The sequence below is a fragment of the Ylistrum balloti genome, unplaced genomic scaffold (assembly GCF_031769215.1).
Source record: "Ylistrum balloti isolate Yb309-2 unplaced genomic scaffold, AGI_CSIRO_Ybal_v1 Utg369888, whole genome shotgun sequence".
NCBI lineage: Eukaryota > Metazoa > Mollusca > Bivalvia > Pectinida > Pectinidae > Ylistrum > Ylistrum balloti.
The window spans coordinates 258,927-382,749 of record NW_026782022.1 but is presented as its reverse complement, the minus strand read 5'-3'; the positions used below and the strand labels follow the sequence as shown (position 1 = coordinate 382,749).

The 123,823-nt window shown below is 34.8% G+C and overlaps 6 protein-coding genes across 6 annotated transcripts; 4 read left to right on the top strand and 2 right to left on the bottom strand.

Annotated features, from left to right (window-relative positions):
* The first annotated feature begins 15,091 nt into the window (after positions 1-15,091).
* Positions 15,092-18,435, top strand: LOC132546396 (angiopoietin-related protein 7-like). Its single transcript, XM_060210109.1, has 4 exons — positions 15,092-15,118; positions 16,508-16,608; positions 16,783-16,943; positions 18,248-18,435. Exons 1-4 carry the CDS (start codon positions 15,092-15,094, stop codon positions 18,433-18,435), a joined length of 477 nt encoding a protein of 158 aa, XP_060066092.1.
* Positions 18,436-23,003: 4,568 nt separating this feature from the next.
* LOC132546386 (uncharacterized) lies at positions 23,004-29,942 on the bottom strand. Its single transcript, XM_060210101.1, has 9 exons — positions 29,793-29,942; positions 28,181-28,298; positions 27,188-27,288; positions 26,752-26,893; positions 26,178-26,272; positions 25,464-25,569; positions 25,097-25,181; positions 24,454-24,655; positions 23,004-23,295 (listed from the first exon to the last, which is right to left on the bottom strand). Exons 1-9 carry the CDS (start codon positions 29,931-29,933, stop codon positions 23,179-23,181), a joined length of 1,107 nt encoding a protein of 368 aa, XP_060066084.1. The 5' UTR covers positions 29,934-29,942; the 3' UTR covers positions 23,004-23,178.
* A 7,750-nt stretch (positions 29,943-37,692) lies between these two features.
* LOC132546395 (signal transducer and transcription activator-like) lies at positions 37,693-73,042 on the top strand. Its single transcript, XM_060210108.1, has 17 exons — positions 37,693-37,868; positions 40,747-40,903; positions 42,816-42,905; positions 43,218-43,286; positions 49,112-49,269; positions 52,339-52,470; positions 53,084-53,230; positions 56,534-56,843; positions 57,158-57,253; positions 57,608-57,746; positions 59,752-59,810; positions 63,179-63,309; positions 64,503-64,654; positions 66,438-66,608; positions 66,951-67,044; positions 67,791-68,799; positions 70,487-73,042. The coding sequence occupies exons 1-17, from the start codon at positions 37,693-37,695 to the stop codon at positions 70,505-70,507; spliced, it is 3,111 nt and encodes a 1,036-aa protein (XP_060066091.1). The 3' UTR covers positions 70,508-73,042.
* Positions 73,043-77,128: 4,086 nt separating this feature from the next.
* LOC132546394 (peptidyl-prolyl cis-trans isomerase-like 3) lies at positions 77,129-84,011 on the bottom strand. The gene is made up of 5 exons (XM_060210107.1): positions 83,901-84,011; positions 83,071-83,164; positions 82,723-82,790; positions 80,910-81,028; positions 77,129-80,586 (listed from the first exon to the last, which is right to left on the bottom strand). The coding sequence occupies exons 1-5, from the start codon at positions 84,009-84,011 to the stop codon at positions 80,460-80,462; spliced, it is 519 nt and encodes a 172-aa protein (XP_060066090.1). The 3' UTR covers positions 77,129-80,459.
* Positions 84,012-85,295: 1,284 nt separating this feature from the next.
* LOC132546393 (anaphase-promoting complex subunit 2-like) lies at positions 85,296-97,774 on the top strand. Its single transcript, XM_060210106.1, has 12 exons — positions 85,296-85,364; positions 88,488-88,950; positions 89,530-89,632; positions 90,297-90,429; positions 90,897-91,179; positions 91,624-91,741; positions 92,827-93,002; positions 93,200-93,483; positions 94,359-94,521; positions 95,595-95,690; positions 96,110-96,339; positions 97,001-97,774. Exons 1-12 carry the CDS (start codon positions 85,296-85,298, stop codon positions 97,208-97,210), a joined length of 2,328 nt encoding a protein of 775 aa, XP_060066089.1. The 3' UTR covers positions 97,211-97,774.
* A 19,477-nt stretch (positions 97,775-117,251) lies between these two features.
* LOC132546392 (mucin-2-like) lies at positions 117,252-117,998 on the top strand. Its single transcript, XM_060210105.1, has one exon. It carries the CDS (start codon positions 117,252-117,254, stop codon positions 117,996-117,998), a length of 747 nt encoding a protein of 248 aa, XP_060066088.1.
* Positions 117,999-123,823: the final 5,825 nt, after the last annotated feature.

The following is a 123,823-nucleotide window of genomic DNA, read 5'->3' as shown; positions in this document are numbered from 1 at the left end:
ATTGTTTCTTATTTTCTGTAGCTGCGTCGAATTTTATTTACATTGGGGCAAGTACATGTTGCTTGGTGCGCGTTAATATTTATATTGGGGTAAGTACATATTGGTTGGTGCGCGTTAAGCAACATGTACTTGCCCCAATGTAAATACAAATCGATGCAGCTACAGAAAATAAGAAACAATCCTTAAATATCTTAACTTTGTAAATTGTATTTCCTATCGAAAATTAATTTGCTAGATTGTTTCCCAATATTAACCATTATCACCCAATACTACCTCCTTATACACCTTATACTACCGAAATATAACGGGATGTATACTGCCTTATTCTTTCCCACACGACAAAAAACAAATCTTGAACTATAAGTGTTTATTTTCTGGTTTAAGAATTTTGCAGTTAGATACACCATTCGTGTACTGTACACACACCACGAGATTATGCGATTAGGCATAAGTGTTACAGTTCATGACGTCATTGATACATGATACTACAGGAGATGAGTATCCTACGAAATACACCATATGATCCTAGAGCTACACAATTTGATCCTACGAGTTACACGATATGATCTTACTTATATTAATCATGAAAGGTAACAAGTTATAATTACGAGTTATCTCTACAAAAGGAGACAATCAATATTACTTTACTATAAATAACTTTCTTGAAAACGAAAGTAAGACTTCCGTATATAAACAAATTACATTTCTACTAAAAAAATAAGTGAGCTACGAATAGATAATTAGGCAGAGTGTGTGCTGAGAATATAATCAACATTACTGACACGTTTATACTATTTAAACTTACCCCGTTGGGTGTATAAGGCACAAAAAATGTAGAGCGCCAACCGGCACCTTCTGTAGACAAACAGACTTATTGTAGACTAAACAAAAACCCGAAAACGGTCCCGAAATATTAAAACGAAGAAATGGAAAACGGAATTGGTAACAGCACAGGATGTCTAAAAATCAATTATAACTGCTTATGATTACAAATTATACTTACGACAATTATATTTTGAAAAAGAATCGAAGTTGTACGCGTTACGTCCCTTTATCAATTGACCATCATGACGTTTGTATCATGACATAATTCACATTCGAGACGTATTTTACCTGTCTCTGGCGAGAATGTGGGCCAATTATACCCGATAATTCACACATTTATTGGGCGACCTTTTGAAATGAAATAGATCTACCATTTCAATGATCGGTATAAACCATGCATATTTCGGCGCGTCATTGTAGATTTTCATGTATAAGGTTGTCTTTGATACCCATACAACCTTTTTCGGACTTCTATTTTAATTCAGCAACTGCATTTTCTCAGTCTACCGATATATTGAAAAGTGTTTGATTCTGAACGGTACGTAAATCATAGTAGAAATATGAACTTTTTTAACAAACACAACACAAGAATTAATATCACAGTCACATGAAACAGAACTATTAAATGTACAAAATATTGAACTAACGGTAAAAGGCATTCATGAGTCGTGCTTTAAATGCGATGAGAGACAAATAAAACATATCACAGTCTGAAACACGACCAAGAGAATTAAAATTTGACTTGAGTTCTTTAAAACACTATATTTTCTAACATTTAAATGACTTCTCTGGCAGTAAAGTTGAATTGAACGAGTAGATCGTAGATTACGACCAGGTACTAAAAACACATTTGCTCGACTAATTATGGACAATCAAAAAAACACTATTTACACATTTAAAAAAAGATACCGTCTAAAAATAATCGTCTATGTTCCAAGCTGGGGAGATTCAAATACTTACAAGTTCAGCGTAAAACAATCAATTGAAGTCAACATGTGCCTTAAAACATAAAAATCTCAAAAAACCTTTCGCTGAACAGGTTCGATTTGGTGAATTAAAGAAGTTTGGTAAGGTGGTCTGACAACAGTATTCTGACACCTTACAAGGCTAATGTATAAAGATCTTAAAACATTAACTGGGGTAAAACTCTAACATAAACGTTTAATAAAACCGAGCATTCGTAAAAATGACCTGGCAGCAATTCTTTACGTTCGAAGGTCACGTGGGTTAGAGTTGGAGGTTTTTTTTTTTTTTTTTTTTTTGTGCTCTGCAGAAATCATCAAATTCACCAAGTTATTCTATTTTACAAAGCCTCGTTTCTGACTATGTAAATTGTGGAATTATTCATTGTCGATATATCTAAGGATTTTAGAACATTATTCCAGAAAAATGTGTTTTTGGGCGGTTTTGATTTCAACAATGGACTGAGCTCCCCACGGTGACTACTACTAACCACGTACACTTACATGTAGGACTTACATACGTATATCAGTAACACTGGGAGTTGGAACTTTCTGGACATTCTTAGTCTAAACCATGTCTGGTTCAGGAAGAGGGAAACAACATACAAGGTCTACAAGGCAGAGTGAGTCCGATCAAGATGGAAAAGATAAGAAATCCACGGACGAGAGACTCGATGAGATCACCAGTTCGCTCTCTTCGATATTGACACGTGAATATCTGGACAGTAAGCTAACTATGTTGAGGAGGGATTTCACTGAAGAAGTCAAGGTGTTGACTGACCGACTAGAAGGAAAAATTCTAGATCTGGAGAGTGAAAACGAGGACTTAAGGAGAACTGTCGAGAAACTTGAAAATCGTTGTTGCGAGCTACAGGGGAATTTAGATGGTAAGATCAATGATCTTGTACAACATGGACGAAAGGACTCCATCCGGATTATCGGGCTAGAGGACACTTCTGAGAGGGAATCTGTGGAGGAATGTGTGGAAAAAGTGGTCGGACTATTGAACGATAAGCTGGCGGTCCGCATAAGTAAGGACGATGTCAACATCGCACACAGACTGGGAAAGTTCAGGAGGAATAAACCCAGGAACGTTATAGTGAAATTTACCAAGAGACGGACAAAACATGATGTTCTTCATCAACGCAGGAAACTGAAAAACACTGGTTATGTGATTTTTGAGGACCTGACGAAAACCAATCTTAAAATTCTGAAGGATGCTTACCAGCTAAGTTGTGTTCAGAATACGTACAGTGTTGATGGTAAGCTGTTTGCGGTGCTACAAAATGGGACTAAACGTAGACTTTATTACGACACTCCACTTGAGGATGCCTTCTTAAGAGATGACAGTAACTTTGTGTGAATTCTTGTGTTTTTGGTAACGGTCGGTAACAGACATTAATGGCACATTATTATATGTGCCGCCGATCGTAATGTGTGTTATAGTCTCATTAATGTGTGTATGTGTTTGTGTGGATTGTATAACTGAGGAGAGCAGCAAGCAGGATACCGCTAATTAACTGGTAAGTTGACGCAACATTTTTAATTTCATTAAAAAAATATATATATATACATGTAGATACTGAAGTATAAATATAATATATATTTGGTAATGCATATTCTTGATATTATAGAGGTAGGGCCATGTAATGCCCTTTTTCCCTTCTCTCTCTCTCTCTCTTTATATTTGCGCTGAAACAAAATACATATATATTTTTTATGATTTTATATCAGTTCCGGATTGATGCTACCGGTTAGTTTATTATGTACTCCATCTCCGGTCTCCGTCTTTTACTATTAGATTTCCACTTCCTGTGTTTGGAAGGCTGTAGAGTTGGCTGATGTACACACGATTTCTCGCTATCTCTCCGTGCTTACAAGTACTTTCTTTTAAATTGTTTTTGTTATAAGATAATAGTACGCAGGCTAGTAGCAGTCAGAGACCTTAACCATATTTGCTATGATTTTATCCTTTCTCATCTTCCTAATCCTTTCTCCCTTTTTCTTACAACACTATTCTTTCTTGTTCTCTCGACTTCTCTGGATGGAAGGCTGTTTGATAACGGATAATTATCTACCGTCGCTATGGCGGACACAGGTGTGACAGTAATCTCGGCCAATTGTCAAGGATTAGCAGACAGTTTTAAGCGTAAGGATGTTTTTGCATATCTTAGGGAAAAGCGGTATAGTATTTATTGTTTACAAGATACACATTTTTCACGTGAAAATGAGGAATTAATTAGAAATGAATGGGGGTATGATTGTTTTTTTTAACTCCTTTAGGTCAAATGTAAGGGGCGTTGCTGTTCTTCTGAATAACAATTTTGAGACAAAAGTTTTTAGAGAAAGGAGGGATTTAACAGGTAATTTTTTAGCTCTTGACTTGGAAATAGAAGGCTCTCGTGTAACCTTAATTAATATATATGGCCCAAACCAAGATAATCCAGACTTTTATAACAAAATATCTGAAGCTATTGAAACTTTTAACAATAACAGGATTATAGTGTGTGGTGATTTTAATTTGGTTTTAAAGCCTGAGCTTGACTATGATAAAAATTATAAGAATATAAACAACCCTAGAGCTAGAAATAAAGTGCTGGAATTATTAGAGAATTTTAATTTAATTGATATTTTTAGAGAACAACATGATGAAACTAGGAGATATACATGGAGGAAAAGTAATCCAGTTAGACAAGCTTGTTTAGATTTTTTTCTGGTTTCAGAAAATTTACTCTCTAGTATCCATCTTTCAGGTGAAGACCCAGGATATCGAACAGACCATTCTTTTCCTAAAATCACACTGAAAATTAATGAATTTAAGAAAGGGAGGGGTTTATGGAAGTTTAATAACTCATTATTACAAGATATAGATTATTTGAATTGTATAGATAAATGTATAGATAATGTTAAGAAACAGTACTGTCTCCCAGTTTATAACCTACATAATGTTGACAATATACCTGAATATGATTTACAGTTTTCCATTAATGATCAGTTGTTTTTTGAAACTTTGTTAATGGAAATTAGAGGAACAACTATTTCCTACTCTTCTCATAAGAAAAAGCAGCAAGACCATAGAGAGAATATTCTTAAGAAGTCTATAGAAGAACTAGAGAAGTTGAAAGAAGTAGATTTAGTGGAATTAGAGGAAAAGAAAAAAGAATTAGAAACTATCAGATTACAAAAAATCAAGGGGAGTATGATTCGTTCTAGAGCTAGGTGGGTGGAGGAGGGGGAAAAGCCAACTAGCTACTTCTTTAATTTGGAAAACAGAAATTTCACATCCAAAATAATTCCAAAATTGCATAAAGATAATGGAGATATTCTAACTAAACAGGAAGATATCTTGGAGGAAGTAAGTAATTTTTATAGGAAATTATATGATAACCCAAGTTCTTCATGTGAAATAAATTTAATTAATTTTCTTTGTGACTGTGAGGTACCAAAACTGACTAAACATGACTCTGATAATTTAGAAGGAGAAATTACTTATGAGGAAGCTGGAAAAACTTTAAAACACATGAAGAATAATAAAAGTCCAGGTTCTGATGGGTTCACAGCAGAATTTTTCAAATGTTTTTGGCGGCAGTTAGGGCAGTTTGTTGTTAGATCAATTAATTATGGTTATCGCAGGGGGAAATTATCTATTACACAACGGCAGGGAATCATCACATGTATACCAAAAGCAGATAAACCGAGACATTTTATTAAGAACTGGAGGCCCATATCATTGTTAAACATTATTTACAAAATTGCATCTGGTACCATAGCTTATAGGATTAAAACTGTTTTGGACAAGTTGATAGACAGGGATCAAACAGGTTTTCTCACAGGGAGGTACATAGGAGTAAACACAAGGTTAATATATGACATAATGCAGTATACAGAAGAAAATGATATTCCTGGGATGCTGATGATGCTGGATTTTGAAAAGGCTTTTGATTCTGTGTCTTGGTTGTTTATTGATAAAGTTCTACACTTCTTTGGATTTGGTGAGAGTATTTCAACTTGGGTTAAATCTTTACATAATAATTCTTATTCAGTTATTAATCAGGGTGGTAATTTGTCGTCTTCTATTAATATTAAACGAGGCTGTAGGCAAGGGGACCCGATCGCCCCATATTTATTTATACTTTGTGTAGAAATCTTGGCCCTGAGATTGCGGAATAATGTTAATATAAAAGGTATGGATATTGATAATTGTCCAATTTTAGTTTCCCAGTATGCAGATGATACCTCCCTCATTTTAGATGGTTCAGAACAATCTTTGACAGAAGCAATTAAGGAACTTGATGAGTATGCAAAAATTTCAGGGTTGAAAATTAATGTAGAGAAAACACAGGTAGTGTGGATAGGTAATAAAAAATATAGTGAAGATTCGTTTTTACCAGATTTCAATTTACAGTGGGGAACGAATAAATTTACACTTTTGGGAATTATTTTTAGTGTTAATCTTCACGAAATTCCAAAGCTGAATTTTGACAAAAAACTCATCAGGTTAAAATCATTGATTAAACAATGGAGCAGAAGGTCTTTAACTCCAATTGGTAGAATTCATGTCATCAAATCCTTGCTTATATCACAGTTTAATCACCTTTTTATTTCACTTCCAAATCCAAATGAAAACTTTATTAAAAAATTAAATTCCATTTTATTTCAATATTTATGGAATGGGGGGTCTGATAAAATTAAGCGAGATGTTGTTGTTCAACACCATGTCAATGGAGGTCTTAAGATGGTTAATATAGATGCCTTCATGAGCTCTTTAAAATTAAGTTGGATAAGGAGGTTATTTCAAACCACTGAAAAATGGCAGGCTATTTTAAAAACCTATATTGATATTGATTTGCTGGCAAATTGCGGTAGTGAATATATACAGTTATGTATAAGTAAATGTAAAAATCAGTTCTGGAAAGATGTTTTTAAATCATGGTATAAATTCATTGTGCAAAGAGATAATTTGGAAAATAATGAGTTAATCTCCAAAATACCACTCTGGTATAACAAAAAAATATGTATTGGGGGGAAACCTATTTTTACAAGGATTGGTACAAGAAGGGTGTGATCAATATATGTGATATTTTAAAAGAAGTTGCTCCAGTGTCTTTTTATACCTTAAATGAGTTTACACGTAAATATCACATTGCTACAAATTTTCTTCAGTACCACAGCTTCATATCTTCAATAAAAGATTTTATCTCTTCATATGATTTAACTTTATCGAACATAGCTAACCCATTCATTCCTGTAAACATACAACCCTTTTTTTAACCTAGATAGAGGTACAAAACTGTTTTATGATATCTTGATTAAGAATGATGTGGCACCATCTTGTAAAATGAAATGGAATCAAGAATTTGACGATATTAATGATGAAGAATGGGCCAAAATTTTCAAGATCCCCTTCCATACTACAAAAAATTCAAAACTTCAATGGTTCCAGTTCAGAGTAGTTCATCATATTCTGACAACAAATTCTTTTCTCTGTAGAATTGGTCTGGTTAGCTCACCTCTCTGTATTTTATGTAACTCTGAAAGAGAAACTATTACTCATATTTTATGGGAATGTAATGAAGTACAGAATTTACTACAAAGTTTTGAAATACTATTACAGGCATTACTTATTCCTTTTTCAATTAATAAAAAATCTTTCTTCTTTGGAATTTTTTCAAGTTCCCATATCAGTAGGGTAGATAATGAAATTATAATTATCATGAAGCAGTACATATATAGAATGAGGTGTCTGCATAATTCTTTGCATATAAACTCATTGGTAAACTCCATTAAAGACAATTACAAAGTCCAAAAATATATTGCTGTTAGTAAGGGCAATACTGTTAAGGAGAAGTTTGATGTAGAATGGAGTAAATGGAAAAGGTTAATTGACATGTAGTCGGATTCTGATAAATTCTACCTCAAATATATAATATATATTTATATGAAAGTAGGATGTTTCCAAACCCTTGACAAGGCCATTCTTATCCTCTCGGTCTTCCATCCATTTCTTTCATCTTTTTTCTTAAATGCTTTTCCTATTTCTCACTGTTTTTTTCTGTCCAGTAAATTATGTGCAATACATATCTGAAAAATTTGTTGGCATCTGTGTCTCTTTTTTTTTTTTAGTCAGCATTTCTGATATTAAATACACCATCTCTTGAAATCTTTGGTTACTGCTCCCTGGAGTTGATGTATGCTGTTAAGATTACTGAATTTTGTGAGGTGTGAAATGGTGTGGTAGTGATGTAGTGAATGAGAATTATGATTGTGATGATGATGAGGGTATAATGGTGGTGGTGGTGATAAGGATCATGATAATAATGAAATGGTGATGATGATCTTGATTTGTAATGATGATGATGATGATGATCAGGGTGTGATGATGATTATGATGATGATGATGATGATGATGATGATGATGATGGTTGTGGTGATGATGACAATGATCTTGATTTGAGATGATGAAGTTGGCGGTGGTAGTGGAGGTGATGTGATGATAATGATGATTGATACATAATGATGGTGTGATGAGGATGATTATAGTGATGATAAGTGTGATGATGATGAGGATGATATTGAATTGTGATGATGATGATGATGATGATGATGATGATGATGATGATGATGATGATGATGATGATGATGATGATGGTGATTGTGTGGTGATGATGATAATGATATGTATTGTACATTAAAATGGAAATAAAAAGATAATTAAAAAAAAAATGTTAAAAAAAAAAAAAAAAAATTCTTTACGTTCGCTTCCATTTTCCACAACGTACACCATTCATACACTCTATCAATGTCACTCTGCAGTTGCTCACAATCTGCCCACGTTCTTACACACTTGAAAGACTTAGTGTCATCAGCAAACATAAGGGTATTGGAAAATGTTGCGATAGAAGGCAATTCATTTATAAAAACAAGGAAAAGTTTTGGACCGAGAATCGATCCTTGAGGCACACCAGAAGTTACATCACACCAGAAGTTACATCACACCAACCGGATGTGGCCCCATTGACAGTAACACGCTGAAATCTAAACTCCAGATACGTTGTAAACCACTTTAAAAGGCTGCCTTCTACACCATACGATTTTAATTTGTGCAATAACAATTTGTGGTTTATTTCATCGAATGCCTTTATTAATAAAATTTGAAAAAAATGAACATCGACCAGTTGTTTTAGTTGCCTTCATCAGCATTACATATAGGTCACGGGTAGAGTATTAACTAATTAATTACATTAACTTTCTACCATAACCTGCGAATGTTATCTCACGCCCAGACTATTCATTGAACACCATATCCATTGTTTGTTCATATGCATAATACACACGTGTATTATTGGTGACAGCCAAATCTATTGGACGAGGCATTGACATTTGACCCAACCATGATCTGTGACCCCGAACTACTTTCGCCACGTGCGATTGTTTTCATCGTCTGCTGTCCGTCATCAACATGACTGACAGTGACGACCTGTCACTCTTGCCGGCGGTCAAGATCGGTGATGCGGTAAAACTGTGTTGAGGCGGAAAGGGGATAGCAAAAAGTAAATGCAGTAATTTTGGTTCCCCAACCTTTAATATTAGGTTGGAGACGGGCAAGGTAGTTTCGGAATCAAGAAACAGGTTTGACATTTCCCCTGACCTTATCGTCACTGTCTCAACTAGGCATACCGGTGAACCCCGTCCCGTTTCCGACAATATCTCAGTATCAAATTATCTTAAACTTAAATGCACAACTGAGCCCCAAGGACGTCAAATTCGAGACTCTCCAGAAACACCGCAAAAAGCATTAGAACCTCGGCCCCAAAAATACACGCCATCTTAATCGTGTCTGCATTCACATTTTCCCGCGAAGAAGCACTAATCTTATCCGCAATAAAATCTATTAGATTATTTTTTAAAAAAAAGATTAACAGTTTGTGAAATTTTGTAACGAGTTTCAATGAACTAATGTCAAGGGGTGTTTCCAAACAAGATTACTGTATAACTAAGTATTTTGCTTCAAAAATAGCGATTTTGTCTCTTTTTGCATATTCATGAGCCAATCAGACAACCTACGATGTATTCTTACGCGAAAGTGTCAATGGGGTCGAAACAATGTTGTACACAATATATATGTTTCTACGTTAAAAGGTACTTGATACTTCATCAAACGTCTTATTTAGAGGTTCTACAACTCGTGGCAGTTGTTTATCATCGTTATCAAACTCTCGTTGGTTAATTTTCAAATTTAGAAAAGACACGCGGCAAAGCCTCGTGTCTGTACTTAATTGAAAATTAACTAACTCGATATAGATAACGATGATAAACAACTGGCACTCGTTGAAGAACCTCTAAAAAAGACGTTTGATGAAGTATCAAGTAATCTTACAAAATATTTATTTTTATTTTTACTTTTGCTTAGGTTACGATCGACAAAATAAAATCTTGGATAGATAATGAGAAGCCTTCTAACTTGGAAAAAATGTGTCTTTTCAAAGGGAGAATTATATTCAAAATGTAATTTTAAGCATCATTTCATAAGTCTAACCCGAGTATTAAAGTGAATGTGTATACATCCCTGATATTGAGAGAGAGAGAGAGAGAGAGAGAGAGAGAGAGAGAGAGAGAGAGAGAGAGAGAGAGAGAGAGAGAGAGAGAGAGAGAGAGAGAGAGAGAGGGTCAGTTATTTGCTGGTTACAGAGACGTTCTGGTTATTCATAATTCTGTGTGTTCCGCAATATTGTCCCGCCTCTAAAAACCAAAGCAATGCTGGGTCGTTTTTGACGCAAATCTAAGCTTCAATATTTTTAGCTCACCTGGCCCGAAGGTCAACGTGCGTCCGTCAATCCGTCCAGCGTCAACATTTCTATTTAAATGACTTCTTTTGCAATGACCAGCATGCCAAATGTCATGGTATTTGGCTAGTGGAGTGCTGGGATGAAGCCTGAAAAAGTTTGCGAAAAGAAATTACCTTGAACCATGTTCAAGGTCACATGGGTCAAATTAGTTTTAACCTTAAAGCGACTTCTTCTGAAAAACCATAAGACGTAGCAGTATGGTATTCGCTAGATATATTTCTAGAATGACAAAGTTTGGAAAAAGAAATGAACTTGGTCCTTGTTCAAGGTCACAGTTAAAAGTTTAAAAGTTAAAATCTTAAAATTACTTCTTCTGTCTAACAGAAAGTCCCAAATGCATGGTATTTGGCTGTTAGATGCCAAGGAAGATGACTGACCTTTACCCATATTGAAGGTCACAGAAATAAAAAAAAATTTGAAAACTAAAAGATTTTGTCTGGTAAACCAAAAGTTCGAGAAATATGATGTTTGTTGGAAAGGTGTTTTTATGTCAAAGCCAAACAAATTTCGAGAAAAAAAGAAATAGCATTTATTGAAAACAAGCTTATAACTGTCACTTTTCGAGCCGGAACAAGATTGTATGTGACCACTTTAAATGCCAATGGCATATATGTCAATATAACATTGATTTTAACACCGATTATATTTTTGATAAACATTTGATACCAGGTGAGCGATGCAGGCCCACTTGTAACAAAGTAGGCGTAAACACACGTACTTGTTGGTAATAGCCATGTTTTTTTTACATGTTGATTAATAATAATGTTACAAGTACAAATGCAACATCTCATCAACATACAGAGTACTAATACTAGTACTTCACGTTGTGTCTCGTATCAGAACTGTCCATCTGGTGGGCTCTCCCAAGGCCGTGTCTTCTAACCTAAAGATTCCCCCTTCTATCTTACTCTGGACCAAGCTTGTCCTGCCATCCCTAATATGGACTTCACTTGTTGCTAGATGATACGATTGTTGAAGTATAGCCACCTGTACTCGAGGTGCAAGGTTGAGATTCCCCTTGCTAATTTCTTACTTGAAATAGACCCTAATAATTACTCTACTACTAGACGGCCATTGTCCGAACGGGAAATTGCATAAGTTTGATTATCAAGGAAATGGGCATAGTCTCTAATTAATTAACTGGCCCAAGCTGTAAACCCACTGATATGATTATCGGGGTCCTGACTACACCAACCTAAGTGTATATATGCAAGTAATTATCCACACCCCTGTGAACTACCTATATGCTTTATATTGATAAAATTTATCAACCAATCAATCAAAGATTATTGACTTATGTATCTGAGTTACACTAATACCGAAACCACATTTTTAACAATATATCTAAACCCTATTGTGTTACGCACTTGGCCTCCTTGTCATGAACATCTTTCTGTCAGTTTTGGCAAGTTTTTAAATAATACTTGATTTTCTCAAAACGAGAGTATGCATGCCTGACACTGTTTTGTAAGATGGCGGCATTATTTATAGCATACTACTGCCACCAGAGGCCTCTGATAATCCTTTGGAATATTTCCAAGTTAGAAAACTAGGATTGGGAGTAACAGCTAGTTTCTAAGGCTGTGACAATAGGCTAAAACCGTAACTGCGTTTTTATCACAGCACAGCGTTCATTTGAGTGTAAACTCAATCCACTCTCTAAAAAGTAACATGTTACTAAAACCATGTATGAATTATTGGCCTGCCAGAACGAATAAAACTCCCAAGGGCTTCTATGAATTACTCTGAACATTAAAGTATAATATGGCAATCTCTTGCATGCGTTTCATTTGAGATTACTAATTTAAACTTTTCGCTCTATTGGTTGACCGTTTTTGATGTTATCATCGTGTTAATGATATTAATGGCGTGGAAACGCGCCTCTGAGAGGTGCCTTCTCCTTTAACACATTAATGTTTTAGAAGTTTTCAATTGTGTGTATGTTGTTGTCGGCAGGTACTGATCAGTGTTACGATATTTATCGTATAAAACCGTTGAAACATTGCTTACACTTAAGATACTACTACTCTTGACACATTGGGCGAAAATGAAGTTCGCTTTTGCAATGTAAAACTATCGTGATTGATATCTGTCATCATAACAAAGAAACAATTAAATATTTTCTCTGTTCATTCATTCATTTACTGATGTAATATATTTTATTCGACATGGATATCTATGTGTTTTTGATTTTTTATATTGTGTATCCCACTCCTGGACTACTGATGTACTCGTTTTCACGTGTCTTCAATGTTTCTGTTTCTGACTACGTTGGCGATGTTTTGGTCGTGCACGAGAATATAAAAAGTTCTGTTATTTGTGCCTCAAAGTGTGAAGGGAACTGCCTTTCAGTCGCCTACAATCCCGCGACCAATAGCTGCACAACATACATCAGGGAATTGTGCACCGATGATATTGAATCCTTAGTCGTTAATTTCTTTGTTAAGAAAAGACCCCATCTGGTGAATTGTAAGTATACATCGCACAGGTGAAATTAATAAAGGCCTCTGATACAATGGGCCAGGATACAACAGATTCTATTTTACGTGTTATATTTATGTAATAGTATAAGGAAATTACGGTTTTAACACAAAATGATCAGTGTCTGGTTGATTGCACATAACTTAATAACTGAAATAAAATAATACTTTTTATCTTAGAGTTTTCAGTCAGTTGCCAGTGCCGAAAATTAAAGGTGTTTAGGATGTTCATACGGTTTGCTTGATTTGTATGAATTAGACTGAAATTTTATCTGTAATAGCATTTATTGTCATAGAGATGTTCTGCCACACTCCCAGAAACGCTTGTGACGGAGTTGGTAGAGTTGCTAGCGAAGTTTGGCGCGTTTTAATGCGCTGGTGCCCTTGGCTTACTCTGTTGGCGAGAGACATGTAAAGGGGCCACTTGTTTTATGTAATTAGTACCAAGCATTACTGTGTTGAAAAATGATGTTATTATTGCGGACAAGCACCACAACGACAGGTTTGAAATCAGCGTAGCTGGGTATTGATTTTCATTAAGATCAACAGAGCGAAAAATTGTAGTCATTTGCTCTGTGGTTTGTATTTTTGATCGAACGATGTCATCGGTTTTCATGGCAATTCTTGAAATGTCATTAAATTTATTAATCTTCACAAATCATTAATTTCCATACATGATGTATTCTGTCACGCTGTACACATCCACCCGGTATGAAGATTCCGGAAAGAAGCGGACATATTACTTAACCCCCTTTTTCATTCTGAGTATGATTTGCGTATCCGTTCTCCGCCAATCGACTTCCATACGGAATACCTAGATATATGGACTAGACGATAGGATATCAAATCTCCTGCGATACATTTTACACTTGATAGGACGAAGCAGAAATGCTAAATACAATTAGTGTTTGGAATAGGTTTTAGTGTCATGCTTTATTAGTTTGGTTCTGTGTAACCGACCAATAACCATTATGATCGGTTAATAATCTTAAAAAATACAGATTGTGTACTGACTTTATAAAAAGAAAACAATGATAAAACAAATGTGTTTGTTCTCTCTTTCATTAATTCAAAACAATCAAAACCAGCATGATAACTACGGCTATCCGGTCTAACTGGAAATCAACTCCTAAAATTCTTTATTGTCATAGTGTCAAGTATCAGACTAAACAAATTTTTAAACTGCAGAATGAGTAAAAACTGAATTATTCTTATACAACAGTTATATTTCTTCCGCTACGTCGTCATCCTTTTACGATAGATAGAAATACAGAAATTTGAAGGAACGCGTGTTTAGCTGCGTCAAATATGAATGATTACTTACAGATTCTACAAGTTAGTTTCAAATAAATTTTAAGAAAATGTCATAATAAATTTATTTGAAACGGACATACATATTGTACATTTCCGTTTCAAATAAATTTTAAGGAAAGGTCATACTAAATTCATTAGTTCATTTCGCGAATCATACAATTGCAGATATTATCATTAGAAAATCGTTTCGTTTCTTTGTTGGATTAGCAAAATGTACACCAAAAATGATTATATGGAAACGAACAGACATACTTAGGCGATTGCGATGACATATTGTACATTTAACTTGATTAAGTGTTTATCAGTGACACCTTTTTGTTTTATTTCGAGGATTTCAATGGGGACTCAGATATTTTTTTTATTTTTTATGTGTTCGATTATGGGAAAACGTAGTCGATTATGTAGTCATTTGAGGTGGACAAACGGTCTTCGATGGTTTCAATTAATTTGAATTCAACTGTAAATAATAAAAGTAAATTTTATAATTACCAGATTGAAATAGTCGCTTTACCACATATAGATTCTTTGTAGGAAAGCATAATTCTATAAACCCTTATGTTTTGTTGTAGATCCATCCGACTGCAGTGAAGTGAATCATAACTATTGCAGTATCAATATAATCAAGCCAATCCAAGCATCCAATCCTTATACCGTTAATTGTGACATGGAAACCGCAGATGGACCCTGGACGGTAAGACCCTATGACACATATTGTGCTATCGGAACAACTTTCCTTGTATGAGATGAATGGTCGACGTTGTTAAGTCACCCAAAGGAAGGGGGGGCGGCTTATTGTTGTTGTTCTGTTACTTTCTGATTATTAGACACTTCAACGAAGTAGGAGGCTTATTGTTGTTGTCTGTTTCTTACTCATTATGCAGTCACCTCAGCGAAGTCTGGGGACTTATTTCAGTTGTGCCGTTTATTGGTAATAAGTATTTACATACAATGTCTTACTGTAACTTAAATGTCTAACTCCCCGTGTGTATTGTCGATTTGAAAAGAAAAAATGTTTACAACATGTTTGCTCCGTTTTAGCCTTCGTTTTTTTTTTTTTTTTTTTACAGAAATATGAATATTGTTTTAAATTAATCGAGTAGAAATGTGTTCACATTAATCTTGATATCTCTCCTACCACGCCGAGTGGACAAATCGCCTAACCGTCTCTATCACTATCCCTCCATCACACAAGTTCGAGCCTTTGAACAGTCGTTAGGTATTGTCGGTGGTTTTTCTCAGCGGATTTTCTCCGCCGCTCAAACCTGGCACGTCCTTAAATGTCCCAATAACAAGCTCCATTGAAATCATGGCTTTTTCAGAGTTGAGGTTACCAGTATATTTGCATACTTTCACTATTTATTGAATGTTTAAGAAGCACCTCTATACATACATAAAGGGATTTATTTCAATTCATCATCTGTTATTGAATAATATTCAATAAATATGTAACGTTAAAGGGAGATAATTTCAGACAAAACGCAGTCAATGTCTGGTCTCTGATTGGTCGAAATTTTTGACGCTACAAACTATTTAAGAAGGACCAGATTGTGTTTAGGTCGGGTCGTGGGGTTGGGATGACTTCCGCTATAGTTTGCAATTGGAAGTCTGGTATACCTTGTTCTAATTTGGAAACGTGATGTTGCTTACTTGATTTGATGAGTAACATGACGGGTGTTGTCAATGATGCAAAGACGCTTACCTTTCCTGAATACCTAGTTCTATTTTTCTTGATCCAATTTTCACACTTTGCCGTGATTTTATCGAATCTTAATTTTAATTACAAATCTGTTGACATGTCAATATCATCTACTAGCGTTTCCATTTACCTCAACATCTTGTTTACAAAAAAAAAACAAAAAAACAAAAAAGAACACATAAAAATCAAAAACAAACAAATGAAGGTAAACCCTAAGCATGATATTTTAATTTCATTTGCTCTAAACAAGGACTTAAGTACAACAATAAGTTTGTCCAAAAAATATTTCATGAACTCTGTTTTCAAATTTCAGTCATTTAATCAAGGTATTGGGGATGGATAGCTGAGTCTGAATAAAAGTAATCAAAATATTATCTGTTACAGGTGATACAGAATAGACAAGATGGACAGGTGGATTTCTACAGGAAATGGGCGGACTACAAGAATGGATTCGGAGACAAGAATGGAAACTTTTGGTTAGGTATGTATCATGGAGAGGACATATTCAGTCATGATTACCTTAAAAACCACAATAGGTGGTTATAACACTGCACGTGAAAAGGACAACAATATCTTGACAACATCATATAGCACGAGAAATGTTTAAATTTTAATTATTAAACATTCATTCCCTCACATTATATCTATAAACTTGCAAGACTTGAGGCAATCCATCAGCTTACTCAGAAGCCATCTGTCTTGAGAATCGAACTGACCTCTTGGCTTGGTGATTCTGCATATGCTCAGTATTCCACCTTCAGTATTGCTGATGAATCCAAGAATTATAGACTTTCTAAATCAGGGTTTTCAGAAAACACGTGTAAGTTTAACGATAACAATGACCATTTTGTATATTTTGTTGATTCAATTTTTTTTCTTTTTGAAATGCAAATGTATGTCAAACTAAAATGATACTATACAGTTTTATGACGATCGGACAAGCATATGCAGTTAGTACAATACAGTAAATTACCTATCATATGACCTTCTATTAACTCAGTGTTTATCTTTATTAAATTCACAGGAGTGTAGATACATGTACATTCTTGAACACAAGACTATAGTCATGACGTCATTTTGGTGTCATGCTAACATACATAAGACATATCATAGTGTAACGTAACATAACGTAAATTATGCAGGTGGTTATGATTTTCAGGTAACTTTTAATGTAATATAAATAAAGGAACAAACTTAATAACAGATGATAATTAAAAAACACATAGATGTTTCAAAATAATATCCGATCGACGTTATCGCTATCTGTCAACCATATTTTATTCCTATTAATAACCAATGCAAACCGACGACCACTCAGTGGTGATATAGATTATGTAACTTTGCATTATTGTGGTTGATACAACATGTAGTAAACGTTTTCCAATGGCGGACCTACGTTACTTTATAACAGTAAATGCCATTTTCTTTCTCATGTGTTAAATGCTATTATCCTTATAATTCACATAAACGATTCTTAAATTTAAGTATTCATTATATTTGTACTGCATATTAAAAATTTCGGCATTATTTAAAAGTAAGGAAACTGTTAACAGGTGAAAAGTAAAATAACTGTGACGTAAAGCAAAATATTTCATTTCGTTGTGTAAAACGGAACCGCATCCTTAACTAAGGATATATCAGTGACGCGAAAATAGATCTCAATCAATGAACAATTTAAAATACAAAATCCTGAAAAGTAGGTCGTTTTCACAGTCCAATACCACCAATGCTTTTGGGATATTTATATAGATTTTGGTTTGTTTATTTCAAATTCTTCAATATATATGTATGAACATTGTTTTTCGTCGACATTCTATACACCTCTGTTTGGTCTACAATGACGAAATAAAGGAATTTATTCGTTTTGACGATGAAATATGAAATTATTATTTTCATTAAAAAATAAACTGACCGCAGTAATAATTTGACGTTCCCATGATGATTTTAGTATCGAGAAGAGGAAACGATGACGATGGCAAATCATACCATAAACATGGATCTATAGTTTTCATATCAGTGAATTATATGTTATATTCTGTATCTCGAAGGGAAAAGCAAAGAGATCTATCCAGTCATAACGATCAAAAATTAATCTTTATAACTTTCTTTTTCATATGTTGTCAGCTGACGCAATGGCCTACCATAATGGTTCACCATTCTCTACATACGACAAAGAAAACAACGCAAATGCTTGTGCCAGTCGTTCGTCAGGCGCTTGGTGGTACAAAAATTGTTTTTGGAGTAACGGAGTGCACAGCAAAGATGAAAATGGAGGCATGATTTGGTGTGTGTTCTACTCTGTTCCAGGGTAAGTGTATATGAAGAAAACAAGAATGCTCGTGAAACTTGCAAGTGGAAAATGATAGCTAAAACGCATTATTATCTCTCTAGAAGTTATCGAATATTTAAAAATTTCCTATTTGGTATCATAAATATGGATATATTCCGTCATACGAGTGAAATATATTTTAAAGGGAAACCATTAATTTGTTTCCCTTTTCATTATATTTTTGAAGGAAACAAAACACGGAAAAGGTAAATACCAAAATAAAATAAAGCGATGTCAAAAATAGTTTACATTACGCTTGTTAATAAAAGGATGTCATTTCGAATAAGCAGTCTAATGTTGCAGTTCTATATTGTTAGTCGCTTAAATTAGCAAGGAAAAGTCAATATACATGGATATTATTCGAGGGAAAATCAACTTATGACATCGGCAAATTTCACTGCAGTTACTAGAAAGCATTGTTCTAGTTGGTCAAAACTACGGAAGTTATATCGTCACTATATAGGAAATATAATTCAGGTTTTATTTTCATGCGGGTAAATTCCTATATATCACCTGAAAACATGTAATAAAATTATTTGAAAAGGAACGCGTTTCGGGGTATTTTAGAACTTGAATATCGATCAAGAATATCCTACTGTTTTCAATATTTTAAAACTCGAAGACAGGACTGAAAATATAGAAGACACACGGTGAGTGTCTTAAAATATAACCTGTACTTTGTAAGTGGCGAATCAGTGGCATATTTCAACCCTGAACCAAAATCCAACTTATATTTTAAGACATTGGCCTGTATTTCGTTCACTCTCTAAGACTGTTTGAAAATGAGACAATCGACACTTCAATAGTTTGTTATTCAGTCTCTGTTTACGTACTGTTGACGTTACGCTAAATTTGCCATATGCCGCCAAATTAATTGTTCCGAAAATATAGCTCCTAGAATAGAATATAACAGCAATTTCGTGAATTTTCGTAAAAAGATTCCATAATACAATACTTGTGTTGAAACAATCATTTATAATTTTAAACGTAATATCTAAGAAAATTCAGAAAGCAACTGTATCGAATTAAAGCACCCTCTAAAATACAGCTTATTTTCTTCAATGCCGAAAACAGCTAAAATATCTACGGCAGGTATATGGTAGTGCCAGATACAGGAAAATGTAATACAATTGTATTTTTTTATACATTTTATCAATTATTTACTAACTGAGAAGACAAGAAATAGAGACAACAGGGATCCGGCTCATTCACTTCAAAGAATAAAAAGAACAGAAATATTACGAAAAAGCTGACGTGCTGTGTTTAACTATATGATTATCAGTGGAGTTACAAATAGAGATATGCGAATCATTAATTGATCTGTTACAAAACGGATGACAAAAATCATTCAAAACAGCCAGGCGGAATTTGTTTAGTTACAACTGCGTACTTTTTTATATTTGTTCATCGTATCATCAAGTGCAATGAGCTTTTGTGAAAAGATTTTATAACATTCAATTATTATTGAATGGAAATGTTAATGCCTAACGTAACGGCTCTGATAGTTATCACAAGTCATCAGAAATTAATCATTCTCGTTGCGAAGTTAACTTCTATGTATTTTTCTGTATGATAATTCATATTTGACACAAGACATCAAGGATGATTTATTAATATGATAATGTCCCTCATTATGAAGATATTTAGCACATCTACTTAAGGAACATGAGAACACAAAGACAATTAAGATTATATCAACCTCTGTTAAAACGGTGAAACAGTTTAATATAAAAGAGTAAAGCAAAATGGAATAGTACTGTCCTAGAAGCATTTTAATCCACTGGCGTTAGATTTCATGGGTTACTAATACCTTTATGACAGTGATCATGTGACAGGATGTTAGCTGCTTTACTTTATCAAATTAGGATTTAGGTGTAGCATTATAAGATAAGAATTTTTGAAGAGTTCCTTTCTTATGCTAGCATGTTTGTCGCTCAAAACTTTATGGGAGAGGTAGTTTTGTTTTGAGTATCTACATTGTTGAGGTCACCAATATAACCGTTTTGTATTTTCGAGATATATAGACTTACAACATAGTAGCAATACTACTTGCGATGCATAACAGCATATTCTTTAAATTTTCAAATGTTAAGGCAGTTTAAAAAATGACATCAATACTGTCACTAAAAATTGTTTTTGTGTCTTTTGATTTGATGGATGTCTTACCTAGATTGACTTGTGGTATCGTTTTCTTAGCGCAGGTCTTTCGACGCTACTTGGTTCCTATATCAAACGTTTGTTTCAGCTGATGTTGAGCTAACCTGGTCCGAAGGACCGGTGAGCGTATGCCCTGCCGTGATGTCCATCATCCGTCGTCCGTCTTATTTGTTGGAAATTGCTGCTTGTCATGAACGCAGCAGATATTGACGAAATTCGCTCTGAAGCATAATTGGGGAAGAGAATTAAATTTGTTATAAACGGTAGGTTTGCTTCTCCAAGGGCCTGAGCTTGGGCGGAGTCCAAAATAGGACATTTAGCAAGGAATGTTTTTATTTCTGCAAGAACTCCTGGATTCTGTCCCAGTTAGGTTTGAAGCGACCTTGGGCGCCCCCTCCCTCCCAAGGAAGGAAGGGCAAGGCCAAGAAGGGAAAGTACGGCGAATGCTTTAAAATCATTCTTCTGAAGGAATTTCTAAATTCTGTTCAAATCTGGTCTGAAGCATCATTTGTGGAAAGAAAATGAATTTTTTATAAAACGATGGACCAACAAGAGAAATAGTGCAGCAAATTTCTTTAAAATATTTCTTCTGTAGGAATGGCAGGATTCTGTCCGAATTTGTGCTGAAACATCTTCGAGTGAAAGAAAATCAATTTTGAATAAAGAATGTCAGGATTTGTAGGTGTGACCTCTTTTGGACAAATTTGGTCTGCAGCATTTTAGGGTAATGGAGAACTAACCGGATGAGCAGGACCAAAAAAAGGTAGTAAAGCAAATAATTTAAAATCGTTTTTTCTTTTGATTAGACATTGTTCAAATTTGGTCTGAAGCATCCTTGGTTAAATAGCACCCAATTTTGTATAAACGGCGAAAATGACACCCTTAGAAGCCGAGGAACAGCCAAACAGGGGAAATAAAGGAATACGTTTAAAAATCCTTCTTCTTCCGGTGAGATGAAGGTTATATTTCAAATATTTCTGAGGCATCCTAGAGTAAAAGAAAACCAATTTTGTATAATTGTGGTAAGCCACCAGAAACCTGAGAGGTGTGGCCAGAAATGGAGAATGTTGCAAACTCTTTAATCATCTGTAAGAATGATTGAATTTCGTCCCTATTGGAAGAGTTCTTCGATAAAGGAAACACAGAGTGTTGTATAAACAGTGCATACGACACCTTGTGGTGGAGCCTAATAGGATACAGAAGTAAAGTATTGAAATACTTTCCCTTTGGTTTAGTTGAAGAAATTTCTGCTAATTAAACCAGGTGAGCGATACATGCCCTATGGTACTCTTGTTCCTGTATCGTCTAGCATCTACGAAAAGAATTGGATATGACAAACATTAAATGTCAAAATACAAGATGGCCGCCTGTCGGTAATTTTGTTACCTTGACCACCAAAATCGACTTGGATGTAGAACTTCATGTTACAACATGATAGGAATATGAATTAAATCTGTTAAGAGGCTTATGAAATATCTTATACCAATTTTGTTTTAGTTTTAAAAGAGGCCTAAGGTAATCTTTGACATTAACCTTGACCAGTGACCACGAAACTCTATCAATCGTAGCATTTGATGATGGTGTTTGAATATGGTGAGAATATTAAATATGTCAAAGGGTCGATGGAATGTTTTGTACACAATTTATTTTTTAATACTATCATCATTATTTAAGCTCGTGAACGTTTAATAATATTGTCTCTCTTTTTGTTTTTTGGTTTTTTTTTTTATTTTTTTTAATTTGTTTTGTTTAATATGTGATCATTAAATTACTATAGAAATGAACCCTGAGAGTTTAGTTTTGTATATGTTCAAATAGTGCTTTTAACTGGTTCAAAACTTTAATTTTATTACAAAAATTACTTGAATAAATACATGTAAATAGTTTGTTTATTGACTCGTACAACTAAATCAATCACTTTATGGTATAACGGGCAAAAAGTTATTTTATATACCCTCCTGACAAGATGTACAAAAATAGATCCCATATCTCGGGTACATAAACAGAGTAGAAATGAAATATTAATACGTCGACAAACTGTGGTGTAAAATATGGTGCTTCAACAAATACGGATACCGTATGTAATTACATACATTACCAAAATCTCCCTTAAAACGGCCAATATTAAGTTACATTATGATCGATTTAGAGTGACGTATGCCTAGTGTATGAAAATAATGGTGTGAAGAGCAGACATAAACGGGATGATTATGTTCGTGACGTCTCGTGTGTTTAACATGTTTTCTGCTGTTTTGCCATTTCAGCATGTTTGTAACACTTCTTATATAATATTTAATCTTATTTTTGTTTTATTTCCGTTCGAATTGAAGAGTATTGTTTATAACTATTGTTTATTGTCTATTGACATACCAAATCAAATCAAAAACAGCCCAAAGAAACCATAACCTATATTTATTTTACAACAATTGAGAAACAATCTTTTACCACTACAACATATGTCCTTGAAGCCTACATGTGAGTGGAAAAATTACAATTTATGTGCTTATTGTCGGATAAAATCCTATGCTATTTCGTACAACACATGCGGCTTTTTCTTCTTCTGTCTTTACTACTGTTTTGCTTTCTGCATTTGTTCGTGACGTTTCGTATGCTTGTTTATATGCACAATCTCCCATTTCTTCATCCATGGTCCTTGCAGGGTGGTGTCGAACTCAGGATCACATTCCTCGACAAAAATAGGTGAAAATTACTGGACTGATACAATTTCAATATCTGCTAATTTTGATATGAGCAGAGATGGTATTCATCATCAACTCGAAAGTCATTTGTAACACAAGATATTTCTTCGTCTATAAATGTGCTTTTCTGGAATGCATTTGATTTCCTAATTGCAAATATTAGTAGGGTTCAATTCGAATTTCGATCCTCTGTTTAAACAAAATGGAATCTTCATCTTAAGCAAGGCCTTCAGGTTAAAGATGGTTTAAATTGTGACCCTTTGATCCTAGGAGGAGGGAGTGGGGTGGAGAAGGGGGATTTTAAACATTCCCATTATGAAGAGGCCAAGGCCTTTTACTTATAAATTTTGTTCCACTTATAAAACAATGTTGTTCACAAAATAATATCGAATTTCTATTTTCTTACCAACGTTAAACTTTTTAAAAATGACAAATTATCATACACATTACCAATAATTGCGCTCATGTAGGAGAAATGGGTCTTTAAACGTGCTCTTCTACTAATTTATTAAAAAATGAAGTTTTGAACAAAGAACATGGTCTGGGATAGATTATGGTGGAAGATATACAACATGGAAAATTGAATAAATCTTCAGCATCGCTTCTCTGTCCCGACTCACGAATAGAGCCAATACCTTCTACTAAAACCCTTTTGTGTCTTGCTTGTGTACGTGCTTTTCAGAGTTTGATATAGCGAGCATTGATAATTATTTACACCAAGCTATAATAGCAGTAATGTAAATGTACAGAATAAGAGATAGGCAAATTTGATATTCTTGTAAAAAATGACAAAATAATGCACTTGAGACCAGTGGTTCCAATGCCTCAAACGTAACCAAAACAGCAGTTTGACTTTTGGCCTTGGTCCTAGATATATGTTCGTTAGCAGTTGTAAAATTACAAGACTACAAGCCTAATCGTTACGAAGAAATGTATCTGCATACCCACATAGGCACATTTTTACATTCTAAGTTGCCATCTCATAGAAAGCAAATGTTTTAATGCCAGAGGAAAGGTATGTAATACCGTTATATGAAAATTAGAAACTCGAGTAAATAAATTCAATGTTGATCAGAAGAATAACATCCAGATAGTTTCTATTAAATCAGTTCCCAATTTAAAGGTCCACAGTTACAGATACTCACAATTTCCATATCCTTAACAGATTCCTTTTGTAGGGAGGTGCGGTCTACGGCCACGAAAGAATCCCAGTCAATCTTGACATTATCGTCCGATGATGACCTCATAACAACGCCGTTCTTCATGCCCCATAAACCGTAAGGCTGATCAGGCCGCTGCCATCGCAGGTCAAGTGCCCAGCGTACCTGCTTCGACAGGTTAGGTAGACTGCAATTACATAGATTACATCAGTAATGTTGCTGTATTGCAGACTACACTCTTAGTAGTTTCGAAACACTAATATGGTATACATAACAGTGATCTTAGACGATGATAATCGATATTTTACACAATTGTTACACTAATCAAAATATATTATAGACAACTAACAAGCACCTCCTCTATGACAAAACATTTCTTTATAGACATAGATAATCCAAACTCAATACAATATAACTAGGGCAATATATGAACAAAGGAAATATTATCACAGAGACTCCTGAAAAAAAGAACAAAGAGAATAAGACCATATGTTCCGGAAGAGTTAACGTCTTCTGCTTGGAAATCATGTAAAGCTTAGTAACACCAAGTAACTAATGTCACGTTCCCAAATGACAAGGTACACAACAGAATCCAGACTGTATGTAGGTAAGGACCATTGAAACCTACCTTCTATGTGGCGTGGCATTGTTGAAGAGAAGGAACCCGCCGTAAGGTATGGGACAGGTGACGGTGTCCTGGACCATGTCTAAACCTAAGTATATAGTCACGCGTTAGTTTCGCTGGTCAAACAAACGGTAAATTAATCAAATCATTTTTAAACATAGAGTTGGAACAAAGATATTTATCTAACAAACCTAATGCATATAGCATGAGATTATCTTGTAGGGAAAACAATGATTCCTACCATATATTGCTAATCTGTACTCTCCACTTGATATATTCTTTGATATAGATATAAACGTAGGTTTCTAGGCGAGACAAACAATATACTGATATACTCATTATGTGTTTTATGATCTAGTGACGTACGTACCAAGAGACTTCTCCATTTCCTCCTCTTCTAGCATAACGTACCAAGTTCCACCATAACAACATTGATGTGTAGCTATTTTCCCCGGACTGTGGCCACCTTTGATAACCTAATGGTAATCACGGCATTAAATTCATTAATTGATTTATTAATTAGTCTTCATTTCATCAGGTATTTAATCTGTGATGTTGCTTAAGTAGTCACCAACCAGCATTTCAAATAATGAATATCATCATACATACATGCGATCCATCAGACATGCGATTCGCATGGCCGTTCAATGGAGAGAAAACTGTTCCGGGTTTTTTTGTTTTTTGTTTTGTTTTCCAGAACTGTTCCGGTATGTTTTGCGTTTTCCAGAACTGTTCCGGTATGTTTTGTGTTTTCCAGAACTGTTCCGGTATGTTTTGTGTTTTCCAGAGCTATTCCCATAAGGATATCCACGTTATGTTATAAATCCATTATGCTCTATCAAGTGATCTCGATTTTTGACAGGAACAATTGCTACACACGCGTGTCAACTACCGATAACATTGTTTATATAAAAAAAACACTTTTTCTGACATTTTCCTTTTTTAATCTTTTAAATACATTCTAAAGTCTCTGTGAATCATTCATCACGACTGACAAAGACTTATCATTTCTTCACCGTGTTTCCTATTAAGGGTTCAAAAGCAACATATGGGTGAGGCAAACATGCAATACATTCATTTTTACCTGCATTCCACCATTAAACTCATCCGTGTCTAGCAGTGGGATCCAGGCGGTAGGAACCAGGACCTTGTAGGACTCGTTATCAAAGTAAGCACTATCTGTACAATGGAGCAAAGTACACATAACACCACAACTAAACACAATGTACACATTTAATACCATTAAGTACCAGGAATGTACCTGTAACCATAGCAAAGTACAATACAAGTTTGTCCGGAAATGGACTCCGGCCATTCCACTAGAATATATCTGTACAATATCATAGACAGATGGACAAATCTAGTCATTTTTAAGCTGTTTTAAATTTGTCTCAGCGACAGAAAGGAACCATATGATACCAAATTTTGAATTTACGTAAAGCTGTTATATAATTTATATGTTTGCATCAAAATGAATTTCATCAAAAAATGTATTACGACAGGTTCCTTACCAAAGATCGACATTTCGGACGTTTTATTTATTTGTTTTTGAAGAATGAAAACTGGTGACTCAAATTTCGCTTTCGAGGTTTTAGAACTCTATGAACAAATCTTAAGATATTAAAGTTTTGTTAATTTAAGTAGGATTTATCAACAACCTTGATGCCAGGGAACCACGGTAGCTTCGTTCCGGGGAGTTTTGGTACGGAGATTCCATACTGGAGACGAAGCAATATCTGGTCCAATCAACTGTTCGATGACGTTCAGCAGGCGCTCGTTAGACCACAAATCACGATAGGCCTGGTCGACAAGAAAATATCACAGAAGCAAACATGATATTTTTTCATTCTCTATAAATGATACTTTACAAAGAACTTAGTCATAATAAAATATCACAATGGTTTCGTAATAAAACCTATACAGAAATAAACTGGATTTGTGCAGCCGTATTTCGTTTTTAACAATTTAGTTAATTTGTTGAGAGCATGATAAAATGACAAACACTGAAATCAGAAATCTTGCGGAAACTTTGCATTATTCAGTTTATAATTCTACATAACTGAGACAATGTTGAGTATAAACAAGATATAGTACCTGTGGTAGTTCTCCTGTTTTGTGGAGAAGGATATTGGCTCCAGGAAATTCGGCATCTATCTTTGTCAGTCTCTCAAATAGGCCACACTCTTTATACAGATCTGTACATAAGCAACTTTACCGATCAGTGAACTACAATGCATTAATTACAGAAACTATCGCTTGGTGCATATTAAACATAATCAGTGAACAAAGAAAACTCAGCTGTAGCAAATTAATGAAGCATGGTAAAAAAGGACAACTTCAAGTATTTCAGATTACAGGTTTTAACATTAAAAACTGTGATGAGCTAAATCACTACGAAAAGCAAAACATGCTACAATTTTCTGTGATAAACAAAAGAATCACAAACGTATGTACCGTTGTCTACAAGCTACACATACGAACGACTACATACAACATTCGTTAAGTGAAAAAGTCCAATCGTTGCCATTGAGAAACAAAAGCGTCCAAGATACACTCAAAATGTATCATTCTGACATTACTCAACAATATCTACAACTATGAATGATTCATAATGCTCCCTATTTGCTTTGATTCATGTTTCAAAAAATTTACACTACACACTAGCCACAGTTTATCTCTAACCACCCTTTGAACCGCGCGTAGGTGGGGGTTCATTATGAAAAACAACCTAATATTTAAGATTTTTGTTGACGAATTAATAAAATTACCTAGAGAAGGAAGATTTCTTTACCTGAGAATAAAGTAACATTTCCATGACCGAGCGTAAAATACTATGTGGAAATAATTCATTTTAAGACTTACATACTGTGATTAAAAAACGGACAAAATGATTTTTTTTAAATTGTTACCTACATTTCCTAAATTATATGGTCTCGAATATGCATTTATTGTAGCATATTTACAACATCCATTAAATCCTCTATAGACCGAACGTGGCGACATATAAGATGGCAAAAATTAAGGATTGTCGCCGTAAATAAGTAATTTTATAACACCTAGACCGTTTCCTGTATGTATCGATCTCACTTTTGATCTTTCCAGCAGAGTAAAGTTTCTGAGCTAGCTTTTCCACTAAGCCCTCCGTCGCATCCCGAACCACGTCCAGTTCAGCTCTACTGAAAAAATTCTCAACTATGAGGAAACCCTGTAAAATAAACAGCTTATTTGAAACATTTGTGCTTTTTCAAATATTCCCCCTACTTTAAATTATTTTGTACGAGTGTTCTAGCCGTTGGCCGCGTGTATATGTGCATCACAAGCCACGATTTCATTTAAAGTATGGCTTTTTATTAAATTTTTTTCGCAAATATTGACCACGAGTAAAAAAACATAGGGACCAAACCCGTTTTGAGATATAAAATTTTATCTATACATTCACCTATGGCTACATGTTAACATTTTGTCCTTTTATTTGTAATACTGTGAAATTATTGCAATTTTTGGGAACAAGAGCTGTAGATAAATGCAAGAATCCTTATACAATCTTAGACTCAATTGTTCTGCCCAACAGAAATTATAAGTGATATGGAGCAAATCGGAGAGGAAGTATATTGATTTAGTTAAAAACGTAAAACATCTACGTCTCTGGATTAGTTTTAAATCGCAGAGTGGTTAGCACAATACACTTACGGCAACTTTCACATTATTTTCGCATAATTTATAATTCTAGAATAGTTCGCCAGTATTTTGATAATAGAAAAAAAGGGGAAAAAAATACCTACATCGGAAGTAAATCATGATTATATACTGTAGGGAAAATTTCCGTTCACTGGTCAGCAGTCTGGCGAATCACCACAATATCACACATACAAGATTCTAGCTAGACGTACAACAGTACATTAATCTTGAATATAAAAGATATTCATTACCATGTATTATTGTATACAGCCAGTCATCAGTATCATAACATATTAGTTAGCAATCTTCGATTTGTCATGTTTGCATACATGCATATCGTCATCATCATCATCATTATCATCCATCTGAATGCCAATAATACAACCATATATCATTAATGGCGATTGTCGCATTGTTGTGTCATTACGTACTAGTTAGTATTTCTTCTTTATTAACCAAACATGATCAGTCCTATCAACACGTATAGTAATTAATTAAAGTATGACGGATTCTGAATAGCTAGTGTTTGTACCATCATTAGTGGCTTTCCGCAGTAAAAAGGATATGTGTATGTGTGTCGAATTGTGGTTGAATTTTGCATTTCAAAATAAAATTATATTGATCTTCCATGTTGGATTTTCGACTCGTACAAAGACTTAATTCTCTCGATGTGTTATTGTTTCTATTGTTTCAGTAACTTATTACAATACACGTACATATTTGCTATTTTTAAAAGAACAAAATCAGATAACCATTATCTAACACATCAATTGACCGAAATAAATCAATTTCATCTTTACTACTTCCTAACATTTATCCTGCCAATAATATGATTTTCTTTCGTGCAGTCGATGTCATGCCTGCATTTACATAATTCTCGTAGGTCGGTATTGCTGTGATTTCATTTATTTTGAGGTATCACAACCAAGCGCTTTGGGGCTTCCATACAAAGATTGTGGAGGTCAAGGTGGCAATAGTATTTCTGCAGTTAACTCTCCAACTCTAAATGTCTATCGTTTACCTCTTCGAAGAACTGTTTGATCTTGCTTTCGGAAAGTTGGCCTGGTTTTTTCTCTTTCGGTTGTGGAGGCATTGCTCGCATGTCAAATATTTCAGGATGTGCCTCATCTACGGCCCCGCTGCAAATAACCGTGTCCGCCATTGTTAGTTGTGAGTCAGGCACGGGTTACGAGTTTTATCAACTGGATGATTTAGATAACACCAGTGTTATGGAAGGGAGACACTGCCGGCTTTCTCTAATTTATACAAATTTAAGGAATACAGATGCATTAGAAATTAGAAAAGTTAAGTTAGTGCGAATCATGTCGTCAGCTAATTTGTTTGCCTGAATTTCTAGTAGAATTTTGTAATGCCATAGTGCACCGGCTGACGTTGTGTGGGTTTGAATTTCACATTTATAATATCAGAAGGCCAAAAAGGGGCTGGTTAGCCCAAGTTTGTTTTAAGAATCTGACGACGAACGAATTAGGAATGCTAGTACAATAAGAAGGAGTAATAAACCATGTCGTGCCATCTGCCGGAGTTCGACCTAGCGACCATTTGGTCTCGTATCGGAAACTTTACTGATTGACATACAGGAAACCAGAGACGTATATATCCCCGGAAACGTTGACTTTCTGTAACCGAATTGAATCGTAATCCCTCTGATTTTTTCTTTATTGGGATGCTTAAGGCAAGAGATCGCAATATGGAATTTCCGCGAAACGCTAATATTAGTATAGTAGTTGTTTCTCTGGAGTCCATTTGTTTCCAATTACTTGTACTAGTTTTAGGAATTTTTGTCCTTTCAAGAATCCACACCGGTATTATCAGAGACGTATATGTGTTATATATGTCTCTGGTATTATTATAGAAGTTTCTGCATTTATAACAGCAAATGTCTACTCGCACGTAACATTTAATTAATAGTATAGTAATATTATTTTACAGTGAGCACAAGTTATGCAAAAAAGGGTTCGTATTTTCAATAAATCTCGTACAGACAACGGTTTATTACATTTGACTATACCGTACAAACATATATCTAATGAGTTCTGTGTCTCAGTGGACTGTGGATAAAAAACATAAATACGTCGTCAACTTAAAAAAAACATATCCACAAATATTCTACTAGGTACGGTATACGAAGCAACATTTTTAAAACCATTTTTAAAAGAAATATTGCTTAACCATCCTCGATACTTCAGAGGCTATGCTCGAGAGCGAAAGTGACCATAACCCCAGCAGTAACGAGGATATTTTTTTTTATTTCTCGGAAGTTCTGTTTGCTCCAGAGTTTAAAGACTACTCTTTATTTTACTGACAAGAGAAATATATATATTAAGAAATTAAATAAGGACATCTTGAAGGAATTTCTGGGATGTCACTTTGCTGATGTACATTATTAGCAATGGAACAAATGGACTAAACAGAGCAAGTCTATTTTTTGTTACGAGTATCATACGGTACAACTCAAATATTGTTTAGAATCATTCACGGCAAAGTCATCAATTATACCATATATTTAAAGACATATTTCAGCAAGCTTCTTTTTATCGTTATATAATTGACGTTGCTTCTTTCACGGTTGCTTATATTTCAGAATGCCGCATGGACATTTAAATCTACGTGTCTGTTAACACCTCCCATGTTCTTATTTCCTTCTGTAATTTTAAAATTAAACAATTGAAATAAATATGTGACGTATACTTCTCATATCTATTCGGTGGAAAAAAACAAATACAAAAAAAAAAAAAACTAACAAAAAAAAATTCTGTTCTAATTCAGGCCCGGAGTCGGTTTCAACATCGCTGCTGTGAGATTATCTATTTATAGTAAGTATAGTAAGAAGTCCATTCTGGTTAGTTTTCGAATACGAAGCAGCAAAAATGGAGTAATATATACATTTGATTTTGAATGCATGTCAATATAGCCAAACGCGGCATGGGTTTTAAATATTGTGTCTCTGTTGTGTTTATATTATCATACACAAATAAAGTTTCTCCTGCCATGATATTCCTACATCGTCTGTTTCATGACACTTTATATCTAGAAAACTCATATTTTTACGGGATGTATTGTGTATGCAAAAGAAAACAAACTGAAATCTTTACAAAAAGTCTCACATTTGATATTTTATGAAATATATATGGAACGGAAAGAATGAAAGGAGACTCACACGGAGAGTCTTGAAAAGGTGTAACATGAAAAAGACCGAGTGTTTCGGAAGGCAAGCATTTTAATTCTGCTTCATAGGCAATATCCACAAGTCATCAATTTGTCATCAACTTGTATCTCTCGAAATCTTGTGTGTTTCGTTTGTCTGTCACAACATATCGAGAACAGCCCTTACACCTGTACGAAGAGAGACAACTCATCATAGCAGCCCGAGTGAATGCAATGCGTTAGATAAAATAATACAAAAGTATTCTTCGACTTCAGTTCGCAACAATGTAAACACGGCTAGTAGGAAGTTTCCTCAGAGACGTAGAAACTTCTATAATAATACCAGACATATATAACACATATACGTCTCTGATAATACCGGTGTGGATTCTTGAAAGGACAAAAATTCCTAAAACTAGTACAAGTAATTGGAAACAAATGGACACCAGAGAAACAACTACTATACTAATATTAGCGTTTCGCGGAAATTCCATATTGCGATCTCTTGACTTAAGCATCCCACTAAAGAAAACATCAGAGGGGTTACGATTCAATTCGTTTACAGAAAGTCAACGATTCCGGAAACTCCCAGCAGTGTATTTTTATCGACCAATCAAAATACTCATGAGTATTTTTGCTACACCGAAATAACAGAAGGTAGGAGCCATCTTTGGAAATGATCGTCTTCACACAGTAAGTAGATACATACTAATTTTTGCATTCAGTTGATATTTCATATTCGTCGTGTTATATTGCTTAATGACATACGTTGAATTTAGCGAGACATTGATGTATTTTTGCATGACAATGCCTAATTCTTGTCTATACGTTTACCAGCCCGTTGATCTTTGTATTCCCCTGACTATCAGTAGACAGGTTGTGTTAAACCTTACATTATCTTTCATTAATAAATAAAAAGAACTCCTGTTGACTCGCCCGTCAATACACTTGTGCAGTAGTTATTATGGAGTTAATGTTACAAAGGACTACTGACAAGATTTCATCCTCATTTGCAGATCAGGAAGTTGTATGTAATCCGAAGGATTCTTTAGAAAAAAGAGATTTGTGGTTCAGTCACACGTATCTGTGTCCCTTAGCTTTAGTCCTACCTCAATTACAATGTTGCATGTGATGGGCCCCCCACATGTTGTTCAGTGAGGCAGCTATCAGCTGGCCAAACCCACAAAGAGACTTAGCCTCAAAGTGACACTTGCTATTAATTGGATGATAAACCCACAGACAGTTCGTGAATAGATCATACAAAGAGCATAATTTTTCAATTTTGAGATTTTGGCTGGTCAGTATTATAAATTTTACCAGTGTGTAGAAGCTGGTGATAGTAAATATAGATTAGACCAAGAAACAATTCCATGCATCATTGTTTCATTTGTTAGTAGTCAAGATATGATTGGTTTTGAGAAGTTTTATGGAAGTTGTTCTGTCTACTTATACTTTATTGGTCAGAAAGATGGCAGCATGTATACATGTGAATTTATATATTCATACTGACTCTGCAGTTTACTCGTTCACATAACTAATTCATTGATTTCTTGTTATAACCATCCAGATCTGTATTGAAAATATATAGTTGCATGTACGTAATGTATTCCAAATTGTTACAGTTGTTTTGTTCGGTAGCAGAGTTATCCAGCTATGCATTGTGAATTTTATATCAAAATCAAATTAACATAGCTTATCTATTAATACAAAGAAGATAGAGCCAACACTGTGTAAGTTTATTAGTAGTTGGATGATATTTCTTCAGACCCCTCCGTCTGGATACCTGAAAGTGATTGGAGGATAAATAAGACTTTTCATTACAAATAATGTCTTGATTGTAACAGTCTGCTAACCCTGATGGAGTTACCTATCATGTCTAACTGTTATATATGTCACAAATCAACAATGGATAGGTCTCGTCATTTTTAGGTACCTAAGGGGTAACATTTTCTGTGTAAAATTGTGTCCTGCAGAAGCCCGAGTGGGCGAAACTGGTTGATAACAATAAATTTAGGAATCATACCTCTTCGCCAGTTGTGGTTGGCTTCTACGTTTTAATATGTTATCTATATTACAGTATATTTGTCAAGGAAATCTGAAGTAAATGAAAGATAATACATGTAAATTGTAACTACATGAGGCATTCCAATCTAGTCCTTGTCATTAAGATGTTGAAACTAGTACCGGTTATTCATTCTCATCAGACAGTTTCTGCATCTGTTCCTGACGAAAATTAGTAATAAAATGAACGGTATTGACATATTTTTTGACAGTTGCTGTGGTATTAATATTTAATTTACAATATATTGGTTATTTTTTTATGTTGTGTGTTGATTATGGTCAATCATATTAATGTTGACAGTACAGTTATATATAATATAAACTTTATTTATTTTGCAACAATTGCGAAACAAGTTATGTCAACTTATACTAATCACTCTTGTTGGCCCGGATGTAAGCGCGCGGGGGGTCTTATTGTGGGAGGAAACTGGAGTACCCAGGGAAAACCCACATGGTCTGGCAGGTGACCCCTTACCTTGTCATGTCCGTTCAGGGAATGGAACCCCGGTCAGCTAGGTGAAAGGCGAGTGTGTTACCACTGGGCCACCCGACCACCCCAGTATGATAATACAAGTATTTGTATATAAGCTACAGTCTATTACGATGAGAAGGGCTTTAAGTAGTAAAACTTCCTGGTACACTTTGCACTTTCACTGGTGTTGACCAACATATTCTGCATGAATGAACTAATATCTAAAATGAATACACACAAAGTCTGAATTTATTTTTGATACAGGTGTGTTGTAAAACATTACAGGTTTGTCTTAGATTTTGAATAGAGAACTGAAAATGCTTGTTAGATGAGCTTTCAACGAAACCAAATGGTTTCTTCACAACAAATCCCAACAACACACATCTTCTTCTGCAAATAGAATTACATATGTTTTTGAATTATTTCATGTCATATGGTTAAATACCTGTACCAGATCCAACAAACTGAAAACATGAAATTTTACAGTAACAGGGATAGGGAAAAAGTAGCAACTTGCTAGTAAAATGTAATTGTTCAAACTAGAAATTAACTGGTCCAGAAAATAAGCATGAAAAATGTTGAAATATATACATATATCTCTAACACATTTTGTATAAGACTTGAATTCAGTCAAATTCAGTCACAAGTAAAAGATCTATATCTAGCAAATGTTTTGCTAAAACTGTTGTGAACTTGAAGTGTATGTTCTGTTCATCATACTTTGTCATGTTCATTCCTAGCTAGACAAGATATGAAAAAAAATAATTTAGTGCTAGTATAAAGATCAATGAGTAAAACTATCTTATATATCTAAAGGACTTTAGAAAATATAATATATTGAATTTAGAAGATATCCTCGCAAGGTCATTTTAATTAACTGTTTTTTTAGATTAGATGTCTCATGGCAACTGTCTATGTTTTTAGCCCACCATCATCAGGTGGTGGGCTATTCAAATTGCTCTGCATCTGTGGTCTGTTCGTCCCTCCCTCCATAAACAGTTTTTGTTATCACTATTTCTTGAGCAGTACGTGATGGATCTTTCTCAAAATGCCTGTATAGGTACTCCTTGGTCCCTAGTTGTGCCGGTTTTATTTTTGGACTGATAAAAAAAATGAAATGGCAGACAGGTGGCCTTCTTGGATTTTAATGTAGGTCCCTTTTGATCCCTAGTTGTGCCAGTTACATTTTGATACTGATCAGAAAAACGAAATTGCCAACAGGCGGTCATCTTGGATTTTGACTTTGAAAGTTTGATATCACTATTTCGTGAGAAACAACTGTATACATCTTTTTTAAAATTTCATATATAGGTTCCTTAGGGTCCCTAGTTGTGACTGTTTGAGTTTTGGGACTGATCAGAGAAACAAAATGGCCGACAGGCAGCCATTTTGGATTTCACTTAGTAAAGATTATTATGCCTATTTCCTAAGAAGCACTGAATGGATATCTCTCAAATTTCATATGTATATTCCTTTTGGTCTCTTGTGCTCATTTGATTTTGGGACTTATCTGACAAAATTAAATGGCATTCGGGCAGTCATTTAGATTTGGCAGAAAAAGATTATTATTGCTATTTCTGCAAAGGAATGTCTTATCATTAAGAGCAAAATCAGAAAAGAGAAGAGAAAAGAAGGGAAAAGATCCATCTTTCAAAGGACAAAAAAAGATCAAACAATAGTGAATGCCAAGATCAGTTAAGGATCTCTTGTATTTGGTTGACAGATAAAAAACTAATACTATATTTTTCCAAGTCATTTTCATCCCGATAAACTTGGACATCTCCCTTGGGCTTAGAGATTAATCTGAATACTCTGATGTTGTAACAGCCGTACATACTGTGATCACTCTTTAAAACACCTGTAATCATTTTAAGGTCATCTGATCATAGTTCATCATAGGTCAGATTCTGATTAAACTTTGTATGCAGCCATATATATATCTACAAGACTTCAGACAAGTTCAATAATGGGGATGAATCAATTGCAATTTGCAGAGTTATGGCCCTTTACCATTTTATTTCCATGGATGTTTTGAATACAATGATTTGAGTAAATATTTAAAAAAAAAATAATGCAGCCATATATCAATAAGATCTCTGATGATTTTGACAATACCTATTGTATTGCAGTTTACAGAGTTATGGCCCTTTGCTGTTAACATTAGGACCTTGTGAACAGTGTAATTTTAGTACATATGAACAGATTTTGATGAATCTTTGTATGCAGCCTCATATCAGAAAGACCTCAAATCAATTCACCATTCTGATCAATTTTATGGCAACTTAAAGGATTATGGCCCATTCAATTTTGTTTACGAATGGACCTTGTAAACATGATTATTTAAGTAAATATGAACAAATTTGGTATGCAGTCATACATCAATAAGTTCTCATATGAGTTTGGAAACACCTATAGGATTGTAATTTACAGAGTTGTAAATTATGAGTAAATGAATTAAAGATGTTATTACAATTACTAATTTTAACAATTATAAATTTAAATATTGAATTAGGGGGAAATGATAAAATGGAACAGACAATTTTGCAGCATGAATCTGCTACTCTGCTTTCTGACAGTTTTATTTTTACATGTCAAACAAAATAAATTTGATAAGAGCCAGAGCTGAGAATGGGATTGATGATCTCTATTACTCAAAACACCAAAACACTTCTTCCTTGTAAATTTCCAACGTAGAGGATTTTGGCCATTGCTAAAATTCTTTCATTTTTCTTGCTATTCGTCAACTGGTTTACTGCTTCCTTTATTCCTTTATTTCAATCTACCACTCACAGCATCTTTAAGAGGCCTTGGCATTTAGCTTACATTTCAGCTATCGGGGTTAATATTGCATCAATGCACTTTGATTTATTGGAAGATATTCGATTAATTTTTTTTCAATGTTTGAGTGTTATCATCTGATTATAAACTATCAAATTTTCTTGAAACAACAAGTAATTGAAACGATGACTTCATTCCATAATGAATGATAATTAGCCATCAATTGATACAGAAAAAGCCAATAAATTACAAGTGAAGTGGAACATCAAGCATATGAGTTATGGAAAAAGTGGGTTACAAAATTTGTGGAAAAGAGACAATGTAATATTTATTTGTTATCTTCCTTTTCATTGATAGGTTTTCAACCAACTCTGATCATTATTGAGACAGATTTGGACAAGAGGAAAACTGTCACTGGTAAACTTATATTACCTGGAAGACAGACATGGCTGATGCTGAACCAGGGGAGATTGATGGAATAATGTCCTGGAATGCTATTATGGAGCATATGAAGACAGACCAAGGTCTACAGAAAAAATGGACGGACCTTTATTCATACAAAGAGGAGATAAAAAAGTTGAGATTACGATGCGAACATTTTCTAACTGAAGATCGTACCTGGTAAGACAATCAGGTAGACAGATGTCATTGCTAGTAAGACTGTTTAGCCAGATGATAATTCTGCCAGTTAAGATACAGCAAATAGATGTTATTGCTGATAATTCTCACACATACTTAAGTTACGGCACATATGTGCAGATCATATTGTGAAGATAGACAGATGTAATTACTGGTGAGATAGACAGATGTGATTGCTGGTGAGATAGACAGATGTGATTGCTGGTGAGATAGACAATTGTGATTGCTGGTGAGATAGACAATTGTGATTGCTGGTGAGATAGACAATTGTGATTGCTGGTGAGATAGACAATTGTGATTGCTGGTGAGATAGACAGATGTGATTGCTGGTGAGATAGACAGATGTGATTGCTGGTGAGATAGACAGATGTGATTGCTGGTGAGATAGACAGATGTGATTGCTGGTGAGATAGACAGATGTGATTGCTGGTGAGATAGACAGATGTGATTGCTGGTGAGATAGACAGATGTGATTGCTGGTGAGATAGACAGATGTGATTGCTGATGAGATAGACAGATGTGATTGCTGGTGAGATAGGTCTAATACATTGCATATAAGCACTGATTAAAGTTAAGGTAGACAAATGTATCATTGCTGTTAAGACAGTGAGGAGAGTCATATATGCATATCAGAATACAGTTAAAATAGTCAGATGTTATTGCTGGTAAGACTGATAGATCAGTCAGGTGTTTTTATCTGGTAAGATGTACAACGCACAGTTCAGATACAGTACATAGATGTTATTGCTGGTAAGACTGATAGATCAGTCAGGTGTTTTTATCTAGTAAGATGTACAACACACAGTTCAGATGAAGTACATAGATGTTATTGCTGGTAGGATAGACATTATTACTGTTGAATAGAAGTTTCTATAACACAACCAGTAGAAGTTTGTAGAAGTGTGACATTTCAATGAATTAACTTTTATCATCATCAGATCAGTGACCAGTGTGCAGCGTACTAGTACTGATATTGTGTAATGTACAAGATGGTAAGGAATTAACTTTTTTCAGTCGTTCTATCATCCTAGGTACACCAAGTTAGAAAACAGTGTGAGGAGATGGTGAAAAGATCATAGAAATGAGTACACAAGATAGTAACATTATACCTTAGTTGATTAGGTTACACTATGCTTAAAACTTGGTCATAGGTGTGTGAGAGTGTGTGTTGGCCTATTGTGGCATATCCAGATGGCCTCTGATGACCAGCTGCCTGAAAACTTTGTTTTCCCTGTCAATTAATTTGTAATTTTCCCAGTTAGTGATATGATTTTGCTGTGTGGAATGATCTGCACAGCAAAATCATATCTAAAGCTTTTAGAAGGTATTGAAATATCAAGCAAATGTTATTTAGTAAAATATGTTTGTTATTTAAGGTGTTTAGGTATTTTGTGTTTAGTACACTGAACTGGGAATATAATTTGAAAATGATTCAAGAATCCTTAATGCTTGAAGCACTTTTCGTCTTTATAAGAGCATATAATTTCTTCAGAAAATACTGGAGAATTTTTAACCAAATTATTATGGTAGGATCAATAGCTCATCAGGGTGAAATGCTATTCACAATAAGGATTTGATTCCCCTGAGGGTTGATAAGTGACATTAATAAATGTCAAATTTTCTTACTTGTATTTATTTTTCATGGCATTTCCTCCAAATATTTGACAGGTTTTAACCAAATGACTGTGGTAACCTATTTTAGTAACAGAGACAAATGCTATTGAAGTGAATAAGTTGATCCTCCTGGGATTAGGCTATTAGTCAGAATTTTTCATTTTTAGATCATCTGATCATAGGTTGTGGTGCCCTATAGCTATCACTGTCATTGTGGATAGTGCATCAACATTTCCATGTGACATGATAGCATCAGTAAATAGGAACTAATTTTTATGAAGCTTGTATGCAACTTTATATCAATTAGATCGCTACTGAGGGAGATAATGGGATTGATTCATCATAATTTTTAGAGTTATGGTCCTTTGCAGTTTTATTACTATGGACCTTGTGAATATGATAACTTGAATAAGTATTACAGATTTTGATGAAAACTGGTATGCAGCCATATTTAATAAGATCTTGGATGAGTTTTGGCAATGACTAATCCAATCATTATTTGCAGAATTTTGGCCTTTTTCTGATTTATGGCTATTGGTTTTTTAACCATTGACCTTGTGAGCACAATAACGTGAGTTGAACAGATTTTGATAAAACTTGATATGCAGCTTTATATCAATAAGATCTCAGAGTTGGGGGACAATGACGACGATTCATTTTGGATTGCAGGCCCTTGATATGGTCCTTTTCAGTTTTATTGCTATTGGACATTTTAAACACAATACTTTCAGTAAATATAAACATATTTTGATGAAATTTTGTATGCAGCCTTAATATATCAGTAAGATTTTGGATGAGTTCATCTCTAACTTTGGTTAAGATTAGTTGGGTGACTCAACATTTTATTATCGTCTTTGTCACATTTCATTAAAAAAACCAATGGTGAGCATCTTTAGCTATTTCTTCCAGCATGTTGTTATCAGAATTGACACAGAATTATCAAGATGACCTTCCAGCAACATTTGGTACCACTGGATGAGACCTGGGGAATTATGGAATTATGAAGTGGTTAAAGTGACATTTCTTCTCAAACTTCTATACTGTTTGATTTTCAGCTGAATTGCATACAACCTATCTATGATGATGATGAGATCAATGATCCTGTTATATTATATTGTCTAGTAATGAAATGTTGTTACCTGCATTCACAAGGTCAATTTAAATTTGAATTCCCTGAGTTTTATTGCAAATATAACAACCTATTCCCACAGTTATTGACCCTTGCAGGCCTTTTTTCTGATGACAGGAACCAGGCCCTTGAATCATTTGCTGATAAATCATGGCAGACAAATGGGGAAACTTCAGAGATGCTGTATCAACAATTAATTAAGTGCTACGAGGACAAGTGTAATCAAAATACTGCGGATGGCATCATTATCTCTGGAGAATTAAACACTCTTCAGGTATGTTTATGTACACCAATAAGAGGTTTCTGCTTGTAACTGATAATGTCAAACCAAGTCAGATTTCTTTTCCTAATACAAAATGTCATTGAACTGTAATTGATATTATTGAATGAATCTCTTGGATGTAATTTTCTTGTGAAAAAATTATATTGACCTACTATCAAGGTCACAGGGGTCAAATATTTCAAAATCTATAAACAATTTCTGCGATATTGATAGACCTAGAGACAGGTTTTTGGACTGGTAACTTCATCAAAGGAGCAGAACAAAGTTTACCAATAAAAATTATCTGGACCTGTTTTCACGGTCAGGGGTTCAAAATGTCAGTATCAATGTCAATATATCTCGTCTTTTATTTGATTGTTCCATACTAAACACAATACTTTTGTGAATCATGGTCCTGCATGATTTGAAGCTCAACTTGTATGAAGGGTCATGTGTTCTCGTGCAGTAATGTAGCTTCCTTTGTCTGTCTGACGTCAGCCTTTCCGTTTAACAACTTTTCAATAACCAAATAGCCTAGATGTATAATATTTAGATGTAAGGTCCTTGGATACAGTCCAACAAAGTTTGTGGTTGGTAGGTATTAAGGATGTAAGCCTCACAAAATTAGCCCAGAATCAAGATATTTGGCTTGGATTTTCCTTGGATGAAGCCAAACAAAGTTTGTGAAAATAAATGACCTTGACTCATATTTAAGGTCACAAATTTGTAAAAACTTTCTGACAACTTCCGAATAACTAAAAGGAAAAGGCCTAGAATCTAAAAGTCTGTGAAAAGGAATTTTCCTAACCCGTATTCAAAATCAAAAGTGTCAAATTTGTTAAAACCTGCAAATAACTTCAGATTAAATTTTGGTTCAGATTTGTTAAAACTTCTGATTGACCTAAAGGAGAAGGACCATGGTATTTGGCTGGTACCTTCCTGGGATTAAACCGAACAAAGTTTATAGAAAGACATGACCTTGGTCCATATTCAGCTACTGACTTGTCAAATTTGATTAAACCTCTGACAACGTTTTATTTGCCAAAAGGCCTAGAATCATATTTTGCCCTTTGGGCCACTTGTTTCAACAAACAAGTAAGCATGGATTCAGTTCTTAATTTCTGTAGCAAACTCCCCCACCCCGTTCCACTAAACTGTGACTTATATTTTAAATCATTTCCAGGTCCTTCATATTTTGAGGTTTTTTTTCCTTTCAAGAATCTTTCAGGAATAATTAGATAATTAATCATTTCTTCATCAGTTCATACCATATTAAGTTCTAAGTAAGAAGGGAACATTCCACCTTTCCCTTTTAAGCCAATTTGATGCAGTTATGAGATTTTGGCACATGCTTCTTCATTGTAGAAAATTTCTTGCATTGAGAAGTCCAGAATTCACGATCAGTTTAAAATCTAATGTAGAAAATTCCTACATTAAGAATCATAGAATTGTTGATGATCAATTCAGTTGTAGGAAACTTCCTACATCATCCTACATCCCATTTCTCGGCTACTCAATGACGGGTCAATGTAAGAAATTTCCTACATTTTGTTCAATCTGTTAAATCAACAAACCTGGGCTTGTTGCTATATGTGATTTCCTACATTGAAGTAGCAAAAAACCCAAAGTTAAACACTTTTATGCTCATAATCACATTAAATTGGCTTCAACAGGAAAGGTGAGATTGTCCCTTCTTATTTGGAATTTAAATAATTTTTTAGAGCACATAAAACAACATCATGCTTTATTCCAATAAATCATACACTGTATGGCACTGTTTGGTATCTTTTATATATATTTATGACAGGGTATTGAATGCTGTAGCACGACATATTGACTCACCAATTCACAATTATATCTATTGCTCTCAATTAATGCACGGCCTTGAATTTGATAGTGAGACATTTGTTTCTTTTGATCCTAGAGCAAATATGAAGGAAAGCACTGTGACTTGGTTACAGACCTTCTAAGGTGTTTAGATGAGGAGAAACAGTTGTTGCTAACAGGAGGCCAGGTAAGGTTTTACTGGCACATCATGTGACAAATAACAGCCAAATAAACAGTGAAAAAAATGTCAGTACATTGAATTGTGTCACAGGCAAACAATTATTGTTTGGAGTAAGTGGTGTGTATTTGGGTCGTCTGAGAAGTAGTTCAAAGACTTTATTCATTAGAATGTTTTAGCAGCAGTTCATTGACATTTATGGATTGTCTAGCAAGGGGAAAGGTCAAAGGTCAGAATTGCTATCAGTGCAATGCTGGCTACAATCTCTATTCAAAATATTTTCATCATCACTATGTTTTACAAAGTATGATTTTCCAGGAGGAGGATATGGATACAACTGAAAAAGATGGCATCCTTCATAATGTAAGGATGCTGGATGTAAACTGCAAGGTAAGAGTTATATACAATAACTGCTGTGTTAACACAGTAAATTGGAATTACTTCTCTACAAACACTAAAGAGGGAATACATTATGTACAAGCTTGTAGTAGGTGTAAAATCCTATGATGCACTTTAATGGAAATGAATTCAGAACAAACTTTGATGGGAAAACAATTTTAAATGGGAATGAATTATGAGCTCACCTTACCTGAAGGGCCAAATGAGTTTATGCTGTGGCGTCTGCCATCCATCCATCTGGCTTCAACTTTTTGATTCAAACAACTTTTCAATAACAAATAGTCCCAGAGTCAGCGTTCTTTGGCTAATAGGTTCTTTGCATAAAGTTTGCAAAAAGAAATGTCCTTGACTCATTATCAAGGTCACAGTAGTCAAATTTGTTAAAATCTGCAAACAACATTGTCTGATTAACAGGAAGACCTTAGAAACCTGATATTTGGCTGATAGGTTTCTAGGATGAAGTCTGACAAAGTTAGTGAAAAGAAATGACCTTATCCTATATTCTTGGTCACATGAGTTTTATAGTTACAAAGGTAAACCATTTGAACTACTTCTTCTCAATACCGTAAAGAATTAGAATCATATTTGGCTGGTAGTTTCATTCAAAAAGTTCCAAAAAATCATGCAAAAAGAAATAACTTTGACCAATAATTTAGACCACAAAGGTCAAATTTGTAAAAAAAAATTCAACCAACTTCTTTTTCAACAAAAAGCCTAAGATCATAATATTTGGCATGAAGGTTCCTAGCATGAAGCTGGATAGTGTTTGGGAAAAAAATTATCTTGAACTATATTTCAGGTCACAGGGGGCAAATTTGTTGAAACATGCAAACAACTTCTTAACCAAAAGTAATTGTTGAAAGCATTGAATGCCAGATGAGCAATGCAGCTCCATAGGGCAATTTGAATATATTCACTGTTATGGAAATTAATTCTTTACAAATACTTGTAGGAGCATTGCTTCGTTCAACAGCAGAAATATGCTACACTCCAGTTTTTTTTTCAAATTATTTCTCTAAACAAGGATCATTTTAATACATGTGCCTGACAGTGATTAGATAAGCATGGAATTGAAAATAATGCATGTATTATGGTCTCAAAATTAATATAGGTTATAGCAGACATACATCAAATCACTAAATTTGTGGTCCCCATTGTGGACTCCAAGGGGCAGTGTGAAAACTGTGAAAAAAACATATTATTGAAGAAAAAACCTTCTCTGGTTGGAAATATAACTGAAATAAGTGTTTATTAGGGTATTAATTTCAGAGAGTAGCTCTAGCAAAATTGATCTCTGGATGTACTGTTCAGCCTCGAGGCTAGTGTGGGACAGTGTTTGATGTAGACCTGAGTAATTAAAAATACTAAAAGAATAATAAAATGTCAATTTGTATGAAAACGTTGACCTCTTTGTACAGGCATATGCATTTTAAAGTTTTAGGAAATGAATCAGATATAACGGTTTTGTTTCTAACTGGGTCACAGGGTCAAACTCAAACGTCATCAACTCTTAGAAGAATTAAAATTGCTAATTTTATTCAAAATTACCAACCTTTTGTATAGACATATGCTTTGAAAAGCTGAAGGAAATGATGCAAAAGTTATTTTGTAATGACTTTAAAGCTCATAGAGTCAAAGTTCATTAACACATTGAAGTAGTAATATTGTCATTTTTATTCTGAAACCATCACCTTTTTGTACAGCATACAAGTATATGCATATGAGGCATATTTTCTATGTTGTAGAAAATAACAAAAAGTCCATAACACTTTATCTTAGTACCACATGCAGGTAATTTGTGGGCTTGCCAGTTTAAGTTTTAGAGAACAAATCTTAGATTTAGAGAAAATGCTGTAGACTTGGGATTTAAACTCTTTACCTGAACCAGATGGCAGTCAGGTCTCCATGGGCCACCTTTTTTGTTTAAAAAAATATTAAGCTACATCATGGTGACGAATATTTACATATAATACAACCTTGTACTTTATAAATAAACGAAGGAACATTATTTCTAAAAGATGATACAATACTTTTTTGTTGAGGAATTAACATTTCTTTATTAATGAATGATGTTTTATTTATCTGTTTTATGCAAATTCTCCCAACAAAGCTTGGTTTTCTCTTTCAGAATCTAGACAGTCTAATCAAGATTTTGGAGAGTAGTAAAGAAGAAATTGAGAAATGTACTGAACAGCGTTCAAGCTTATGTACGTAATACCGTCTTTGTCTTATTCCCACCAATAATGAAGTGTTGAGATTTGATATTTTCGTTTTTTATCTTGCCTCCTTCAAGAAGAGGGAGATGTAATGTTGTCACCACAGCATCAGTGTTGGTAAAGGTGTTGGGTTTTAAATGTTATGATTTCCGTATAAGTGTTGAAAGACATCAGTGCATCACTTTATAATTGTACTAGAGTATTACTTTCTGGTGTCAAGGTCCCTGTAGGTTTAGCTATCCTTCCCCAAAGTTACACTAAAGAACTTTTGAGAAAAAAGACTTGGCCTTCTTTCACATTTGTAGCCTAGCTGCTCTCATTAGTGACAAGAGTAAAAATATTAATATAAGGATTACCTGGACATTTTCGTTAGGATATTGGGGATAACATAAATGGAGATTGATTAAATTGTACATTTAACCAGCTTTGCTGGAAAAAATTTAATCTTAAACATTTGCAAGGTGAGCTATGCTGTTCTGTAAGACTATGTAAGTGGTATAAGGTAAGAATGGTAAGACAGAGAACAAAATTAAGCATAATGTGCTGGTGATTTTCATTGATTACATATTGTAATACAAAATTTTGATATCGGCTGGATTTAAATGGTCACTGACATAGTCACCACAGATATCCAGTTCAATTTTATTCATATATGAAGCCACTTGGCAGATGTTTATATTTACCTGAGTACACTGTACCAGGTGCATATAAATCAGTTAATGCTTGTGTGTATCTGTGATAATATTGTATACAAGATAATTCTTAAATCCACAAACAAATGTGGTTCATATTCATATCACCGCATCACCCTGCTAAAGTCTAGATCTGATTAGGTTTTCTGTTTGTTATTTGTTAAAATTAAAGGTCAAAGGTCACCCTTGACCTCTTTTGAAATGAATGTTTCGGGTACCAGATGTCTGATGAACTTAGTTTATATTCACACCATGTAGCATCACCCCAACTAAGTCTACTCTGATTAGATTTTGAGGGTCATGGTATAGGTTAAAGGTCAAAAATTTTCCTCAACCACTTGAACCTCTTGATACATTAAACTTTATGTAGATTTAGACAAGAAGAAAAAAAAAAGATTAATGATGGGAGATATATCTTAGTGAGCTCCTGTTTTTATTTTCCATGATTTTATTATGAGTAATGCCTCTTAAGATAAGTTTGTCTATAAATGTACATGATACTTGTATTACTGCTTACTTTGAGAATTCTATAAAGTAAATGTTTGTATGTGTTGTATTATTGTTTTAATATTGTGAGCTGCTGCTTTTGAAGAAAAAGGAGGAATATTAATTTCGAGGGTTACATCTGTCTGACTGGCTTTAGTTTCTGTGTGAAAACTTTTCTAAATTTAAATAAATTTCAGTCGAATTTGGTTTTCAGATGTATCGTACTATCCTTAAATGTGAGTGTGACTACTGACATGGTTCAATAATGTTTAAGTATAATTATTTAGTTACTTAATTGCTGATTGGCCAACAGGTTTTCCATGCAAAAACTTCACTAATTGTCAATGAATTTTGATGAAAGTTGGTTTGAAGGTATTTCTTACTGACCTTCAGCCTTAACTTGAATTTGCTTACCGCATCATTTGTTGACCTAATTGATCAGGAGCTTCACTTTTGATTGGCCAATCGTTTTCAGTGATTAACTTCTTTAAATGCCAGGGTATTTCAGGGGAATTTATTTTACAAAAGTGGGAAATATGAATACCAAAAATTTGTTTATTTATACTGAAAGAAGCCACCTTGGTATTTGTAAGTGGTGTTAAATTTCAATGATTTTGCAAGGACTGGGAGTGCAGACCCTTCAATAAATTATAACAGTTTAGGTATGTTGATGTACAGTATAGAACTTATCTTAGGCTTCCAGTTTATAGTGATAATAGTTTTCATTTTGAATTCAAGTAGACATTTCTTGTTCAGTTAAATTCTTACAGTAATGTATAAGAACATTTCCCTGTTGCTGCCCTAGTACAACAGTACAAGACAAACAATGATATATTATATATGAGACAGGCCTCACTGTGTTGTGACTTGCTTGCCATTCCATGCTTTTAATTTTCCTTAACTAAATTATTCCATCGGATGGGATAATGCTGTTTACTCTTTTTAATTACCAGATACTTAATTGATTTTGCACTTAATGATGATGGTAATGTAAATATGAATAACGCAATGTTTTCTTAATATAGTCATAGTCAGTGTAAGAGCAGCATATCCAGTTATAGTGGGTACATATGCAAGGTGCCCCTCAAACAAATTATTGGTTTCGATGGATTTGCCTGTAAGTGAATTATAACTGTTATTATACTTCAGAAATCATTTCATTGTTTATTTATCCATATGGGTAAATATACAGATAATTGGTTTTATGGTAATATGATATTGTACCACATTGTTAATGAATTCTTTACTTTTTAAGATTCAGAAAACTGTAGTGGTATGCTGAATGGTATGTCTACTCAGACTGCAATTGACAGAATTCATCATCAACTTGAAAAATTGATTTCAAACAAAGAATTCACTGAAAAGGTATTTATCATAATAAAGGTAATATATTGCATTATGATTTGATTTTACACATTTTCTGTGTTTAGCCCTCCATCATTAGGTGTTGTCTATTCAAATCTTTCCATGTCTGTAGTCCATAGTTTGTCCACAAACAGTTCTTGTTATCGTTGTTTCTTGGAGGAATTTTCAAATCTCATCTAATTTAGAGGAAAAACAAAGGAAAGAAGAGAAAAAGGGAAAAAGAAGAACACATAACCATCAAGCAATGTTAAATCAATAGGATGCCAAGATCCTTCTGGAATGTCTTATTTTATCTCATCAGGTCCAATTGAAATTAGGGCACCATCTGTGGTTGTTCCATCAATTTTTTCTTTAAGTTGATACTAGTCTACAATATCTAAGTGGTTTTTAACTAAATTTAGTCTCCATCAATTATATGTGGGGTTGATTTGGGGGAACGGATGCACATCTTTTGGAATCTTACAAATGCTTTGATGAAGGTGTAAAGAGCATTTCATGAAATGAATGTTGTATGATGGAAGGTCTATGAACTGAATAGGAGGCAGAGAGTTTGGGTACAAAATCTAAACTAGGTTATATCTAGGAACATTGTGCACATTCTGTATAGTTTAAATGGTTATCGATGTAATCATTTGACAATATTTTGACTGAATAAGATGATGACATATCCATGATTTGACAAGTTGGCATATTGCATATTGTTCAGGGAGTGTGAAATGAATTTCTCAACATATCGATGTAAAGTTTCCTCCCATTTCACCTCAAACCTCTCACAGTTAGTGTTTTCAGGTTAGGAAAATGGATTCCTATGTTTTGAAGAGTAGTAGACTGGTGACCAGTCAGAATTTTGAAGCCTGTGATAATGAGAAGTTTTTAGCAGACATAAGTACTAATAAAAGATAAATGTCAAAAGAGAGAAGTGTTTGTAATTTTCCTGTAAATCCAAATGGTTTCAGTGTTAGCTGATATAACTTAGTGAGCTTTACAGGCCAACTGCAAAAAAAATCAGTCATAAAAAGCAAAACTTCAGTTCCTTCTGTTATTTGTTTTGTTGCAGAAAATTTTAGAAACTCTTGTGGAAATTGTAAAAAATGCTGGTGAAGTGCTGGAGGAGATGAAAGCTGAAGTAAAATGCTGGAAGGAGGAACAAACGAAGTACTATGTAGATGTTGCATCTCAACCCACTATGCCTTCCAAACCTCCACTTACAAAATGGTACATCTTATGCACTGCCAGTATAAATACTGGTACATTTGTTAGTGTCCATTGTCAGTCATTCAGTTTTTGTCTTGTATGTGATGAAGTCACTGAGTGGAGACATAGCATAGGTGTCATCTCAGATTCTCTAGAGTACTTGAAAATCACCAAATTTAGTCATGAACAGCTTTAAACAAATTTTCCTGAATAACGAAAAAGCAAAGAAATACGGTATTTGGCTGATAGGTCCCTAGGATGAGGTCCGACAAAGTTTGTGAAAAGAAATGATCTTGACTGTTACTCAAGGTCACAGGGGTGAAATTTGTTTACATATCAAAACAACTTTTATTACACTAACAAAATGGCAAAGATGCATGGCATTTGCTGAAAGGTTTCAAGGATGAAGCCATACAAAATTTGCTAAACGAAATGACTTATTTAAGTTCACAGGGTTAAAACATGGAATTAACTTCATCTTACTATCCAAAACAGCATAGACACATGGTATTTGATTGTTAAGTTCCTAGGATGAAGCCCATTAAGATTTGCACAAAAAGATGTCCTCAGACGATATTTCAAGGTCACAAGGGTAAAATTTGTTAGACCCTTTAAACAATTTCTTCTGTCTAATCAAAAGTGGCAGCAGCATTTTATTTCCTTGACAGTTTTCTAGAATGAAGCCTAACAAAGTTTGCCAAAAAAAAATGACTGAACCATAGTTAGCTCACATAGCCTGAAGGGCCATATGATCTTAGGTCGTGGCGCTTTGTTCATCTGTCTGTCTGATGTCAATTTTTCCATCTAAATGACTATTTCTCAATAACCAATGGACCAAATAACATGGTATTTGACTGATGGATCATAAGGTAAGGCCCAACAAAGTTGCAAAATAGATGACCTTTACCTATATTCAAGGTCATGGGTCAAATTTGGTTAAATCCATAAAACAACTTTCAATTAATATAAGCAAAAGCATAGTATTTGGCTAAGAGGTTCCTAGGATGAAGCTGGACAAAGTTTGCGAAAAGAAATTACCATGACCCATATTCAAGGTCACAGGAGTCAAATTTTTTATAACATTCAAACATAAATTATATGAGCTGTCAAAACTAGTCCAGGAACATGATTTATGTATGGCCATTTCCAACACACATTTCAGATTCTGAATTTCATATTCAGTTTACTTTTAATTGATAATGCCATGATAAATTTTTCTGTTTATTTTTGTGTTAAGCTGTATTTGATATATCTATGTACAGACATCCTAACACATTACAGATTCTAAATTTCACCTACAACTTACTATCAACTTGACTTTGTTAGGTCTTCTGACCCAGTGGGTCAGAATGACCTAGACAGATATCATGTTTTGTCTATCACTTTGCACTAAGCATAAACTGTCCTTTCAAATGACAAAATGGCTCAGGGTACTAATATTAAGCCTGTAAGCATGCCAGAGTATTTGCTCAACTGAATGGCCTTGATCTATTTTCAAAATCACAGAGGTCAAATATGTTAAAATATTTAAATTACTTCTTCTCAATAACCAAAAGGCCAACGGTGCGGTGGGCCAGTAGCATGCTGATATGAAAGTTTGTTCAAATTAATTACCTCGGCCCACTTTCAAAGTCACTGGAGGCAAATGTGTTGAGAACTTAAAATTTTTTGTCAACAAACAATAGGTCCTGGGTCATAGTATTTTTATAGTGGCATGTATTAGGAATAGGATTTCAAATTTGCAGAAATACACTTTATTAAATGACAAAATATTTTTGTAAGCTGTAGAACAGGTGAACAATTTGGGCACAGGTGACCTCTTCATATATAAGTATTTGTATTTAGATGATAATTAAGGCCAATGTGCCTCTTCTTAATTGTGCTGTGTTAAAGTTTACTGATAATCTCTATATTGAGCTCAATTTCTCTTTACCTACATATTTGTTTAATCCCGATATGGAGAAGTGGGGACACACAAGACATAATTACATGTAATTCTTGTTTCTTGGAGACACTACTTGGTCAGTTGTTCTATAGCCCCTATGGGCAATGGGGACTCATACCAGTAAATAGGAAGAGAATATAGGAGAGGAAAAGATTAATTTTTAAATAATTTCTTTTGAGATTCTAACCATATCTGAGTACCTTGGGTGAAGGGGACATAAGTTTTTTTTAAGTAGTTGGGTAGGTATGTGGCTATATCCTTACTTAATATAAGGCAAGGTACTTTACCCTGAATGACATAGGATAGTCCTCCAGTATGTTGTTCAGTGAGGTAACCTCTAGCTACAATAAGACTCCAAAATAACCCTGGTTGTTTAGAAAGAAACTCTTAAAAGACAGTGTATAAGCAGGTCTTGACCTTTCCAGTGGCACAGTTTATTAAATACCTTGGTTTGTCATATAACTAGACATGAAACAATTTTGTGAGTAGAAAGGTAGTGTGAAACTGGATAAAGACATTGTAATTGTTGAAGTTATTTTTTTATTACCAATGTTACAGTCTTTTGCCCCTCAATTACAGAGTTATAGTCCTTTGTGAAAATTTTCTTGTCCAGATCATAACACTGCCAATAGTTAAGCAAGGATCACTAAACTATGTGTAGAACTGTGTATACATTGATCATACTAAGTAGCCAATTCAGGGCCCTTGATTCCTGAATTACAGAGTTATTGCCCATTGTTAATATCTTTTCCAAAGCAAAACTTTTCATTTGAAGTAGGATAATAAAACTTGGTATATACATTTATCATATAAAGATAATGTGCAGTGTACCAATGTTAGGGCCTGCAACACCTTAATTACAGAGTTTTTACCCTTTGTTAAAATTTTGAGACTGTCAGGATATTGAAATGTGATGAATACATTATTTATACAAAAAAAGGTGAAGTGTAGCAAACTCAGGGTCCTTGACTCTCAGTACAGAATTATTGACTTTGTTGAAATTTTGTGTCCAATAAGTAGTCTTCAGGAAGCATTCATTGGTTTCACTGATACTCTTTTTTCATTATGCATTATTGTTTTTGGCAGTGTGCTATTGCTTCACAGATTATTATAATTTCATTAAATGTTTGTTGTCTTTGTTACAGGTGTGCACATGCTGGGTCATGCCTGTTTGACCTTATTCGCTGCACTCTGCCAAATGTTCCTGTATACGATAGTCCGGATCTGACACAGAAAATACAAGATATTAATAATATATTTGACCAAATGCTGCAGTGGTATGTGTTGAAATCAAAATTTTAAATTTTTATGCTCCCCAAAAGAAGAGCATATAGTTGCCGCTTTGTCTGTCTGTCCATCCATCATAGTTTTGTCGGGAGTATAACACAAAAATATGATAGGTATCAACATGAAACTTCATAGATCGATAGATCTTGATAAGGAGAAGTGCAGTGTACAAGAACCATAACTCTCTCTGCATTATTTAGGAATTATTGCCCATTGTTATTTTGCATACTTAAATTTTGTCCCATTTGGGTAGCATAACCCGTCTCCAAGGATTCTTGTTAGAATTTGCTGTCAGTTATGTTTCTGTATAGTGCTGCCATATTTTTCAAACCACTTTGTTATGGATTAAATCTTTTCTTCTTCATAATTTGGACAGTATAATCAATTCTTCTGCAAAAGCTTGTTGAAAGCCTGATATTTTAGTGTACTCCTTACCCTTCTTAACCCTGTCTTAATGATCAGGCATTATTTCACAGAAAAAGCAAACACCTAGAGTAAATAATGTTGAGCTTTCTACAAAATAATTCCGTTTGAGACAGACCAGAAATGTGTTGAATATTGTGGATTAATAAAACTCACTTAAGACCTTCTTTTATTTTGCAGCTCATTTTTAGTCACCAATCAGGTGAAAAATTTCATCAAGGTCAGCATGGGGACAAAAAAGAAGAGTGTTAATGGGCAGGATGAGGAAGATGAGGAGGGTGAAGGAAACAAGAAGTTCAGCTGTCCTAAATTCAAGGCAACAGTCCGGTTAGTTATTAATGTACATGTATCTATTTTAAAGTAAAGTTTTATATAAGTGAACACCACAAGACTCTGGCTTGTTCAGACTTTCATTTTTTCAATTGTCTGACTTCAATCTGTCCATCCATAACTGTTTCTCGAGAACTTGATGGATCTTTCTCATGAGTGGCTCTTGGACTTTAATTGTTACCTATTTATTTTCAGTTGTGCCTATTAAGGTTTGAGACAGACTGGAAGAAATAAGAGTTAGATAGGCTTCTGATATATCCTTAGAAAATACATAACATACTGTCAAGACTTTTCCTGAATTTCATTGTTAATGATATTTAAGGATGTCTTGATCACTATATGGCTAGTAATTTACACTGTTGTAAAGCGTGGACTGTAGGCATCTTTTCTCTAGAATATGGATTAAACACACTCAGGTGTCTGGGGAGATGATATTTCTCCGTTGTTGTATTTTAAATCCGGTGTACATCATATACTTTGTAAACATTCACCATATTGATGAGTGAAACCAGAACATTTCCATGACAAAAAAAGCACAGCTTCTTTCATGAATGGCATAAACTATGTTTTCAAATTACTGCATGATTTGCTTACTGCTACCATATGGTTAAGTACGTTATTTTCTTCACATATTACTCCACTTGGTGGACTTACTTTCACAGTGTTTTGCAATTTCTATTAGAGTTTTCATTTCTTAGTCACAGTGCACAAATGGCTTGCTGATTATACCTAAATTGACTTCAAAATCATACATATTTATAACTAATATAAAGATGTTGTGTGAAACAAATTATTGATAATAAGAAGTATTTTGAGTTTATAAAACTTAGAAAATGTATTATGTAACCCTAACAAATGACATACAGGATACTTACACATGTCAGGATACTTACACATTACAAATGTCAGGATACATACACATGTCAGGATACTTACACATTACAAATGTCAGGATACTTACACATGTTACACATGTCGGGATACTTACACATGTTACACATGTCGGGATACTTACACATGTTACACATGTCGGGATACTTACACATGTTACACATGTCAGGATACTTACACATGTCAGGATACTTACACATTACAAATGTCAGGATACTTACAAATGTCAGGATACTTACACATGTCAGGATACTTACACATGTCAGAATACTTACACATGTCAGGATACTTACACATGTCAGAATACTTACACATGTTACACATGTCGGGATACTTACACATGTTACACATGTCGGGATACTTACACATGTTACACATGTCAGGATACTTACACATGTCAGGATACTTACACATGTCAGGATACTTACACATTACAAATGTCAGGATACTTACAAATGTCAGGATACTTACACATGTCAGGATACTTACACATGTCAGAATACTTACACATGTCAGGATACTTACACATGTCAGAATACTTACACATGTCAGGATACTTACACATGTTACACATGTCGGGATACTTACACATGTTACACATGTCAAGATACTTACACATGTCAGGATACTTACACATGTCAGGATACTTACACATGTCAGGATACTTACACATTACAAATGTCAGGATACTTACAAATGTCAGGATACTTACACATGTCAGGATACTTACACATGTCAGAATACTTACACATGTCAGCATACTTACACATGTCAGAATACTTACACATGTCAGGATACTTACACATGTCAGGATACTTACACATGTCAGGATACTTACACATGTTACACATGTCGGGATACTTACACATGTTACACATGTCAGGATACTTACACATGTCAGGATACTTACACATGTCAGGATACTTACACATTACAAATGTCAGGATACTTACAAATGTCAGGATACTTACACATGTCAGGATACTTACACATGTCAGAATACTTACACATGTCAGGATACTTACACATGTCAGAATACTTACACATGTCAGGATACTTACACATCACAAATGTCAGGATACTTACACATGTCAGGATACTTACACATCACAAATGTCAGGATACTTACACATGTTACACATGTCGGGATACTTACACATTACAAATGTCAGGATACTTACACATGTCAGGATACTTACACATGTCAGGATACTTACAAATGTCAGAATACTTACACATGTCAGGATACTTACACATTACAAATGTCAGGATACTTACACATGTCAGGATATTTACACATGTCAGAATACTTACACATGTCAGGATACTTACACATGTCAGAATACTTACACATGTCAGGATACTTACACATGTCAGAATACTTACACATGTCAGGATACTTACAAATGTCAGGATACTTACACAAGGATACTTACACATGTCAGGATACTTACACATGTCAGGATACTTACACATGTCAGGATACTTACACATGTCAGGATACTTACACATGTCAGGATACTTACACATGTCAGAATACTTACACATGTCAGAATACTTACACATGTCAGAATACTTACACATGTCAGAATACTTACACATGTCAGAATACTTACACATGTCAGGATACTTACAAATGTCAGGATACTTAAAAATTTATTATGTTATCCTTCCAAATGACATACAGGACGTTGATAGAAAAAAAAATATGAAAGCAAGGTTTTATCGCATAATTATAAAACAAGAAAGTAGTAAAACAAGGTCTTATCATTTAATGGATCTCCTCTACATTTTCAATAATCTTGTAATGGTGTTAGCCATGGTAGGGTGCCGCAATGCACTCTGGGAAAGATTTGTTCTCTAGGAATACAAGTATTTGCACAATGATTGACAAGGAGAGGTTGCTTCAACGTTCAAAATGCTAGTAGCTTCCCTTTACCCGTCATTTGGAAATACAAAGGTGACTGAAGTATATTGAAGTTTTTCTTGGATTTTTTGCTTTCAGTGCTGTGTTCAATTTCACTGTTGCTGAAATTTCACACTTATTCTTTTAAATCTCTATGCTGATTTACCATTTCCTTTGTTTCCATCCTTGATAAAGAGTGCCTTTAAGTGCCATCAGCACTAACTTGATCTCCTGTGGGTTTTCCTACAACTTTGAAAACATTTCTTACTTAGTGTTATGATTATTGGCATGGAAGTAAAAGTTCCAACATAACTTGGTTATATTGTTGAGCATTTAATAAACTGAGAATGAATTTCAATTTCATATTTTTTTATATTGATTTGCCACTCAGTTGAATGATTTAGCAGCAATAAAAAGAAGTAAGAGTTAAGGTTTCCTCTTGAAGCACATTTGAGTGAAATGACCAGGCACAGTTGGATACCTTTTGTATTTTCTTTATTCAGACTGCTGGCTGCAGCCTCGATTGATTCATTGAAACCAGTGCAGGCCTACTTTGTCCATGAGGACACTCTGTCTCAGGTGATTGACCCAGCCACTCATGACTTTACAAAATCCAAGTACCCCCTGAAGGATAATAAACAGAAGGGTTCCAGTAGCACCGCCACTGTCGAGAAGGACACAGGAATTGCCACATTTAAAAGTCTTGAGCTGAAAAGTTTTAACAGAGAGAAGGAGAGCAACGTTGCAAAAGAAAAATTCAGACTTGTGTTTCAAACCAGGATGATAGTGGGAGAAAGACATATCAATCTTTGGGTGAGACTTTTAGTAAATATTATTTAAACTCAATTTTTGCAGTGTCTGTAACCTGCCATAGCTCAACTGTTTTTAAAGCATTATCAGGTGTACACTTAGGCTACATTACAGTTGAGTTATCTTGAAAGGATGTAGGAGTTATTTCAAACACTACTAACACATACTGACTATATGATTAATTCACGTATGGTATGTATATTTCAAGTCAAAGTACATGTACCTAGTATGAATACAATAAGTTACTTATCTCACGGAATGGAAGGCTGGTTTTAATAAAGTAAGCAGTTTTAAAGTTCTTATCTTTTCTTTCTCAGACAATGTCATTACCAATAGTGGTGATCACTGGTGCAAGTCAACAATGTAATGCTTGTGGCTCCCTCTTGTGGCAGTGTCTGAATCCAGCAGATGAGGTAAGACTACAATGTAATGCTCTTGTATGTATCTTGTTTCAGTCTCAATCTGACGTAAATGAATCATTGTCATGTATTAACAGATTTAATTCATACTTATCTCCATGGTAACATCAACCTACCACCTAGTCATAGATGATCACTCAAAAGTAAAAGGTCACATGAACATAGGAATGAGGGCATTTATGTCTTATAACAGACATTTTGTAGTTTTCAGGTTTCTGGTTTGGTATGCTTGAATTTAATAAATAATTGTAGAATGGATAGTTTTGCTGTCAAGGGTCTGTTTAAAGTAGGACAAAGTGTTTGTTGTTCATTGTGTCCACCTCTGCACTGTTTTTATTTACTTGACAGGGACAGTTTCCACCTCCTGCCTGCCCTGAGGACCTGCCTTGGTCCCAGGTAAAGGAATTGTTAGACACCAAAATAAAGTATCTTGGTGGACGAGGTCTCACCCTAGAGGAAGAGAAACATTTGATCTGCAGAATTACAGGTACTGAGTATATGTACAAAAAGAAATAAGATATCGGGTTGTATCTGATAACATGTATGTTAAATGAATTTTCTCTGTTTATGTTTGGTTACCAAAGGTTTATATGCTTAGTAAATTTTATGAATAACCATATCTTTCACCGTAAGTCACTTACTTTAAAGCCAAAAAGAAAGAAAACAACTTACTCCTTTCATGTTTATTTATTTGTAATTCACAGCTAACAATTTCAAACTAGACAAGTTCATGTATTGTTTGTTGGAGCAACATTTTGGCTGTATGGTGTTTTGATGGTTATGAAATGGCTTACATGTAATGCTGTTATTTCAGTGTCCACAAACATTCTACTTCAGTATCCACAAATATTCTACTCAGTGTCCACAAACATTCTACTTCAGTATCCACAAATACCGTAAATTTTCGCGTATAGTGCGCACTTTTTCAAGCTAAAACTATCGTGTCAAAAAGGGGGTGCGCATTATACGCAGGAACATGCCATTCTTGGGGCTATCATTCCCGAGTTCTGCGTCCGCCATATTGGATTACCTCCCTTCACATAGTTATATGTAAAAGTTGTCGGTCATTTTTGATAGTTTGGAGATAAAAACAACAAAAATGAAATAAAATAAAATAAATTTCGAATGTTTTAATCATCAGCCATTCACGCTAGCATTACGGTGAATCTAATTTTTTTTTCGTTTCCCGTCGTTCGAACAGTGCCGGTCTTACTATTGGTCGGGGTTATAGTAGTGTCTGAATTTCTGCCTCATTTTGATGATGTATCTGTGGAATTCAATGAGTTTTGGGCGATTGTCGTTCTGTTCATAAATCGGACAGCCCATCCCACCGATGCCCAAAGTTGGTGACCCCATGACCTCTCTTGATCTTCATGGCCCGCACGCGCAGTTCTGTTGCACCGGCAGCGATGCCGCCATCTCGGCGATCACATACAAAGTTGAAAAGCTCTCTCTCCATCTCTGGATGTTTCCCTGTCGCACCTATGTCAGCCCTTCTGGTCAATGGTTGGAACTTTAGACGGTCTTTTTTTTTCTTCCGTGCCTTGATATTTCACTCTGGAATGTCGAAGTGGCGACCGGCGGCACGAAACTCTAGTCTCTCGGCGTAGTAAATGGCGTTCGCTGTTTCCCCATGTTGAAGTCGGTGTAAACAATTTATGGGGACAAGGTATGATTGAAACTTTTCAAACAGTTAAAACAACATCGTTTTCTAAGCAATAGTACGTGTTCAGCCGAAGCCAGGTGTCATCAATCTCCTCATACTTTGTTACCTGTTAAGAACCGTTAATTATCCAATTAGCCAATCCTTTCATGCTTGTTAAGTCAGGCACCTGTGTGAATTTGTTGACATAAGGTAATTAAATATGTTAGGGTCACGATGATTGTGGTTTCCTTATTATTAATGGATCAAACCACAACTGTTTCATCGCGGTAACCAGTAATCGATTAATCTTTCTGTAGAATTTTTTTTTTTAATATGACCCCAAAAAAGTACCTGCGCACTATACCCGAGTGCACACTATACCCGCAAATTTACGGTATTCTATTTCAGTATCCACAAATATTCTATTTCAGTGTCTACAAATATTCTACTTCAGTATCCACAAATATTCTATTTCAGTGTCCACAAATGTTCTATTTCAATGTCTACAAATATTCTATTTCAGTGTCTACAAATATTCTACTTCAGTATCCACAAATATTCTACTTCAGTATCCACAAATATTCTATTTCAGTGTCCACAAATATTCTATTTCAGTGTCCAAAAGTATTCTATTTCAGTGTCCACAAATATTCTATTTCAGTGTCCAAAAGTATTCTATTTCAGTGTCCACAAATATTCTATTTCAGTGTCCAAAAGTATTCTATTTCAGTGTCCACAAATATTCTATTGATATATTTGACTTAAAGATCTACATTCTATATATCTAACCCACTTTTGATGTTGTTTCATTTAAATGGTGAATGATAGATAGATAATATTTTTCCAGGTGATCAAAATGCATCCGTTGATAAGGATCCCATGATTTCCTTCAGAAAATTTTGTATCGTAAGTATAGTTATTCATTACCATAATTATCCAACTATGACAACAATTTGTGTTAAAGATCAATTGATCTCTAGGGCTGATATTCTCTATTGAAATATCATCCAAGGCAAAAGTATTAGATGTTACAGAATGTCAGCCTGAGTCAGTACTTAAGATTGATCTCAGACAATCACAGGTAAATGATCATTTTCCCCATACATTATCACAGTCATGTATTGAAGACATTGGTGCCCTGTAATAACCAGATTATGCCTGTGCATCTGTTTTAATACCCCCTGCAGCAAAGTCTGACTGTTCAACATCCCTGTCCGGAAGCAATAGTTTTCAAGCGTAGCATACTACATCCTTACAATATAAAGTTGTGCCCTTTTGCTTTTCGTACAATTTCGACAACATTTTTAGAGTTATACCCCTTTTTGTAGATATTCTGTATGGAACATTTTGTCAACTAGATATAATTAATTACTGAATTAATATTTCTCAAACTTGGCATACTACCTTCCCATGATATAAAATTGTATCCTTTTGCTTTTCTTAAAATTCATTTAGATCTAATTAAGTAGTGAAGCAATATTTCTCAAACTTGGCATACTACATCCCTATGATATATGGTTGTGCCCTTTCATGTTTCATTTAAACTTGATCAAATGCTACAGCTAACTGTAGCCTATAATTTGACATATAAGGTGTTCCAAAACCTCTTGGAGGAATCTTGTTGGGACAACCACTCCAAAACTATTTTTGAATGTAGAGCAGAGGGCATTAGTTGGCCATCCTGGCAACAGTTCTGGTTTCTTTTATATCTTAGTTTCTTGGTTCTTATTCACTGGAAGGTCTGATTGACTATGCATCTTCAGAGGTAAAACGTCAAGGTGACCATTACTTAAAATTTAAACGGGATTTCAGAAATTTGTGGTAATTGACATAATTGACAAAAATCAGATGAGAAGTAAACTGACTACAAGTCAAGGTTATCGGGTCATAGATCAAGATCAGATTTTAAATAGTTTAAGGAGAAGATTGTGTTATGTCACTACAAAGTAAAGTTGACAATCAATTGAGAACTTGCCAAACTGCAGATCAAGTTCTTGAGGTTGAAGGTCAGCAGTAGGTAATTTGCTATGTCATTATCAAGCAAAGTTGGCCAGAGTCAACTGAGAAGTTGCCAGACTACAGGTCAAGTTCACCAGGTGAAACATAGGTCAAATTTTGAATAGTTTAGTGGTAAATATTTTGCAATGACACTATGAAGCAAAGCTTGGCAAAATCAAAGGGTAAGTTTCCAAACTTTAGGTTAAGGTGATAAGTTAAAAACTTAAAAGTCAAATTGAAATATTTCGATGGTAAATATTTTGTCGTGAAATTTTAAAGAAAAATTTATTAAAATCAAATTGAGAAGTTGCCTGGTCGATGTTATATTGAAATATTTTTCTGATAGATATTATGTGATAACATTACAAAGCAAAGTTGACCAGAATTATAAAAGGAAGATTAATGATTAATGCTTTGTTGTGACATTACTAACCAGAATGATCAACATAAAACAAATAAGTATTTGATAAGTTTGATATTAATTTCAGCCATATCTTAGCTGGAAAATATTTTTTTCTTAATTCAATGAATCAATAATAATCTTAATCAAATGAAGAGTCACTTTGTATTAAGGGGTTTTCAATGATAAGAATTGCAAAGTTGAACCATTCCAATCACACAACACACAATTGATAACTGCATAATTTGCCTAATTTTAATAGTGACAAGCATACTCTATATTGAGAGAGCAATGCATGTTCCCTACAAGCCTAAAAGTACCTTGACATCTCTGAAACTAGGCATGAACTTGTCCAAAAACATTTTGATGCCTGATAAGTGTGTGAAGTTTGATAGGAATCTCTCAAGAAATGAAGCCACTTGAGTGCTGACAATGATTTTCTAAAATTATTAAAGAGTGGTCTTGGCCCAACAATCCTAAAGAAATTAACTTGTCCAAGATAATTTTATGCTTTAGAAGTGTGTGAAATTTGATGAGAATTCTTGAAAGAATGCAGCCAGCTAGAACACTGACAAACTATCACAGATGTAGAGACGGTTGGTGCTAGAGCACTGACAAACTATCACAGATGTAGAGACAGTTGGTGCTAGAGCACGGACAAGCTATCACAGATGTAGGGACGGTTGGTGCTAGAGCACTGACAAACTATCACAGATGTAGAGACGGTTGGTGCTAGAGCACGGACAAGCTATCACAGATGTAGGGACGGTTGGTGCTAGAGCAATGACAAACTATCACAGATGTAGAGACGGTTGGTGCTAGAGCACTGACAAACTATCACAGATGTAGGGACAGTTGGTGCTAGAGCTTTGACAAACTATCACAGATGTAGGGACGGTTGGTGCTAGAGCACGGACAAGCTATCACAGATGTAGGGACGGTTGGTGCTAGAGCACTGACAAACTATCACAGATGTAGGGACGGTTGGTGCTAGAGCACTGACAAACTATCACAGATGTAGAGACGGTTGGTGCTAGAGCACGGACAAACTATCACAGATGTAGAGAGGGTTGGTGCTAGAGCACTGACAAACTATCACAGATGTAGGGACAGTTGGTGCTAGAGCACGGACAAACTATCACAGATGTAGGGACGGTCGGTGCTAGAGCACAGACAAGCTATCACAGATGTAGGGACAGTTGGACGAAGTTGAAAGCTCTAGTTTCCAATGGTTTCACTGGTCAGGGACTATTACACATTATCCAAGTTGCCATGAAGAATATATCAAACATTTACCAAGTGGAAATTATTTATCAGTGTTAGCTTGCCAGTCAGGTAAACACATTGCAGGTCCATTTCTGAGATGTCATTTCTGAATTCTTCTATTCAATTGTATCAGCTCCCCTGGCAGTTATACATCAGAAAGACAGTTGAATATAACTAGATGGATGGGACAAAATAAAAAAAATCTAGCAGTAGGTAATGGGTGAGCTTTCCCAGTTTCATATGTGAATGAACTTATGATTGTAAAATCATAGTGTTGGACTTGTAGCATGGATAAGGTATACAGCATATGTCAAAGACACAGCTTTCATTCCAAATGGAATACAAAAAAGGGACAGTTCTAATTCCCAATGTGGACAAATACTACAGTATATACAGATGGGATTCCAAACAAATGAATTATAGACATGTTTACTGTTAAGATTCATTTATCATTTAATAACTTTGGTATCATTCATAATACTTCTACATAAATTGCATAAAGAACAGATATAATAATGTCTAGATAAGTTCTATCTCTTAACAAAAGGACCTGTGTACGTGTTTGATAAACAAAATAGGATATCTTAATAACAGGGTTGAATGATTTTAGGACAAGATGATGGATATCAGCGATCCTCACAAGAAAGCTGAAGAACGTAAGAAGTCAGCAACATTCTGGATGTGGTTTCAGGCTGTTTATAACTTGATCAGTACTTACCTTAAGGAATACTGGAGGAGAGAGTAAGTACAGCATTCAAGGACCCTACTAGAGGAGGAGGGGGCATATACTCTACAAATATTGTCCACACTAATCCTCCTTAAGTTATGGACCCAATTCTATGAAACTAATCCGAAATATTAGAGACCATGTGTAGATGTACCTGCACTCCATGTCTTTTTTTGGGGGTGTTTCTTTTGCAGAGATGCTAGTGAAACTTTTTCAAATGTGTAACTTATTAAAGCCAATAATTTGACACATCAACATATTTCCAGAACCAATTATTTGCAATTATATACAAGATGATTGGAAGATTGAAATAAAAAAAAACATGCTGGTGGATTTAATAATCATATCTTTTAATATGAATCACAGTAATATCTTCTGGACTTTCGCAGTTACTTCAAAGCCATAGCAGAAGTTTACAATAGCCTTTTGCATCCTGGGATCAATAGGTCATCGGGTTATAGGTCAAATCCTAGAATGACTGCCATGCTTGTTTACCAAACTAATGACTTTGGGTAACTTAAAAGAAGAAATAATTGGGAATGTAAAAATTTGGTCAACATACATAGGCATTTGTTAATACTCAACAGTGCAGACACTGATGGAGAAATATTTTAGTAAACCATGTGTAATGTCAGGTCCATATCTGATGTGTTTTGAAATACATCAATAAATTCAAGGATTATTTGTATATAATTCATTTGCAATCTTTATTAAGTGTTTCATTGATGATCTTGATAAACTGCCCTATGATATCTGTTATATCAACAAACTTTGGTCAATGTAATGTGAGAACTTCCTTCCGTTATTTATTACTGGTATATCAAACATTAACAATAGTGGTCACCATATCGTCAGAAAATATGTGACTTATATGCAGATCATATATATATATATATACCGGTGTGGCTTATAACCAGGAAAATATGATTGGCTAAATGTATGTTCAATATTCATAGGAAGTGAATTCATTATCCCTTGTTATAAATTATTTTCCATTTTTGTAACTTTAACATTAAATAACACCCCCCCATCCTTCTCTTCACCTGCTGCCAACCTAAACAGGTCAAACATAAAATGTTGATGCTACTGGGACTGAAACTAAAATAATTGATGTTGAAACTTTTTGGCCGAGGGGGAAGGTATTATCTGTAGTTATTGATAATTTGGTAATCCAGATTTATGTGACTGTATTGTGATTTATTTACAGACTCATTCTTGGTTTTCTGGACAAAGATCAAGCAGAATATTGTCTGAAGGACTCTAAGCCCAACACTTTTCTTCTCCGGTTCAGTAACAAAATCATCACTGATGCTCAGGGCCAGAATATGTGTGGTGCTGTCTCAGTGTCCTATCGCACAGGTAGGCCTTCATAATGCCCAAATGCACAAATATCGAAAGGCAGATATTTTCTTTGTTATGTTGCAAAATAAACCTTTATCTGTACCCAACTATTGTCTAGGCTCTATCTTCTACACTACTCTTTACTTGAACTTTGTACATGGGGTACAAGGTCAGATTGGTGAGCTGGTAGTTGTGTCATGTTTAAAAAAAGTAGTTACAAACTATGTTGAATTTCCTTGCTGTGTGATTCTTGTATATTAACTGTTACATTTAAGATATAATGCTTACCAGATTCTGATATAGAATACCACTCATTCAGAAGATAATATCAATTATGAATTTGAATCAGTGAAATTACCCATTTATAAAAGTCATCCTGCCATTTCAAATCAGGACTAGTGGTTTAACACCTAGGAATGAGTTCTATCGTTGACTCAAATTAGTGGCATTGCTCCTTTGAATCTGATAATATCACGTATTTGTTTGAACTTCTGAATCCTGAATTTGCTCAACAAAAATAAGTGATATTCACACTTATACCTTCAAATTCAATCAAATAATGAAATGCCATAGAATACATGGTGTCACCAGATGTAATTATAAATGCAATACATATCAGTATAAACATCCATCAGATCCATCAGAGCAATTGTAGCACTGACACTATTACTTCTTGAACGGAAACAATGGTTCTGTCAACATTTATATTTAGAACTAGCTTGTGCACATGTTAATCATCAGTGCATTTTACATTTGATAGAGGACTGTACTTGGCCAAATTGTCTTGTTTATCTGTCTGTAGGAAATTGTTTGGTGTCGTATTACAGGTAGATCTCCATAAATTATCATATCAAAATGTGAAATAATCTGGCCAAAAAACTAATTTGTAAATGGAATGATTTTCTTGTTAAAATGCTGTACAGTGCAAAATAATTATTCATCCGTGGTCAGTCGTCAATCAACCATAAACAATTCTTGTTATCAATATTTCTTGAGAAGTACCAAATGGATCTTTCCCAAATTTTATTTGTATGTACCCTTTGGTTCCTAATTTTATCCAAGTGATTTTGGGACTGATTAGAAAAACAAAATAGCTGTCAGGCAGCTGTCTTGGATACTGACAATGAAAGATTGTTATCACTATATTTTGAGAAGTACTGAATGGATCTTTCTTAAATTTAGTTTAAACATTTGCCTTGGTCCAAAGTTATGACCCTCTGATTTTGAGACTGGTCAGAAAAACGAAAAGGTCAACAGGTGACCAACTTGTATTTGGAGGTAAAGATTATAATCACTGTTTCTTTAGAGGAATTCTCAAATTTTATATAATAAAGGGCAAAAAAACAGGGTAGAATTAATAGAAGAGAAAAGGTCCAACTTTTAAAGAGCTTACAAAGGCCAAATAATGGTGGTGTAAGATCCCTCTGGGATCTTTTTTTATCATCAGTCAACAATGGTCAACAGTGGTCAATAATGGACAGGCCTCTTTCTTGGTTTATCATTAGATCACTTGGCAAAAAAGGAAATGACCTTGATCCATATTCAAGGTCACTTCAATGAGATGAAATAATCATGTAAAAAGCTGAACAATACAGGTCTATTTGGCTTCTCATCTACAATATGACGTAGGTCGCTCTTACTTTAACCTTATTGTGTAATGTTGTGAGTGACAATCAAGGTCCTAAGCAAGGTATTGTATTCTACATAAAATGTTTGCAGTGGAAAGATGAATTTTTCTCCCTGAATTGTTTTAGGGTAAAATAGGACACATATTCAGTCAGTCTTCATTATTTCTTTACAGCTGCTGGAAAGATTGACCACATGGTTCCTTCTGATGCAGAGGTCTTAAAGAAATGTAACTTAGCCCAGATGCTAAAAAAAATGATCAATTGTCAAACTCTTGAATGTGAGATGAAATGGGTTTATCCAATGATGCATGACAGAGAGGAGGTGTATAAAGACTTCCTTGAAGGTAAGCCAACTGAACGTCTGTTTTACTTTATTTATTCACCTCTCTAGTCCCTGAAAAGTGGGTTCTACTATCATATAAATATTAGGTAATTAGTGGAGCAGCAAACGAAAGAAAGGGTATTAAATAAAAGTGTTCTTGCACTACTGAACATAGAAGATGTGATGGAAATACATATTGATTGAAAAAATAGTTACTGCCTGATAGATAAGATAAATATGTACAATATTCTTTATTAAAAAAAGAAAATAGTCATTATTTTGAATGAAAATAAGATAGGATTTACTTTCAATTGTCATTATTATTATTATTATTATTATTATTATTATTATCATTATTATACAGCTGATTCAGCAGAAGGCAAACACACTGATGGCTATACCAAGCTTAAGGAGATATTGTTCGTTGACCCAGTGAATGAGGTTACAAATCATTTTGGGTAAGTGGACTATAAGCTAGTATACCTTTTTCATGTTTTGCTAGCTCATTATCATTAGATGATAATGGGTTGTTGAAATTGTCCTTCCTCTATGATCCTGTGGGGAAGAGGACTGAATTTGGTACAAATGGATCTGGGTCTGAGCCTGGCAGAAGGGAGCTCTTGTCAGGTTCTGTCTTTACAGGAACTTTCTTCCTTCTTAATCAGTAGGGACAGAGAGGCAAGACCCAATAGTTGAAATAGGGGTAAAAATTTTAAAATCCTTCGTTTTTTGCTTTGAAATTTAATTTGAAGCTTTAATATTTCTCTTATGTTAAGGAAATTGACAAAAAAAAAATGTAAATAACAATGAAATGAAAGCAGAAATATATGTGTATCCAGGTGAGTGATACAGATCTCATGAGCATATTGTCTCATGTGGAATTTTTACCAAATTTGGTCTGAAACATCAGTGGTGGACAATCATTTGTGAAATTCTTGAAGTTTATTGGACCCTTGGGGACAAGGAGGCTAGACCCAATTGTGGGCATAAGCTTAACGTTTTATTTTCATATGCATAAATGGTTGGGGTGACCACATGGGGGCATATGGAAAGGGACTAACGGGGAAATGGATATAAACCCTTAGAATTTATTTTTCTTTAGTTTTGATGAGGCAGTTTTTACCAAACAAAGACAGGTGAGCCAAATGCCTCTTGTTTGTGTTGAAACCTAAATGACTGATTAATATGTTTCAACATTTTTCAGGAATTTGACAACAGCTGGACGTCCAAAGAAGAGGCCAGTGCATAGGGTCAAATGTCAAGCAGGGAATTCGAGCAATAGTAAGGTGGCTAAGGTTAATGCAGTCAGACATTCAGCACCAGATCAAAGTACAGAGCAAATACTAGATCAGGAAATAATGTCGAGGCAACAGTCTGGAAATCTACCAACACTGGTGTGTGAAAGGGAAGCAAGCATGCAGCAATCCAACAGTTCAATGCAAAGACTGTTACCAGGAAGAACTACGAGTAGGACAAGGTCAGAACCTCATGTTCCTGATGTAATGACCAAGCAGAAGTCTTCTATCACAAGTAGCCAGTCACATTCTTTTTCACCAAGTTATCCACTTCTTCAAACTATGTTATCTGAAAAGGTCAAGGATGGACTCAAACTCAAATTAACACAGGGTGAAGTAGAGGTCAATAAAAACATTAGTTGGAGTCAGGCCGAAGACAGAATGGACATGATTCACAAACAAAAGAAAACCATCATAGGAGGTAACAATGGGTTTATCCCAGTTGAAACAAAAGTCAGATTGAGTGACTCTCCTGCTGCTTTACTACCCATGCCTCAAGGTAGTTTGAAACAGAGTGGCTCTCCTCAGACTGAAACATTGGTGGATCCAAAGGTAGAATCACAGTTACCTTCACAAAATGCACTGTCCACAGTACAAGAGATAATAGTGTCACAAGACGACACACAAATGCTTTTCACACTAACCCCGTTGATTCCATGTGGGCCTTCCTTGCCTTCAGTATCTACCAACACTGAACTCATCAGTGAACAGCAGTTTCAAACACAAATACCCTTCTTTGAGGAACCCCAGCTCAATCTACATCAGAATTTCAATGGAGAGGAGAACACACAAGACGACCAACCCCTCCCAGATCTGTATGATGGTTGCAACGGTAATTTTGATCTCCTTGAATATTTGGAAAGTCCAGAACATGACAATGCTGAAATTAATGAAACCATGCAACAAACTTTCAACGAGGTATGTATCAGAAGATGATTAAGTGTATGGCAATTTCATAACTGTATTCAAAAGGTTAAGTTTGTTGGGAAAACAAGCAACACAATATGTATTTCCCCTCTACAAAACATTGAACATGTCATGGCATTTATGTCTTTTGTTGTTCTTGCATTTGTCTATCTGCAGCTATTTCCTTTTAAATAACTAATGTTTAGCTGGTAGCATGCATAAATGAAAGGATTTCTCATTTGTGTTCTTTAATGACCTTAACCAACTTTCAAGGTCAGAGGGGATAAATAATTAAAAATTTGAAAACCTTTTCATAGCAATCAGGAAGTCCAGCTGGGTTTTGATATTTGACCTTTCACATGTTCATGGAAAGAGTATCTAGTTTGCTCATTAGAGTCCACATCGAAGCTGCCACTTGCACTTGAACTTTTCCCAGAGCTTCTTTGCAGGAATTGCCTATGTGGAAATGATTTCTAGATGCTGATGCTGAAGATAAAGGTCTTTATCACTATAATAAGTAACTTCCAAACTACAGGTCAAGGTCACAAGGTCAAAGGTCAAGGTCAACATCAACTTTACAGTTTGATGAAATAATATTTATGAGCAATATACCTAAATGTGAAATGCAGTAGTTAACTTAAAACAGTGGACCATCTGTTCTCAAATTTTTTGAGATTTTTAATAAAAGAGAACCTCATTGAGCTGCCATTAATTGGGGTACTCTTATGTTCACAAAGTTGATATAAGAATTGATAGATCCTTAATATCATGTGTGCCTTCCTCAAACAGCCATAGTGTCTGTAATTCTGAGTGGTATGGAGTTTATAAGGACATTGGCTTGGCTGTCCTTAGAGGATGTTATTCCATTCCTCAGTAAGTATGTTGGCTAATTTTTTTCGATTGGCGACAAATTGGGTCTAATAGAGATAATTATGTGGGTTGCAGAAAAGTCCCTACAAACTCTTACAATGTGTGGCCATGCGTTACATGCTGAAAGGTCAAATGGTGCTTATAATGAAAGGCCTCAAGATCTCATCTTGGTAGCATACAGCTGTTAAATTCCCATCAATGTTTACTTAAAGTGTCATTAAACCATGGGAAACATCTCTCCAAACTATAACCGATCCACTCTCAGATCTGTAGTGCTCCAAAACTGTCAGCAAGACACTCTCCTCGACGCCAGTGCAAATGTTGGCAGCCATCTCATCTGAATAACATGATATGAGATTCATCTGTGAAGAGTATGGACTTGCAATGCCTCTTAGGGAAACTTATGGGCACCTGTGCTGTCAGCATGGGTGTTAGATTGCCTCTTGCAGTCTAATTCTCCCACTTTTTGGGTATATTCAATGCTTTTCATTACCAATAGTATTTTGTGCTGTTTTGGCATCCATTAATCTCAGGCATGTGCACAAGCCTAATGAACAGATCTTGACTTCGCGATACAAAACAAACCTTTCACTCCAACAGCCTGTAATCAATATAGAAAGTATCACACTGATATAATCCAAACAAGGAATAATTAGGATCAATTCAATGTTTCTTCATCACATTATGTAAATAGAAGTGCTTTATGAAATGTTGGGATTATATATTTTGCTAGTGATGTCGTTTGATGTTGATGTTGATGTCCGTATAGTTGTATAGATGATAGATGTGAATACTATGGTGATAATTGTATACCATTTTCTTTCTACAGATGGGATCATCTGGTATGTAAGCTGTTACAGTGCTGCAGAGCCAGAAGACTTTAAACAGCAATGGATTATGTGATCATCTTTAATGAAACATGGTCCAAAATGAAACTAATCAAAGCTCATAACTTGACACTTAAGATGTCTCCAGAACCATTGCCATGGAATCGTAATGGAGCCTTCAGACTGACTTGATATTGTCTGATTAGGCTGAATATTGATATAGAAGGGTTTCAAAGATTGATTATTACAATGGTACTTTTTTCCAAAACATTTAATGTTATTTGGTTGCTTTGGTAACCAAATGAGACCTGTAATTAAAGGGAAAAAAACATTTAATGTTATTTGGTTGCTTTGGTAACCAAATAAGACCTGTAATTAAAGGGATCTTGTCCATACTTACCCTTCACTGAGGAACAATACCCATGAACACACCTAAATGTTATGAGCCATATGCAGATGAACACAGATTCTTCTTAGTACCCAGGTCACTGTTCATATGAATTTATGTAATGGCCCATAGCTCTCATAATATACAGCAAGAACATACATAGATCAAAACACAAACTGTGTCACCACGGTAACTGGTAATCAATATCTATATTATATATACATTTTTTTTTAAATCTGACCCCAAAAATGTACCTGTGCACTATACCGGAGTGTGCACTATACCCACAGATTTATGGTATATATTGAGGGAAATTCATGGTCATACATAAAACATTGAGTTCACTGAGACTGAAGTGAAAACAATTGATGTGTTAACTTTACAGATCAGCAGAGGAATGTTATTTGTCCTCAGGATATCAGTTCTAGTTAAACTCAAATTTGAGTCAAAAGTTTTAATGAAATTTGAAAAAATACTGTGGACCTGTGATAATCCAGCTAGATGCTGATAGAATAGAACAAGAGTTTCAGTTTTTTGTTTTATTCACAATCATAGTGATTGTTTGTAATTTTTTATGCAGTCACTCTAACTTTATGTACTTTCTATAATGTGTATAGAATATGTTGTACCTTTTTGTAGTATTGATGTTAAGGAAATTCCCAAGCAAGGCAGGTTATCGGTTCTATGACCAAGCAAAGTAATTCTCTGTTTGATGTTCAAATTAAAATGAGTGTCAAGCAGGACAGAAAGGACTGTAGCTGTCCGTATAATGTGAGTAATGCTCATAGTCAATTATTTTTGTGTCCATGTTATGACTTTTCAGTGTGATAGCACTTTAAATGTATCTTTTATTGATTCCATTATCAGTGGACACCATCGTCATAAGACTTTAAATATTGTATGTATAAAAACAAAACAAAAAATCTTTGTAATATAGTTTATGCCACGTAATATTTCTCATGTACTTCTGTCCCATCCTGTCATCCCTTTCTGTCCCAAATCACCACCATTGCTCTAAAGATTTAACTTCTGTAAGGATTTTGGTCAAATTAATACCAAGATAAACTGTAACAATCCTTAAATGAGAATATTTCACATGTTTTAGCATAAATTATTGATGTCTATTCAGGACTTCATGTAAAACTATGTTGTATGTATCTTTTACATGCACAATTTATACAATCAAACATATATATAGTGTGTTTTATGTAATGTAGATAATGTATTTATACTTGTAAAAAGAACATTTCAAATGTATTTTTGTCCTTAGATATGCAAATTTATACAACAGTACATTAACTAGATCAAAGACATGCTTAAAGCATATAAAAATCTTTTGTGTCATGATAATTTGATGTTACGCTTTTAATGTGTGATTTTGATGTTTCTGTAAAACAGGAAACCAATGAGATTATTGGTCACATTATTGATCACTAGTAATTGGTTTTAGTCTTAGTTACATTATACTCACCCAATTTGGATTATGTTGTCATTATACTTAGATCATTGATGTTTGAAACTTTGTTCAGACTCCATAGAAGTCTATGCTTATTTAATTGTAGTATTTATACACAACATAAGAAACGCCATAGTTAGGGTTTACATACTATTTATTATTTAAAACACTACATAACAAGATTGTCATAATAAATACATTTGGCTCTTCTTTGGGGCTACTCACCATGTGTATACCTTATAAAAACATTCACATAACACATTAACTTCCTAATAATTTAACCTGATCCGAAACTTAAATGATAACATGTTATTATCTGATTGAACATGTAAAATTTAGTTATTATCTAAATGGGGAAAAGAATTTCCTGAAATTCTATTGGCCAAACGAATGAATTTTTGCTATGTGTACAGCAACAATGAGTGAGAGCCCCAAGAAATACTTAGATCATTGATGTTTGAAACTTTGTTCAGACTCCATAGAAGTCTATGCTTATTTAATTGTAGTATTCATCTATTTTACAACATTTGCAAAGAAGCTTAAATAAAAGTGCACAAGGGAGTAATGTGGACTACCTGGGGAAACCCATAGCTACATGGTCAACCAGGTCACCCCAAACCTTTCTTTGTCAGACCAGGCAACCAAACCCTGGTTGTCTAGGTGAAAGAACTGTTATTGTTAAGTTGTTGACTATAATACTGTATCACTGCTAACCTCACACTTTACAATGCTCTCATCTAAAAATGTTGTTACCTTAAAAACTTTCCCAATGATATACTAGTTGTCCAAATTAACACCCTTTCCTCCTTCCCTCTTCTAACCTCACACTTTACAATGCTCTCATCTAAAAATGTTGTTAAGTGGAGAAGGTTGATGAAGTCATTGTCTTTATGTTATCAGAAAGCAAAGACTGTTTATGAGAAAAGCTCTCACGTTAATGAGAAAATATGGTGGAGCAATGGAAAGTTAGGTAGTGTTGTGCTATATAACATGAGCTCTATTCTAACCACTAACATCAAGGCCATATGAGAATGTCCAATTACCAAGTTAATCATCTGTCTGTGTAATGTTGATGAAAAGTAGGCGAGTTAATGTCAGCACAGAGTGCAGGTTAGGATGTGTTAGGATTAAGCCCAGCTCAGAAAAATGTTATTTGATCAGGTGGACATTGAAAATACATACAATATCAAGTTACCACAGGTTAGAAACTGCCTTTTTCTCTAATGTCATCACGTCATGTCATGTAAATATTTTGTGTGTTGACCTTGATCAGAGTTAACTTGGGATAATATTAAGCCACAGGAGTCAACCTCTAAAATATAGCTTTAGGTCATAGGAACACTAGCACAGTCAAGTCATGTCAATCCCACCCTCATTCCATCACTATCCACTTTCACATAATACTTTCCAGATTCTACTAACTTACTTTTCTCATCTACTGAAAGGCCAAAAGGCTAAATTTGTAATTTTTTCTAGTAATATATCATGAAACCTATATATTGTTTCACAGTAACTCAGTAACATATAAAGTGAAAAAGTAGGGTTCAGCTGCTCTGTCTATTACCATGGAATCATTTACATTGGTATGAGATTTATTTTCGTTAATTCTATGGATACTGGTTATCAGTAAATTCATATGTCCATGAATTGTTATCAATGTAATTACATCTGATTAAATCCGAAAAATCATTTTACCCATAAAATAGTGATTTTTGAAAAACATTAAAAATTGAGTCAATTGAGCTTTTTTTTGCCAGGAATTAAGTTTTCTATTTCAAACTTTAACATGACACTTTTGTTAACCTATATTAAATGTAGAAGGATGAGTAAGTGCTAAGGAAAGTGCTAACTTCACTGTTTAGTGGGTTTTTTACACTGGAATGAGCTGTGAACCATTTGTATTGGGTTGTAATATATAACATTGTAGATGTATTTGTTTTGGAAAGCACAAGGAGTTGGTTACAAATAAAACCTAAAAACAAGGGCAAAATATTGTAATATTAAGCTGTACTCATATAGATAAAATAAGAATGACATAGTTGCTTATCATTGCAGGGATAAATATGTTCGCTATTTCTTGGTACATTAAAATGATCGCAAAAATTAAGTCCTTGAAATAATGAGACCAGTGTGTGTAAGACATTCCTTTACCCAGAGCACAAAATTTTCATTTGTTAAAAGATAATTCAGCCAGGTGTGTATGGTAAACCCTATTCTGCATTTATTCATAAGTCTTTTCTAAAATCATATTAACCATATTGGAACTGCACTGATGTTAGGTCTTTGCTGAGTTTTCCTGTTGTGTATGCATCACAAATTGTGCAATGTTTTGCAATCCCACAGCTGTATATATGCACCTGGTAGCTATGCTGGAGTATCCAGCATTTGAATCAAGAGATTTTAATGGAGTTATTGCCCTTTTTGGATTGCAGAAATGTCATGTTTGACATCTTTAGATGGTGCGGCTTGTCAGATCACCTTATATCCATGGTCCATTGCCCGTCCGACAGGCGGCCATCTTGGAATTTGATTTTGAAAGTTTGTTATCGCCATTCCTCAAGAAATATTGGATGGATCTTTTTTCAGATTTCATATGTAGGTTCCCCTTAATCCCTAATTGTGACCGTTTGATTTTGGGACTGATCAGAGAAACAAAATGGTCAACAGGCAGCCATCTTGGATTTTGACATTGCAAATTTGTTATCAATATTTCTAAAGAATCAATGCATACATCTTTCTCAAATTTTAAGTGAAGGGGCCCCTGGTTGCTCCCTTTTGATTTTTGGTCTGATCAGAAAAACAAATGACCAACAGGCAGACATCTTGGATTTTGTATTAGAAAGTTTATCGCTTTTTCTTGTCAACTACAGCAAAGATTTTTTTTCAAATTTCATGTGTATGTTTCTCTTGATGCCTAATTGTACCTGTTAGATTTTGGTACTGATCAGAAAAAGAAAATGGCTAACAGGTGGTTATCTTAGATTTTGATTTTGAAGTTTGTTATTGCTACTTCTTGAGAAATACTGCATAGATATTTCTCAAATTTCATGTATTGGTTCCTTTTTGTCCCTAGTTGTGCTGTTTAATTTTGGGACTGATCAGAAAAAACAAAATGGCCAACAGGCAGCGCTCTTGGATTTTGCATAGTTAAGATTGTTATCCCTATTTCTTAAGAAGTAATGACTGGATCTCTCTCAGATTCCATTACATTGGTCTCTACTTGTGTCCATTTGATTTTAAGACTGATCAGAAAAAAGAATGGTTTCCATGTGACCATCTTGGATTTGGCAGATCAAGATTTATCATCCCGATTTCTGCAAAGGAATGTTCAAATTTCTTATCATTAAAAGCAAAAACAGAGAAGAGAAAAAAGAAGGGAAAATATAAAGATCTAACATAGATGGGTGCCAAGATCCCTCTGGGATCTCTTGTTAATCTTTCAAAGTTTGTCAAGGTGCACGTAATATATTTTGTTTAAGAACCTGATTAATTAACATGATATTTTTCATTGTAAATAATTAGGTACTTTACTGCTCTTGGTTTGTTCTCATGCTGAGGCCAAGATAGATGTTATAATGGAGGACACTATTTCTTGCTTTCTTTTTTTAGGCTAAACGTACTCAGTACGCATAGCCTATTGCGACGGCCTTTCAGACAAAATTTACCGATTCTGGCCTTCTCATTGGCTGAAATATCAAAAAGAGTTAGAGCCCTCTGGCAGCAATTTTCTGCGTAAATAATGCTGCGATCTTTCAAATCGCTATTTTAACAGCATCCAAAATTAGTTTATTTTTTTAATAACAATACGATTACTATATATTTCAAAAAAGAAGCACAGTGTGGTTGAACTATTGATAAATTTTGAACAATATATTTTACGGAATTCTAAGCGTACACAGAACACTGTACGTGCGAGTTGATAAGAAGCTAGTCTGGGGGCTTGGTTTGAATTATCAAGGAACAGCACTTATAAACAAACAAAGCTTACAAACAGAATATCAATTTTGTTTTAATCCTTGTCGTTGTGGCAAGATCGTCTTAATATATAACATCACTTTATCTCATTAGACGTCACCGAATTGGACTGTTCGTCCCATAGTGAAAATATTGTAAATTTTGTATATATATGGAAGTCTGGTTTAATCTCAAAGAACTATGTCTTTATAGACATAATTACTGGAAGAAAAGTCTTACCATGATACTTCAAGGAAGATAGGCATGTAAATACATTTAATGTAATTACTTACACTTTTATCTATCTGAAATGCTGTGTACACCTTATCTACTTTGCAATACATTCAAAATAAAGAAGTAGGTAGAAAGTCCTTTCGATTTGTTTAAATCCTCATATTGATAGGATAGTAAGTGCAACATCTTGGGTATTTCAAAGGTTTTATTTAGTCAACTTCATCATAGAACTATTTATCATTTGGCTTGTTGGCGATAAATATATGGTTGTGTGTATTTTGTTATTTTTTTTTTACCTGTTTTGATTTGTTCACATTATTGTCGTCAAATTTGAAATAAGAATTAAAGAAGATATAAAATCACTTAAAATTAAGAAAAATAGCCTCTGGTCCTCTTATTTTAGTAATTTTTGCATTCCAAAGTGTAGGAGTATGGGGAAAGTAATATAGCTTTGCTGTTATTTGTGAACATTTTTCAATACGTTTAGCCTCTCAGTACTTTCAGTACTTTGATTTTGTTTGGGGTTTTATTTTTCATTGTATTATTTCATTGTGATTAAGTAACACAATATTCTATAATATCACAAAATATTTTATTACACAGGGTTGTACATAATCATGAATAAAATACAAATAATTTTTGAGTATCTATGGATTTAATCTATGGATATCAACAGTGCAGTATCAAATTTAATCTCAAAAGATGATTTTATACAAACAGATTAGATTATTCATGCTAGCTGCAGTGCATGTTCAATTACAAAGGGCTCTCTTATGACTGACAATTCTTGAAATTTTAAGCACCTTCAAAAGTACAAATTGTTTATCTTGTCAAAACATTTCATTAGTGCTTAAAGACTTGAGAGTCTATGCTGATATTGAGGTGACAAACTTGTACTTAAAGGTCCTTGGAAATCCTGAAAGTAACACATTAAAAAATACTACAAATATTACATTGGATACTGGTCATAAAAACATCTGTTGAGACCCTTGAAAACTGATTTTACAAACAACTTTTTTGAAAAATAAGACTGGTAAATAAACCAGAATGTACTGTAATATCTCTGATCATACAATACCCAGTTACACATTTAATGTGAATGCTAATAAGTATTTCACAATCTTTATAAATGGAAATAGATTTTCTAACAAATGTTCCTTTATACATCACTATTGCTTGATGGAGACTTTATGGTCACAATTGAAATTCCAAGTGCAATTATATAGCAGAGATGAGTGAAAATATTGGTGATGATGAACATTGAATTTTGTATTTAATTATTCATAGAAAATATGACCAGATTTTTTTCAAACTGGGAAAACAAATGTTATATAGCATTCATTGGATAAATAGCTTGACATCATAACTGAAGGTCACATGATGTTGTACAAAAAGCATGTACAATGTATGAAAAGAGCTACGGCTACCAAGTTTGCAATATAACAATGATGTATCCTAGATTATTGGAGAAGGAAAAGAATTCCCCAATCAGACATGCTCCTGCATTTTAATGTGGAAGGAATTGTATTACTTTGAATATATATTGGTCAGTCACTTCTTAGTTGTGACAAAAAAATAAATTTTTGTATAACTGTTGCAATTAAATACAACTAAAGCATAGAGAATGAGTTACAGCTGTTATGTCAACATTTTCCAACCTTTTTATACGATTGACTATCCAGCAAGAAAAAAAGAAAAAGAAAAAAAAAATGTACAAATAGTTTTTGCACTCGCTTTCATTAAGTTTTGATTAATTGTCTGGTATTCACATTTTTGTTTTTTGTTGCCAATAAAATAACAATTACGAAAAACCTCATCAGTTTTGATTTTTATTTACCTGCATTTTTATGACCAAACACTTTCATGGTCAGGGCATATTGTGTTATACTTGTCAGTCAACCCATCACTCCACCATAATTTTGTTTCTACTCGCTTCCTCATTCATGGATACAGATACAGAACTAATTTGATGTGTATAGTTATATAATAATGATATGCAAGTCAAGTTGTGATTCAGTGATGGTCAGGTGTTTTGTTTTCCAAAGTTATAGCTATTTAATTTAGAAGATTTTGAAATTTTCAAGGAAATGCTAAGAACATGATTGGGTAGCCTTCCTCAACACAACAATAATCTAGAATAAGAGCCCCTTGGGTGATCATCTGGCTGTAATATATATGTATATGAAAGAGGCAAACTAAGCCTAAAAGAAATTGCTCAACTACTCTTATAGCTTACATAAAAAACATTGTTGGTTTATCAAGACATTTTCTGCAAACTTGAAATCATATTCTTTATACATTTATACATCTTTATATATTCTTTAGACCCTTCGCCTTTTAGTGATTGAGAAGAAACTGCTTAAGCATTTTAACACATTTGACCTCTGTGACCTTGAAAGTAGGTCGAATATCAGTACCCTGAGCCATCTGGTCATTGAGAAGAAGCCATATAAACATTTAAACACATCTGATACCTGACCTTGAAAGTGGGTCAATGTCATTCACATTAAGAAATTTGGTAGTTCTACATCCTAGATTGCTACAGGTTAAATATTATCAACCTGGGCCTTTCATTTATTAAGAGGAAGTTGCTTAAGCATTCCAACACATTTGACCCTTGTGACCTTGAAAGTTGGTCCAATATCAGCTCCCTTGGGTCTTTCAGTTATTGAAAAGAAGTCATTTAAACATTCTAAGACATTTGATCCCTGTGACCTTTCAAGCGTATCAAGTTAATTCCTGTGAACTAGGGGTCAAATCAACTTTCTGAATTTAAGAAATAATTCTCCACTTTCAATGATGTTTGACCAAATTTGGTTTAAATCCATTCAAGCATTGAAAAGAAGTAGCGTTTTGAAGCAAAAGTATTGTCTAATATCCCTTTTTGGGGCCCTGCTCAATAGCCCCTTGGCATCAATCAACTTTCTAAATATCAGAAATGATTCTCTATTTTCAATTATGTTTCAGACCAAATATAGTTTAATCCATTCAAGCATTAAGATTGAGATGCATTTTGAAGCAAAATATTGTCTAAATTCCCTATTTTTGGCCTCACCCACCCCTAGATCTCTAAATCTAACATCAGCACTTCCCCTTTTACGGCCCTGTCCCTTGACCCCAGGAGATCAAATCAAAATTCTGAATTTCAGAAATGACTTCCCTCACCCAATGGTGCATCACACCAGATTTGCTTGAAATCCATTTCTAATTCTTTACCACTGATTCTACAGTCAGAACTTCTATTTTATTTTGTGAATCACGAGTACACCTCTGTCCCTTTGCTTTAGAAATGTCATAAATATGTATAAATCACAAGCAAATAACACTCAAGAGATCAAAATTTCTGCTTGATTGCTAACAGGGACATTCCTGTCATTACAATATAGCTAATTCTATAAAAACATGTCTTACATAATTTATAATTGTTGTAATCTCTATTGAACAGATAATGTACATACTTTTATCATAACAATAAACATCACACAATCGACAGACCTTTACCATGTTGCAATTAGACAGAACATGGGTAAGCCAAAACTACTGTTTTCTTAAAAAATTCTTAAATGTCACCATCAGTTACCAGAGGAATATCGATGTAGTGTAAACTTAGAAATGTTGACTCGTAACATTTGACAATTTATGGGAAGAGATAACAAGCAGGATCTCGAGATGTGCCACTGGATCCACTAATCACTGACCAGTCTTGTATTCAATGTAAATCAATGGAGCAGTTATAATTTTAGATTATTAAATGTCTTGCCATTATACGATTCATGTGCCTTAACTAATTTTACCCGTTGTAGGTATTCCTTGGTGTTGCTAATGGTAACAGAAATTGTTGTCATGTAACACATATGCAGACATGTAATGGTAAGCAGGATACAAGAAGTCCTTGGATGTGGTAGAGCTGCCTAAATTACCATCTCACATACTGACAGTTACATCAGCCTGCTAAAGGGTTAGCATGTATTGTTATGTCTTGTATTCGTATGTCAGAGAGAGGACGAAAGTTTTTTTCTTTCACTGGCAATTTCTCCAGTTCATCCAATGTATCAAACCCATCAATAACTCTGCAAAAGAAAATGAAATATGTCAAGTACAACACCAAGTCAGGTTTAAGATAAACATGTGTACCGGTATATAAAGCTAGAAAAAATATCAGTTTTCAAATGAGAATTGTTTCCAATACATGTACCTAAAAATGTACCCGAAAAACCAAAGTGCAAACTTCTCGTGTTACAAAATATTTCTGTATTTATTAAGGTACTACATCAGGTCTACTTATCACTAAATACAATGTACAAAGTCATCAATTCATACACACCATTTTAGTATTTTTGTTAAAAATGAAAAACTTTGTAAAATGAGGTGAGCAAAGAAAAATCCCACTTACTTCCCAAAGATGGTGTATTTGGCATCCAGATGTGGCTGTTTAGCATATGTGATGAAAAATTGTGATCCATTAGAGTCTGGACCATTGTTTGCCATGGAAACAACACCTCGCACAGAATGCTTCAAGTAGAGTTCAATACAAACATCACAATATGACCATCCAATTTTGAATTGTACAATTACAAATATTATCCATACAAGGCAACCAAATTCTTTATTAATATAACTTTGCTGATTACTGCATGTTCCTTGCTCACAGCTTAAGGTTTTATCATTCCATCCTATGTGACAATACGCCATATCTACCTATAAGTCATGTTTTAAGACAAGAAACAAAACACCCAATCATTTGAACATTTCTTAGGATTTATATCCAATCTCATGAGTTCATTCTTAAAGCCCAACAAGTGAATCATGTTAGTTGTGAAAAAAGCTTGATGTAAATTAAACTGATTTGGAAGGAACATTAAATTACAAATGGTTTTCCTGTGCAAGATATGTTTAATAATTATTACTTTTAAAAACTCTAAAGCAAGCTCAATATACTGGTTATCTCCCCAAGTAGATTTGAATTAAATGTTTTGTTTATTTTTAGTGAGAAACAATTCAATCCTGGTTAGAGTCATTACCATCAGATAGCTGTTTGATTTTACATAATGAACAAGAGTGTTGTTGACACAATATATGACTTTGTTTGATTTTGTCATCCACATCTTTTTACTGGTTTGCAAAAATAAAATCTTCAAAGATTCCTTTCATAAAGTGGCATATGAAAAGAAAACTCATGTAAGATCCTATATTTACATACTTGAAAGCTAACCTGAATCGGTGTCATTATCATCATAATTTTTACCTAGAATTTAAGTCTTTATACGCTTTTCATCCAACTATTTAAAGACATATTACATACATTGATTTATCTTAAAAATATCAACTCGTCAAACTTATCAATATTTCTCTTGCCTATCACTGGGTGAAAATGTTAGCAAATGTTATTATCATCTCATATTTCTTCTCCATTAATTGTTTATAGGTTCTATTTCACAATATCTTTGTAATTTCCAAGATTCAAGTTCTGAAAATAAATCTTTTCTGGTGAGTTTTATTTTGAAATCGTGAGAAATAGTACTAAGTAGTAAAACAAAAATTCCAGATTACAGTTCCCATGAGCACACTGCCCAAACAAGGTGAATCCATACCCAAAATTCCAAGTTCTTGAATTTCCAGTGACAAGCAGTAAAAAAGATAAGAGACCACACAACCTTTATTTATGCAGGTTACAGGTCAAAAAGTAAATCTGAGTGACCTGCTTTTGATACAGGATATGTTGCCTCACAAAGGTGAACCCATATTCCTAGTATGAAGTTACAGTGACAAGGAGTGTAGGGGATAGAACCTGGACAAACTTTCCCTTTATTGAAGGTCAGAGGTCAAAATGCAGTTCTTTGATACATAACACACCATCTCACCAAGGTGAACCCATATGCTAAGTATGAAATTTTAATAACAAAATCATGTAGAAGATAGAGCTGAGACAATATAGTGGAAGGAGGGAAAAAGATGGACACAACACAAACACACAGTTCCCTCCAGGAAAACAAAAAAATTACAAGCCGATTTGTTTGATACTAAATGGTTTCTTCAAAAAACAGAAATTCCAACACTGCATAATGATATCAAGGTAACTGTGTATGCCTTTTGACTGTCATTTTTGTTTACATCTTGTTCAGTACGAACTACAGTCATTAGTCTTATACTAAAATAGTCCAGCTATACTGACCAGTTTACTCAAACATTTAAAATATACCACTCACCTTAAGGTTGTCACGAAACTCATCCTCAAATTTCCTGTCCCATATACTGGTGCCACCCTTTCCTGTCCCTGCACAAACAAATTATTAACATACAGTATCATTAATATGATAATATGATAGCATATGATATTCCACAAGAACAGAAATTTAACACTGTAAACTGTGTGAAAATGTAAGAGATCCTGTATTCAATCAAAATCCTGTTTCAAACTACTAAATGTCTTTATGGATTACAATTGGGAATTGTATAAATTAACATATTTATGAAAGCGAGATAAGAGATCAGCCATATATATCATATTTGATTTGATATTGTTAAAGAACCTATTATAACCTACGAGTTCCTACCTGTGGGATCTCCTGTTTGTACCATGAACCCTTTAATGTTTCGGTGAAATATGCAGCCTTTGTAATAGTCACTTGCGCACAATGCCAAAAAGTTCTAGGAGAGAAAATTTCACATAAATTTTATTTTTTTTACCTATGTTTAAATCAAATCTTAACATCGTTTAAATATATGCACTAAAAAACAGATTTTATGGTCTTTAAACAATTTTGATCATTAGAATGAAGACATGTAAACTATTCTACAGATTCTATCCAATTGTCTTTAAACAACTTTGATCATTAGAATGCATAAATGTAAACCATTCTACATATTCTATCCAATGTAATTACTCTAGTAACATGAGGTCTAATGGTGACCTGAGAAAAGCAATATTGAAAATTAAGGTTAAAGGGTAAGTAGCTCTAAAGTGTTATGAAAAAGAAATTGTGACATTGATGACAGTAAGCAAGTGTTAATATATGCATACCATCAAGATTGTCATCCTATACTAATAATTTTTACAAAGTTATTTCCAGTGGGAAATGAAAACTTTAGGTTTAAAAATGCATTTTTTTTCTATCAAAATTATTAGAAAAATTATTGTCCATTTTCCACCATATTTGAAAAATTTGTAGAATTGTTTCATAAATTCACATATCACACATGGAAACTCACTTAAGACTTTAGTTTTATGTATAGTTTTAATTTTCAATTACAGTTCATATAGCTTCCATCTAAATTTGTTATTACTTACCAACTAAAATACATTTTTGTGATCTTATATTTCATTTCTAAACTCTGTTTGCTATTGACAAAACAAAAACCATAATGACAGATACATCATATTTACCTCACTTGATGCTGGACATTGCTCACAGAAAACCTCAATCTTGATATCTCCTACATCAGTATGAAGAGTTACAGACTGCAAGACAAAACTAGCTATTACAACACAAATCATTTTACTGGTCTAATATAGGTTCCAGATAGTTTTGTATGTTCCTTAACAAGAAATTATATATTAATAGTGATATACTATTGAAAATTGTTTTACTTCAAAAAACAACTTTGTACATGTACCTTGAAGTAGTTTTCAACATTTACAACATTTTTTTCAATTACAGTATAGTGGCCATGAGGTTTATTTGGTTTATTTGGTTTTTGTATGCTTGCTTTCACCAATGATATAAAGGGTATTAAAAGTATTTGCATATTTGTGTAGAAGTTGAGAGTACATGTCACCTTACAAGCTTAATTGGGCTTGTCGTAATTCCCTTTTAGTTAAGGGTTGCTAGTTCAAACTCCTCTGGAATCATAACTTTTTTTGTCAAAAAAGTAACACTTAAACTAGATGAGGGTTTTAATAAACAATATCCCAACATACTGCCATTAATTTTGATTAAAATAATCAGAGTGATTATTTGAATTATATAACTCAATAACATGTACTACCAATCAAGCCCAGCTGGGAATCTATGATGTATGAATACAAAACTGATAGCATTATGATCACCAGGTAAATGTAAACTATAAACAGCCCAGCACAAGAACCGTACGTTCTATACGAGACATGTTAGTATAGTACAACTAGCAGGACTGAAGTACATACGGTTTCTGTCCTATTCAGTTGATTTAAAAAGTATTTAATAGCTATATTTCACATAAGTGGCCAGGGAGTAATTAGTCCTTGTGGATCTTTTTATGCCCAAGAATTCGTTATCAAAGATTTTAATCTTTTCTGTATCATATACAACACAAAAACAACATCTAGACGTGCAGTTTATGGTGTTATATGTTATAAACAGATGACGGGAGTCCCGTCCTACTTGTAGTTAAGTAGTTGCTCACAAGAGTAATCGATAATGCAGATTATGCATTTATCGGTCAAATAATAGATATGTGTGCTCTTAATTTATACATTCAAGAAAGTTTCAAAATATGATCGTATATATTATACCATTTTAGTTCCCTGGTACTGAAAACGTGTTTCCCACGTTTGTTTATACCGGAAGTAATTTTCCGGAAGCGGTTTTTCCAGATTTATGAGAATATACTTGAACGCAATCACGATATTTGTAATATTTTCCACAAATTTGACATTCAACGTTCTACTTATCATAAGCATATAGTATTTCTTTTAATTTCAATAGAATTTTTTCTGTAAAATGTAATCTGGTTACATTTTAAAGTCGTTAATATTTCGTATGTTTTGAATTGTTTCGTAATTTGTATATGGCTGTTCAAGATGGCGGTAAATGTAGAGGCTGTTAACCGGGCATGGAATGTGATATGCGAATCTCTTACACCAGGAAAGGTAAATCGGTAGAGACTTTTAAGTCTCGAAACAGAGAAATCAGATTGAAACAAAGCAAAAATACCCTATAATGTTTATGTTGATTTTAGTATTTATTGGTTGATTTTAGCATTACTGCTTTCACCAAAATACTTCATCAGTTTAATATGAATAATGATAAAGGCATTTGGAGCGATATTTCATATATATTTCATGTAGCAACAGTAATTATTTAACATAAAGTTTAAGAAACACTTCTTTCCTTTAATGTTGTGTTTATTGTGTTCCTTACTTGTTCATTGTGTTTCGTTTTCCTATTCTTTCGGACAATCTCTGTATGTTTGCCGAGTAAGATACTAATCGCGTAGTCTTGTTCAGCCAAACTCTCGTTGTCTACACATCAGATGGAGTGTCAATCACCTTGATAAGCGAGACTATTGTCACTTGTAGGCAGCTGTAACTATAAGACTAGTTGAACCTGCAAGAAATACACCATTTCAGATAGGGACTGAGACTGGACTGTGGAATATCTTGCACATGTACTTGAGATTGAGAGTCCAGCCGTACCTGTCCGAAACTTACTTGCTGAATATCATTGGTTTTTAAAAACTTCAGCATCATTAGGGTCGGAACGCTCACAATTTTCTAGAAGCATTGTGCTTTTAAGTTGAAGTGAAATAGATGGTATCTTAATTTTAGTTACTTGAAGTTGTTTTATGCTCAACAGGAAATTCTGAAACAGAGCATTTTGAACTTTACATGTGTAGAAGAACAGGGAAAATACACATTCCTGTCGAGTGCCCCGACCAGGAATCAAACCCGGGTCTCTGGTGTGATAAGCCAGTGCTCTACCAACTGAGCCAAAGAAGCATGCTCCGTCAGCTGAGTGACAGAGACCGTATTTAACACTATGTACAAGCCACACCGACCCACTCCTTTTACACTACTCCCCCATTTTTCTTGAGATTTCTCCTAAATCTCAACCCAAGATACTTCAACCACCACCGTGGGTTTTGTAGTTGGACGTCAATGTAGAAGAACAGGGAAAATACATATTCCTGTCGAGTGCCCCGATCAGGAATCGAACCCGAGTCTCTGGCGTGATAAGCCAATGCTCTACCAACTGAGCCAAAGAAGCATGCTCCGTCAGCTGAGTGACAGACCGTATTTAACACTATGTACAAGCCACACCGACCTGCTCCTTTTACACATGTACATTCATGTATTGTGGAACATATAAACTATTTCAACCAGGTTATGCGAAAGCAGCCTATTTGTTGCTATGCCCGCCATGTTGCTATCCGCCATTGATGCAAAGCATTACTGGGAATTGCACTTCTGTGTCACAACTTCATGACGATAATATATGTGAACATTTTTCATTTTGCTTCTTACTGGATGTTATCTTAAGGACTTGCTTAAGTGGTTCCTGTGAGGATGCTTGAGCTATGCTTGAGATGGATGGGAACTTGATTTTAGTGAATTGCTCAATTCTTGACAGGAAATTCCAAAACTGTGCATTTTGAGCTTTACATATATCAGGTCCAATATCCAGTACATGTGCGTTCGTGTATAGTGGAATAATTCCACAACACCTGAACCATTTCTACTGGGTTATGCAAAAGCAGTCTAATTCTTCACTGGATTACTATTTCCGATTTAGGATGTCCATACAATTATCATTATCATGGAAAGGACGACAATTCAGTTTAATGTACAATTTCCAAGTCATTAAAGAGCAATGTTTGTGCTCCATTCGATTATCATAAGGTGTATGTTGGATACTTTATGAAATGACAATTCCTTGCCTCTGTACATGGTCCTGTGACAAGCCCAAATTTAGTTCGATCACAGGGAAATGTTGGTATATAGTCTCCTAAAATGAAATTAGCGATGAAAAGGGGTATATAAAAGAAATCCTTTATATATTTTTGACATTGCCCAGAAAACACTTCCACATTTGCACTAAATTTTCCCAATGACCATACAGTGTAGTCAATGGAGAAAAAAGGTCATGAATGATACAAATTGTCATCTTAGCACACCATTAGAACAGTGATACTTTGGCTATATATACATATAGATTGTAAACTGGGTCATGTCAAATAGATGACACCCTTTTTATCTAAAATGTTTTTAAAAACTCTTGTTTCAATTTTAGATATTCTTATATTTGGGTTAAAAGCTATCTATGTGTGTTAAGTGGCCAACCTGATAAAACTGGGAAACAAATAAACTTTAATTTTTTTTAGCCCACCATCTAACAAATCGCCCTGCGTCCATGGTCCGTCGTCTGTCCGTTGTCCGTCCGTCCGTAAACAATTTTTGTTGCCGCTATTTCTGAGAAAGTACTGGATGGATCTTTCTCAAATTTCATATGTAGTTTCCCCTTGGTCCCTAGTTGTGCATTGTACCTTTTTTGGACTGATTCGAATTCAAGATGGCAGACAGGTGGCCATCTTGCATTTTGAATATAAAAGTTTGTTACTGCTATTTCTTGGAAAGTACTGGATGGATCTTTCTCAAATTTCATATGCAGGTTCCCTTTGGTTCCAAGTTGTGCATTATACCTTTTTGGACTGATCCAAAATCCAGATGGCTGACAGGCAGCCATCTTGGATTTTGAGAGTAAAATCTTGTTACTGCTATATCTGAGGAAGTACTGGATGGATCCTTCTGATATTTCATAGATATTGGTTTCCCTTGGTCCCTAGTTGTGCATTGTACCCTTTTTGGACTGATTTGAAATCAAGGTGGCCCACAGGCAGCCATCTTGGATGTCGACAGTAATACAGCACAAGCATATTGTCCATTATCCACCTGTAACTGACTGCTATCTAATAATACTTTGGGATCTTTTTCAAATGATATTTGCTAATAGGTGCTTAATAAAAATATCTTGTGCCATCATTGAGTACATTCAATGAAGACCAGTTCATGAACATTTACAACACCTGTAACAAACAAAAAAAATAAACAAATCTTCAAGAACTGAAAACAGATCCTCAAATGGTGGGCGCCAAGATCCCTCTGGGATCTCTTGTTTAAATGTAAGATAATCAAATGTTTGTATTAAATATACTTTTGTAACAAAATACACATAACGGTGTGTGTCAAAGACTAAGGTTTTTTTTTCTGTTTCAGACTCCAAGATCTCTCAGTAACTCTGAAGTAGAATTCCAAAATTCTATTCAGATTTTGATTCAACATAGTCTTGGTCATATTATTGAAGAATGGTTTCTGGAAAACCTGCAGCAGTACTTACGGCTACAAGTAGTTTCAAAATTTTGGTCATATTTTGAGCCATCTTCCAACAGTGACATTGCTGTGGATTGTACAGAACAATTATCACAAGCTGTGGAATATCTCCACACTGTTGTGTCAGATTATGTCCCATGCTTCAATAGACTAGAGTCTGTTAGCCAGCTGAGTCAGTGCCGTAAGCCATCATTGTTGATCCATGCAGGCTCACTGTCCAGCACATTCATATTGTTGATCAAGGCTGTGGTGTTTAACTTGATCCCACGTACATTCAAGGATGCAGTGGATGTGTTCTACTCACAGGCATTCAAAGTCTTTCACCACAGTAGTTCAGAAGAGGAACAAGGTGATGTATTAATACAAGTACATGGTACATAATACTATCAATGTGGAGTTTTTAGAGTGACATATCACATGAGACCTGGAACATGCTAATACAAAATTATACATGTATGTGTATCTAATTAGTGCCATTTTCTGTACCATGAGATACTATGAAGTAATCTGATACTTGAATACCTTCCAGCATCCTGACATGCTGCTATTATAACTAACAATTAATGTAATTGTTTCTTCATGTGATGTACAAAACTTACATATTACATCTTTTGTTTTATATAAATGAATACATGCATATGAAATGGTGTAAACATAGCATGAGATAGAATAGGTATTTATCTACATGTTAATGAATTGCATCCTTAGTATCATTTTTACCTGAAACATGGAAGAAGTATTCTTTACGGGTGGCATCAATAAAAATTTCCAAACTTCTTTGACACTTGGAAAAGATCCTTGATGTCTGATAGCTTTCAAATGGTGAATTATTGTGTAACTATCTTAGCATTTTCTGTTTTGTGGAAAGACATGTACAAAGAATATAACATTTACAATTTTCTTGACCTGATGTATTTTACTCTTCCAGATGATGATGAAGAATTGGCAGGTTGTAAGGGGTGTGGTCAGGGCATTGACAGATGTCGATGTCAGGAAATCATGGTCAGATTCCACAAGCTTAATGCAAAGCTGTGAGTAAACCATCAGAATTCTTCATAATTGGACTCTAGACTTCCCTATCGATATTTGTGAAGCTTCTGTATCTCTCTGTATTAAAACTTGACTCATCATTAATCTGAAAAGGATATTCAGGATGTGTTTGTAAATATCTTACAAAAATGAAATATCAAGAGAAAACAATGTAGAAGAACCAACACACTATATTTCTCAGATTGCGGCTAGGTTCCTGAATGGATACCAGAAGTATTCTTTAAAGCTCCTTACAATGTGGTCAGCATAAAGCGAAATGTTGATGTTGAGAATCCTTTGTTTTCGCTTTACGTTAAAAATTAAATTTGTACAAGAGAGGAAATGTACCTTAGATAAAATAAAAATTGTGAAAACTAGGGCATCCAAAACTATTTAACAACATAATTGTGAATACTTAATATATAGGTAGTTTGAAAATTGTGTACCAAATGTACTTTGTAAATTTCAACTTGTAATACATTACATGATGTGATGCTTCAGCTTTCACATTTTCAAGATATATATACCTGGTAGACACTTGTGTAATTGAATGATGAAGTCATCATAGCAGATGTTGTATAAGAATGATAAAAGGGATGTTTAGAAATGATGAAGTAGATAATACAGTCATTACATTACTGTATAGGATGTTATATTATTTGACAGAGATGACATTGGGATATTGGAGCGTGTATCAGGGTCAGCTGTCACAGCCATTGTGCATGAGAGAATTAAGCAACATGTAGAGAGTACATGTAAAGGGAACTTTGAAACATCTTACCTGGAAAATCTCCAAAGTGTAATACCTGATTATCTTCTATTCTAATGTGATTCAAACAATGATCAGTCATTTTACATATTTTAATGGAAACTGAAATTGATGATATTTTTAGAACTTCCGAACAAAGATGATTCTATAGCTATTACATGATCTTACCTACTATATGTCTTGCACAAAGATGATTGTATTATCTATGTCATTTTAATTCAGCATACTTTTTAAGCAGCTTGTGCTAAAGTAAATTTATATAGCAATGATAAATTAAATGATTACTGCAACACAAAAATGTAAATGAATGTGATGAAAGGGAAAAACTATTCCAGACATGACCTTAATTTGTCCTACAAATTTTGGAGAAGGATTATTTGAATAAAAAATAATGTTTCATTAAGTTTCAACACATTTCTATGGTAGGTTTCTTGATCTTAAAGTTTCAAAATTGAAGATAATATATATTGTTTCACATGTAAATTATTTTGTTTTAGTGGTTGGAAACAAAAGTGCTAGGCTGGCTCCATCTTGTGTATTCCGATGAAAGACGTCACACAACTGCAGACTGCATTTCAGGATTTAAAGGCAGGCTTCTCCATTTCTTATTTGAGACATTTGCCAAAACACAGATTGATCAGCTGTTCAACATTATCATAGAGTACCCGGAGTCAGAACCTGCTATATTAGATCTGAAAGTTTGTCTGGAGAAAACAGATCAGCGACCTCATCTGGTTACTTCACTGAAATCAGCATTGGAGACCAGACTACTGCACCCAGGTCAGAAACACTCCGTACTTCTTTAAATGTAAAACACTACATCAAAATCAAGAGATGGAGTCAAAAAGGAAAATTCAAAGGATGAGTGAATTTAGACACTCTCACTTTATTAAACTTGTAGAAAAATACAGTATATAAACATGTACAGGTAATACCACATACTTTTGTGGTAGTTTTACATCTGTTTTACCTTTCTTACCAAGAAGGCCAAAATAAAAAATTAGTTAATTTTTTATATTAAAGCTGGAATGCAATATGCACATGTTATATGTATGTGTATTTTGGGGCAAATGACCCTGGGCAAATGTTTCCCCATATATAGAAATACTAAAATTGAATAAAATCCAATTTATTGAGGAGATTTATGGTGATTTTTTAAAAGTTGGTAACAGTGATAATGTAGCCTTTCAGATTTGTAACCTTTCTAATTCTAAATTCCAACAGGTGTGAACACTTCTGATATTCTCACTGCGTACATTGCTGCTATCCGTGCTCTCAGAGTGCTCGATCCTGCAGGAGTGATTTTAGAACTTGTTTGTGATCCCGTCAGAAAATATCTTCGGTAAGATAGGAGTTTAGTAGAGCACAAAATGCTTTGTTGTGTAAGAGTTACTTGGAAGAATTTCATATTTGATCAAATTCTGCAAAACATTGTATATATATATATATATCTATATATTTGAATAGAATGGAATCAACACAGCAAATGTATTCTGCTAACCTTTTTCAGGCCTAACGCCCACCTTCAGGCAATACATTTATAAAACGTCTTGGTAACAACATTGTGACGTCATACATAATACATAAGAGAAGGGGAGATAACGTTATCGTTCGCAGTATATTGACATTACATTTATGTGCGTTTATTATTTATTAAATATGTGTAAAAGATTTTTTCAAAACATTAACTAGCATTGAGAGCTGGTTTAAATAGTTTGACAAACATTTCTTCTTTACACAGTTTTTTTGTCGCACCCAAATCAGCCACTTCATAAAAAGGAAAAATTAAAAAAGTTCCTTTCCCACATATATCTAGGTGTTCACTAAGTGGTATTTTATGTGTCTCAGGTGTGCGTATTCACTGCTTGTGGACCCAAACTCTCTCACTAAGTTTATTTCCTGTTTGGCCGATGAAGTGTTTCTGGCAGGTTGGACAGACTATCACATATGTTTAAATTCTTACTTTTGCCGTTCAGATTATTGTTTGGTTTTATTGTTTTTCCATTCTTTAAAGTCAGATGATCGCCGACATGTATGTACTCGCATGTTCCACATCTAGATTCTCCATATTTCACATTTGGTTACAGAAAAACTTTGTGTTTCAGAATCATCAAATTTGGCCCTAGTTAGAATTCTTTTGAGATTGGCTGGTTGCTGTTTACTTTGTAGAATTTCTGATGCTCATACCAAATTCCGCATTTTTTCACTTTTATGTAACAAAGGGATAGCGTCCTTTGCTGTATGGATTATGTTGTTGTAGCAAGGATTGTGTGTTATAACAAATGGTTTTATATCTTTTACTTATTGGAGTACACTTTGTTCTCCTTTTGTAAAGTGTTATTAATTTGCAATACCATTCATGTTCAATATTGTAAATCGCTTGATATCCAAACCTATGTAATCCTTCCTTGACTTTATTGAGCCCAGGTCTCGAGATGACACTGTACGCTGCATTGTCTCTAACCTTACTGATGATGGGAGCAATGAGTTATTAGATGAACTCATTAAAGGTCAACCCCTCCTTCTCGATGAGGGTTGCCATAGTGATGATGAAGATGAAGATTGGGAAAAGTGGATCCCAGATCCTGTTGATGCTGATCCTTGTGAGTTGGTTTAAATAATCTAGACTAGCTCTATAGAGAATAGCATATCTAGACTGACTCTGTCTGGCTGAATTTTGACAGACTCTATCTAGACTAGCTTATCTTAACTGATATCTAAAGAAGTTTATCATCATGTAGCTTTTTTATTAGTCTTTCTTATTATTTACCAGCTTAAATGTTTACTTTTATTTACCAAGCGACAACGTCCAAGAGTAGACGAGCATCTGACATCATTAGTATGTTGGTGAACATCTATGGCAGTAAAGAATTGTTTGTGAACGAGTACCGAACTTTGTTGGCAGACCGCATTCTCACACAGTTTAATTATGACATAGAGAAAGAGATCCGCTACCTTGAGTTGCTCAAACTGCGGTTTGGTGAAGCACAACTCCACTATTGTGAAGTCATGCTGAAGGATGTTGCCAACTCTAAACGTCTCAATTCTCGAGTGGTTGAAGAGAGGTCGAAAGGCACACCACAGGTAAGGGTCACAGGTGTATACTGAGGGAGTATTTTGCAGATTGTGAATTAAGGTATTGGTAGCAGCATATTCACTTCCCAGAGTCAGGAGAAGCTTAATTCAGACCTGTAACCGAGGGCTTGAAATAACAATGATATAGATGTTTCTTCTTGGAAATCACAATGAAAATTATTGTTAGCATGAGAAAGCATACCATACTCTCAATTACTGTATCGTTGCCACATTAGAAAAGCAATGTGCAAAGCCTGAGAAGTTCTGGTAACTCAGTATAGTTTTGAGGAATTAAAGCTTAACTTGATATTGACATATATTTGAAGCAACTATATACATTTTGTTACCTAAAGACAGAAAAAACTAATGAAGTCAGGATATGATGAATTTTTTTTTGTTTATATTGGTGATGCATTATTCAATCTTTCTTTGATCAAACTTGTGTTATAGCAGTCATATGTAGTATAATAAGCATTTCAAAGTTATTTTTAAATGAGGGCTCTCATTTGATACACAATCAGCACTATATGATAATTACTTAACTTCCTTTCCTCCTGCATTTAGAAAAACCCTTTATTATTGGAGTGTCTGCTTGTGAAACATTACAAGGAAGATACCTTTATTTCAGTGATGATTTTGCTATACACAATTTTATAGATTTCCTGGTTTGTAAAGCATGCTGGTACAATTTTGATTATTTTCTTTTCATTGCAAATTACAAAGTGTTCGTAGTGTGACAGTATATATATTTATATGGGGAAAATTCAGTCAAATCTTTCCATATTTAGAAATGACAATAATATTAAGTTAATGTTTAACAAGTTATGACTCAGACCTTAATATAATACTCGTTGCTGTCTCTATCCGCCTGAATACAATTACAGGAGATTGAAGTGAATGCTATGATCCTATCGGCCCAGTTCTGGCCAGCATTCCGGGAGGAGAAAATAGCACTGCCAGATATAATGCAGAACTCTCTAGAATGTTACACTAAAGTATATGAAACGCTGAAAGGCAACCGTACTCTCAACTGGAAGCCTCACCTTGGTAAGATGTATTGTAGGGTTCACAGGATTTCATGTTATGTCTTTAATACTTATATATGATAATTCTACTATGCACTGAACTGATCTTATTTTTTGATGTATTTTTAAATTGAAGAATGCACTTAAATGTTACAAAAACACAATACAGGTACACTTTACAAAAACTTCACACATGGAAAAGTTTCTCCATGAAATTAGGGTCAAAAATATTTTTGAAAAATTTGTGCCTTTTAGCATTTCTTTGGAACCTTGATTTATTTCGAGCTCTCTGAAGAAAGTTACCTCTCAGTGACAACATGAACTATTTTGTCTATCTAAAGATAATCCCCATATATCACAACCCACATTTACCAAGAGAAACGTGTAGCAGTCTCATCTAACAGTATGAGAATTGTTATTATATTCTCAGTTCAAGTGTCATTCAGTATTAGGACTTAATATATAAGTTTCCAATTGTGCACCAGGCAATGAAGTGTAACCGGTTCACAACTGATTTTGAAATGAAAGAACTGACATTGATATATTGATTCTGGCAGCAAATAGTAAATGTAATTTTGATTGGAAAGAAAAATAGGGGATGCAAAATAAGAAATGACAGATAAGATTTAACTGTCAGTTTGGCATTGTTATTACAGTCTTAACTTTTTCCAAGAAAAGGTTGGAGTTGTGCGAAAACAGGCAGGCGTTTTGTATTGTTCATTTACATCTTCTCAGCTGATGATTTCAAAACAGTTTACTAATTTTTTAATGAGCCCATAATGGTAACAAAAGGAAATCACATGTATTGTATTTGATTGCTTCAATCATATTTTCTTATTGTGTATATTTATCTCAACATTAATTAAAATTTGTGTTAGAAATTACATTGTATCTTAAATTGTGATATTCATTGACTATAACATGACATTCATGATGATAATACTATTAGATGTAAACTCTTCTCCTGTATTACAAAACATATTAACAAAAATTATTAGATATTGGTGTTGTAGTTCCTGGTATTGTCAAACTTTCAGATGGTATTTTTTTCTATTAGATGTGATGTAATCATTGTTTTACTTACTTAATTCACAGGTTTGGTGAATGTAGACATAGAATTAAAAGACAGGACCTTGACCTTCAATGTATCGCCTGTCCATGCTGCTATTATAATGCAGTTTGAAAATCAAGGTAATATTGTATTAGAGCACAGTTATTGTCTGTCAGATCTCATTTGGTTACAATTTCAAAAAGTCACAATTAGAAGTTTACATTGTGATGAACAGTAATTACATTGTGATGAACAGTAATTACATTGTGATGAACAGTAAGTGATAAAGTTTCATTTAAATTGGTTCTCCTTTTTTATAATAAATCAGACACTGCATGTTTTCCTAATGAAAAAAAAACCATACATCCATTTCGGTATATTGATTGCACCACAGCAAAACTTCTACAAAGTAGAGCAGTTACCTCCCTTCATCCACTATTTGATTTGTACCGTTTTACTTTGTGCACGAAATTGAATTTTGCAGTATCTCATTAATATCTCTAAAGTTTAATTATTTTAAAAACAATTGTTTGATGGTATAAAAATTGTTGTATTCCAGCTCGTTGGACCATAGAGGATCTTAGCAATGTACTACAGATGCCTGCCACAGCACTGCGGAGGAAGATAGCATATTGGCAGACACAGGGACTACTCAAAGAGGAGACTACAGATACCTTCATCCTCATTGAGGAACACAAAGGACGTACACATGACGTCATCATCACTGATGATGATGAGGCAGAATCAGCTATGGCATCAGCCCATGCTCAAAGGGAAGAGGAGTTACAGGTATGGTTGTCAATCAGTGTTAAGTGATGGACTTTTAATTTTTGTACTGTTATTAAAATTTTGACAAAGCAATGATTTTAAACTTGATTATGTGCCATGCTTCAATGCAATGTTTGATTTCCTTCTTAGCATTAAACTATATTAACTCCAATCTCATTATATTGGCTTATGTAGAAATTATCTTGATTAGAGAATTTTCTGATACAGGAATTATTATTTAATGATTAATGTTACAAAGGAGTACCAGGTATTGCTTCTTCAACATCAGGTGTTGCAATAGGCAAATGTGTAGCCATCAAGCCATATCAGTGATTTATCATTTAACCATATGTCTAGACAATTAACCATGTTGAAAAATTCTTTCATCAATTTTTTCATGAGACTGACAAGGTCTAAACATTTGTCCTAATCTATATACAATATACAGAAAAGTAATCTTGAACATTTCTTAAATAATATTGGAAACTTAAATCCAAATTTACCAGTAATGTTTTGGTCTTGGGTTCCAGGATAAGTGACTAGATTAGTAATATTACAGAATAACAAAGTCAAGTGTTAGACTCAGTTTGAAGTAATCTTATTTCCTTCAGATCACTGTTTCTTTTTCCCATGTATTTCTCACTTATGTTACACCTCTAATGTCATTGTTGTTTCTGTACAGGTTTTCTGGTCCTATATAGTTGGTATGCTAACAAACCTGGAGAGTTTGCCCTTGGAGAGAATACATAGCATGTTGCGTATGTTTGCCATGCAGGGACCGTCCGCACTAGAATGTAGTGTACCAGAGCTGAAAGAATTTCTCGACAGAAAAGTCAAGGAACAAAAACTTATATATTCTGCAGGAGTGTACAGATTACCCAAACCAAGCTGATCAAAACTATCTACAAAATCTAATTGTGATGTGTAGACTGAGCTAGCAACAGCTCTGTTACACAGATAAATGACTGCAGACTAGTTTAGCTCTCAGTCTGTTTAATCTTTCCCAGCCAATCAGTTGACAACAAAGCATTATGTTGCTCTTTGTATATACTGCACAGAAAGTAGCATGAGGTTGACTAAGCTGAATATTAACCAGATAACAAGTCTGTTATTTGTGGAGACTTCTCTCTGTGAACCAACCTATGGTGTAAGACGGTATGATCAATGAGAACAAGAACCAACCTATGGTGTAAGACAGTATGATCAATGTCAGATGTACTGAAGTGTTGTTCAGATGTCTTACACTAGAATATGTCAGATGTACTGAAGTGTTGTTCAGATGTCTTACACTAGAATATGTCAGATGTACTGAAATGCTGTCCAGATGTCTTACACTAGAATATGTCAGATGTACTGAAGCGTTGTCCAGATGTCTTACACTAGAATATGTCAGATGTACTGAAGTGTTGTTCAGATGTCTTACACTAGAATATGTCAGATGTACTGAAGTGTTGTTCAGATGTCTTACACTAGAATATGTCAGATGTACTGAAGTGTTGTTCAGATGTCTTACACTAGAATATGTGTGTTGTTCAGATGTCTTACACTAGAATATGTCAGATGTACTGAAGTGTTGTTCAGATGTCTTACACTAGAATATGTCAGATGTACTGAAGTGTTGTTCAGATGTCTTACACTAGAATATGTCAGATGTACTGAAGCGTTGTCCAGATGTCTTACACTAGAATATGTCAGATGTACTGAAGTGTTGTTCAGATGTCTTACACTAGAATATGTCAGATGTACTGAATATGTGCTGTCTTACAGATGTCTGTACACTAGAATATGTCAGATGTACTGAAGTGTTGTGTCTTACACTAGATGTCAGATGTACAGCGTTGTTCTGTCTTAGAATATGTCAGATGTACTGAAGTGTTGTTCAGATGTCTCTGAAGTGTTGTTCAGATGTCTTACACTAGAATATGTCAGATGTACAGATGTCTAATATGTCAGATGTACTGAAGTGTTGTTCAATATGAATATGTCAGATGTACTGAAGTGTTGTTCAGATGTCTTACACTAGAATATGTCAGATGTACTGAAGTGTTGTTCAGATGTCTTACACTAGAATATGTCAGATGTACTGAAGTGTTGTTCAGATGTCTTACACTAGAATATGTCAGATGTACTGAAGTGTTGTCCAGATGTCTTACACTAGAATAAGTGTTGTTCAGATGTCTTCTAGAATATGTCAGATGTACTGAAGTGTTGTTCAGATGTCTTACACTAGAATATGTCAGATGTACTGAAGTGTTGTTCAGATGTCTTACACTAGAATATGTCAGATGTACTGAAGTGTTGTTCAGATGTCTTCACTAGAATATGTCAGATGTACTAAGTGTTGTTCAGATGTCTTACACTAGAATATGTCAGATGTACTGAAGTGTCTTACACTAGAATAGAGATGTCTTACACTAGAATATGTCAGATGTACTGAAGTGTTGTCCAGATGTCTTACACTAGAATATGTCAGATGTACTGAAGTGTTGTTCAGATGTCTTACACTAGAATATGTCAGATGTACTGAAGTGTTGTTCAGATGTCTTACACTAGAATATGTCAGATGTACTGAAGTGTTGTTCAGATGTCTTACACTAGAATATGTCAAGATGTCTTACACTAGAATATGTCAGATGTACTGAAGTGTTGTTCAGATGTCTCTCACAGATGTCTTACACTAGAATATGTCAGATGTACTGAAGTGTTGTTCAGATGTCTTACACTAGAATATGTCAGATGTACTGAAGTGTTGTTCAGATGTCTTACACTAGAATATGTCAGATGTACTGAAGTGTTGTTCAGATGTCTCTCACTAGAATATGTCAGATGTACTGAAGTGTTGTTCAGATGTCTTACACTAGAATATGTCAGATGTACTGAAGTGTTGTTCAGATGTCTTACACTAGAATATGTCAGATGTACTGAAGTGTTGTTCAGATGTCTTACACTAGAATATGTCAGATGTACTGAAGTGTTGTATGTCAGATGTCTTACTTACTAGAATATGTCAGATGTACTGAAGTGTTGTCAGATGTACTGAAGTGTTGATGTCTTCTTCACACTAGAATATGTCAGATGTACTGAAGTGTTGTTCAGATGTCTTACACTAGAATATGTCAGATGTACTGAAGTGTTGTTCAGATGTCTCTCACTAGAATATGTCAGATGTACTGAAGTGTTGTTCAGATGTCTTACACTAGAATATGTCAGATGTACTGAAGTCAGATGTACTGAAGTGTTGTTCAGATGTCTCTCACTAGAATATGTCAGATGTACTGAAGTGTTGTCCAGATGTCTTACACTAGAATATGTCAGATGTACTGAAGTGTTGTTCAGATGTCTTACACTAGAATATGTCGGATGTACTGAAGTACTGTCCAGATGTCTTACACTAGAATATGTCAGATGTACTGAAGCGTTGTTCAGATGTCTTACACTAGAATATGTCAGATGTACTGAAGTACTGTCCAGATGTCTTACACTAGAATATGTCAGATGTACTGAAGTGTTGTTCAGATGTCTTACACTAGAATATGTCAGATGTACTGAAGTCAGATGTTGTCTTACACTAGAATATGTCTGTACTGACTGTCTTAGAATATGTCAGATGTACTGAAGTACTGTCCAGATGTCTTACACTAGAATATGTCAGATGTACTGAAGTGTTGTTCAGATGTCTTACACTAGAATATGTCAGATGTACTGAAGTACTGTCCAGATGTCTCTCACTAGATTATGTCAGATGTACTGAAGCGTTGTCCAGATGTCTTACACTAGAATATGTCAGATGTACTATAGTGCTGTTAAGATAACTTAGGACTTTCAAATCTGGTTTACAGTCTTATTGTGATACTTTTTACTCAAGAAGTGGAATTAGTAGTATGTGAATCCAGAGATTTTTTTAACCAATCTTCAACCCCCTCTTCGGAAAGGATATGTTAGATGTGTTACATTTTCTTTTCTATAGTGACAAAAGAAACGTTCATGTTGCCATGATATATATATTGTAGAAATATTAATGACTTGGACAAAGGAAGGATATTGTTTAGACAGAATGTATTTTTGCACATTCTTCGAGACTACATGTGGTAGACACTATTGATAAGCCTTGGTTCCTTAGGTTTGCTAAACCTGTATGCTATGTTTTGATTAATTGGAATAGTGGCACAGTTCAGAATATACAATAGTACCTTACATGTTTTTTTAAATGATTAAAAAAAATTGCGAAATTTGTTTAATTTTCGGGGTCAATGAACCTCCCCATCTGGTTTTTGAAGTTTATTTCAACTGATCTCGATATTCTTCTTTCAACTCCTTGGCTTTAACAATTGAGGCCATTAGACTTGACTCACAAGTCCTAGAAGGTCGTGTTTATCACTAGCTCTCAACTTCTTGGTCGCGAGTTCGAGGCCAACGTGGGGCAGTTGCAAGGTACTGACCACTGGTCGATGTTTGCCTTCGGGAACTTGGCACATCCTTAAACGACCCTGGCTGTTAATTGGACGTAAAACAACAACAAACTGAACTAAACCTAGAATTGAAACAGCTGTATGATGCAGTTTATTTCATTATTTGGCTGTACTGTTTTGTGCTAAACTTTGTATCTTTTTGTACAATCTTGACACTAGTTCACTGTACGATTTATTGAATTCATATTTACTCGTCGTCTCTGACAAATTACTGTTAAATAGCGCGAGTTAAATCTGGTATTTAAGTAATGCACATATTTGACACTAAATATGAACATTTGACAGTAGTTCAGCCTTAAACACTTCAAATGACTGTCAAATTTTACTATAACTCTGAAAGGAAACATCAAAGCCTAATTGCCAGGTGTTTTCATATTATCAGGAAATTAAGCATGAATGAAAGAAAACACTTTTGAAACATATGCGCTACAACTAACAAATAATGAGACTGCAATCGGTATTTAAAAAGAAGACTGCTTCCAATTTTGGCCTCAGGACGCTGTGTAAACATTTATAATTAAACAACCTTTTTATTTTCTTCGTTTCAATTCAGTTATTTATGGTGTGTATTTTGTTCACGATTGTCAAGAACATTGTTATAAATTGACTTGGGATATAATAGTATGACAAGGAAAATTTTAATCGTCTAAATGTCTGCTTAAATGCGAGCAATTAGGCCTATTTACTTCATTGTTGTAGTAGAGTGTGAGAAGAGAACGGCCCGGATGACTCTTTGTTCAATGGACATCTTGCTGCTTTTTATACTTGATTTATACTCAGATAATATAAAGTTGTTGATAATTATATAGACAAAAAATAAATATTCATTTCACACGGAACAACGTTTACACCGAAGAGTGAAATTATGTAAAGACAATATCGACTGGAGTTCAGTTTTCCCGGCAAGTCTCTGTCAATCCCATTGATAACACCTAATACATTGTTCCTTATAGTTTTGTAGAAAGTTTGAACCGGAGAATAGGAGTATATTTCATACCCCATTAAGTATTTTCTTTCTAACACGATATCTCTAGTCATCTGTACATGGTAATGTCAATCATCTTGAATACGCGATGCAATAAAAAATGGATTTTGACAGTGTCATTTAAGTCTCCAAAGTTCCCAAGTAAATACAGAAACGTCAATTCTGCTTTCGTATCGCCAAGAACCGATTAAATAAAACAGAGATTGCGTAAGAACTTGAGACTAAATGTTTGATGAACGGAGAGAGAATTTAGTAGCTTGTTAACCTAGGTGTTGCTTGATCTATATAGCCTATCTAAATAGTTAAATATACTCGTTTCTAGAATGTGTATTGTTAATGAAGCAAAATTGTCTGTGCAGATCTAAAATGATGACCAATTTGGTTCAGGTCCTGCCAACACTAAACAGCTTAGAAAAAGGATGGAAGCATGTACCAGATTTGAGTTTCATAAACCGTTGTCCCTGAAATTATCAAGAATTAATAAGGTATAATCAGTTCAGTTCGCCAATACATAGCAAAGCGAAAGTGCTGTATAAAGTAAGTGAACATAACCTACTGGCGAGGGGGGTGGGGGTAATGCTTCATAATGTCAGATAGCGCAAGCATTGTTCAGGACAGTGTACTGTAAGAGTAGATTAGAAATCCTGTTCTATTGTTTTCTAAATGCTTTAATTAAACAACTTTATACTAATATACACTTCACATGTAGAGAACTTATGTTGTGATATAATTATACCATCTAAAAGCCTGAGTAGATAATAGAACTTGTTATCTTCGGGTAATAAATGGACTGCGTATTGAATGGGAGTCATCCGAGTATGATTTCATCTTTAATAGATAAGCGCGAATGAGTGGCTCGCCTGTCAACAGGTACCGAGAATGTGATCTCCATTGTCAGCGACTTACAGACAGCAAACCAAGCCGGTAAATTTATTCCATGTTTGAGTGGTGAATCCTGTAAAAAAAAACCTCACCAACAGAAGAACCGGAAAGACCACCGACTCTAAATGCTGAGAGCACGGTCAGTCTAACATTGCAATACTTCCATCTAAACGTACAGAAAAAATGATTTAGGGGTTGAAGTGAATAGTATCTTACAGTCACATTGTATATAAATAATCAATAATTACATATATAACTAATACTAGCTGTCTTTGAAAACAATAAAACACGTGGCATAAGAATATCTCTTGTCCCTTTGAGGTTTTCAAAAGCTTGCCTACCTTTTGCAATCAAAGCCTGGTCATTGGACACTGGTTTTCTGCTTAGTTGACTTCAGATGCAAACCCAATCGAAGGTATGAAATTGAGCCTTTTTGTATAAATTAGGCGGTATTTCCTTACACATAATGACATCTCATTGTTCTTTTGATAGCCACTTTCATACTTGTCGATTACTGGAACAACTCGTTAGATATTGTTTGTAGAAAAGGGAAATACTTAAAACCTATCTGTCAATTATGTTAAAGAACATTTTGTCAGCTTATTAACTAAATATTGATCTTTATCACCAATGGGCATTGAATTATCTCACTCGATGAATTACCAGGATAGGATGAGACAAAAAACATCCACATTGATTTTGGGAGGGCAATTATCTGTTGGAAATAGAACGAATCCCGCCAAGTATGACGATGGTCATTTTACTCTGGTAATCACAGTATATGTTACTTGGTAATGACACAAATAAATAAGCTATGCTTTACTTAAGTATTACAATTGTTCTATCTTATTAAGTATTTCTGAGCAACCGAAAGAGATGTTAATGAAAATTAGTTGTACCACTACATGAAAAGTGTCGAGAGCGGCGGAGTCTCATGGTTTTAATTATCTCAGTTAAGGTAGGTGATTGCCGTCATTGAATTACAATGTTTAATGAGTCAAAACAATTAATACAATCATCGGATTCATGGTGTGTGTAATTGCTAATGCTTCACCTGTGAGTGTCCGTCATTACATTACTGGTTCAGTACCTCAGTTATTTCTACAGCTGGGTTTATTGACTATTTGTAGTATAGGATCGTGTTATAATTGTAAATACCTGTTTACTTTTAAGTTGGATATTTCATTGGTGTTTTTGTGAATTGTTTATATATATGCAAATACACATCACCGCTTTACATAATACAGCTGTACATAGGGATTTGTTCTTACGAATACAGCAACAGAGCCGGTCATCCTTGATCTACTATTGATGTATTATATAAGTAGACTTTCTATAAACACCCAAGCCCAATTTCAAACATCTTTTATTGATCAGAGTAGAGAGAGTTAACTTAAATTCTAAGTATGTACAAGGAAATCATTTCAAAAGTAAAATCCAAGACAAGGAATTTTCGTTAATTAAAAAATTTGCTTTAATGTCAACATACCAACCTAATCTTAATCTAAACACGATTTCCATAAAAACAGGACAAAACATGTACAAAAGAAAGATTAACACCACAAGTCATGAAAAAAATCATAAAGATAGTAAAACCAGGTGTTATGGGAGAGTGAGCGTCTTCTGCTTCATTGTGGTCAGTCTAGGTAAGTAATGTCGCGTTTTGAGACGAGCAAGTTAACAACATCAAAAGGACATACAAATGTAACCATTATAGATAACGGCAGTGAAACTTACCCGTAATACTCAACAACCTGCATATCTTGACTCTCTGAGTTGTTAATTTGTCGATTAGTTGCATACACCTTCAGGATACGGGAAACTAACTCTTGAATATCGGGTCAGAATGTACATGCAACCACCAAAGGTAGGGGATGCCGGGAGGTTTCTATCTACAAACACCAAAGGTAGGGGATGCCGGGAGGTTTCTATCTACAAACACCAAAGGTAGGGGATGCCGGGAGGTTTCTATCTACAAACACCAAAGGTAGGGGATGCCGGGAGGTTTCTATCTACAAACACCAAAGGTAGGGGATGCCGGGAGGTTTCTATCTACAAACACCAAAGGTATGGGATGCCGGGAGGTTTCTATCTACAAACACCAAAGGTAGGGGATGCCGGGAGGTTTCTATCTACAAACACCAAAGGTAGGGGATGCCGGGAGGTTTCTATCTACAACCACCAAAGGTAGGGATGCCTGAAGGTTTCTATCTACAAACACCAAAGGTAGGGGATGCCGGGAGGTTTCTATCTACAAACACCAAAGGTAGGGGATGCCGGCAGGTTTCTATCTACAAACACCAAAGGTAGGGGATGCCGGGAGGTTTCTATCTACAAACACCAAAGGTAGGGGATGCCGGGAGGTTTCTATCTACAAACACCAAAGGTAGGGGATGCCGGGAGGTTTCTATCTACAAACACCAAAGGTAGGGGATGCCGGGAGGTTTCTATCTACAAACACCAAAGGTATGGGATGCCGGGAGGTTTCTATCTACAAACATCAAAAGTAGGGGATGCCGGGAGGTTTCTATCTACAAACGCCAAATGTAGGAGATGTCGGGAGATTTCTATCTACAAACACCAAAGGTAGGGGATGCCGGGAGGTTTCTATCTACAAACACCAAAGGTAGGGGATGCCGGAAGGTTTCTATCTACAAACACCAAAGGTAGGGGATGCCGGAAGGTTTCTATCTACAAACACCAAAGGTAGGGGATGCCGGGAGGTTTCTATCTACAAACACCAAAGGTAGGGGATGCCGGGAGGTTTCTATCTACAAAACCCAAAGGTAGGGGATGCCGGGAGGTTTCTATCTACAAAACCCAAAGGTAGGGGATGCCGGGAGGTTTCTATCTACAAACACCAAAGGTAGGGGATGCCGGGAGGTTTCTATCTACAAACACCAAAGGTAGGGGATGCCAGAAGGTTTCTATCTACAAACACCAAAGGTATGGGATGCCGGGAGGTTTCTATCTACAAACACCAAAGGTAGGGGATGCCGGGAGGTTTCTATCTACAAACACCAAAGGTAGGGGATGCCGGGAGGTTTCCATCTACAAACACCAAAGGTAGGGGATGCCGGAAGATTTCTATCTACAAACACCAAAGGTAGGGGATGCCGGGAGGTTTCTATCTACAAACACCAAAGGTAGGGGATGCCGGGAGGTTTCTATCTACAAACACCAAAGGTAGGGGATGCCGGGAGGTTTCTATCTACAAACACCAAAGGTAGGGGATGCCGGGAGGTTTCTATCTACAAAACCCAAAGGTAGGGGATGCCGGAAGGTTTCTATCTACAAACACCAAAGGTAGGGGATGCCGGGAGGTTTCTATCTACAAACACCAAAGGTAGGGGATGCCGGGAGGTTTCTATCTACAAACACCAAAGGTAGGGGATGCCGGGAGGTTTCTATCTACAAACACCAAAGGTAGGGGATGCCGGGAGGTTTCTATCTACAAACACCAAAGGTAGGGGATGCCGGGAGGTTTCTATCTACAAACACCAAAGGTAGGGGATGCCGGGAGATTTCTATCTACAAACACCAAAGGTAGGGGATGCCGGGAGGTTTCTATCTACAAACACCAAAGGTAGGGGATGCCGGGAGGTTTCTATCTACAAACACCAAAGGTAGGGGATGCCGGGAGATTTCTATCTACAAACACCAAAGGTAGGGGATGCCGGGAGGTTTCTATCTACAAACACCAAAGGTAGGGAATGCCAGAAGGTTTCTATCTACAAACGCCAAATGTAGGAGATGTCGGGAGATTTCTATCTACAAACACCAAAGGTATGGGATGCCGGGAGGTTTCTATCTACAAACACCAAAGGTAGGGGATGCCGGGAGGTTTCTATCTACAAACACCAAAGGTAGGGAATGCCGGGAGGTTTCTATCTACAAACACCAAAGGTAGGGGATGCCGGGAGGTTTCTATCTACAAACACCAAAGGTAGGGGATGCCGGGAGGTTTCCGGGAGGTTTCTATCTACAAACACCAAAGGTAGGGGATGCCGGGAGGTTTCTATCTACAAACACCAAAGGTAGGGGATGCCGGGAGGTTTCTATCTACAAACACCAAAGGTAGGGGATGCCGGCAGGTTTCTATCTACAAACACCAAAGGTAGGGGATGCCGGCAGGTTTCTATCTACAAACACCAAAGGTAGGGGATGCCGGGAGGTTTCTATCTACAAACACCAAAGGTAGGGGATGCCGGGAGGTTTCCATCTACAAACACCAAAGGTAGGGGATGCCGGAAGTTTCTATCTACAAATAATCACCTGAAACGGTTAGCCTGATTTCATAGCGCTAAGAATGGTAATAAAAGGCATTGATGGAGATGTGGTTTTACAACTATCCGAGTCCACAATAAAGCGATGTTTTTAGCAATTCCTGTAAGGTTTACGAATATAAAATAACTGAAAGGATAGATGTCCGTATCGTTATTATTGTAATATTGTAATACTGAAGTAAATGTATCCAGTATTCTTATTTGGAATGAAAGCAATGTGTAGGTAGGGGTTTCCTTCATTTTAGAACAAGTCTTGTTATTTTATTTTTGTAGATGAGAAATGTAATATAGACACAATTATCATGTAAACCATGGCTTTACAGGTGGAAAAGAAGCACCTGCTTGTTGACTTTTTATGTTGTTGTTATTTGGACACTTTTGAAAAATTCCGCAAACAGCACTACCCGACTGTCATTGATGTGTTTGTAATCACTCATCCGCCTAATAATCTTCCAATTGATCAAATTGGTGAAAAGATCAAAACAGAAAAATCCTCCCAATATGTCAGCAATGTTCCAGCATGTAACCTTTACATATTTATCCTGGGGATCCCCCATTTCGTTTTATCAAATTTCTATAATGATACCCTGCGAACGTTCCACCTTTCTACAAGGCTTTGTATTATGCAACACGTGTTGTAATTCTCACCGTCTTCTACCCCGCCCTAATTTTGGGCCCATCAATTTTGTCTGAAGTGTCACATACAGATCGTCCAGAATACACTATTCTTCATTTCAGAATTCAGTATCACCTGTGAATTTGAGCTCTTCAGTCTCTGGTGTTTGAACAATACAAAGGTTTCAAGTTCAACAATTTCGTTGAATTAACTGTTACATGACGCGATACACAGGTGATGAACAGTTACTGTGTTAATAATCTATGGTGTTTCGAATGTTTCAATGTCTATTTCTCATCTCATATTTATAAGAATTTGATTTATTGAAGCTTGTTGATATTTTCTAACCATCCATCTGATATGCTGTGACTTTTTTAAAACAATTTCACAAATACTTGTCTCGCTTGTGTCTGGATACCTGAATAAACGTACAAATATATGGATACAGGCAAACATAGGCAATAAGGGGATTATCATATCTAAGGACCTTTTCTAACTCTACATAGCTTTAAAGTAACATCATTGTTATGTTGAATTTAAGAATAAGGTAAAATACGTGTTTCCATTTCTTTACGGCACTGTTTAAATATATTTCATCGTCAGTCATTCTAGTTGACCCTCCCTGCCTTCCTTTAAGATGGATGGGTGGCTGCGATATATACATTTCTGATCTGTTCCCTTTATTACCCCAACTTGTGTAACGAGGGAAAATGTCAGATTTTGATGAATTCAACGTTTAGTACACCTAGTGCATTGGGTCATAAGGTCGTGACGAGTTACAGTAAATACTCCAGTCGGCTCGGTAAAACCTTATATGCTAGTTTAAATGACGCCCAAGAAACGGCACCGAGACGAAATCTTCAATCGCGTAATAGTGGAAAATAAAATACTTCAAAAATAACAAGTCAAATTTTGACCAGGAAACGTAAATATCATACATTCTGATTACCTTCAACAATAATTGGGGAATGGGGGTGTTTTAAGAAATCAGAAAACAATATGAGTATTTTAGAAGGACAGAGCAGCTGTATGATAAAGTTTAATTATGGGACTCAAATCATCCAGTTGTATAATTTGTATTGAAAGACAATACTACTTCTTCATTTTAAAACTGTAGGGGCTGAACATGATATCATTTTTTCCGTTTATTATGTCTGCTGTTAAATTTGCTTTATAGTATTTAACAATGATATACATACTATCAACAATGATATATATATACTATCAACAATGATATACATATTCTATATAATTGAAGCAGGGGTTGTGTGTGATGTGATGTTCGTAATAAGGCGTCTACTTTCCAGGATGTCGACCTTTGTGCCCTAGTATGACGGCTTAAATTGTTTCATACTGTAGTTCTTAGTGGATCGAGACTTCTCTAAAACTAGTTTGCTGTTCCTTGTTTGCTGGGTTATCACCCCATGAACAGCCAGGGTCATTTTTAGACGTGGCCTCCTTGTAATAGATGGTGTCTTACTGAACAACATACGGAAGGCCCGTCACATGCAATTTAGAACAATTAGGCTAAAATCTCTTGCCCCCGGACACAACTACTTCAGCAGAAATCGATTTTCCTACTTTTCTGAGAAACGATTAAATAATCACCTGTAGTTACGTTCGCCAACGCCCTGATCGACAGAACTATTGCGGCCCCTTCCTGATATAACAGGAATATTAGAGAGTCAATAGAAATAAGAATATAAACAGTATCCAGAAGTATATGTGAAGATAGTCTAAATGGTTCTGTTTAGGTAACTTTGTCGTCTTGAGATAATTTCAATGTATGTCAGTGTCTTTAGACAAACACAGACTTAAGGCGGGTGATATTCTGTCGCACCTTGTCGTATTCTGTAAGAGACACAAGGACACGTGTCTATTTACCACTATTCTGTTAACATGCCTGTCAATAGTATTTATCTTTAAAAGATAGGAAAATGTCAAACATAAGTCCAGAATGTGTATCACTTTTTTTTAAATTAAAGAACACACATATCAAATTGTGATACTGTTGTCGGACGAAAACGGATACTTTCATCAATCATAGAAACATTCCGATATTATTGTATCCAGCACTCAAGAATAGTCTATTGTTGGACACAAATCAAGTATTTTATATGTAGGATAAGATGGCATTCCTGCAATCCATTATTTATTCATTCATTTATTGTCTTGAAATAAATTGACCAAAGTCGATGAAGGGCAGGGACAGTCAGCCATGAACAAAACATTTTCAATGCATTTTCTGAATATATTGTAGTTGTTGTTGTTAGCAGAAAAATGGTGATTACAATTTAAATAAATATCATTTAAGAGTCCAGGGTGTCTATGAACCCGAAAATTGTGATGAGTTGAAAAGAATGAGATATATTCACTGAAACAGATAAATGAAGAAGACGTTCAGAAGATTGTTCTGTTTGTATCGATCACGATATTGTAGTTGTGTATTGCCAGCGGGCTATTCAGTTATTTTACAAAATTGTGTCATAAAGCGGGTTTTACTTTAATTGATTCCTAATTTATCTATGAATATCATATGGAAGCAAACACAAAACACATAAACAAACAATCCCTACTCGATGAATGTATCTTTTGTCTCGGAGTAATAGGGTTGTCATGTTAGTAACTTAAAAAAAACCGATTGTCAAACAATCTTCCTTTCTTCGAAAATGCGAACGACCATTTGTTTTACATATATATATGTATGTAGATTGCACGATTTTCATGAAAGAAAATACTGGGGCGATAGTAGTTTGGGAAAACTTGACAGTAAAATCTCTACTACAAAGCTGACAAATCTTACTTATATAGTTATATGAGCAAACTATAATGCAATGTTCTAATTATATGACCAGTGGAATGCCTAGTACTTATATCTTACTTATTTCAATTCATGCAAATGCCATTAAACTTCCGACTGTGGAAATGGTGTAAACATCAGCTTTTCAAACCCGATTTACATGACCTACACTTCTATTGTTAAGTTAAGTGTTAACGACTGGACGCATTTATCATCACAGCTTCGTCCGTATGGGGTAGGTATTGTAAGACTGTATAGTCTCGATACTCTCCAAGTTATTTCTAAGTGATGGAGGAAGATGAGTCCCGACTTTCCCATCTTTAGCTTCATCAGATACCACGAATGTTAAATGGCATATTGATTTAATAAACAATTTATCATAAAAATAATTTAGGTAAAATGACCCATCATCCATCATGCGAGAGTTCACTTCTTATTGAAAATGGCAGAGGGCATAGTACTGTTTTCCTTCTATTAGCATGACAACGTGTCGATATTTCTCTATTTCTTGTGGTTTTATACATAAGAAATGTTCCCATATCGAGTCATCTTGCTGCTGCAGATAGCTACATGTTAAGACACCAATTTGACCGACTTCACTATAATAGTTCTGAAGATGTAATACGTGTGTTTAACAATACACAACGGGCTTTGATTTATGTCATGATAAATTTGATATCAAGAGCTGTTTTATAGTGTGGACAACTAACTCCCACTGCGGCCATTTTCTTCTCAAGTTTCTCATGATAAAGGATATCAAAGTATGAACTATTTACCATCTATTACTTTCTTCTCAAAACAGTCTAACAGTGGAGACTATATGGATATATATAACGGATAGGGTATATAAACAAATTCAACATTCCGAATTTGGACACATATTTTACTGAATCAGCAACATATACACTTTACATCATTACAGGTGAAGTCATTTTTCAGTCATTCACCTTACATCAATACAGGTGAAGTAATGTTTAAGGCAAACATCTTAATTCATTACAGGTGAGGTAACTTTTAAGTCAAACACATAACATCATTACAGGTGAGTTAATTAAGTCAAATACCTTAATTCATTACAGGTGATGTATTTTTTAAGTCATACACCTTACATCATTACAAGTGGGGTGATATTTAAGTCAAATACCTTAATTAATTACAGGTGAGTTAATGTTTAAGTCGTACACCTTACAACATTACAGGTGAGTTAATGTTTAAGTCGTACACCTTACATCATTACAAGTGGGGTGATATTTAAGTCATACACCTTAAATCGTTACAGGTGAGGTAACTTTTATATCATACACCTTAAATTGTTACAGGCAGGTAAGGTATTATATAGTGACAGGTTGGGTAATTTGAAATCCCAGCCCAGTACTTTTATTCAATTGAGTGTTATATAGTTTAAACAATTAATATAGGGTCAGTTTAAAAGATGGACATCAGAATAAGGTATGATTTGCATATTTTGATATTGTCGAATTCCAAACATCACATGATGAAGGTGTTGTAATCAGTTTTGGTCATTTATCTCATTAGATTTTCAGTAATATACATTACTTACTTATCTACTGAAGTCTTATAGGAATAAATACACTTACAGTAATTAACCTGTAGGGGTAACAATATATCCATGATTTTTTTGTACTTCCTTCTGTGTGATTCAGGACGAAATTGGACACTTTTTAGGTATGACAAGGTCCTTATATTTCTGGTACAGGATGGTTTGATACTAATTAATTATTTTAATTTTTAATTGTAAAAAACGACTCCCAGTTACCTTTTTACTGTTCCTTTATATCACTGTATATTGTTTAACATTACTGGATGTGGCATTTCTTGAGAAAATCAAACACGTTTTCTCAGTATCATTAGATGCTCTTATAAGTTTGCTTCATGTACATGTGTCTAAAAGCGGCGAAATTTATTGTACATCTTTCTATTTACACGAAATGTTTTCTATTCATTATGTGTATACTTTACTGGTGCCAATTTTAGAAGTTATGTGTAGCCAAATATTGAATAATTCTAACGTTATTGCTCCTAAATAGAGAATAAAAATCGTTCATACTTTAAGATCGTCTGTCTACTTTCCAGATGCGGAAAACTAGGAGAGGTCAATAGGTAGCAGACATTTGGGTTTTTTTTTTTTCAAATGTGCCTACTCTGTTGTTTTTGGAACCCAGAAGACCGTTGTACATTGACATAATTTATGTCTGTAAAACAAAGTCACTGCTACATCAATTGGAAGATTGCGTGATATCAACAAACTTTGATATCTTATCTAACTTAAACTGATGCGATGTCGTGTTTCTGATAGCAGTATTAGTCCACATGTGACTAGGGGTCGATAGAGGGGCTACAGCGGGGAGACACGGCATTTATAAAGGTTGTCGCTTTACTCTTATCGCTTGTCGGTTACTGAAGTTTATTAATTTCAGCATTTAGAAATGCAATTATTTCCATTGCACTATTTAATAGATATAACAAATACTGAAATATAATAATGAAATTTTGTGTAGTTAAATAACAGAATAAAAAGGAAATTACCAATATCTCAAAAAATCATTTTAAAACGCGATTTAGATGAAACTACGGAATATAAAAAAAGAGAGATTAAAACGGAGACTCATGAAAAAGTATAATAAATGTAATAAGAACGAGTGTTCCGAAAGAGTAAGCGTCCGCTGTTTCATCGACCACACTGGCCATATAAATATAGGCCCATCACAGTAAGCAATGTCACGTTCCCAAATAAGAACAATATAAACAACAACGGAACCAACAGGCATACTGAAGGGCTTTAAACACCTCCAGCTTCATATCGTACAAAAGAATATTTCTCAATGAGATCATTATGGTGACTGTAAAAATTCTCCCTAATTTTCAGCAATTTGCGTCTCTCGGAACCTTGTATTGTAAGTTACCAACATCCTGCACGAAAATTGCAATATTGGGAACAGGCAAGGGAGGTCGAATCAACTTCGGTAAGCGAACACCAGAGGTTGGAGATGCAGGATGTTGAAATCCAGATTTTTCGAATTGGGGAACTGAAATCATCACTCATATTATACAGCTTGATAGAAAGTTGTCCATGTTGATTTTGTTGCAGCAAAATTTCGAGATAAGCGGCTGATGTAGAAGAGTCTGACGTGTCCTTGGTTTCTTATTCCGATGGCTATATTCGATGAACGAGATCAATACATTTCTATTAAAAGACGTCATTAATATATTGAAATTGAGATATTGTGATTTGTTTTGATAAGCTCTTTGATAAATTCAAATTCACCTATGGTGTTGATATTCTCGTGAAGGATGTCAACAGCTGCCCGATCAGCTATCACATGATGATTCGAGAGATGCAGGTTGATGAAGGTTATGAGAAGTTTTATGGTCACCACCATGATGGAAACATTCTCTTCCCTGTGTATTATAAAGTTTTCGATGCCCCTAAGTACTATGCAGCCTGGTGGTTTGGTTATATTTTACATGGCAATGTGTTTTTTAATCTTCCTATCGTTCGCTTCTATTTTGGATGGATAGAAACACTGTTTTTTAAGATAGCAGGTGTTAGACATTGCTGATGGACTTTAAGACCCCGAGGTTTGCCGTAACTTGCTTGACACGTTTAAATTCGATAGTGGCACGGTTCAGAAAATACACACGTACTTGATGCTATTATAAAATGATCTTATGTATGAAAATTACTTAATTCATCGAATTATAAGGTGCTGCACCTCCCCGTCTAGATTTTGACTTTTCTTTTAATCACTTTGGATTTTCCTCAACGCCTCCCTGGCTTCAAATTTATGGCCTTAGCGTCACTGACGAGTCCTAGAAGGACGAAACACCTGTATGATGTAGCGTCACTGACGAGTCCTAGAAGGACGAAACACCTGTATGATGTAGCGTCACTGACGAGTCCTAGAAGGACGAAACACCTGTATGATGTAGCGTCACTGACGAGTCCTAGAAGGACGAAACACCTGTATGATGTAGCGTCACTGACGAGTCCTAGAAGGACGAAATACCTGTACGATGCAGTTTAAGTCATTGTTTGGCTCTCCTGTATCTTACTCTAAATTATGAAATTGCGCTATTCACATGTGTGTCTGTTGTACAGTCTTTTTAATGACATAGATTTGAATAATCTTATATGTGATATTCCATTCCTGCAGTTACTCTAAAATTAGATATCAAACGGACATTTTGCTAATATTGAATACACATTAATGTCATGGTGCGATTTAGCACAGACGTTGCTTGGCGTAAAAATCATCACTTGATAATTGACAAAGATCTAGTCTGACGGGATTATAGAATTTTGTGGGCAGTATAATTGTTATGACAGTTTTATATAGGGAGACATTCACTTAGTTTTCGAGACTTGCTTTATGTCGTCTTGAGATCATGTCATGTGTTATAGTATGTAGACGATTACTTTACTGGTTAATGTCCCACTTAAAAGGGAAAAAAATCTGTTTCCGGATCCTGCCTAAAAAATAAGGACAGGCAGTTAGAGTTTTTTTCAGTGTTTGCTTGCTTTTGACACTGTCTTTAAATTAAGATATGGTATATAACGATGTGTCAGGTATGTTTAAGTGACTCATGTGTGTATAACAATCTGTCGGAACATCTATGAAGTTTGATTTTTTTTTAAATGTTAGTGTTTCCTGCGCTATCATACGTCGAGTTTCTTCCGGACAGATGGACAGACAGACAAGGTAATATACAGCACACGGTAGACTCACCTAACCAGTGCTTGAACACAAATGCAGTTTTTTTTTTTTTTTGCTGTTTAATTTTGAATAATTTTCAATGACTTAAGGTTCTTGTAATCTTAGTAGAAACATGTCATGGATATTTGCATATGGATATCGAAGGAAGTAGGAACCTATGTTCGGAACATCTTACTAAGATAAGAAATACTTATAATATTCGTGTGGTGTCGCTCTATATGATAAAATCTGAACATCTTCTACACTGAATCTACAATAGACTAAACACATGAGATATTTAACCCATTTTTGCATTGATTGGCCCATTGACTCAGCATTACGGGCAAAATGTAGACCAATATTTCGGTTTACTTCGTATTTTGTAAAATTCGTCAATAAAGACAAAAATGAAGTATGCAAACTTTTCAGGAATCGGTTTTTATTTTGACAGTTGTCGCGCGCAACAAGGTCGGCTGTGCAGTTGTCTCGGCTTGAATTGACGACTTTCCAAACATGAAGTTTTTTAATATACCAACCATAATAACAGAAATATTGACATCGGTGTGTATGTTCGCCATAGGGTACTGGTATTTTAGGATTCATTAGCAAATGATACATGAGTAAATTCGGGACGAATTATTTATTGATTCATTTTAATATCTACTCAAATATGTTGACAAAAATTGGGATGATAGGGTGAAAATATGGACGCACGGGAAACAGTTAATACATGTGGTTTTTCCTTAAATTTATTTGTCGTATAATAATAATATAATACTGCCGGCAAGTCTTTAGTTTCCTGCACCTTATACATTTCATTTCAGCAAATCTTATTGACACAATTTCCAAGTCGATTTGACTTTATAACAGACAAAGATTAAATGTTCTCTTCCCAAAATGGTCAAAGTGGGATATCAGAATATTAATGAATATGTAAATCCGTGAAATGTCACGTTCTCAAAAACGGAACCGCATAGGTAGCAATAGAAACAAGCAATGAACATGTCTTATTTCATCATTTCCCAATGAAATGATCGGGTTGACCATCAAGATTTCAAATCAAACTAGATCATAACTCTATTAGAGCCCCTTGTGTAAACTCACAGCGAAGTTTTATCGGTCATATAGCTGGTTCTAATACTACGCATAATGCTAACACCCTCTTCACAAAAAATACTAAAATCACAAAACGTGTTGAATGTGACTTGATGATAAACAGAAGACATTAATCGATATTTAACAATTATATCTTGTAAAACGATCTCCAGCCTAACTCCTCGTGACGCAGATGTATCGACAATTCTTATTGGTCGATATATAGAATTGTTAAGATTTATGAATATTTGTCTCTAGCTAGTGTTTGATAAATGGAGCGTTCAGATGTTGTCTGTCTGTTACACAGTCCCCTATAGTGATTATCATCTTAATTAGCTCAGTCATGCAGAGTGTGTCAATACACATAAATATTATAGAATAATGGGACAATACAATACCCTATAAAAGTACATAACAGCGAAAACATCCGATATACATAGTCTAACCAATTAGTCATACAGTATTGACTTTTACATGCAAATCATAAATACAGCATATACATGCAAGGTATTGTTGTATAAGTTTATTGTCTTCTGTAATTTCCTTTCCAAAAACAATTCATTGTCACATGAAAGCTGTAAAACATCATGATTTTGTTGGTCATTCGAAAAACAAACAACCAAATACTGTACTGAAAATAACAATTCTGTTTAGGTTTCAAAATAATTATTATCATTCGTATGATAATACATTTTTGTGGTAAGAAGTTATCATTATGTTAAAACTTTCTTTCGATCAACCTGTAAAGTCATCTGTATATGGCTTTATTCTATAGATCGTATTCATGAACACCTGGATTCACGTTTGAGAGAGCATTTTAATTACCTTTGCAATAACAAGTAGAAGTGATATGTAGGAATAACACGTACCTCAAATGCATGTGAAAATTAGCTTAACGGCATAAATAGTGTTTTAAATCTTAGAACTTAAATGATAGGTAAACCACATGATATATAATTATCACTCATTTGAAAATTGAAGTAGCCATTTAGTAAGCTTACCTGGTAGTATACTGAATTTTCGTGAATCAATAAGGGAACCCAACTTTCGAAGGATTACCGACAAGAATATGTTCATTACAGTAAATGGCATACAATGAACATTTAATAAGAAGTTCCAGTACCCATTCACGGTACCCATTCCCGGTACCCATTCCCGGTACCCATCCTCAGTACCCTTCCCCGGTACCCGTCCTCAGTACCCGTACCCAGTACCATTTCCCTGTACCCGTCCTCAGTACCCGTAGCCAGTACCCTTCCCCGGTACCCGTCCTCAGTACCCGTACCCAGTACCCTTTCCCGGTACCGATCCCTAGTACCTGTACCCAATACCCATCCTCAGTACCCGTCCTCAATACCCGTACCCGGTATTCATCCTCAGTATCTGTACCCAGTACCCATCCTCAGTACCCGTACCTAGTACCCATTCTCAGGACCCGTACCCAGTACCCATCCTCAGTACCCGTACCCAGTACTCGTCTACAGTGCCCATCCTCAATACCCGTACCCAATACCCATCCTAAGTACCCGTACCCAGTTCTCGTCTACAGTACCCGTCCCCGGTATCCATCCTCAGTACTCGTACCCAGGACCCATCCTAAGTACCCGTACCCAGTACTCGTCTGCAGTACCCGTCCCCGGTATCCATCCTCAGTACTCGTACCCATTACCCATCCTCAGTACCCGTACCAAGTACCCATCATAAGTACCATTCCCCAGTACTCGTACCCGGTACCCTTCCCCAGTTCCCATCCTCAGTACCCGTACCCAGTACCCGTCTCCGGTACCCATTTCCAGTGCCATCCCAATACCCATCCCCGGTACATATCCTAAGAAGCTTAGCGTGTCTACCTAACATTTGTTTGAAATACACAATAAAAGGTGAAGTATGAATGCAGAACCTCTCCAGTGGAAGAAATTAAGTTAAATGACCATTAGTGTAAACCACAGCGAAATGATAACAGATAAACGTTTATGTTATTGTCAGAAAAGAAAAAAGTATGATCTATTCTGTATGATATACTAATATTAAAGTATGTTATTTGATAAGAAAAGAACTTTATCTGTGGACGATGACAGATTCGTGACTCAATAGCGTCAGTCTGTATAATCTAGAAATCGTCTTTGTATTTTTGCACAAATAAGTATTCAACGCAGTACAACTTTATTTCGAATATAATCACACAAAAAACAAACAATGATAGTATTATCCCCAGATAGAAATAAATAATGACAGATGGAACTGAGAAAAAAACTCTGTAAATCTTTAGTATTAGAATGAAAATACATTTTCATGGCATAAATTCATTATCATAAACGATGCCATAAACTAGAACAGGACGAAGTTTGTGTATGATGGTTTAGTCCTGTTATAAAACATTTATTTTGACGACAGTTCAAAATCAGTCATTTGTCATTTTCACACCTCAATTGAAACAGGTTCAACTGACAATGCATTTGCACTTTCTATGTATATAACTGTATATTTGGCAAACTTGATTGCGTGATCCCATTACGTTGCAAGACTATGATTGACGTATCACCTGAATAACCTATTAATTATCACATGTGCTCAATTACACCTTTACAGCGTAAATCTTATGAAATTATTTTTATAATGGAAAGTTGAATAGGTTTCCTGTCATAAGAGATAAATGCTGGTATGTAATTAATATATTTGTTCAAAAAGGACAACCGAATGAAGATTGATGACAACTTTAAAGCAATGATTCATCGCGTTTTTAATTCATACATTCCTATTACATAGTAACATCGCATACTAATTCAGCCTTTTGTTAAAATATGAATGGATTTATCATACGACATCTGTACACATGCACATCCTCCATATTTATCATTTATATTTACTTTTTATTTTACAGTTAGGAAAATGATCTAACTCTCCAAAAATCGAAACGTAATATTCTTTTTTCTTAATGATAACATATCATGGCATTAACCGCCATCGCCTGAAAACTGAACAACGAGAAAATCCAAACAAAAAAACCCATAGAATACCATTTATTACAGCGCTCAATGTTATAATGTTTTCTCTCAATGTGTTTGTCTGTTAGAATTCGTTATTTTAGTTATTGACATCTTAACAAACAACATTTGATGCTGTAGGACGTATATCCAAGATAAATTCAGTTATTGTCTTACTTGAGTTTTCCCTTTACGCAATAAAGAGGTGTTCAGATCTGGTCTTCCTGGTCAGGTCTTGGCAGCACTTCGAATCATTGGATTTTAGAGCTCCATTTGGAGCAAAGTCTGACAGAAAACACGTGTTTGTAATGGCATATGAAGATGATCACACCGATAAGAACTTCTTGAATGTGTGTACTTGTTCTATACAGTCATTAGATTGATAATCAATCTCGACCACATTCAATAACTATTGCATTATTAAAGAAAAAGTTATTATGTTCATGGTGATAACAGGATACACGTGTCACAATGCTGTATCTACAGTATCACGTGGTGTAAACGCGCGACCTTTTCTGTCAGGAGTTAATTAGTACTCTTTCACTCGCGTAAGAAATCTCATTGTCATCCCATCACAAATACTGCTGCTACTGAATTCAAAATATATTGCCATTAAAGAGGTCGGGTACAATGATATTGTTTGTGATGGGTACCAAGCCTGGCAGGTAGCCAAGGGAGTGGACTATGTTGAATAACGTCTTCTACCAGTGTCTTTTTATGTGTATATCAATTTACTTAAATTAGAGAAACTTTCTGAGAATTGTTTATTAGGTTTATGGGCATACTTTTAAAATATTTTATTATTTGATCGTTATTGATTTGTTTGATAAATATATGACTGTCTTCAGACACAGCATGTAATAACGTAATCACAATATGGAATCACTCTTACATTTCCTACTTAAAAAAACATGTTTTCTCAATAACAAGGAAACCGTACATGCACATTATTCAATCTTTCTTAAAAAAAACTACGAGTTAATAATGATTTTGTATAGCAATCATACAGGTTGTCAGTTAAAAATGAGGATACGGATTTGACCTTGGTTATATTGGATTCATCAACTTTAAAAGAATCAATATAAACACTGTTCTATTGCTGGCTCTTCTAGTTGTTCGACCAAACTTTTCCCAAGCTTCTTGTTATCATTTCAGCACTACGAAATGAGGATTAAAGTCTTACTGTAATATCTTATTCAAGAAGAAGAATCAATGGTATTTGCTAGAACTCCAAAGAAAATACCGTTCCCTTGTATGTGAGTTAGATGTGGTCAATGTTCATTAGAAAGCTAATATCGCTGAGGTAACGATGTTTTATGCGCACTTCTCATTAAAGGGCTTTCTGAGAATAACAAACATTTACAACGCGGGTGTCGTTGAGAGAGTAGGAAAAGTATTCTCTCTTTCCATGAGACATTGTGCGAGTTTTTCATTTTTTCAGAGTTTACCTACGTTTATCAATATCAATTTGCATGTCAGTATTCCTTCTTGTTAAAATGCAATTCTACACATGCTTGGGGTTGATGTCATCAATATGATCTAATTGTTACAAAGTCCCCTATATTCATTGCTAGTTTTATATACCGAGACATTGATGTAACGTCATAAAGACGTGACTTATTTTTTGACGTCACATATATATATGGTATGGGCACGTGACATGGCACAATAGATCAGTTATGTGATACATGGTTTAAATTGTCAATGTTTGATTAATTTAATGTTACATTATCAATTTATACTTGTGATATTTTATCTTTTATTACTGCGATTGAAAATATTTTAGCTGTAGAAACGCAGTGCTTACCTAAATGTAATGTACGTCAAATTGTGTACAGAACGGTATTCTATAGGGTAAAAATACCATGTTATTGTTTGAAAACTATTCTTTGTAGACAGTAATTGCGTACTCTAAGCAGATTGTTTTGGATGATATCATAATAATTTTCTGATATTTCGCTTAATCTGCGTCCATGAACAGTGTCATGCAGACCTATCAAGCTGTAGAACTGTCAATTTAGAATAGAATCGTGTCAAAAGCTCTCTATGGAACATAATTTATCACATAATCAGTCGTTATCTGTATACGTCACTGTTTTAGTATACCTGGTACGCTGGAGCGTTTTTCATTGGCTACAGCAGAAATCGACTGTGATGTCACAACAACAACGTTACATCATTGATTCAAAATGACGCAATTAAAACCGCCTCCGTTTGATTTCCACCTTAGACTTTAAATCTTGTCAAAACGTACATATATTTTCTGGGCTGTGTGATCAAAAGCACTTTTAATGGGCTTTCATTTCAGAAGATTTATTATGAAACTAGTCTGGAACTTTTGATTTTTTTTTCTCGCAAAGGATCGGAAAAATAAAACCTGAAAGACTTGTTTTTGAAATCCTATATGCAATGAAAATTCATTTAAGATCCTCTGTATGTACATAATATATATATATATATATATATACAACAGACATAAATATATTTATCGTTATAAACTTTAATGCTTATGTAGTATTGACACTTTTATGGAATTGATAGATATACATGATGACTCATTATCTAAATATGTCTGACAGAGATAGTTACCCTAGGATATGCTCGTACTCTTGTCACTGTAGAGTATCTGATACGATAAGTACGCTAGAACAAGACAGTTCTGAAGAAAAGATGAGATATGCTTTAAAGAAATCACACAAATGTACAAAATATCTACACGATGATTCGACTATGTAATACCTTCTTAAAACGCAGATAAAACATGTTCTTAAAAGAGGTAATTATAAAAGAATGTATTTGAAACAGTAAACATCTACAGAATGTCTGTATTCTGATAGGAAGTGTTTTCCTTTTAACGTAAAGGAAAACAAAGACCTACGATGACAAACATCATCCTGACTTTGTTAATGAGTGGTAAGTGATATGCTGCTAAAGTGATATCGATATGGTATATGCGCGTCGCACGACATGTTTGAAACACGCGTGGTCAGTGTGATGATAATCAGCGTGTTACCAGCGACTGTAGATTGTAATGACAAGTTTGTTTTAGGTGAAAGCACTTCACCTCGAGTCAACACTCTAATTTATGAGGTATCTCTAACTAAACATCATGAACAATGGTGAGCGTTTTACACGAGACGCCCTTCGCGTGGATGTTTTATAGAGTGAAAATTAACCAGAAAAGGAAAAAACACTATTCGGAAATAGCTGTTTTGAAGCACGTGCCACTACACTGTCTATGCCGATATTTTTTCCTATTGTACAACTCGCAAACACGTGTACTTATTAATGGTAGGTGTTGAAATAATGATAAGGTAAACTATAATGATTACAGTACTCAGCGTTGTCGATTACTTGTGGGCTTATTTAATTAGTGATCAATAATTCACATATTGAACAATGGATGTCTATGAAAATTCTAAATATCACTACTTTGACACCATAATGCTATGAAAGTGTTTGTCATCTAGAGACTGCCGAGATCAATCAGTCAATATAAATGAGTATTATTGATTGTATAAAAAGCATTGATAGAACAAACGATGCTTAAAGTATGTCCTGTCCATGTGTGATATGACAGTTTTACCTGTCTCAAGTCTTACGGTCATGAAAATGGACTGTGTAGTCAGGGTTTGAAGATGTAGATATGTATGTAAGAGGTCAGATCAAAGTCAGGTAACGCTGTTATATGTTAACAAGAAAACAATCATGTAGATAATTATGTTAAGTTGTATTCTTATGTGTTCAATTAATATTTATTTATTATTTTTCAACAAACGCGAAACAGTTATTTCAATTGATATCAATTATTCTTGTTGGCGCGGATGTATATGTAACTGTGAGAGGTAACAAAAGTACCTGTTCAGAGAATCGAACACCGGACGACCAGGTGAAAGGCGAGTGAGTTCACATTGCGCCATCAGATCATTCAATGTTTGAAGACGGGCATAAAAATATGTATCATATATATATATAGATCATTATTAGAAATATAGTGTAGTAATGGTCACATAGTTCAGTCGTTCTACGATTATAGTGTAGTAATATGTACACATGTTAGACAGATCAGTCGTTCTACGATTATAGTGTAGTAATATGTACACATGTTAGACAGATCTGTCGTTCTACGGTTATAGTGTAGTAAAATGTACACACGGTTAGACAGATCTGTCGTTCTACGGTTATGGTGTAGTAATATATACACATGGTCACACAGATCTGTCGTTCTACGCTTATAGTGTAGTAATAATGTACACATGGTCACACAGATCTGTCGTTCTACGGTTATAGTGTAGTAATATGTACACACAGTTAGGCAGATCTGTCGTTATACGGTTATAGTGTAGTAATATGTACACATTGTTAGACAGATCTGTCGTTATACGGTTATAGTGTAGTAATATGTCGTTATACGGTTATAGTGTAGTAATATGTACACATTGTTAGACAGATCTGTCGTTATACGGTTATAGTGTAGTAATATGTACACACAGTTAGACAGATCTGTCGTTCTACGGTTATAGTGTAGTAATATGTACACATGGTTAGACAGATCTGTCGTTATACGGTTATAGTGTAGTAATATGTACACATGGTTAGGCAGATCTGTCGTTATACGGTTATAGTGTAGTAATATGTACACATTGTTAGACAGATCTGTCGTTATACGGTTA

Bases quoted from the DNA above. Each gene is read 5' to 3' on its own strand.
- LOC132546386 (XM_060210101.1), bottom strand. From the start codon at position 29,933: ATGGCGGACACGGTTATTTGCAGCGGGGCCGTAGATGAGGCACATCCT. The intron at 25,182-25,463 runs GTACGTACGTCA...CTATATACTTAG, and splicing joins GGAAATGGAGAAGTCTCTTG to GTTTAGACATGGTCCAGGAC. The intron at 24,656-25,096 runs GTAGGTTTCAAT...ATGTAATTGCAG, and splicing joins AATGCCACGCCACATAGAAG to TCTACCTAACCTGTCGAAGC.
- LOC132546393 (XM_060210106.1), top strand. From the start codon at position 85,296: ATGGCGGTAAATGTAGAGGCTGTTAACCGGGCATGGAATGTGATATGC. The intron at 90,430-90,896 runs GTAATACCTGAT...ATTTTGTTTTAG, and splicing joins ACCTGGAAAATCTCCAAAGT to TGGTTGGAAACAAAAGTGCT. The intron at 95,691-96,109 runs GTAATATTGTAT...GTTGTATTCCAG, and splicing joins AATGCAGTTTGAAAATCAAG to CTCGTTGGACCATAGAGGAT.
- LOC132546396 (XM_060210109.1), top strand. From the start codon at position 15,092: ATGGAAACCGCAGATGGACCCTGGACG. The intron at 15,119-16,507 runs GTAAGACCCTAT...TATCTGTTACAG, and splicing joins CCGCAGATGGACCCTGGACG to GTGATACAGAATAGACAAGA. The intron at 16,944-18,247 runs GTAAGTTTAACG...ATATGTTGTCAG, and splicing joins AGGGTTTTCAGAAAACACGT to CTGACGCAATGGCCTACCAT.
- LOC132546394 (XM_060210107.1), bottom strand. From the start codon at position 84,011: ATGATTTGTGTTGTAATAGCTAGTTTTGTCTTGCAGTCTGTAACTCTT. The intron at 83,165-83,900 runs GTAAATATGATG...TTTCTCTCCTAG, and splicing joins AATGTCCAGCATCAAGTGAG to AACTTTTTGGCATTGTGCGC. The intron at 80,587-80,909 runs GTAAGTGGGATT...TTTCTTTTGCAG, and splicing joins AAATACACCATCTTTGGGAA to AGTTATTGATGGGTTTGATA.
- LOC132546395 (XM_060210108.1), top strand. From the start codon at position 37,693: ATGGCTGATGCTGAACCAGGGGAGATTGATGGAATAATGTCCTGGAAT. The intron at 40,904-42,815 runs GTATGTTTATGT...TTTTGATCCTAG, and splicing joins GAGAATTAAACACTCTTCAG to AGCAAATATGAAGGAAAGCA. The intron at 64,655-66,437 runs GTAGGCCTTCAT...ATTTCTTTACAG, and splicing joins CTCAGTGTCCTATCGCACAG to CTGCTGGAAAGATTGACCAC.
- LOC132546392 (XM_060210105.1), top strand. From the start codon at position 117,252: ATGGCATACAATGAACATTTAATAAGAAGTTCCAGTACCCATTCACGG.